This window comes from Natator depressus, chromosome 20 (assembly GCF_965152275.1).
Source record: "Natator depressus isolate rNatDep1 chromosome 20, rNatDep2.hap1, whole genome shotgun sequence".
NCBI lineage: Eukaryota > Metazoa > Chordata > Testudines > Cheloniidae > Natator > Natator depressus.
The window spans coordinates 24424685-24560759 of NC_134253.1; the positions used below are offsets into that span (position 1 = coordinate 24424685).

Consider the following 136075-nt stretch of genomic DNA (forward strand, 5'->3'; position numbering starts at 1 on the left):
GCTCCCGCCGGGGAGCAGGGTCCGGGTCTTGCCCCGCTCTGCGCGTGCTGTGGCTCCGCACGGCTCCCGGAAGCAGCGGCATGTCCCCTCGCTGGCTCCTATGTGTAGAGGCAGCCACGGGGCTCTATATGCTGCCCCGCTCCAAGCGCCGGCTCTGCAGCTTCCATTGGCCAGGAACCGCAGCCAATGGGAGCTGCAGAGGCATTGCCTGTGGACAGGGCAGCACGTAGAGCCGCCTGGCCGGCCCTCCGCATAGGAGCCGGATGAGGGGAAACGCTGCTGCTTCTGGGAGCTGCTTGAGGTAAGCGCCACCTGGAGCCTGCACCCCTGACCCACTCCTGCACCCCAACCCCCTGCCCTAGCCCTGATCCCCCTCCTGCCCTCTGAGCCTCTTGGTCCCAGCCCAGAGGACCCTCCTGCACCCCAACCTCTCATCCCCAGCCCATCGCCTGCACCTCCAGCTGGAGCTCTCACCCCCCTACACCCCAACCCCCTGCCCCAGTCCAGAGCCCCCTCCCACACCTTGAACTCCTCATTTCTGGCCCCACCCCAGAGCCCTCACCCTCTCCCACCCCCCAATTTCATGAGCCTTCATGGCCCCCCCATACAATTTCCATACCCAGATGTGGGCCTCAGGCCAAAAAATTTTCCCACCCCGTTGTAGGGCCTACATGCGTGTGTGACTTGTGTGCGCCTCACGGTGGTACCTGTGTGCATTGCAGGGGCTGTTCCTCTCAGATCCTGCTTGGTGTCTTCCCCCCTCCCCAGGATGCTGCCCCTCTTCCTCCTGGCCGTGGCCCTGCCCCATGTGGCTGGGGGCGGCATCTCCTGCTATGATGATGCCGGGCAGCCCGTGGACTGGTGAGTTCCCCCCTTCCCCTATGTCAGCCCCCGCCAGCCCGTGTGACTTGTTCACTCCATAAAGGGACAGCGTGTGCCCATGGGGCCCCGGAGTGGGGCTTAAATGAGGCGGGGGTGTCACTGGTTCTCATAGCACATCTTCCGCCCCCCCCCGAGCCACGGGCTGGGTGAGTGGGTATAGCAGTGAGCCATGGCATCCGTGCCAGGATACCCCTGCTCCTGGCATCAGGGGGAGGCACCGGGGCTCCCTGTGTATGGCTCCCCCACCCCCTAGGCAGGGTCTGGCCCCAAAGGGTTAAAAGGGTCTGGTTCCCCCCAGGTTCCTGGCCTACAAGCTGCCCTGGCCCCGGCGCAGCCCCCCGGCCGAAGGCATGCGCTACATGTACCAGGATGCCCGCTCTGGCGGCTGGGTGCCCGGCCACACCCTCATGAACAGCACCCAGAGCGCCGTGGGCAGGACCCTACTGCAGCTCTACCAGGGGGCAAACAGGAGGGTGAGTTGGCAGGAGGGGGACAACTGGAGCCGGGCTGCTGGGGGAGGGACAGTGGGGGGAGGGAGGAGCTGGGGATAAGCTGGGACAGACAAGGGGGCAGGGGCGGTGGAGCTGGGCAAAGGGGTGGGGAGGCTGTGTGGGGGGAGATGGGGCAGCCGGAGGGCAGAGCAGGGGCAGGGCAATGGGGGAGGCAGAAGCTGGGGCGGGGGAAGTAGGTGAGAAGCTGGGGAAAGAGGGGGGCACTGAGGGTATGGGCAGGAGAGGGAGCAATGGCTGGGGGAGGGGCAGTGCTGGGTGCTGGGGGAAGGGACAGTGGGGCAGGAGAGTGGGCAGTGGGGGGCACTGGGGCAGTGGGCAGAGGGGCGGGGGAGGGGCAGTGAGGGGCACTGGGGCAGGGGAGTGGGCAGAGGGGCGGGGAAGGGGCAGTGGGGGGCACTGGGGCAGGGAAGTGGGGAGAGGGGTGGGGAGGCAGGGGGCAGCGGGGCAGGGTCTCCCAGCACTCAGCCCCCATTTCTGTTGCAGACGGAGGACACGGCCTATGTCCTGTACAACGACCAGCCCCCAAAGAACGTCCCCTCCTCCACCAGCCCCAGGGGGCACACCAAGGGTAACCCCCTCTGCCCCCTGGCACGACCAGCCTGAGCCCAGCCGCCCCCAGGGGGGCCCAGAGCAGCTCTGGGCAGCACCTCCCCATGCTGGGGAGGCAGTGAGTCTGCCCCAAAGGAGGGAGAGAGACAAGGGACTGCCCCAGACAGCGACCCTGGCTCCCAGAGGGGAGTGGGGGCTGGTGGTTAGAGCGGGGTGTGAGGGGGGGTCTGGGAGCCAGGACTCCTGGGTTCTTTCCCCAGCTCCAGGAGGGGAGTGGGGTCTAGTGTTTAGAGCCAGGGGGGGAGGCTGGGAGCCAGGACTCCTGGGTTCTCTCCCTGGCCATCTGGACCCTGACTCTCCTCCCTTGTGTCCCCGTCTCCCAGGCGTGGTCCTGCTGGACAGAGCCCAGGGCTTCTGGCTGCTGCACAGCACCCCCCACTACCCGCCCCCTGTGACGGAGACCTACGCCTGGCCCCACAGCGGCCTGCACAATGGCCAGTCCTTCCTGTGCGTCACCTTCCCCTATGCCCAGTTCAATGAGATCGGTAGGTGCTCCATCTGCCCGGACGCCTGGGTCCTCTCCCAGCCCGGGGTGGGGAGTGGGGTCTAGTGGTTAGAGCAGGGGCTGGGAGCCGGGACTCCTGGGTTCTATCCTGGATTTGAGCGGGAAGTGGGGTCTAGTGGCTATAGCCGCAGGGGAGCGGGGAACCAGGACTCCTGGGTTCTATCCCAGCTCTGTCAGGGGAGTGGGGTCTAGTAGTGGCTACAGCTGCGGGGGAGGGGAGAGCCAGGACTCCTGGGTTCTATCCCAGCTCTGGGGACTGACCCTGTGTCTACCCTAGTGAGGATGCAGCCTAGTCGTGGCAGAATGACCCCCGCCCCTGTGTGCCCCCCCCACCCCCCATGGCTCAGCGGGGCTCAGTCTCCATGGCTTGTTGCTGGGGCAGAGTCTGTGATGGGGGCACCTGGGGCTGGGCTGAGCCCTGGCCAACCCGTTTCACCCGGGGAGGGGGGGCTGCGGGTCTTGTCCCGCTGCCCCCCAACCCCCCCTCCCCCAACTCGCTCTAGGCACCCAGCTAAGGTTCGACGACCCCGCGGTGTTCGATGCCCGGGTGCAGGGGGCCTTCGCCCAGGCCCTGCCTGACCTGCACCTGGCCTCCAAGATGCAGCATGTGCGGGAGCCCCCCTGGAACCGCAGTGCGGCCCTGACCTCGCTGGGGGGGCGTCGCTTCCTGAGCCTGGCCAAGTTCCGGCTCTTCCAAGACGGTGAGAACAGGGGCGGGGGGAGCCGTGTTACGGGGGGGGGGGAGTATCTGGGGACTGGCAGGTCCCAGACCCACACTCATGCATGGGGGGGGATAAACCCCAACCCCCCCATGGCCTTATAACCGCCCCAAGTGGTGCTACCCCCCCAACACCTCGGCTGCCCCAGATCTCTACTCCGGCTGGCTCCCCCTGGGGTCTTCTACCCCCCAACCTTCCATCCTCCCTCTGATGTGTTCCCCCCAGATCAGCCCCACAGTGCTTCTGACTCCCCACCCCCGTTTCCCCTCCCTCCAGCTTGCTAACCCCCCCAGCTCTTTGCCCCCCAGATCTCTACTCCGGCTGGGTGGCCCAGGCACTCTCCAGCGACCTCTACGTCCAGTTCTGGCCCAACTCGCGGGGTGTCCTGCCCTCCAACTGCTCGGGGCCCTACCGGGTCTATAACATCGAGGAGCTGGGCTTCCCGGCCCCGGGGCCCGACTTCCCGGCCACTGTTGACCACTCCAAGTGGTGCGTGAGCACCGAGAGCACACCCGGCTGGGCCTGCGTGGGCGACATGAACCGCAACCTGGAGGAGGAGCAGCGGGGAGGGGGGACCCTGTGCCAGCAGGATCCGGCCATCTGGAAATCCTATTACGCCCTGGTGCAGAAGTATAGCAAGTGCTAGGAGGGGAGCGGGGTCTAGTGGGTAGAGCCGGGATGGGGAGTCAGGATTCCTGGGTTCTCTGCCCTGGTGACTCTCTGGGGGACCTTGAGCACTTCATTTGCTGGTTCAGTGCCTCAGTTTCCCCATCAGTGATGTAGGGACAATTGCACTTACCTACCTCTCTGGGGCTGTGGGGCAGGGTGGATTCAATGGTGTCTGCAAAGCTGAGGGGGTCTCCATGCCCCTGTATAAATGCAGCCCCTGCACTGGTTCTTTCAATAATAATCTCCTGATTTCTAAGTCAGTCTCGTGATTTTCTTGGCCCGACACCTGATGGTGGTGTTCTGGGGGCAGCCAGAACGGGGGCAGGGGGACATCCCTTCAGTAACCTAGGGGTGCTAGAGGAGAGAGGTCAGTGCCAACCAGGGACAGAGGACATCTGGGTTCAACTCGCTGCGCTGCCTTCCTGCCTCAGTTTCCCCAAGGAAACTGAGCAGAGGGCACCCTGTGCTCCCGTCTCTCCTCACCCCCTGCCCCCGCCCCGCGCCCAAGCTGCTGCCTTGAGATCTGCTGTCGAAGGTCCCGTTTGGCTTCCCGTGTTTTGGTAGGGCCTACTCTTCCCTCAAGGCTCAACAGGGGTCCTTGGCGGGGGCGCAGCTGTGTCATCATCCCTGCCTAGTCCATGTCAGGCTGAGCCCGCAGCCCCCCCTGACCTGTGTCTTTCCCCCCCCCCCACCAGGCCCTGGGGCGGATCCAGCCCCACCCGCCATGGGGGCATGGGGGTGTAACTCGGGATGCAGGTGAAACCAGGCCAAGGGAATAGCCCTTCCCTACAGCGGGGTGTGTGTGAGGATGGATGTTGTACAGGCCAGGAGCTGCCCAGACACTAGGGTGACTTGGCTGTGATCAGTGAGTCCCCGGCCCAGCTAGGGGAGGAGTTTAGGGGGTCCCACTCTGCCCCAAGAGGCAATCAGGGCAGGGTCGGGGTGGGGGGGGGGAAGGAGGGTTCCCAGGGTCACCTGCAGCCTGCTGCTATGGAAAGTCTCAGCACCAGTGAGGCTGGGGGACCCAGTCATGGGCCCTGATACTAGCCAGGATCCGCTGGGGAGGGCAAATCTCTGCTGTGGTTAACAGTGAAGGTGGGGGGGGGGCTGTTGACATTGACCGGACCCCTGAGGTAGATTCCCATCCCCATACACCCCGCAGCTATCTGTCCGTCCCCAGGCCCAACCCTGCAGTGCCTGGCACTGGGTGCTTGCCTGTTGCTGGGCTGCGTGCCTCAGTTTCCCTCCCCTGGCTTCCCCATCCCAGTGCCCTGCCCTCAGCCAGTGTCTATTTAGTGTTCATGTTGTTCTCCCTGGGGAGGGGAGGTTGGAGCATCCCTCACCCCCCTGCCCCAGGTAAACAGGGGGTCGGAGTGGAGCCTGGGGTGCGACAAGGGAGTGGGCCCAGGGCAGTTTATTCCATCAGTGCCCACGAGGGGGAGTGTTGTACCTTCCTCTGCAACCCCTCATCCTGGCCACTGCGGGAGGTGGGATGCCAGGGTAGATGGGCCCATGGGTCTGATCTGGGGTGGATCTCTTCCGACCAGCCGGCTGGTTTGTCCCCAGTAGCCCCACCGGGAGTGGCCCGGGCTCGCAGGGCAGCCGAACGCTCCAGTCACTATGGCCGGCGTTGGGGGTGGCTCTGGGCGTGTCTGTGTCAGTGGGGTGAGGGCGTGTATGGGGATTGTGGGGTGTGTTGTCTACAAGCTGTGTGTATCTGTGGCGGAGTGCATGGGACTCTGTGTTGGTGTTGCAGGGTGTGGGGGTTGCGGTGTGTGTGTTGGACTGTGGAGGCTGTTGCAGGGTGTGTGCAGGGGGGCTGGCTGTGTGCAGTGTTGTGTTTGGGGTGGGGTGAGGGGGGTCTCCAATGGAGTGTGTGTGTTGCAGTGTGTGTGTCTTGGGCTGTTTGGTGGGAGTGTTGTGGGGAGTGTGGGTGTTGTGTGTGTGTAGGGGGGGGATCATGTCTTTACAATCGCTGCCAGCAGAGGGCGCCCTGTGCTCCCGTCTCTCCTCACCCCCCGCCCCCGCCCCGCGCCCAAGCTGCTGCCTTGAGATCTGCTGTCGAAGGTCCCGTTTGGCTTCCCGTGTTTTGGTAGGGCCTACTCTTCCCTCAAGGCTCAACGGGGTCCTTGGCGGGGGCGCAGCTGTGTCATCATCCCTGCCTAGTCCATGTCAGGCTGAGCCCGCAACCCCCCCCAACCTGTGTCTTTCCCCCCCCCCACCGGGCCCTGGGGCGGATCCAGCCCCACCCGCCATGGGAGCGTGGGGGTGTAACTCGGGATGCAGGTGAAACCAGGCCGGGCTGCCCACTGGGCCCTGCTAGTACCCCCAGAGGAGGGGTGTGATCTCACTGCTCCCCTGCTATAAGCCACTGACACCCCAACAAGAGTGGGGGGGCTCTGCCCACCTCCTGCAGCCTGGGACACGGGGCGATCGCCCCCTGCCTGCCCCACGCCTCAGTCAGAGGCTGGGCAAAGGGCCCTGGCCCCAACCTCTAGGGCAGGAAACAGCAGCACCAGAGACTTTGGGGGTGGGGGTGGAGAACTCTGGGACCCCTGGGGCTGGGGAAGGGGGGCTGGGACAGACTCTGGCCTATCAGAGGTGGCAGAGTCCAGATCCCGGCCGGGTCATGGGCAGAAATGAGTTTGCTGGATGGTGCCCAAAGGTCCTAGGGGGCAGGTGCCCCTGTCACAGAACCGCCAACTGGACCGAGACCCCCCATGCCCCGGCCCCCTGGCAGAGGGGAATGGGACTGTCTGTGTTACCTAAGAGCCCAGGGGGCTGCAGGTCAGGATTGAGGGGCACCTGCAGAACTGGGGGGGTGGGCAGCCCAGGGCTGGGGTAGCAGGGGGCTGCGGGTCGGGAGTGAGGGGCACCGGCAGAGTTACAGCAGTTCGCACCCCCCCACCCCCACACGGATGGGGAAGGCTCTGCCAGCGGCCCCCCAGGGCTGCTGCCTCCCCCCACCCTTCGGAACCTTCCCCATCTCAGGCTGCAGCCAAGGGTGCACAGATTTCCGGCCATGGCCCCCTGGCCCCAGCCCCGCCTCTCGGGGTGGGAGCTTGGGCTGGGATTCTAGGAACTGGCCAGAGCCTCATGGGGAGGGAAGAGACGCCCTACCCCCGCCCCCCCACTTACTGCTAGACTTTCCCTCCCAGGGAAGGAACCCAGGCGTACCTGCCTCACACCCCCTTCTCCATCCCCTCCCCTCCCAGGGAACCCAGGAATTCTGCCTCCCAACCCCCTTCCCCGCTTGAACTGCATAAGCAGGTAATTGGGCGGGGGGGCACTATAAATAGGCAGCCTGGGAACATGATGTCCCAGCTGGGAGCCGCATTACACAACTCGCCTGCCCTGACCCAGCTGGCGCCAGGGGGGTGGGGGCGCAACCCAGCTTCCTTCCCCTGCAGTCCCACCCCCTTTCTAACCACTAGGCCCCCTCCTCCAGATCCAGGGATAGAACTTCAGTCCCAGCCCCCCCCGATATAACCACTAGCCCCCACTCCCCTGCTAGAGCTGGGAACAGAACCCAGGAGTCCTGGCTCCCAGCCACCCCCCTACCCCCGCTCTAACCACCAGCCCCACTCCCCAGGTCCAATGAGCGCTTCTCTGCTGGGCACCTTCCCAAACCATCCCCGCCCTGGCCAAGCGCCGCCAGCCATGGTGGGTGGGGGCTGGGCTGGCTCCGATACCTCCCAGCTCAGCCCAGCCACTGGCCCATTGAGCCCCCTGGAAGAAAGCCCACCCCCACCCATCCTATGAGGAGCCAGCTGCACCCCCTGCTGGAAGGAGAGGGAATTGCTGTGCCATGGATCATAGATCCCTCTACTGCTGATGGCTGTGGGGGATTCTCCAGCAGCTGAGCTGCCTGGGGCCTGTGATCTCAGAGCAGGGGGTCTGAATTCTCCCCTCACTGCTGAGCCCAAGTACAAGAAGGGCACAGAGCGGTAGATACCCGCTGTTTGTAACAGTGCAGGGAGCCAGGATGCCTGGGTTCTATCCGCAGTTCGGGGAGGGCAGAGTCTAGGGCACAGTTGGGCAAACTACGGCCTGGGGGCCACATCCGGCCCTCCTGACGTTTTAATCCGGCCCTCGAGCTCCAGCCAGGGAGCAGGGTTGGGGGTTTGCGCCGCACGGCTCCTGGAAGCAGCGGCATGTCCCCGCTCTGGCTCCTACGCATAGGGGCAGCCAGGGGGCTCCGCACGCTGCCCTATCCCAAGCGTGGCCCCCACAGCTCCCATTGGCTGGGTTCATTAACATCTGGAGGAGAGATTCCCCCCATCATGCCGTGCTTCCCTGCTTTTCTGGTCCCAGAGTTCCCTGCGGTTCTTGCCTTGGAAGCGCCGTTCTCCATTCTGGATGCTCATGGAGATGCCTCCTTGTCCCCTCCTCGATGCAAATGAGGCCAGGGGAGTTTCCTTAATCCCGTCCCCCTTATCCTAGGGGTTTGGGGGGTCTCCCACGGCCTTGGCACTGCTTTTTGTCAGTCTTTCTTCTGATCGGTTTTGGTTCAAGCAGAGGCGGGGGGGGAGGGGAAGGTCTTTTGTGAGTCAGACGGGCTGAGTCCTGCGCCCTGGTTCCCCAAGAACACAGAGCTGCTAGGTAACAAGCCCCCCCCTGCACCCCCCCCCGCCCGCCAGGGGTCCTCCTGCGGCTTTGGCTGGTCCCGCCTGATTATGTAACTGGATCCAGGCCCCCAGGCTGAGCAGCTGGGCTGGGGCCAGGCCCTTACATAACAGCCTCCGGCTTGCGTAACCTCCTTCCCCGCCCCCTGGATCCCTTTCCTCGGGGCCTTGGTGTGGGGCCTGCTGGGGGGGGGCGGGGCAGCATGTGTGCAGATCAGGCCCCTGGGGTCACCGCTCTGTGCCTCTCTCCCAGCCTGACCCCTTGATGTCACCTAGGGGGTGCATCTCCTCCCCCACCCCCCATGGGGCTGCTGCCTGCCCCCGGATTGGAGCCGGTGCCCCCTAGAGGAGAAAGACCCCATGTCCCATTCCCTGCCCCCCTCAGCTAGCCAGTCCCTCCCCTCAAGTGTGTCCTGATGCCGGTTGTTGAGAGACCACAGTATAACACACACACACACACACACACACAGAGCAAAGATCGAGATATGGGACTCACAGACGCACCCCTCCCAGACTCCCAAACTGGGGCAAAGGGCCAGGTGCCAAAATACAGTGTAGGACAAACACTCCCCCTCTACGCACTCACACACGCTCTGCCCACTCTCCACTTGCCGCAACTAGGGCAAAGGGCTTGTGCTAAATTCACGAGCTGCACAAACCCACCCCTCGCACTGCACACAAACACCTGACTCCTGCACACCACCACCAACACGCGAACACACACACACAATGTCTCACATGCCCCCCTGCACTCCCAATGCACAACACCGCACAACACTCAGAATACCCTCAGACCTCGTAAACGGTGTCACTCCCACATACAAAGATACCCTCGGCAACAAACACACTGTACAGCCACTCCCTCCAACACCCACACCCTGTACACAACTCGCACACACACACACTCATTCACACCCCCTCCCCGGTACGCTGTATACTTCCACATAAACCCACACTTCCCTCACACACACACACACACACACACACAGAGCCCTCATACACCCTGGCCCACTCAATGGACACACATGCACCCCATACGCACGCTCTGTCCACTTTGCAACACACACTCAGGCACACACGTGTGCACATACACACACACAGCGTACACACGGTGGTTTGCTGAGACTGGTTCCTAGAAGGACAAAATGAAACGTAACCAGCAAAGATCCCAAGGGCGATGGACACGGGCCAGGGGGCAGCTTGGGGGAGGAGGGATCGGGGGGCAGAAGGTGGCTTGGCTGGGGGGGACAGGGTCATTCGGGGTCGCGGAGAGCAGGCCCTGGCCCCGCTCCCAAGGGGGCGGGTTTGAAATCACCTGCGTGTTTAAGCAAAGAGGCAGCCTGGGTTAGTGGCCAATGCACCTGGCTGGACCTCAGGGCACCGGGGTTCTAGCCCCAGCTCTGGGAGGGCAGTGGGGGCTACTAGTTGGAGGGGGGAGGCTGGGAGTCAGGACTCCTGGGTTCTAGTCCCAGTTCTGCAACTGACCTTAGGCAAGTCCTTTTCCTTCTCTGTGCCTCAGTGTCCCCTCCCAACCTATGCAGATGGCGAGCTCTCTGGGGCAGGGTCTGCCGCTGCAGCACCCGCCATGGTGGGGCCCCGATCTCAGTTGGGGGGCCTCTAGGCATTACCGTAATTCACCTAATGAGCAGGACTCCATCAGGCCCCCTTGGTCGGGTCCCCTGGCTCCATGCACCTGCCGGATCCTGCCCCAGTTATTCCGGGCCCTTTGACATCAGTGGGTTGCCATGGCAGCGTCTGGTTGCCACAGGCTCTGGCCCAGAGGAGAGGACTGTTACTATGGCGAGAAAACGGGGATGCAGGAGGTAGGGGCTGGATGGGTGGCGAGCTAGGGATAGAACCCAGGAGTCCTGAATCCCAGCCACCCCCCCACTCGGACCACTAGACCCCCCCACTCCCCTCCCAGAGCTGGTGAGAGACCCAGGAGTCCTGACTCCCAGATCTGGGAGGGGCGTGGGGTCTGGGGGTTGTGTGTGTTGGTGTGTGTGTGTGTGGGGGTTCTGGGAGCCAGGACTCCTGGGTTCTATCCTCAGCTCTGGAAGGGGAGTGGGGGCTAGGGGTTAGAGCGGGGGGGCGGGCTGGGAGCCAGGACTATCCCCGGCTTGACTGGGAGGGGAGAGGGGTCTGATGGCTGGGGACCAGGACGCCTGGGTTCCACGTCCGGCTCTGGGAGGCGGGGGGCCCACTGGCTTGGAGCCAGGGGTCCTGGGGGTGCCCCTCAGTGGCTCTGCCACCCCCCTTCCTAGCCCGGCTCCCCCGGAGCATCCCAGCCCGTTGCCAGGGGGCGGTCCCTGTTGCCATGGCGCGCGGTTGCCAGGGGGACGGGAGGGGGGAGGGAGGCGGTGACGTCCCGGGGTTACCCGAGGTGAGGCTGGGACCCGGGCTGAACTTGGCACAAATAGGGGCCGGAGCGGGCGGGCGCGGCAGACGCGGAGGCAGCGGCGAAGGGGCGCCGGGCCCTACTGCAGGGTAGCGACCGCCGGGCGGGAGGACTCGGAGCGGCGCCCAGCCCCGGTGGGGGAGAGGGGGCTGCGGGCGCCACCGGGACGCCGGGGGGACACGGGCACCGTCTGCACCGACACCTGCGTGAGTGGGGAAGGGGCTGTGTGTGTGTGTGTGTGTGTGTGTGTGCATGGCTCTGGGTGTGTGTGTAGCTGTGTGTTTGCGGGGCGCGCATGGCTCTGTGTGTGTGCAGATGTGTGTGTGCAAACATGGCTGGCTCTGGGTGTGTGTATGTAGCTGTGTGTCTGTCTCTGTGTGTCCGGGCGTGGGGTGGGGGGCGTGCATGGCTCTGTGGGTGTGTGTAGATGTGTGTGTGCAAACGTGCCTGGCTCTGTGTGTGCATGTGTGTGTGCGTAGCTCTGTGTGTGCTCGTAAGCCTGACTTTGTGTGTGTAGCTATGTCTGTGTGCGTGTGCATGGCTCTGTGTGTGTTTTCCTCCGTGTGACTGCGTGAGCAGTGTGTGTGTGCTGGTGTGGCTCTAGGTGTTACTCTGCTTCTATAACTTTGTGGGTGTTTTATTAATTGTTTGCATTTCTGGCTGCCTACGCTTGTCTGTGTTCATGTGGTGGGGTGTGTTTGCAGGTCTGTGTGTGTAGAGGGATGTGGTATTTGTGAGGGCATGGTAACATGGGTTTGTGTGTAGGACTACATGGTTAGCATGTGTGTATTTGTGGTCTCTATGTGTGTAGCTTTGTTCTTTGAATCTCTCTGTACTTTGCATTTGGGCTTGTGTATCTAGAGGGGTTGTGTATTTGTTGGGCTATTGTATGTGGGTTTCTTTGCAGGTGGAATGTATTGTGTGTGTGTGCAGATGGGGGTGTTGATGTTGGCATGGATGGCGAGGTGTTTGTATAGGCATTTTGTGGCTGAGAGTGCAGCTTCCTAGCTCTGTGTGTGTAGATGTGGGTGTGTACACTTGTGTGTTAACAGTTTACATATACAGGTGTGAGTACGTGTTTGTGCCAGTGTGTTTCTGCGTGGCTGTATATGTGCATATATGGGTGTGCAGAAATGGTGGTATATTTGTATACTTGTATGTGTGTTCACAGATGTGTGTGTTTTGTGTTTGCATATGTGGCTGTGTGTATTTTGTGCTTGTGTGTACAGCTGGGTGCATTTATATGACTATTTCTTTGCATTCCTGTTTGTGTGCTTAGAAGGATTTGTGTATTTGTGTGTGAGACTGTGTGTAGTATATAAATAGTGGTGTGCATTTCTTTGCAGCTGTGTTTGTGTGACTGTGTGTTTTTGTAAGAGTGCATGCCTGTATAGATGTGTGTGTCTGTGTGTAAATGTGTATTGTTGTGTAGATTTATTTCAATTTGTGTGGATATATATGTGTAAACAAGTGTGATTGTGTGTGCTTGTGTGCTAGATGTATGTGTGTGTGATTATGTGTTTGGATATATGTGTACCTTTGTGTATGTGATTGTGTTTCTGGCCGGTTGTGTGTGATTGTGTGGCTGGCTCTATGTGTGTGTGTGTGTGTGATTGTGAGTGTGATTGTGTGGCTGGCTGGTTGTGTGTGTGTGTGTGTGATTGTGATTGTGTGGCTGGCTGGCTGTGTGTCTGGCTGTGTGTGATTCTGGGTGCGATTGCTTCACGTTCTCTTTCCTAAATAAAATATCAACCACCCCCCATCTCTGATCCCCGGAAAATTAACCCCTTCATGGCTTGTGCAGTTTTGTGCAATGCCCCCCCACCCCCTGTAGCAGCCAAAAATAGCAGCTGGTTCAGAGCAAGTTTGTTTATCCTGTTGGGGGGGGGGAGGGAAGGGCAGCACGTCCTGTCCCAGGGCTGGAATGTTCCCAGTGAAGGGCGGGGGGGACGGGGGAGGTCAGGGGGGGTCTGAAATGCCTGGAGCAGGGACAGCAGGTCCGGGATGAGGGATTGGGCCCCCTGCCCAGGCTTTGGGGGAGGGGAGGATGTCAGGGCTTGATTCTGAGCTCAGCCCCCCACGGGGGTTTTACACAACTGTGAGTCCCCCGGCTATGCGCTGCACAGTACACAGCAGGCCAGAGCGGGGAGGATTCCTGGAGTGAGGGATGCCTGCGCCAGAGGCTGGGTGGGGTGGGGCCTGGCGGATCGATCCCCGTTCATGTAAGCGTGTGTGTGCGGCGGTGGGGGGCGGGTGCGTCTGTTACAAGGGTTGTGTATGTCTGTGTGACCGTATGGGACAGTATTAGAGTGTGACTATGTGTTGTGTTTGAGAGAGAGGTGAGGTGCTGTTGATCTGTGTGTGTTGTGTGTGTGGTTGTGTTAGGCTGATTTGTGTTTTGTGTGTGTGTGATTGTGATTGTGTGTGGGTGTGTGTGCATGCACTTACCTGGGTGTGGAGCCCAAACCCTACTCCAAAGAGCTCCCAACCTGAGAGACAAGGGGGAGGAGGCCAGGGGGGCAGGAGGAGCTGTGCAGTCCCATAAGTGACATTTATGCAAATTACATATGGACCTAATTTGGACATATAAAATAATTTACTGTGACAGGGTCGGGCCAGATGGCTATAGGAGAGTAATTTTTTTTTTTTCACGGCATCCCTCAGCTTGGCCGTTTTTCTGAACCCACAGTCCAGGTCGACTCCTCCTGTGTCTGACCAGGAGTTGGGAGGTTTGGGGGGAACCCGGGCCCTCACTCTACTCCGGGTTCCAGCCCAGGGCCCTGTGGGATGCAGCTGTCTAGAGTGCCTCCTGGAACAGCTGTGCGACAGCTACAACTCCCTGGACTACTTCCCCATGGCCTCCTCCCAACACCTTCTTTATCCTCACCATAGGACCTTCCTCCTGGTGTCTGATAATGCTTGTACACCTCAGTCCTCCAACAGTCTGCGTTCTCACTCTCAGCTCCTAGCGCCTCATAGAAGGCAGATATATTAGCCCCAGGCTAAGTAGGTCCCTTTGCCCTGGGTAAGGTAACAGGGAAGGTTTCAGAACAATCAGGAACCTTCTGGAGACAATTAAGACAGGCTGATTAGAACACCTGCAGCCAATCAAGAATCTGCTAGAATCAATTAAGGCAGGGTAATCAGGGCACCTGGGTTTTAAAAAGGAACTCACTTCAGTTTTTGGTGTGCGTGTGAGGAGCTGGGAGCAAGAGGTACGAGGAGCTGAGAGTGAGAACGAGAATGCGGACTGTTGGAGGATTGAGGAGTACAAGCATGATCAGACACCAGGAGGAAGGTCCTATGGTGAGGATAAAGAAGGGGCTGGGAGGAGGCCATGGGGAAGTAGTCCAGGGAGTTGTAGCTGTCGCACAGCTGTTCCAGGAGGCATTCTAGACAGCTGCATCCCACAGGGCCCTGGGCTGGAACCCGGAGTAGAGGGCGGGCCCGGGTTCCCCCCAAACCTCCCAACTCCTGGTCAGACACAGGAGGAGTCGACCTGGACTGTGAATTCAGAAAAACGGCCAAGCTGAGGCCTGCCGTGAAGCTCCAAGGCGAGCAAATCCGCCAAGAAGCGCAAGACCCACCAAGGTAGAGCAGGAACTTTGTCACACTACATATGCCACAAACTTCAGCTTCAGGCCAAGTGCGCACACGCGCACACGCGCACACACGCACACAGATACACCCCCACTAGCACAGCCACACTCGCTGTCGCCCACCCAGATACAGTCACAAGTGTGCATTCACATCACAGATACTGTCATACACACACACGTTGTCTCACACGCAAATGCATGCTCCCCAACACTTGCACACGCCCTCTTGCACACCCACAGGGACGTCCGCCGTGTTTCCCTCCCTTTAGCCTCCACGCATCACCTGCCACACGCTAACCCCCCGCTTTTCCCCCCGCAGCCGGGTGCGGCCTGTCCCCTGGCGCCATGAGCTCATCCCCAGAGGAGCCACCTCGCCCGCCCTCGCCAGGCCCAGCCAAGCTCTGCATAGCCGGGTCCTGCTTCGCCGAGGATTCCCCGTCCCTGCTGACGGGCAGCGGGCTGCTGGCGGGGGGGGCCAGGCCCCAGGACCCGGCCAGCGCGGCCCGGCGCAAGCGGGAGTTCACCCCGGAGGACAAGAAGGACGTCGGCTACTGGGACAAGCGCAAGAAGAACAACGAGGCGGCCAAGCGCTCACGGGAGAAGCGGCGCGTCAATGACCTGGCGCTGGAGAGCCGGGTGCTGGCGCTGCTGGAGGAGAACGCCCGGCTCAAGGCCGAGCTCCTGGCCCTCAAGTTCCGCTTCAGCCTCGTCCGCGAGCCGGCCGAGCCCCCACGGCCGGCTGCTGCGCCCGCCCCCTACCTGTACCCGCTGGGCCCCGAGCCCCTGCCGCCGCCACGCTGTGGCCGCCCCTTCCAGCCGGAGCTGGGCGCAGGGTACTCCGAGGACTCCGGGTTCTCCACGCCCGGCAGCTCCAGCATGGGCAGCCCCGTCTTCTTTGAGGAGCGGGACGGGTTCGAGGGGCACTGCCTGGTGCCCGAGGCCCCCGGGGAGGCAGGGGAGGCAGGCCGGGGGGGGCGCTATGACCCGGCGGGGGATGCCATCAAGAGCCTGCCCCACAAGCTGCGCTTCAAGATGGCTGGGGGGCCCGAGGAGATGGGGGGCGAGGCCCAGGCCCCCTATGCCCCGTCGCCACCCGCCGGCGACTGGCGGGGGGGCGCTGCCGGAGGGGAGGACCAAACGAATGGGGCATCAGGGGTGGGGGCTGTGTCGTTTGGGGGGTGCTACGGCACTGGGGGGTCGCCCCCCCTCCAACTCCAGGAGCCCGGGTACCAGACGGAGAACGGTGCCCTCCGGAGCCAGCTGGCGTCACTGTCGGCTGAGGTGGCTCAGTTGAAGAAGTTCTTCTCCGAACAGATCCTGGTCAAGATGAACTGAGGGGTGCTGCGGGGGGAGGGAAGGGGGTGGCTGGGAGCAGGTGTGGATTATCATCTCCCCACCCTAGGGCCCTTCCCCCCATGTTAATTTACCCCCTCCCCATGTATATTTGTACAGATTTCTGCCCCTTGGGGCGTGTGGGGGGTTTTCTATCATGTATCCATTGCCGGAGACTTTTAAAATAATAAACATGTTTCTTGGGGGATGCACCCCTGTTTGTTTGGGTGGCTCCCCCAAGATCCTAAGGAGCACAGACAAGATCAGACCTGGGGGCCCATCTACCCCGGTCTCTCTCCTTCCTGGCCACCCTGGATCAGAGCCGTGGGCCCATCTACCCCGGTCTCCCTCCTTCCCCTCCTCTGCCATGTGCAGCTGGGAGTGATCTGACATCCCTCACAGATGCTTGCCCCTCCCAGGCAGGGCCATAACTAGCTGGGGGATCCTGTACTGCCCCCCCCACCACCAATGCAGGGGGGCCGGAGACTGAAGGAAACTCAGAGGAGCAACGCCACCAGCTGTGCACAGCGCCACCATCTGCCCATCATGCTGTCGTGCAGCGTCAGCCCCGGATGCTGTGGCTGGATTTGAACCCTGATCCCACCTCCCTCCCCCTCTAACCCCACACGGTAGCAGCATGGCACCAACGCCAAACACCGCCCTGCCACTGGGCTCGCACACCCTGAGATGCAGCCGCTGCTGGGGTGGGGCCCAGGGGCTGCTTAGATTAGGATCCCCCCCCAGGGTCAGCTGATGGCCCAAGACACTGCACCTCTCCAGCCCTGATCTCAGAGTCACAGCATGCTGGGGCTTGGGTCCCTGCCTGCCCCGGCCCCCTGGCGTTTGTAACTGGGCCTTTGCCCCGCAAGACAGGCTGAACACCATCCAGCCGGGCCATCTCCGACCCGTGCGCTGCAAACTTCTCTGCACACTGGGGCGCCGCCCCGTCCCTTGCTTCGTGCCCTGCCCTGGCACCAGGTGGCAGGACCTGGTGCCCCCTGCAGAGGGCAGGTTGCCCTAGTGGCCAGCCTGTACTCTGCCCTAGTCCCGCCGCCCTCCGGTGACCTCCTCTGGCGGCTTCTCCGTGGGCCCACGAGTGCAGGCGGGGGGTTGGCGCGGTTCACCCAGAATCCTGCCACCTCTGTTTCTGCTGAGCACGTGGGGTGCGCCAGGCGGCAGCCCCGTTTCTGGCTCGTCCGGTGCCTCCCGCTGAGGTTCTGGCCGGACGCTTCCTCCACTGTGTTTGCAGGTCCCGTCCACGACCCCCTCGTGAGCCCCCACCTAGCACTACCCATGACAGCCAAGCCACCGGGCCAGGAGTGTGCAGCTGGGCAGGGGGTGCTCTGTGACTGTGGGGCCCGGACCCGGTCCCTTCATGGATCCCAGCTCCGGACAGCATTCCTCTGGGCAGTGTCCAGGGTTCTCTGCTCGGGGTCCCCCGCTGGAGCTCTGCGACCTTCCCTCCCATCCCGGCCTTCCCAGTTTTTGTCCCGCACATTCAGTTGTGGCCTGGACTTTGTGGTCCCTTCGTCTGGGGGGTGGGGGGCTGGGGGGACTTAAGTCTTGGGCTGGCCTCTGCCAGCCCATGCCAGTACCTGTAACCGGTCCCCGGGGAGGGCTGGGCGGTCAGTCACTCTTCCAGATGTCACAGCTACAGGGGGGGAAGGAAGAGGGGGGCACCTGATAGGGAGCCTTGATGGGGGGTTGCAGGAGGCCAGGCCTCTGCAGTTCCAGCTCACATGGGGCAAGGGGGCCTACTTGAAGGGTGGGGGGGGGGGGTCTGATGGGCAAGGAGCCTTTCGCTCAGGGGTGGGGGAAGAAGAACAAAACACAACAGGACCCCTCCTTTGGGGGGGGGGGCTGAGCTGACACCCCAGGCTGCTCCCCTATGCAAATCAACGTAGCCAGGATGCGTTGGGCCGCCACAAACTACACTTCCCAGAAAAGAAAAGGAGGACTTGTGGCACCTTAGAGACTAACCAATTTATTTGAGCATAAGCTTTCGTGAGCTACAGCTCACTTCATCCGGATGCATCCGATGAAGTGAGCTGTAGCTCACGAAAGCTTATGCTCAAATAAATTGGTTAGTCCCTAAGGTGCCACAAGTCCTCCTTTTCTTTTTGCGAATACAGACTAACATGGCTGTTACTCTGAAACCTGATTTCCCAGAATGCACTGAGGTCACAAAACTACACTTCCCAGGGTGCTGTGAGACTTAAAAAAACTACACCTCCCAGGATGCCCTGGGACTATAAAAACTACATTTCCCAGGATGCTCTTGGGAATGGAGCTGAATTTTCCAGGACTGTCTTTGCCCCTGTCATGCGGCCACCTCTGATGTGGGTTGTGGCAGTTGTTCGTTGCCAGAAGTGGCAGGGACTCCCAGACCCCATGAAAGTTGCACTGGGAGTTAAGGATGCTGGGTGCAAACCTCCAGGCTGGCACTTGGCCAGGATTAGCTTGTTATTGCAGCAGGAACTGAGCGAAGATACCTGGCTTCTGTTCCTAGCAGTGGGGTGGGAATGGGGTCTAGTGGTTAGAGTGTGGGGGGGTGCTGGAAACCAGGACACCTCCATTCTATCCCAGCTTCCAGGGTGGGAGTGGGGTCTAGTGGTTAGAGAAGGGGGGTTGGGAAGATTGGAGCAGGGGGATGAGCGCCAGGACTCCTGGGTTCTGTGGCTGACTCACTGATTCCGTGTGTGACCATGGGGACACCCATGTCCCTCGCTTTCTCCCGGTACAACGAGGAGGGGCTGTGAGGCCAGTCAGAGCTGTAATGCCCCAGATACACAACTGGGCTGAAATCCTGCCCCATACTCTCCTGACCCCATGGCTGGCCTGAGCTGGCCAGCCCCCTTGGTCCAGGCTGCCCCATATCAATCCTGTTGGAGATGAACCTGCCTCTGAGGAGCAGCACTTCCTATAGGTCCTATGTAAACAACAGGGTGGTGAGTGGCCCAGGTGCCTGCTGATGGGGCAGGGAGTGCGGGAGGGCCCTCACCTCTTCGGGGGGCGGGGTGGGAAGCCCCTTGGGGTGTTTGTGCTGGGGGCATGTCATGGGGGGGCTGTGTGTGTGTTGGGGGGGCTTGTCCAACCTAGGGAGACACAGAGACCCCCCGTCCCAGGAGACGGCCGAGACGGCCCACGCCCCAGCACTAGATCCGCTGTAAATACCCCCATGACCTGCATTGTCACTGGTACCCTCCTTTAGCGGTAGGGTGGGGCTGGCTGTCACACGCAGCCTGGCCCACAGGCGGCCCTGCAGACGTGGTTATTGACCGTGACAACAGATTCCGGTTCCTGTCACCTTGACGCGTTGTCTCTCTCTCTCCCCCCATAGGCCTCCCCCCACTCTGTCTGAGCACCAAGGAGGGCGAGATCATATCTTTTATTGGACCAACTCCTCCCGGTGAGAGAGAGAGAGAGAGAGATGAGCATTCGAGCTTCTTCTCCAGGCCTGGGAAGGGTGCTCCGAGCATCACAGCCAAATGCAACGGGGGACGGATTGCTTAGCATAAGGAGGTTGCATGTTTTCTAAGGGACCCTTCAAGGGGAAGTGGCTTCTTAAGACTCCTGTAGCCGTAGGCCAGAAAAGGGGGGTTAGTGGGGTACAGATGGTTGGAATCGCCCTAAATCCAGTTTCTTTATTAAGCCCACGATTTTTAGCATTTTAGTAAAGTTATCCATTTAAGCTCCCCGGCGTGGCTTGTGAAGGGGTTGCGCGGGTTTCCTTTGAGGACGAGGATGGAGAAGTCAGATATGGAGTGACCACTTTGTGAAAAGTGCCCACCCGCAGGTGACAGGGTGGTTTTGTCTTTTGTCCTTGTCCCGTGCGAGTCCATTCAAGGGCGCCACGATTGTCTGGTTTCACCCACGTCTGCTCTTGGGGCGCTGGCTGAAGGCCAGCGCACATTGCCATAGGCATGTGCTGGTCCATGGGTCTTGAAAGGTGTGTTGTGTCGAGATAAGTCTGCAGGTTTTGCATCTGTTGTTCTGGCAGGGTCTGACGTTGCTTTGAGTTGGTGGGTCCTGCTCTGTGGGGAGCTGGCTTCTGAGGATAAATTTGGCAAGGTTGAAGGGTTATTTGAAGGCCAGAAGAGGGGGTTCAGGAAAGCTTTCTTTCAGGATATAGTCCCCATCAAATCTGGATTGTAATTGCTGAATGACACCCCGTTTGGGTACCAGTGTGGGGTAGTCAGTGACAACTAGGGGCGAGTGGGCAGAGGGGGTTTTATTTCCATATTAAAGCAGGTTCTCTCGGGGTATTTGGGTGGCCCCTTCCATGATGTGATCTACTTCTCTGGTGGAGTGTCCCTGTTTGGTGAAGGCGGTTTTCCATGCGTCAAGGACTTTCTCCTCGGAGTATGTTCTGTGGTACCTGAGGGCCAGGCGGTAGGTAGGAGATTTCTGGGTGTGCCTGCGGTGGTTACTGGATCTGTGGCGGTAGGTGTGGTGATGAGCCGTGGGTTTCTTGCAGATAGTTGTTGGAGCTGATGGTGGTGTCCAGGAAGTTGATGCTGGTGAGGGTGTGTTCCAGAGAGAGTTTGATGGATGGGGCGGTGGTGGTGGAAGTTGGTGGAAATCTGTGAGGGAGTTGAGGTTGTCTCTCCAGAGGAGGAAAATATCCTCACTGTGTATCATGGGTTTCATGGTGCATTTGTCCAGCAATTCTTCCTCAAGGTGGCCCTTGAAGATGTTGGCTTATTGGGGAGCCATCCTCAAGCCCAGGGCTGTTCCCATGGTTTGGACAAAGTGTTTGTTCTGGAATCTAAAAGGGTCTGTCTGTTTGACACCCCCTTACCCCCCCCCCTCATTTTCTACCCCATTGGCTCTGGGAGGAAGCGCCAAGGGGCTGGTTTGAAATGTACCAGGTGGGCACTGGAGGCTGCCGTCAAGAGACTGGAGTGGAGATGTCGATAGCCAGTGAGAGATGATTAGGCGGGGGGAAGCCAGAAAGGGCCGTGATAACACATGTCCCAGATTCAGGGTAGCTGCACCCGTGTTCCCACTCTGCAGTCTACCGAGGGCACCCACATCCGGCCGTCACAGACCCGCGTCTCACTCCCTCCTGACCAGGGTTTTGAGGCTGCCCAGCTCCCTGCATTACACTCCAATACCCCCAGCAAGCCAGTGTGTAACTCTGGCTTCACCCCCACCTGGCCCTCTGGATATCCTCATATATGGCCCAGCCACCCCATCCCATGCCTGTCAGAGCTGAGCCTGTACCTGGGGAGTAGCACTTCCTGTAGGCCCTACATAAACAACAGCGTATGCTTTGCTTTCTCTCCAGTGACTGTGGCCAGTGTGTTGCCTGCCCTTGTAAGCAGGCTCGGCAGAATTCTAGGTTTATTTTTGTATCATTTCAATGGATAAAATCGATGTTTATTTTTAAGCCTTTTTGTCTCTTTGTATCTCTGTAAATGTTCACGGTTGTGGGAAATTGTGAGGGCATCAGACCATGGGATGGGGGAGCCCGACAATAATGATTTAATTACAGCAGCCACCGAAGAGGCAGAAAGTTAAAACTTTATAACCACTCAAACCACAGCGCATATGTCAAATCAAATCATCTGTCAAACTTTTAGCCTGAAAGCCAGCTCGAATACGTTCTCGAGCAGCGTTTTGCTTCCTTTGCCTGTCTGTAAATGTCGATGATTATCAGTGGAAATAACTTTTCATCCATTTGCGTGTACTGCAAAATCGATGTTTCTCGACACTTACCGATCGAAATCTAATCCTTCCCAGCTTAGTTATGTTACCACACAGCTGCTTCTAAGCAAGTCCATTTGCTAACGTTAAAACAATCGAAGAACCTACATGCATGCTAAGTAGCTTACCGGAGCTCACCCCCATCTCCAGTCTAGGGCTCTGGTAGATTTCAGTCCTTAAAATCCCACAACTGGTTTTTCCCCAGGGTTACAAGTTCTATAGCCACCATTTCGTAATATGTCTCAGGCCTTTTATCTTGGCCTTCTATAGAAATGATTACCAGACAAAGATCCCTCTCTCCAGAGCATTGCTTCCAAAGGCTGGGGTTTTGCATAACTGGATTTGGGGAATTTGCATTCACCTCCCCGGAGAGATTCCCCAGGAAATTCGCTTCTTGGTCCAAAAACGCCATGCTTGGCTGGCACATTTTCAAGACAGTCTTCTGAGCTTCCAGGTCTCACATCTCTTTATACGATCCCGGCCTACAAGAATCCATACATTCAATACAGGAAGGTCTTTGAAGGATATTGCGTGAAATTGGCATACCTGTTGCAGAAACAAGTTGGGGGAGGAAATATCTTGGACTAACTTCTGTAGGTGGAAAATACAGGCTTTCGAGCTTGTCTCTTTCACCCACAGACGTTGGCCCAATCCAGGATATTACCCCACAGACCTTGCGGTCTCTAATATCCTGGGACCAACAGCACCATTGCAAACGACATCTCCATCACAGGACGCAGTGGCAGGGTTGTTGTCACCGTGGTGCGCAGAGCTGCTTGGTATATTTGGAGTTGTAGGTGGTGGTTGGAGAGGGGGAGACCCGTTTTGTTCCTTGCAATTGGCTTGGGGTGCAGATGTGGCTGTTAAGTTTGGCTTCCTTTTCCTCCACGTGCTGATGTTTCCATCTGAGACGGCAATGTGCGATAGCATCAGCTGCTTCTGTTGGTGGTGCGAGAGAAAGGGGAGCCAGCGGAGGGCCGCACAGAGAGCTGGGGACGTGGTCACCGCGACGGGCTGGGAGAACGAACTCCCCATAGAAGTCTGAACAAATCTTAAGAACATAAGAACGGATTTATTAGTCAGCTGGAACATGGCAGCGGAAAGTCCTTAAGTTAGCACAAGACAAAGTCCAGCTGGGCTCAAACCAGGCTTCCACCCGGCCATGCTGCTGTGGAAACCACCTTGGCTCTGGCTCGCACTGTCCTTGTCCATCCCGGCATGTGGCAAAAACCCAGCTCTTGTGTTGCCTCCTGTCACCTCTCAGTCCCTCGTCCTCCTCCGGCAGGATCCTGATGAGCTCCGGGCTCCTGCTTTGTTCCAGGAGCAGATGTGACCCTTCTGCAGCCTCCAGGGAATGGTCCCAGGGCAAGTCAGTCACTTTGTAGCAACACTATGGGAAATTCCCCCACCGCCACCCCTCCTTTGTAAAGTGCTTTGGGATCTGTGGAGCCTAAAAGCTTGAGAAAGGGCTCTGGCCCTCTGCCTCCTTTCCAGCACTTGTAACCCCCTTTGGGATAGATTTTCCGCAGCTTAAATGGGGCTGTTTATATAGGGGTCCCTTGCCCGGCGCTGAAGTGCAGCCACCTCTGGGGTGGAGTGTTTCATCTAGGGTCAGTTTAAGGCCTGGACGGGGGGCCTGGTTCCATGGTGTGACGATGTGACGCAGCAGGGAGGGGGGAGTATTGACCTGGGAATGTGCCCTGGGGACGGGAGACCTGAGAGCCTGTCACCTGAGCCAGGAGGGGGAGGGGGAGGTAACACCTCTGCCCAGGAATGTGGAGGGAGGCTGCAGCAGGGAACCTGCTTGGTGGGTTTAGTTTCAGTTTGGGGCTGGGTGGAGGAACACAGGGAACCCCAGGGCTGGGGTCTAAGCTCCCTGCTCCCCCAGAAGGACTTCACTGAGGGGTCCTGGGTGTCCCCACAAGCTCTGTTTTGGACTGTGTTCCTGTTGTCCAATAAACCTTCGGTTTTACTGGCTGGCTGAGAGTCTCAGTGAATCCCAGGAAGAGGGGTGCAGGGCCTGGACTCCCCCACACTCCGTGACAACTGGTGGCAGCGGTGGGATCTACTGCACCCCGTGAACGGCGCTTCCTGCAGTAAGTGACTGGGGAACAGTAAAACGAAGGGGGATTGACGGGGACCAGGCGTGCTGAAGATTCAGAGAGAGACGGTTTCAGGGGGCGGTTAACCCCTGGGAGTGTGTCACCAGAGAGAAGGACTTTTGCAGTAACAGGGTCCCCCGGGGGATTGCAGCGAGCGGTCCCAGGAGCGGAGGAGTCTGCAGCTCGACCCTGGCAAAGAGGTGGTGACCTCAAGAAGGACTGGCACACTAGGGGCTTTTCCTGGAAACCGTGGACAGCTGCCCGGCCTGCGAGTGGCCAGCCGGGAGATGTACGCTAAACGCCTTAAGAGCGACCTGGTGGAGCTGTGCAGGCAGAGGGGGCTGCGCGTCGGGAGGTCCACCAAGGAACAGCTGATTGCCCAGCTGGAGGAGAGGGATCGCTTGGATGACCCGATCCCTGTCCCTGAGGGAAGCCGCCCGGCGGACGCAGCGTGGGCTCTGGGGCCTGACCAGGCTGGGAGGGGTCAGACTGCTGCCCAGGACACCCCGAGACCCTTCCTACCTATGCCTGGGGGAGGGGTTGTGGGAAGCCCAGCGAATACCGAGGGCCCCCTGACCCCAGCAGCCAGCAGGGGATCCTCCCAGCGGAGCTCCCCATCCCTGGAGCGGATGCGGCTGGAATGGGAGAGGGAGAGGAAAATGAGGGAGCTGGAGGATCATGAAAAACAGCGTCAACATGAGGAGAAACAACGTCAACATGAGCAGGAGGAGAAGGAGAAACAACGTCAACATGAGCGTCAGGAGAAGGAGAGGGAGCGTCAGGAGAAGGAGAGGGAGCGTCAGGAGAAGGAGAGGGAACGTCAACATGAGCAGCAGGAGAAGGAGAAACAAAGAAAGCATGAACTGGAGCTGGCCAGGCTGAGGAGCAGTGGGGCCCCGGCTGCGGTGAGTGAGGGGGGACCCAAGACTGCAAGGAGCTTTGATAAGTGCTTCCTGGCCCAGCGGAAGGAGGGGGAGGACATAGATAGCTTCCTGACGGCCTTTGAGAATGCCTGCGAGCTGCACAGGGTTGACCCTGCAGACAGGCTCCAGTTCCTCACCCCCTTACTGGACCCCAAAGCCGTGGAGGTCTACAGCCGGATGACAGGGGCAGAGGCAGGGGACTATGAACTGTTCAAACAGGCCCTGCTCCGTGAGTTTGGGCTGACCCCCGAGATGTACCGGAGAAGGTTCCGGAGTCAGCGTAAAACGCCTGAGGTCACCTACCTACAACTGGTCAACAGGATGCAGGGATATGCCCGCAAGTGGACAGCGGGGGCCCGAACTAAAGAGGACCTGCTTGACCTGTTTGTACTGGAGCACCTGTATGAACAGTGCCCTTCCGACCTGAGGCTGTGGCTGGTGGACAAAAAGCTCGCGAACCCCCAGCATGCAGGGCAGCTGGCCGACGAGTTTGTGAACAGTCGGTCAGGGGGTAGCCGGGAGGAGTCCCAAAAGAACAGGCCCCCCCCGATGCAGAGAGAGAGTCACCATGGGGCCTCCCAGCGGGGAAATAGGGAGAACCCCCTCCAAAGGGGAACGCCTGGTGTCGGGCCCCTCCGACCCGTTCGAGGGGACCAACGTGACCTGAGCTGCTATCACTGTGGCCAGAGAGGCCACGTACGGGCCCAGTGCCCCGGGCTCAGGGACAAACTGAGCAGACCCAACCTACCCAGGGTTAACTGGGTAGGGACTCAGCTGGACGAGGGGCAGGCGACCCAGGAAAGGGGGGCTACCAGTTTGCCACCTGCTCAGGAGGGAAGAGTACCCCCAGCCAGCCCCGCCAGAGGGCTGGAGGCTCTGGACTCAGGGTGCTCGGTTTACAGGGTGGGTGCGGGGCTGTCCCTCCGGAGAGAGTGCCTTGTTCCCCTGGAGGTGGATGGGAGGAAGGTCAATGGATACTGGGATACGGGCGCGGAGGTGACGCTGGCCCGGCCCGAGGTGGTGGCCCCAGATCGGGTGGTGCCCAACACCTACCTGACCCTGACGGGGGTGGGCGGGACCCCATTTAAGGTGCCCGTGGCAAGGGTACACCTGAAATGGGGGACCAAGGAGGGCCCCAAGGATGTGGGGGTACACCACCATTTGCCCACTGAAGTTTTGATGGGGGGAGACCTAGAGGACTGGCCAAGCGACCCCCAGACCGCCCTGGTTGTGACCCGTAGCCAGAGCCGGCGAGGGGCACTGCGACCTGACCCTGGGGAGGGTACCACACTGGAGGCGCGAGACCCTACTCGGGTGGGGAGGGAGCGCCGAGGGGCACGGCTCAGAGAGGCTGCGGCCTCAGACCTGGCCACGGAGGGGGAACCGGGCCCCATCCCTTCCCCAGCCGCTGAGTTCCAGGCCGAGTTGAGGAAAGATCCCTCCTTGCAGAAGCTCAGGGACCTGGCCGACCTCAGTGAGGGACGGACCATGAGGAGAGGCTGCCAGGAGAGGTTCCTGTGGGAGAAGGGGTTCCTGTACCGAGAATGGGCTCCCCCAGGGGAAGGGGAGTCCTGTGGGATCAGGAGGCAGCTGGTGGTCCCCCAGAAGTACCGCCGCAAGCTCCTGTCCCTGGCCCATGACATCCCCCTCGCAGGGCACCAGGGAATCCGGCGCACCCGGCAGAGGTTGCTACAGAACTTTTACTGGCCCGGGGTCTTTACCACCGTCCGGCAGTATTGCCGATCCTGTGACCCCTGTCAGAGGGTGGGGAAGGCCCGGGACAAGGGGAAAGCGGCGTTGAGACCTTTGCCCATCATAGAGGAGCCTTTCCAGAAGGTGGCCATGGACATCGTGGGGCCTCTCAGCAAGACGACCCGGTCGGGGAAGAAATACATTCTGGTGGTGGTAGATTTCGCCACCCGCTACCCCGAGGCAGTGCCCTTAGCTTCCATTGAAGCAGACACCGTGGCAGATGCGCTCCTGACCATTTTCAGCCGAGTGGGGTTCCCCAGGGAAGTCTTGACAGACCAAGGCTCCAACTTCATGTCGGCCCTGCTCCGGTGCTTGTGGGAGAAATGTGGGGTCCGGCACGACTGGGCCTCAGCGTATCACCCCCAGTCCAATGGGCTGGTGGAGAGGTTTAACGGGACGCTAAAGATGATGCTGAAAACCTTTATGAACCAGCACCCGCAGGATTGGGACAAGTACTTACCTCACCTGCTGTTCGCCTACAGGGAGGTGCCCCAGGAGTCTACCGGATTTTCGCCTTTCGAACTGTTATATGGAAGGAGGGTGAGGGCCCCCTGGACCTGTTGAGAGACGAGTGGGAGGGGAAGGCCTCTCCCCGATGGAGAGTCAGTGGTGGGAGTATGTCCTGACCTTCCAGATAGACTGGCTGAACTCATGGGCCTGGCCAGGGAGAATCTGGCCAGAGCCCAGAGGAAGCAGAAGGTCGTGTATGACCGCACGGCGCGGGGCACCGTGCCTACGCCACCGGGATCAGGTGATGGTTCTCATCCCCGTGAGAAAGAACAAACTACAGGCCGCCTGGGAGGGCCCGTTCAAGGTCGTCAAGCAGCTCAATGAGGTAACTATGTGGTGGAGCTGTCGAACCGGGCGCACCACCGCCGGGTGTACCATGTGAATATGATGAAGCCATATTATGCCAGGGGAATGTGGTGTTAGCTGTGTGTGGTCAGTGGGAGGAGCAGGGAGATGACCCTTTTAGTAGATCTATTCCCTGGGACCAGAGCTGGTTCCCCCCTGGAAACAATCCCCCTCTCGGATCAGCTCACCCCTGCCCAGCAAGCCGAGGTCAGGGGGGTGCTGCATCCGTACCGACAGCTGTTTTCCAACCCAGCCTGGACGCACTAATCTGACTGTCCACCGGGTGCAGACAGGGGTCGCACCCGCCGATAAGATGCTCCCCCTTCCGAGTCACAGGGAAAACTGCTCAGGACCTGGAAAGAGAGGTCCGGGACATGCTGGCTTTGGGGGGTGATCCCAGCCATTCGGCCAGCCCTTGGGCCTCGCCGGTGGTGCTGGTCCCCAAAAGGATGGGTCAGTCCGGTTCTGTGTGGACCTTACCACCATGGACCTTACAAATGGCTACTGGCAAGTGCCGCTGGATGGCAGATGCCCGGCTGAAATCGGCCTTTATCACCCCTCTGGGGCTCTATGTGTTTCTGACCCTGCCTTTCGGCCTCAAGGGAGCGCCGGCCACCTTCCAGCGCCTGGTGGACCAGCTCCTGAGGGGGATGGAGAGTTTGGCCGTGGCGTATATTGACGACATCTGTGTCTTTAGCCAGACCTGGGAGGACCACGTGTCCCAGGTTAGACAAGTGCTGGACCGACTCCAGGGGGCTGGGCTGACTGTCAAAGCGGAGAAGTGCAAGGTGGGGATGGCTGAAGTATCTTACCTGGGCCATCGGGTGGGGAGCGGCCGCCTAAAGCCGGAACCGGCCAAGGTGGAGGTGATCAGAGACTGGCCCGCTCCCCACACCAAAAAGCAGGTCCAAGCCTTTATTGGGATGGCAGGATACTACCGAAGATTTGTGCCCCAGCTTTAGCGCCATCGCCACCCCATCACTGAGCTAAGCAAGAAGGGGAAGCCAGACAAGGTGGTCTGGACCGAGCAGTGCCAGGAGGCTTTCCGGGCGCTGAAGGAGGCTCTGGTCAGTGGCCCAGTTCTGGCAAGCCAGACTTTGACAAGCCCTTTGTGGGTTCACCGACGCCTCCGACACGGGACTGGGGCGGTGTTAATGCAGGAGGATGAAAAGGGGGAGAGACACACCCATCGTGTATCTGAGCAAGAAGTTGCTACCCCGGGAGCGACACTACGCGGCCATCGAGAAGGAGTGCCTGGCCATGGTGTGGGCCCTCAGAAACTAGGAGCCCTATCTCTTCGGGCGACACTTCACCGTGTACACCGACCACTCTCCCCTGACCTGGCTGCACCAGATGAAAGGAGCCAACGCCAAGCTCCTGAGGGTGGAGCCTGCTCCTGCAGGATTACGACATGGACGTGGTCCATGTGAAGGGAAGTGCCAACCTGATAGCGGATGCGCTGTCCCGGAAAGGGGGCCCCGAACTTCCCCAGGTCACTGGTCACAGTGACCCCGCTCAGTTCAGTCTCGAAGGGGGGAGAGATGTGACGATGTGACGCAGCAGGGAGGGGGAGTATTGACCTGGGAATGTGCCCTGGGACGGGAGACCTGAGAGCCTGTCACCTGAGCCAGGAGGGGGAGGGGAGGTAACACCTCTGCCCAGGAATGTGGACGGAGGCTGCAGCAGGGAACCTGCTCGTGGGTTTAGTTTCAGTTTGGGGCTGGTGGAGGAACACAGGGAACCCCAGGCTGGGGTCTAAGCTCCCTGCTCCCCAGAAGGACTTCACTGAGGGGTCCTGGGTGTCCCACAAGCTCTGTTTTGGACTGTGTTCCTGTTGTCCAATAAACCTTCGGTTTACTGGCTGGCTGAGAGTCTCAGTGAATCCCAGGAAGAGGGGTGCAGGGCCTGGACTCCCCCACACTCCGTGACACATGGGCCCAGAGCACCCCCTGGCCTGGGCTTGGATGCGAGCAGATCTTTTCTCCGCTCCTCATCCCCCACCCCAGTCTAATGCATCCCAAGCCAGCGCCAGGTAACAATGGCGCCATCCCAAGTCAAATCCTGGTGGGTGGAGGAGGCAGGGAAGTGGCAGAGACAGAAGCGGGATGTTGGGGGGGGGGCAGACCAGAGGGCCCCCTCCTTGGCTCCTACTGGTCCAACTTCAACAGTCAGTCCCCATTTATGCCTGGGGTGGGGGGTCAGCGGTGAGCTAGCAAGAGGCGGAAGAAGAAAGATCAGGGAAAGGGGAACTGGATCCGACAGGAACCCCCCATCTCTTTCTGTGGGGGCGGTGTGTCCAGGCATCTCCCCCCTCTCCTGCCAGGGGGAGCATTTGGACAAACCCCACCCCTAGCCCATCTCTTCTGTGGGGGGGGGGGTGTCCAGGCACCTCCCCCTTCCCTGCAAGGGGGAGCATTTAGACAAACCCCACCGCAGCCCCATCTCTTCTGTGCGGGGGGAGGGTGTCCAGGCACCTCCCCCCCTCCCTGCCAGAGGAGCATTTAAGACAAACACCACCCCTAGCCCATCTCCTGGGGGGGGGGGTGTCCAGGCACCTCCCCCCATCCCTGTCAGGGGGAGCATTTAGACAAACCCCACCCCTAGCCCATCTCCTGGGGGGTGTGTGGAGTGTCCAGGCACCTCCCCCCATCCCAGCCAGGGGAGCATTTAGACAAACCCCACCCCAGCCCACCTCTTCTGTAGGGGGGGGGTGTCAGGAACCTCCCCCTGCCCCCGCCAGGGGGAGCATTTAGACAACACCCCACCCCTAGCCCATCTCCTGGGCGGGGGGTAGGTGTCCAGGCACCTCCCCCCATTCCAGCCAGGGGAGCATTTAGACAAACCCCACCCCAGCCCACCTCTTCTGTAGGGGGGGGTGTCCAGGAACCTCCCCCCCCGCCAGGGGAGCATTAGACAAACCCACCCCAGCTCCCTCTTCTGTAGGGGCAGGGGTGTCCAGGCACCTCCCCCCTCCCTGCCAGGGGAGCATTTAGACAAACCCCACCCCTAGCCCATCTCCTGGGCGGGGGGGGGGGGGTGTCCAGGCAACCTCCCCCCATTCCAGCCAGGGGAGCATTTAGACAAACCCCACCCCAGCCCACCTCTTCTGTGGACGGGGGTGTCCAGGCACCTCCCCCCCCTCCCTGCCAGGGGAGCATTTAGACAAACCCCACCCCTAGCCCATCTCTTTCTGGGGGGGGGGGTGTCCAGGCACCTCCCCCCCCTCTCTGCCAGGGGGAGCATTTAGACAAACCCCACCCCAGCCCATCTCTCTGTGGGGGGGGGTGTCCAGGCACCTCCCCCCCCCGCCCAGGGGAGCATTAGACAAACCCCACCCCTAGCCCCATCTCCTCTGTGGGTGGGACCCGACAGGCCGCCCCCCCCACGCCCCTCCCATCCCTGGCCATGGCGGAGCCGGACAGACCCACCTCCCCAGCAGCCAGCCTGCCCCCGGTGGGGGGCGGGGCGCGCCCATCCCCGCTGCCCAGCCTCTGGGCTGGGCTCCGGATCGCTGCTGGTGGTTTCGCCTTCTGGGTGGATTAAATATCCCCGCCCCCCCCCCCGCTCGTTGGCTCCTGGCTCAGCCCCCCCGTTTTGTGTGTTGCGAAGCAGAACGTGACTGAGGCGCCAAGCGGCTGTTATGCAACCGGGTGACCCAGTAACACACATCCGTGCGCCGGCTGCAGGGACCGGCCGCCACCGCCGCAGGGACCGGCCCGCCCGGCCCGGCTCGGCCCGGCCCGGCCCGGCCCGAGAGGTACCGAGCCCTGCCCCGCGGTGGGGGGCCGGGGGGGCCGGGTACCGTGTGCGCGCGCGCGCATGGAGGGGGGCGCGTGTGTTTGCCGGGGTGTCGTGTGTGTGTGAGAAGTGTGTGGGTGGCTAAGAGTGTTGTGTGTGTTGGGTGGCTAAGGGTGTTATGTTTGTGTATTTCGGGTGTGCATTGTGTTTCTTCTGTGTGCAGTGTGTATTGTGTTGCCTCGTGTGTGGGGGAGTGTCGTGTGTGTGTTTAAGCTTGTTGTGATTGTATGATGTGTTTCGTATGGTTGGGGGGGGTTGTGTTGTGTGTTCCGTGTTATGTATTGTATTTTGTGTGTATTGCATGTTGTGTGTGTAATGTGTTGTCAGTCTAAGCATGTTGTGTTTGTGTGATGCGTTTTGTATGTTTTTAGGGGGTGGGTCTGATGTATGTATTCTGCTGTGTGTGTTGCAGGTTGTCTGTATATTGTGTATGTCCTGTGTTGTGTGTTCTGTGCATAAGCATGTTGTCTGTATAGTGTGTGTGTGTGTGTGTGTGTGTGTGATGTGTTTTATGTGGTTGGAGGTGTGTATGTATTCTGGTTTGTGTTGTGGGTGTATGTATGATGTGTTGTGTATGTTTGGGGGGTGCATTGTGTATGTGTTGTGTGGTGTGTGTCTATGGTGTGTATGTAGTGTATATATATCATGTTCTGTGTATATGTTTGTCTTGTGTGGTTATGTAACTGTGCTGTGGCTGTGTGTATTCCTGTTGTATTTCTTGTCATGTATGTAAAGCAGGTATGTGTGCATTGTGTATATCTCAAGTATGTTTCATGTGTGTGTGTAGGTATGATTCACTGGTGCTCTGTTGTGTGTGTATCTATTGTGTGTTGTGTCTGGATACACTGTGTGCACATGTTCTCTGTGTTCTGTGTGCATGTAATTATGTGTGTGTGTGTGTGTGTGTGTATGCATCTGTTTGTGGTGTATATGTGTGTGCCCTGGAGTATCCTTCCCACAACACTCCCCGAACTCTTCCGTGTCAGGGAATCGGCCCTGCTGGATCAAAGCCCTGACAACACACACACACACACACACACACACACACGCTCTCTGCCTGTTCATTCCCAGTCACTCCCCTCAATCCTGACCTACTTTTGCAGGGTGTGTGTAGCAGGCACAGCCAAGCCAAAAGGAGCCAGGGCGGGGTGTGTGTGTGTGAGGGAGGGAGAAGGTTTTGGCACTCTCTGCTGAGGGTGAATTTGGCCCTTTGGAGGACACACATAAATTTGGGGTGCAGGGGTGTATTGTGAAGCAGCAAAGTTGGGGTCCCGGCATCTCAAACCAGGGGAACGCTGCCTGGAAAGTGTGGAGTGAAGCTTGTAAATAATGTGCATGCGTGCGTGAACACACACACACTTTCTATGTATGCAGAACCCCCCCTTCTACACACACACACACACACACACACACACACACACACACACACACACACGAGACATCCTCCAGTACACCCACTTCCTCACACCTCCATCTGCACACACATACAGACACCCCACACACACCCATTGTCTATGTACACACAGACATTCCCCAGTATCCTCACACCCCCATCTACACACACACACACACACAGAGACATCCTCCAGTACACACACACACACACTGTCTATGTACACACAGACATCCCCCCAGTATCCTCACACCCCCATCTACACAGATGTCCCCAGTACACCCACACCCTCACACCCCCATCTACACACACACACACAGAGACACCCCCTCCCTACACACACACTCTCCATATTACACCCCTCTCCCCAGATTTACATGGTGGTTTTCCCTCCCTGCTCCGATCTCAGCTAGTGGGAGCGGATGAGGTAGTGAGGGGCAGGTCTGTGGGGCAGATGGAGCTGGAGGCTCTGTTGTGTTGGGGGTGGGCATAGGGACAGGGTCTGATGCAGCAGCAGAGGGAAATGGGGGGGCATGTGCCCATCTGGTACCAGCCTGAGATAGCTCAAATCTGCCCCCCAGTCCTGCTCTTTCCTCCTCTCCCCTCACAGAGTCAAACCAAAGAGCAGTGGGGCAGCGACTCACCTCGACTCTCCCCACCTGGCTGGGCTGAGCCCTTTGGGGCAGCCTCTGGATGAGGGGCCCCGATCCTGGCTAGTGTGCGATGACGTTACATTAGCTAGCTGGGCTCTTACTTCACCAAGGTGACGGGCGAGCCCCAGGCTGCCACCAGGCTGTGTATGGGGGGTGGGGCACGGTCCTACACACCCATGGGGGCCTCAGATTTATAGCCACAGGTCCCACGGGCCATGCAGGGATCCCAGCTTTATCTCGGGTGTTGTCTCTGAGCACCGAATGCTGCTGAGCGGGAGATTGGGTTGGGAAGAGTCTCCAGGTAGCTGGTTAGGGGAAGATTGACCAGTGGAACTCCCCACCACAGAATCGGCTCGGCTCAAAGGCCAGCGCTGGGGTTGACTTGAGTCCGATCTTCCTGTGATGCTAGGGAGAGCCTATCACTGTGGTATCTGGGCAGATGAAGGGGCAGGTAAATTGGATATCCTCTTCCTGAGGCCTTTAAGCAACCCATGCCCACCCCACTCTAACCACTCGACCCTACTGCCCTCCTGGAGCTGGGAACAGAAGCCAGGAGTCCTGACCCCCTTGTTCTCTCCTGCTTTAAGCAGTAGACCCCACTCCTGCCCCGCCAAGCTGGAACAAAACCCTGGAGTCCTAACTCCCAGCCTCCGGCTCTAATCACTTGACCCCATTCCCCTCCCCGAGCTGGGAACAGAACCCAGGAGTCCTGGCTCCCATGCAGCTAGCACTGGAGGCTTCCCCTCCCCATTGTCTCATGGGACGACTGCCCCACCCCCACCCCCACCCCCATGGAGTGAGGGTAGCTCAGCCCTGGGGGGGTGGCGGGGTCCTGGCCTGCCGGGATGTGTGGCTCGCGCTCTGTGCTGTCCCCAGAGCAGGGGACAAGCTGGGTGTGGGGCTGATAACAGCACAGGGCGGGCGGGGCCAGGGCTGGGATCAAAGGGTTCAGAGCGTTTCATGGCTGGGAAGGTGGCCTAGGGCTGCTGGCTCTGGGAGGGCAGTGAGACTGGTGGTTCAAGCTGGGGCCTGGGACTCCTGGGTTCTCTCCCTGGCTGTGGGAGGAGTGGGGCCTGGTGGATTAGGGTGGGGGGCATGCGGGGCTAGATGGGCCCATGGGCCTGATCCTGATCCCAGGCACAGGGAGGGGTCAGGCAGATATAGGCTGTATGGGCCCGTTGGTTGGCTGGGTCCAGGTCCTGGCGAGGGGTGAGGAGCCAGGGCTGGCCCAGAGGCCTCACCAACCAGGGGGATGGTGCCATGGGGAGCGATGGCACCGCTCCAGCCCCACCAGGGACAGAACATCCCTGCGTGGCAAGCGAGCGGGGCGTTCTATAAAGTTACACTGGGAGGCGCTGGAAGCCTGCGGGAGGGGGCTGTGCTCCTGGGGGCCGGTGCTGCGAGCCCTGGGCCCAGCCATGGGCTGGCAGGCAGGACTGAATCCCCGGGGGCAGGATGGATCCAGCCACAGCCTTGTCTCCTCAAGGGACTCACCCAGGGGCCCCAGAGCTTGGGGGGTGTACGGTCCCTCGCGGGGGACACATGGACTGTGGAGAAGTCCAAGCTGGGATGCCCAGGGCTTCCCTGAGTCAAGAGGGTGGTGTGCGGCTAGGAATCCAGACTCCGCGATTCTATCCCTAGCTCACGGAGGGCAGTGGGGTCTAGTGGTTAGAGCTGAGGGCCAGGACACCTGGGTTCTGTTCCCAGCTCGGGAGGGGAGTGGGGTCTAGTGGTTAGAGTGGGGGAGGCTGGGAGCCAGGACGTCTGGGTTCGTTCCCAGCTCGGGGAGGGGAGTGGGGTCTAGTGGTTAGAGTAGGGGGGCTGGGAACCAGGATGTCTGGGGTTCTGTTCCCAGCTCGGGGAGGGGAGTGGGGTCTAGTGGTTAGAGCACAGGTGGCTTTGGGAACCAGGACTCCTGTGTCTCTACGTTGCATTATACCAGCTGAGGATCTGTCCCCTTGTACTAAAAAGCCCCTCCTTTGTTAGCAGCAGGCCGTGGAGGGGTGCACGGGGGACTCTGTGTGTGGGTTTGACACCCCCTAACACCTCCACAATCTCTCTCACACACACCCCCACACGGCAGGGTCCCTGTAGCAGGCATTGGGCTGTTGCTCAAGCTGTGGCAGCATAGGCTCCTAGCTCTGGAGAAGACTGATGTGATCCTGGGAGGGCAGTTGCTGTGACAACACACTTCTCCCATCGCCTGGGATCTGATTCTCCTGTGGCTTGCCCCCATTGACCTTGGGAGAGTCACTCCAGAGTCACACCCGAGCTGGGGATAGTTCCTTCTCAAACCCAGCTGGGGCCTTGGCAAGCGGAGATCCGCCCCATTCCTGACCCGCTCCCTCACCTTCTGCAGCTCGGGTGATGTAACCCCTGGCCCACGCTGGCTGCCATGGGAACGCCCCGGTTGGCCAAGGCAGATGCTGAGTTGGTTCCTTAGCTCTGCTTTCATGGGTTAGTAGGGCAGAGCCGCGAGGGCCGAGCCTGAGCAGAACACAGCGGTGGGTGGGCGGACTGCACGCAGCTACCTCCTGAGAGGTACCTGGGGGCACGTATAGGCACCAAGAAGGAACGTGAGGGGGTAGGGAGACAGGCGGATCTGTCACCAGCTCACCCAAAATATGGTGTGTGTTTTTCTAACGCACCAGCTCCTGGAGTCATGTGACATAAGAGGACCTTAGTTTTTGTTTACATTTTGGTAGACTGATGTTTATTAGGTGTAATATGGTGAATGAGCACTTCATGTGCTGGGTGCTGCGCATTATGTATTAGGTGTATTACGGTAGCACCCCGGACCCCGTTGTGCTAGGGATGGATGGATGGATGTGTATGGGGATGGATGGATGGATGGAGGATGTGTATGGGGAGGGAGGGATAGATGGATGATGATGGGGTATATGGGGAAAGAAGGGTGAATGGACAGACAGACTGACCAAAGTAGCCCAGACAGACTCCCTGGGAGCCGACTTTGCCGGAGGGGGCTGGTCTCTGCCTTTAGGTAACCCGGTAGCCCAGGGCGACGACACAGAGCTGGGAAGTAGGTCAGCAGTGCCCTTCATACCAGTGCAGCCAAGCGATGCCCAGACTTGCCCTCACCTGGAGTACGCACCCGGCCCAGCCCACCGTCGGCTCCATGTGCCATGAGGACACGGGGCCGGTGCCTGGGGCGGATCCTCCCTGTTTGGGTGGAAATTCTCTTACAGCCTTGACCTAAAAAGAGAAGAAAACAGAGTAGATGGTGGGAAGTGCAGGGAGAGACTCAGTGGAGAATGCCATGCTGCAGGCAGTTCAGTAGGGGGCGCTGTGCAGCAGGGAGCAGGATGGGGGCTCAGCAGGGGGGGCTTGTGGCTAGGGCACCGGACACCTGGGTTCTCTTCCCAGCTTTGTTACTGACCCGCTGTGTCACCTGGTGTCCCTGCCGCTCTCTCTGACTCAGTTTCCTCTGCTCCCCTGTGTCTACAATGTATATTGTAAACTCCGTGTGGCAGGGACTCTCTCTGACGCTCTTTGTGCAGCACCTAGCGCACTGGGGCCCTGCTCCGTGACTGGGGCACCTAGGTGCTACCGTAATACACCAAATAAATGACAAGTAAAGGAGGGAGGATTATCCCCCCATTTACAGATGGGGAAACTGAGGCCCAGAGCAATTTAAGGGGCAGCAGGCTGGATGGTGGAACCTGGTGGCTTGGTGAGGGGCAGACGCTTTTGCAGACTGGGCCCTAAATAAGCTCTTAAAAATCTGGCCCCGGTCTTCCAAGGGCATGAGATACCTAACTCCCATTGGTCCCAAAGGTGCCTAAACCCCTTTGGTGATCTTGGGCCTTGCCCCAGATCTCTCAGCACACCTGAGGACAGAGGCCGCGTCTCCTGAATCTGCCGTCTGCAGCTTCTGCCTCGCGTTTTTCTCCCCTCCTGGCTCAGCTCCTGCTTAGATCATCTCTCCGGGCGGCATCGGACCCGGCGGCATGGAGCTAAGCCACCCAGGCCCCTTTGCCGCTTCCAATCCCCCCACTTCCTCCCCGCCCCATAGCCCCATTGTTCCTCTGACTTTCGCACAGAACTGCTTTCTAGGCTAGTAGGTTGCTGGCGACGTGCCCGGGCCTAAGCAGCGGCATTGTGCAATATGCCAGCAGCGGACCTGTTTTGACTGCCGGGGCTGATAAATATTCAATGTTTACTGACCTATATTCCTAGTGCTCACATCTGCCGGCCTGGCTCGCGCAGGCGGGGGCGGACAGGCTGAGCGTGCTGCTCCACACACACGCCCTGGCTCGGCCCAGGGGGTTGGAAATATTCCTCCCCGGGACTGGGTCAGTTGCACAACGGGCTCGTGACCCACTGGGCGTCCTGCCTTGTGCAACCCACCTCCCCGCTCCAGCCCCACTGGCCTCCTTCCGGGAAAGAGCCAGGCCAGGGGAGGAAGGAGAGTGGGAAGCTGCCTCGCTCTTTTCGTCTGGCTTTCAGGGCTCCCCTCTGCCCAGGGTGGACGCGCCCGGGCCGGCTGCCCTGCCACTGCTCGGACGTGCCACATTACAGCCGCCCCGGCAGTCAAAGCAGGGGCGCTGCAAGGTGGGGGTGTAGTGTGGCACTGTGTGATGTTGTGTGCATGGGGTACTGTGTGTGGCAGGTGCCTGGTGGGTAGGGGGTGTGCCGTGTCTGATGGGTGGTGTGTAGTGTGGTGCTAGCTGTATGGTGTGTGTTGGGCAGTGTGTGATGTCTGTGTGGGGGCAAGGTGTAATTGTATCCTTGTGCAGTGTGTGATGCGTACACGGTGTGCAATGTGTGTTGGGCCGTGTGTGTGTGGTGTCTCTGTGGGGTGTGCAGTGGGTGGTGTGCAGTGTGTAGTGTGGGTGTGTGGTGCTGTGTGTAGTTGTGTAATGTGTGCCATGTGTATGGTACAGTGTGGGTGTTGGGCAGCGTTCGTGTCAGGTCTATGTGGGGTGCAATGTGTAATTGTGTAGTGTGTGCGTGCGTGTGTCTGTGCAGTATAGTGTCAGATGTGTGATGTACACAGTGTTCAGTGCGTATTGTGTGTTGTGCAGTGTCTGTGTGGGGTGCAGTGTGTAATTGTGTAGTCTGCAGTGTGTGATCGGTGTGCACTGTGTGCATGCGTGGTGTGTGCGGGGTGCAGCATGTACAGTGTGATGTGTGTGATGTGTTTGCGGTGTGTGGTGTGGCGTGCGTGTTGTATAGTTGTTGGCAATGTGTGTCAGGCATTATACAGTGTGCATCTGTGGACAGTGTGTGGCATGCATGCTGTGTGTTCAAACAGTGGGCAGTGTGTGCGTGCGTGGTAAGTGCACGTGTGGTGCGCAGTGTGTAGCTGTGGGCACTGTCGTGTGTGCATGGTGTGTAGCTGGGTGCAGGGTGTGTGCATATGTAGTGTGTGCGCGTGCAGTGCGATGTGTGTAGCTGTGTGGTGTGCAGTGTGTACTGGTGTGGTGTGCAGTGTCTAGTGTGTGTAGTGTGTGTGTGTGTGCGTGTGTGCAATGTGCACTGTGTGTGCACCATGTATTGTCTGTGTGTGTGTGCATGTGCATGCAGTGTGTAGCTGTGTGGTGAGGTGCGCAGTATGAGTGTGTGCGGTGTGCAATGTGTAGCTGTGTGGTGTGCAGTGTCTGCACAGTGTGTAGCTGTGTGGTGTGTAGTGTGTGCATACGTGGTGTGTAGTGTGTGTGCAAATGATATGTTGGTGTGTGGTGTGTAGTGTGTGTGTGCATGGTGTGTAGCTGTATTGTGTGTGTTGTGTAGTGTCTGTGTGTGCACGCGTGGTGCGTGGTGTAACTGTGGTGTGTGTGGTGACTGCTGGTGCAGTGTGTAGCCGTGTAGTGTGTGTGCGCAGTGTGTAGCTGTGTGGTGTGTGTGTGTGTGCACGGTGTGTGTGTGTGTGTGCACGGTGTGTGTGGTGTCTGTAGCTGTGTGGTGTGTGTGTATGCCTGGTGCGCGGCGTGTAGCTGGGGCAGCCCTGGCACCCGGCAGGCCATGGCACACGCATCGCCGTAGCAGGGCGGAATGTGGGGCGCGCTGCCCGCTGGGCCCAGAGGCCTCTCCCGCCCTGCCCAGACCTGCTCGCCTGTGGCTTATGTAAGTGGCGGAGAGGGGTGTGACGTGCTGGGCCGTGCTCCAACCGCCCTCCGTGTCCTTCCTCCTAGGTGTTCCCTCCTCCTCCTCCTCCCGGACCTGACACGGCTCCCGCCCCCCGCCCGCCTCACATCCCACAACGCCCGCAGCCCAGCCGCGTCTCCGCAGCCAGCCTCCCGGAGCAGGACACGGGGGCCAGAGCTCCTGGCCGGGGGCCAGCGCCTTCCCAGCGCAGCCGGCAGGCACAGAAGGGACCCAGCCGAGCCTGAACCGCCCCCCCCGGAATCCCACAGTCCCTAGCGGAACAGCGGCTCCTCCAGGCGCCCAGAAGATGGTCCACAGGTCCCCAATGTATCTGCTGGCGCCCGAGGGTGCCCATCGTGGCTTGTCGGTCGCAGCTGGAGGGCCGCGCACGGCAGCAGCTTGCCTGTCCACCGGGCTTGTTAACTGCTTGGGCTGAGGAGCTAGCGAGAATCGTCTGTTCCAGTGGCAGAGATCTGGGGCGCGTTTTCCCCCTGGCAGAGATCTGGGGCACGTTTTCCCCCTGGCAGAGATTCAGCGTGCAGTGTCCTGGTGGCAGACGTCTGTGGATCCATATCCCAGTGGCAAAGAGATCCAGGGTGCAGTGTCCCAGTGGCAGACGTCTGTGGACCTATATCCCCGTGGCAGAGAACTGAGGCGTGTTATCCCTGTGGCAGAGATCTAGGGCGCAGTGTCCCAGTGGCAGACGTCTGTGGACCCATATCCCCGTGGCAGACATCTGGGGTGTGTTATCCCCGTGGCAGAGATCCAGGGTGCAGTGTCCCCGTGGCAGACATCTGTGGACCTATATCCCCGTGGCAGAGATCTGAGGCACGTTATCCCCGTGCCAAAGATCCAGGGCACAGTGTCCTGGTGGCAGAGATCCAGGGCGCAGTGTCTCGGTGGCAGATGTCTGTGGACCCATATCCCGTGGCAGAGATCTAGGGTGTGTTAACCCTGTGGCAGAGAGTGCAGTGTCCCGGTGGCAGACGTCTGTGGACCTATATCCCCGTGGCAGAGATCTGGGGTGTGTTATCTCCGTGGCAGAGATCCAGGGCGCAGTGTCCCGGTGGCAGACGTCTGTGGACCTATATCCCCGTGGCAGAGATCTGGGGCGTGTTATCCCCGTGGCAGAGATCCAGGGCGCATTGTCCCGGTGGCAGACGTCTGTGGACCTATATCCCCGTGGCAGAGATCTGGGGTGTGTTATCCCCATGGCAGAGATCCAGGGCGCAGTGTCCCGGTGACAGGCATCTGTGGACCCATATCCCGGTGGCGGAGACCCACGGGTGAGTTCTTGAGCCATCTCTAACCTCAGCGTCCCGATCCTTCCCCGGCGACCGTCCTGGGCTCTCTGAGGGCGCCGAAGGAGTGTCGGGGGTCAGAGCAGGGGTTCCAGATCTCAGCCCTGGGTTCTATTTCTGGCCCTGCGATGGAGGGTCTCCGCTCGCCTGCCCAGTGCGTGGCAGGGGGCGTCCCCCCGGAGGGCGCGATGCCCCGGGCTCGGGCACTGAAGGGCAAAGCCAGCGCCAGCTGCCGGCGCAAGCGGGAGTTCATCTCGGACGAGAAGAAGGACGCCAGCTACTGGGAGAAGCGCCGGAAGAACAACGAGGCGGCCAAGCGCTCGCGGGAGAAGCGGCGCTTCAACGACCTGGTGCTGGAGAGCCGGGTGCTGGCGCTCAACGAGGAGAACCTGCGCCTCAAGACGGAGCTGCTCCAGCTCAAGCTGCGCTTCGGGCTCCTCAGCACCGCCGCCTTCGTGGAGAAGAGCCAGCAGCTCAGCGCCGCCAGCCGGGAGCGCTGCGGGGGCAGCAGCGGCTACTCCAGCGCCTCCTCCCGGGCCCAGCACTCAGAGGACTCGTCCGAGACGGAGCAGCCCGGCCGGGATGCCGCCGGAGCCAAATACTCGCCGCGGGGCTCCCTCTCCGACATGTCCGACGGCTCCTCCCGGGACAGCCCGCTGCCGCGGACGCCGGGGGAGGCGCAGGCCGTGAGCCGGGCCCGGGGCGATGACGGGGCGCTGCGCCCCCCCGACCCCCAGGCCCCGGCCTCCCGGGGCGTCATCCTCTTCAGCGCCAACGGCTTCACCGCGGTGGAGCCGCCCCGAGCCTGGGGGGTGCCGGAGCAGGGGGACGGGGCAGAGGAGGAAGAAGAGGAGAATGCCCTGGGGAGCTATGCCCAGCAGATACCCGGGGGTCGCCATGGCGACTGTGAGGCCTATTGCCAGCAGGGGGAGCTGCAGGGCCCCCCAGAGCCGTATGGCTGCCCACGGGCCGAGGGCTACGGCGCCCCTGCTGGCTTCCTTGGGGAGGAGGTGGCTCGGGAGGCCAGGCCGGAGCCCACGGAGATGGTGGTCGAGCTGAGTTCCCCCTTTGCAGGTTACTCCAGCGAGGAGAGTGGGGAGGAGCCCGGCTGGGGGTGCCCGCCCGCCCCCTACCCGCCTGCCCCGGACGTCAAGCTGGCTGCTCTGCCCCACAAGCTGCGCCTCAAGTGCCGGGCCCACAGCAGTGGTGGCCAGGACCTGGGCCCTGAGCCTGGCGCCACCGGCTGCCAGCAGGAGGCGCCAGCTGACTGGGAGAGCGAGAGGCACGAGGAGATGGCGGCCTTGGTGCGGCAGGCACTGCTCCTCAACGGGCACCCCCCTGCCGCCGGCACCCTGGACAGACTCCTCTACTGCAGCCCCCTGCCCCCCTCAAACAGGCTGGAGTCCGGGGACTTCGCCGGCGGGTGGAGGGGCAGTTGCCACAATGAGGGTGCCAGGCCCATATGAGCGGTGCCCTCTAGCAGGGCACGGCCCTTGAACAGCGACTGCCTGGGCAGGTGACGTGGACAAAGCCAACACTGAGTGTCCTGCTGGGCCCGGAGATCTGCCCGGCTGGGACCTGGTGAGCAGAGAGATCCCTGTTCTGCTGGGCCCAGGGATCTGCCCGGCTGGGATCTGGTGAGCAGAGAGATCCCTGTTCTGCTGGGCCCGGGGATCTGCCCGGCTGGGATCCGGTGAGAAGCGAAATCCCCATCCTGCTAGGCCTGGGGATCTGGAGAGCAGCAGGTTCCACTTGGCTGAGCTCACAGATTTGGGAGCTGTCAGACGGTTCCCACCAAGCTGAGGTCTGAGCCCCATGTGCTGGGTGGGGCTGGCCTTGCAGGGGGAGGACCAAGCAGGATCTCCTCATCCCCCCCAACCCCCTTGGCTTTGGAGCCCCCAGGATGCTGACAGCGGGGTGCAGCCAGGGCCTGGGACCAGCAGTCTCCCTCGCGCTGGGACTGTCTCACCAGCAACGCCGCCAGCCAGCTGTGTTGATGCCACTGGGATTCAGGGGGGTGGGGGTGGGGGATTTTCTGAGTCGGGAAACATTTGATGAAAATAAAACCTGTATCTTTAAAAAAAAAATCCAAATAAATGTCCCAAAAAGATTTTCCAAAGTGCTGTGAAGCCACTGTGGGGGGAGGGTGTGGAATGAGAGAAGGAAAGAAAGTTGGATGGATGGATGTGTATGGAGGGGGAAAATAGATAGGGGATGGATGGATAGATAGAGGGGAGTGTGGCAATAGGGTGTACAGGATGGATAGATAGAGGGGGTGTGTGGGGATGGATGGATAGGTAGGTGTGTACGGCATTGGATAGATTGCAGGGGTGCATGGGGATCTACAGAGAGGAAAGTGTATGGGGATAGATGGATGGATGGATGGGTATGTGGGGGCATGGATGGATGGTTACATAGGGGAGGAATGGTACAAGTTGCACACCCTTGGCTGCTGGAGGGCCGGGAGGGGGCACTGTGCTTGCAGGTGGTGGCTGGTCCATACGAGGTGCGTCTCGGACACCATGCCTCCCCCTGTTTTCAGAAGAGGGGGTCTGGGTCTGATTTTTGCTCCCCATCCTCTTTTGAGGCTTCAGATCAAGGGGGCCCCCATGTTAAGAATCGAGGGGCTCTGCAGCCTGAACCCCTGGTGATGGGGGGGGGGTGTTAGAGCAACTGTACCTTGGGGTATACCCCAATACCCCCCCCAATACCCAGGGGACAGCATGGAGCCGTGCCCTGGGACTCAGACACCCACCGCAGGGAGAAGGGTGTAACCAGGAGACATGGGAGGAAGCATGGCAGTGCTGCCTAATGGTCTGAGTGCAGCCCAAAGAGCCAGGACTCCTGGGTTCTATCCTTGGCTCAGGAAGTAGAACCCAGGAGTCCTGGCTCCCAGCTCCCTGTCTGCTCTAACCACTAGACCCCGCTCCCCTGCCAGAGCCAGGAGTCTCCCCATGGCAGCCTCAGCAGGCGGGGGAGGAGGGGTGCTGGCGGGGGCAATGTGTGGTGTGTGTGTGTGGGGGGGGGCAGGTAGGGGGCATCTCCCTGCTGCTGCTCCCCTGGTACTGTGGTTACTATTTGGGCCAGCACCGGGCCTGGCTGGCATCTCAGCATTAGTAGGTCAGGCAGCTAAAGTAGGGCAGCGCCAGCACCCAGAGGGCACCCACGTCAGCAGCCATAATTGACAGCGCGGGGGAGGGAGCGTCGGGTGCAAGCCACAGGGGTTGGGGTGGGGGGTGAGTGCCTGTGTGGGTCAAGGGAGCATCCCAATTCTCCAGGGGAAGGAGGGGTGGTGAGGGCCTGGGGATAGACAGCGGGGTACGTGCCACACAACATACACAACATCTCCCACAGAAGCACAAAATACAGATAACAAAACTCACAGATCCAACGATCCCCTACGCAAAACAGCACAGAGACAAAACACCATGTACACACACACAAAACAACACACAAAAGCACCAAACACCATGCTGACAAATACACAACACAAAGGCACAACACACACACACAAAACAACACACTTTATGCAAAATACAGACACACACGCCACAGACAAAATAAATCACTGCAAACAACACACATGCTCATGAAAATAATACATGTAGACACAAACAAAAATTCAACCACACACACAGCACAGACAAAAACAATACACATGAAACACATTCATGTGAAAAAACACACGCAGATGCATACACACACACACACACATATGCATGCAGTGCGCACAACATAATACAACCAACCTCCCACACACTGACACACAGCACCCATACCCCCTCTCCAGCTCTTGGAGGAGGTGGGTGTGCTGGGGGTGGATACAGCCCTGGGGACCCCCCCCTTACAGGGACATTGCACCCCAAATCCTGCTCACTCTGGGAGGTCAGCTAGGGAGCTGGGAGGGGGGAACCCCAATCCCACTGGACTGGGTCTAAGGGAGAGGGCCAGGCCAGGGCCCAATCCAGCTTCCTGGCTAGGCCTGGGGCAGAGGCTATGGCCCAGTCCCACACACATAAGAACTTGTGTGCGGGGAAGGGGGGCAGCCCAAGGGGTCCAGGAGATAAGTGCTCCCCTCCCAGAGCTGGGGATAGAACCCAGGAGTCCTGCTCCTAGACACCCCCCGCCCAACCCCAAGAACACAGACAGGCTCAGAGCTGCCTGTGTCCCCACATTGCTCCTGCCCTGGAAAAGCCGAGTCCTGTCCCCCCCACAGTCAGGGCAGGATAATCCCCGATTAACGTGGGCCGGAAGAAAGCACCAGCGAAAGTAGGTCATGAGCTCCCCCAAGCCCCGGCGGCTGGGCTCCCGCTTGGCACCACCAGTGCCCGTCCTGTTGCCATGGCAGTCCCTTCGCATCCTAGCCACTGGGAGGGAGGTTTCATGGTGGGGGGCTCATCGGCGCGGGGTGGAGAGACGCGTGGGGCGGGGATCAGTGATGGGGAGAGCCTGTGACAGCCGGGGGCGGGGGGCTGGGGGGCTGGGAATGGGCGGGGGGAGCCCAAGCAAAGCTACAGGGCTGGGACCGCCGAGGGGGGGAGGGACCCGTGATGCTGCGGTGGGAGATGGGGCACCGGGGTCCCATAGGATGCAATAGTGGGATTGTGATTGTGGGGTGCAGAGCAGGGATCCCCTATGACACTGTGGGGAGCTGGGGGCCCATGGGATGCTATAGCGGGTAGGGGCCCCCCTATGATGCTGCAGGGTGGATGGGGGGGCGCTACCATAATCCCGCTCTGGTGCCCCAATGCACCCTGGGAGGGTCCCCTCGTGGCCTCCCCAGCTGCTGGGGCTGTTGGTTCTCAGCTCCTAGCCATTGATGGGGCAGGGGGGGATGCATGCGGGGGAGGGGGAACTGGGCTCATGGGACCCCACTCCCCTCCATGAGCTGGGCTGGAACCCAGGAGTCCTGCCTCCCACCCCACCCCACCCCTGCCTCTCTCCTCTAACTGCTAGTCTCCACTGCCCTCCCAGACCTGGGGATAGAACTTAGGAGTCCTGGCCCTGCTCTGTTTAACCTTGGCCCCTCAGGTCCTGGGCTCAGAGAAGGATGGACACAGCCCTGGGGGTGGGGGGAGACCTCAGCACTAGGGTGGGAACAGAGATGCCGCCTCTGGGCTGGGGCTGAAGAGGGGAATGTGCCCCCAACCGACCACCCCACAGATATTCTATGAGCTGGGAGAGGACAGGGGTGTCTCGTGGTTAGAGCGTGGGTGTGTGGTGGGGGGGATAGGCTGGGAGTCAGGACTCCTGGTATCTAGTCCAGGCTCTGGGAGGGGAGTGGTGGTTAGTGGTCAGAGTGGGGGTGGGGGATAGATTGGGGGAGCCCCCAGGGCTCAGGGAGACAATGGCCTGGACGCCTGCCCCACTGCCCCCCCAGGCATTGGAGGGAGACACTGGTTCATGGGCCATACAAGTGCCCAGTCCTGGCCCCTCTGCCCCATGGCAGGTTCATTTTGGGGCGGGCGGAGCCAGTGGGGGAGGCTGCAGGGTTTGTGCCAGAAGGCCCTCGCCAAGGGGTAGGTGACACAGAGCTCGCCAGCCACCCCGGAGCAGCACCCACCCTGACCTGGAAAGGGGCACGAGGTCTGGGGCAGCCCCACAGCGGAGCTTGTTGGGGGGGGGGTTCCCACTGGTGCCAAAGAGGCTGGGGATCCTCTTTGAGCCATCTCAGCTGGGGGGTGGTGGTTCTCAGGAAGGGGAGTTTGGGGCAGCAAGGGAGTATGTATGGGGGGGGGGGTTTCAGTTGGGGGGGGATTTGGAATGTTGGGATGACAGATGGTGTTGGGGGGCCTACAGCTGGATCCAGACCCTCAGGCCTCAAATGGGCTGAACCAGAACCCACAGGCCGGGCCGGGTGGCGGATCAGAACCCCACGGCCGCTGCCCCATGGGTGGGTGGGGGTGACTCCGCCATGACACCTTTGGCCTGTTTCCTCCGGCCTGGCCCGTGTGAGCCCAGCCTCACGTGAACGCAGCTGGTCACACCAGCCCGTACAGAACTGGCAACGCCCGGCCCCATGGGCAGCTGGATCGGGGCCAGGGCTGCACAGGAGGCCTGGCGTGGGGCCGGAGCAGAACCAGGAGTCAATGGGGCATGCGATCCAGGTGGCACGGGGCGGCTGGGGGAGAGGGTCTGATCTGGGAGGCGGGGGCTCAGAACTGGCCCCTGCCTCCCTGTAATAGTGATTAATGCTGTTTATGTGGGGGTGTCCCTCGATTTCACCCAGCCAGGCTGATGGGTTCCCCCACCCGATCACCAAACCACGACACCCTCCCACTGGCCAAGTGCAGGGAGGAGCCGAATGCCCTGGGGGGTGGGGGATGAAGCACCTGAAAAACTGGAGGCCCACGTGGGGGGTGCAGTTGGGGGGGGTCATCTCAAGTGGGGTGTGGCTGTAGGTGCTGACCCCCACCCCAATTCAATCTTCCAGTTAGTGCCCCCATTCTGTGTTATGGGGCGGGCCACAGGGCAAGCAGGCTGAGCCCCGTCCAGTCAGTGCAGCAGATGGTGGTGGGGAGCATGTTTGGGATGACCCCCCCCGATCATGCAGTGAGGAGGGTTGTGGGGGGGACACGATGCTGCTACAGGTGCGGGGGGAACAATCGACCCCAGATAATGCAGCAGGGGGAGGGCTATGTAGACAACCCCCCCCCCCAATGAGACACCACACCGGGGGAGTGATATGTGCTGTACAGTCTTTATTATTACATGAGCACGCGGTTGCTTTAGGACCCACTTGAGGGCTGGACACCGTGTGTCCCTGTCTCCCCCCCCCCGCCCCCGCCCAACATCTCCTGGGCAGCCAATGCCCCCACCTGTGGGGCCCTCTCATATACATGGGGGGCTCTGGAGTAGGAGGGGGGCGGGAACTCATCCCTCCCCATAGCCAGAGTGATTAGGGGTTATAGCACCTTCCTTTGGGGGGGGGTTATAAGGGATAATTTCCCCCCTACCATCCCCCTCCTTGGTTATCTCCTGGCCCGGCCTGCGGAGGCACTGTTGCTGGGAACCCCCCCCTCCAACTCTCAGTCTCCTGTCTGACCCCCAGGCTGAAGCGGGGCTTGGGGACCCCGTTCCGTGAGGAACCCCCCACCATGGCCTGATTGGGGGGGGCTGTCTCCCACTGGGAAAGGCGCCCCCTGCTGGTCCCTCTGCGGGTGGGGGTGCTCAGGCCATGGGGCAGGCGTGTGAATGTGTGTGAGCAGGGTGCCCACGGCATGCAGGGTCCATTAAGGCTTGGTTGGTGGGGAAATATTGGGGGGGGGCGTGTGAGACAGCGATGCCCCCCCCGCCCCCCTCATGGGCTGTGTGAGACCCCCAACAGCTCGATTTGCTCTCAGGGCAGCACCGGGCATTTGCATAGCGAGAACCGTGCCCATCGGGGACGCCCCCACCAGGGCACATAACGGGGGGGAGGGCAGCATCAGCACTGGGAGGGCGGGGGGCAGTGCCATGATGATGTCATCACACAGCCAGGGCTGGTCTGATGATATCACCAACATCCAGTAGGGAGGGGTGGTGCCCAAGGGCGGAGCTTGATGCCATCACCAGGGCACTAGGCACCTTGATGACATCACACAAGCACCTTGATGACATCACACAAACAGCCATGACTTGACAACATCATCATGCCAGCACGGGGAGGCAGCGGGGGGGGGGGTTCAGCTCCCCAGGCTGGACCATGCCCTTGCAGCACCATTGGCTGCCTGTTGATGACATCACTGGCCACCTGATGATGCTACAGCGGCTGCTCAGTGACCTCAGCAAGCCAGGCCCCAGACTGGCTCAGGCCAGCTGGTTGCCATGGCGAAGTATAAACCAGGTGTGGCGGGGGTGTGTGTGTGTGTGACAGGCCAGGAACTGCCCCCCACCCCCAATCCCTGGAAGGCTCCAGAGCAAGCTCCCCACCCCCACCCCCAGGGAATCTGGGGTCCAGTTAACCCTTCCCTGACTGGGGCCATGGCAAGGAACCTGGTGGGGGAGGGGGGGAAAATCACAGTATTAACCCTTCGGTGTACGTGGTATTCTTGCGCGTATATATTATATATATATATATGTATAGATACTTTACACAGGACATGCCATTCACTGGGGGGATTACAATGGGGCACTGCCTTCACTCCCCCATGAACTGGGGGGGGGTCCTCCTGGCTCGGTGCCCCTCACCCCACCGATGGAAGCAGCTGTGACTGGGAGGGGGCTTTCTGTAACCCCCATACCCACCCACTCCCCGCACAAAAACAGACGAGAGTCCTTTTGGGGGGACGGCAGAGGGGCCCCCGACCATGTCTCCCAAAATTCAGGGGTGTCCCCCTGTTTTCCTGCAGGGCGTGTACACTCCGGGGGGGGGGGGCCCTGCCCCCCCCACACCCATTCTTCTCAGTGTCCCGCCCCATTTTTCTCCACAGCAGCAGGGGGTGGGAATTGGGGGGCAGGGGCCGCCCCTGCCGGCAGCATCACTCCCAGCGTCTTTGCCTCAACCAGGCCCTTCCGGGGGGGGGCCAGCCCATTCTTGGAACCCTCAGGGCAGGGGCCTTTGGGGGAGGGGGGCTTGGCTCGGGGCCCCAGGGTGGTGTGCTCCTCCACCACCTCCAGGATCAACTTCTCCTTGGGGGAGCCAGCCTGGTTCTGGGGGCACTTGGGGGGCTGCCGGCCCTGGGGCCCCTCGGCCTTCCTCTCCCACAGCCCCTGCCCGGCGGCGCCCCCCTGGGGCTCCACCACCAGGGGCAGGGGCCCGCGCGGCGCCCCCTCTGCCTCGCCCCTCCTGCCCAGCTCATGCTCCTGCACCGGGCTCAAGGCTTTGGCCGGGGGCCGGGCGGGAGCGGCAAACGCTTCTTCGGTCTGAACCCCCTGGTGTCTCCTGATGCCCCCTGCCGGGTCGCGGGGACTGCCGCCCGCCTCGGCGCAGGCCAGGCCTTCCTTGGGGCACGTCTGGCCCCCACCGGCCGTGCCTGCCGCCTCCCCAGCTCCGAAGCTGAGGGCCAACTCCTGCCGGCCCAGCCGCCGGGCGGCTACCTGCCTGCCGGCCCCGTCGCCGGCCCCCGGGCTCTCGCCGTCCGACTCGGCCAGGCTCTGCAGGCCGGCCTCAGGGTGGAAGTCCTTGCGGTAGTCAGCATGCGTCACCTCCAGGCTGTGTTTGCGCACGGCCCCCTTCTTCTCCGAGCCCAGGGGCGAGCCCAGCTTCTCGGCCGACTGCACCCGCTTGAGCAGGGGTGAGCGGGGCGGCTCGGCGCTCTTGGGCCGGGGCCGGCCCACGGGCGGGGAGGAGTGCAGCTTGGCGGGGAAGCTCTGGGTGGTGTGGGAGCTGCCCACCGTGTGGCCGGGCAGCGGGGGGGGCGAGGACTGGGTGGGCGAGGGGGTGTGGGCCAGGGGCGAGAGCGGGATGTTGCCGGCCGACTTGCAGCGGGCCGAGCGGTACTGGCGGTGCAGCTTGGGCGACAGGCCGTGCAGGGTGCTGGGCCGGATGTGGTGGGAGGAGGTGGCCGGGGAGTTGGGGGTGCTGGAGGCTGGGGAGCTGCTCTGGGACGAGGCGCCTGCAGAGAGAGGAGACCGGGACGGGGGGTGAGATCCCGGAGTGGGGCGGCTCGGACCCCTGGAGACCAGGACCTCTGAACGCCCTGAGGGGGGCAGCCCAGGGGGAGAACCCGTCACACAGCCCTCCCTCCCACAGCCTGATTCCCCCTACTTCCTGGGGGGGGAATTCCTGAAGGAGCCCCCCCATGGCATACTGGCTGTGTTTCAGCCTGCTCTGGATCAGCAGAAGTGGGGAGAGCCCTGCCCCCACCATCGCTGGATTGACAGATGAGTGGGATGGGGCTCCCCCCCCGATGGATGGATGGTTGGATGGATGCACAGACAGACAAGTGGGATGGGGCTGCCCCCCCGATGGATGGATGGATGGATGGATGGGCAGACAGACGAGTGAGATAGGTCTGCCCCCCGATGGATAGATGGATGGACAGACGAGTGGGATGGGGCTGCCCCCCCCCATGGATGGATGGACAGACGAGTGGGATAGGGCTGCCCCCCGCATGGATGGATGGACAGACGAGTGGGATACAGCTGACCCCCGATGGATGGATGGACAGACAGACGAGTGGGAGGGGGCTGCCCCCCAGGATGGAAGGATGGACAGACAGATGAGTGGGATGGGCCCCCCCAGTTCTCTTGGAGCACTCAGCTCACCCCATATCTCTAGTTGCTGGAGCTTTGGGCCTGGATCCCCCTCACCCTTCTGCCCCCCTGCCCATGGGCACCGGCTGACGTGGGGGCACAGTGCCCGGGCAGGGGAGATGCCCCTTGACAGAGCCAGGGCGTGGAGGGGCTTGAACGGGGTTGGGGCGCCACCTGGTGGAGGGAGAAGCCCGTGCAGCCCAAGGACGCCCCAGATGTTCCACCACCCCTAAATCCAGCCCCACACCTGCTCCCCCCACCCCCATGAGTGGGGCAGAACCTGACTCACGGACGCAGGAAGGTGGCTCTGACGCCCCCCACCTCACCTGCACCATGCCTTTTGGCATGGGGGGCAGGGATGAGGCGGTAACAGAGATCCCGCCATGTCCCTGTCTCCCCCGCTCCCTCCTGGTGATCCCTTGCAGCTGTGCCCTCCCGTCGTGCCCCCAGCCCCCACCTGCTGTGCCCCCTCAGCCATGCTCCCTGCTCACCCCATAGTGCCGCCCCGTGGTGCCCCACCCCCAGCCCACCCCAGGGTGTCCCCTGTCCCCCAGTGCCCCCCATGGTGCCCCCTGCCCCCACACCCTCTGCCCCCCCAGTGCCCCCATGGTGCCCCACACCCAGTACCGAGGTAGGCAGAGTCGGGGGTGGCGCGCAGGCTCTGGGTGGGCGAGCGGGCGCTCAGGCTGTGGGTGGGCGAGCCGGGCAGGCTGTCGCTGGAGGAGAGCGAGCGGCTGAGCGAGGAGAGGCTGCGGCTGGTGTGGAGCAGGTTGGCTTGTTTGGTGATTTTCCGGAAGAGCGAGCTGCGCTTCTTGCTGCGGGGAGAGGGTCAGTGCAGGGGGGGGGATCCCCCGGCACCCCTCCTTCCCCCAGACCCCCCTCCTGTCCCCCCCGCACCCCTCCTTCCCCTGCCTCGGCACCTCCTCCTGTCCCCCCCGGCACTCCTCCTTCCCCCGCCTCGGCACCCCCTGCTGTGCCCCCCCACCCCAGCACCCCTCCTGCCACTGGCCCCGGTACCCCCTCCTGTCCCCCCCACCCCAGTACCCCTTCCTGCCCCCAACCCCAGGACCCCTCCCCCACACCCCGGCATCCCCTCCTGTCCCTCCCACCCCAGCATCCATCCTTCCCCCCTGCCCAGGCACCCGCCTCCTTCCCCCTGCCCCAGCCCCCCCTCCTGTGCCCCCCCGGCACCCCTCCTTCGCCTGCCTCGGCACCGCCTCCGGTCCCCCCCACTGTGGCACCCCTTCCTGCCCCCTGCCACCCCGGCTCCCCCTTCTGTGCCCCCCCACCCCAGCACCTCTCCTTCCCCCGGCCCCGGTATGCCCTCCTATCCCCCCCACCCCCGACCCCTTCCTGCCCCCTGCCACCCCAGCACCCCTTCCTGCCCCCAACTCCAGGACCTCTCCCCCCGGCCCCAGCACCCCCTCCTGTCCCCCCTGCCCAGGCACCTCTTCGTGCCCCCACTCCAGCACCCTTCCCCCCATTGCCCCGGCACACCCTCCTGTCCCCCCCCACCCCAGCACCCCTTTCTGCCCCCGCCCCAGTCCCCCCTCCTGTCCCTCCCACCCTGGCACCCACCTCCTTCCCCCGGCCCCAGCACCCCTTCCTGTTCCAGGCCCCGGCATCTCCCTGTCCCCCCCACTGCCCCAGCACCTCCTCCTGTCCCCCCCACCTCTCCTGCCCCTCCTTGCTGACACTCCTCTTGTTCCTCCGCGCCATCTTGGATTTGTAGCTGCTCTTGCGGGCCGGCCCGACGCGGATGGACGTGTTCTCGAAGGGCGTCGTGGTCACCATCACTTTGTTCCCGCTCTGCCATGAGAGACAGGCCACGTGAGGGGGGGGAGCAGGAAACAACCCCCCCGCCCCATCCCCATTAGCCAAGGCCTGCCTCTGGCCCGGGGCCGTGTGGGTGGCACCTGGGGGCACAGTTGGGCTCCATGCGCAACGGTGGGGCAGGGGCTTGGCACGAGGCCCCTGTCCCAGCGTGCACTGCTCCCCGGCGGGGCGCGAGGCCCCTGTCCCAGCATGCACTGCTTCCAGGCAGGCGTGAGGCCTCTTTCCCAGCATGCACCGCTCCCCGATGGGGCGCAAGGCCCCTGTCCCAGCATGCACCACTCCCCGACAGGGTGTGAGGCTCCTTTCCCAGCATGCACCGCTCCCCAATGTGGCGCGAGGCCCCTGTCCCAGCATGCACCGCTCCCCGATGGGGCGCAAGGCCCCTGTCCCAGCATGCACCGCTCCCCGACACTTACCTTCAGGATGAGCTCTACCACCTCCGTGTGCACCAGCCCGTGCACCGGCTCCCCGTTGACGTGGGTGATGAGGTCCCCGGCACAGAGACCCGCCTCATGGGCGGGGCCCCCCTCCTCCACGTGCTGCCGGGCAGGGGGCAGGTGTCAGGGCTGGCCCGTGCTGCTTACCCACAATGCAACGCCCCAACCAAAGGCGCAGGGCCCCACCCAGAATGCAACGCTCCACCCAGCACTGTAGAGCCTTTACCCACAATGCACCTCCCCCACCCAAGGATGGTGTGAGGACTGTACCCAGAATGCCCTGCCCCCAGCCTTTCCCTGCATGCACCGCACCCTCAGGAAAGTGTGAAGTCCCTTACCCAGCATGCCCTGCCCCCAAGTGGGCACAAGACCCCTCTCCCAGTATACCCTGCTGCCCTGTGGGGTGTAAGATCCCTTTCACAGCATGCACTGCCCCCTTTGGGTCACGGGGCCCCTTGCCCGGCCCGCACTGCCCCCCCCATGGGGCACGGGGCCCATCGCCCGGTCCACACTGCCCCCCATGGGGCACGGGGCCCGTAGCCCAGTCCACACTGCCCCCCATAGGGCACAGGGCCCGTCGCCCGGTCCACACTGCCCCCCCATGGGGCACGGGGCCCGTCGCCCGGTCCGCACTGCCCCCCCATGGGTGCGGGGCCCCTCGCCCAGCCAGGCCGTACCCAGACGATGTGGTGCACGCTGTAGACGTCGCTGTCGCCCATGTAGACGCGGATGGCACGCAGCGTGAAGCCGTACTTCTTGCCGGAGCGCTGGATGGTGATGGGTGAGCGCAGGATGGTGACGGCGGGCGAGTAGTCGCGGCTCGGCGAGGAGTCCCGAGAGGACGGGTTGGAGGAGAGGGAGCGGGGCGACATGGGGCTGGCCAGGGGGGAGCTGCCGTGCTGTTCCACTGCAGAGAGACGGGTGAGTGAGACCAGCACGGCCCCCCTGGGGCCCTGCCAAGAGAACCCAGGAGTCCTGAGCCCCAGCCTCCCTGCTCTAACCAATATGCCCCACTCCCATCCGAGAGCCTGGGATTGAACCCAGGAGTCCTGCTCTCCAGGGGGCAGGACCTCTGGGGATCATGACAGGCAGCTTGGTGGGGTTAGGAGGTATCAGTGGGGGGTACCTGTGGGGATCATGGCGGACGGGGGGGGCCCCGGGGATACCTGTGGGGATCATGACGGACAGGGCAGGGTTACTGGGAGGTATCTGTGGGGATCGCGATGGACAGGGCAGGGAGGACTGGGGGGTACCTGTGGGGATTGTGACGGACAGGGCAGGGGGGGCTGGGGGTACCTGTGGGGATCGCGATGGACAGGGCAGGGGGGTTAGGAGGTATCAGTGGGGGGGTACCTGTGGGGATCATGACGGACAGGGCGGTGGCCGAGGCAGACTTGATGACCTTGCCCCCCGCCCGGGCGCTGCGCCTCTCGCCCGCCGACTCCCCGGACAGCTGCTGGTGCCGGGCGCGCCGCAGAACCAGGTCGCTGGTGGCCTTGGGGGTCTGGGGGTCCGCGTCCTTCGGGGCCTGGGCATCGCCCCCCTTCACTCTATCGCCTGTGAGGAGAGACAGAGCAACGGGGTGGGGGGGCACAGGAGGGTCTCAGCCTCCTCCCTGGCACCCCTGCTGCCTGGGGGCAGGGCCATGGGGCAGGGCAGCCCATGGCTCCTTACCCAGAATGCACCTCTCCACCCCACACAATGGTGGCACCATTACCCAGCATGCACTGCTCCCTCAGCATGGACTTCAGGGCCCTTTCCCAGAATGCACCTCTCTCTGCCCCCCCCCCGTTACGTAGAGCTGGTATCCACAATATACTGCCCCCCCAAAGCTTTCCAGCCTGTTACCCAGAATGCACCTCCCCCTGCTCTGCCTAGTGGGGCCAATAAGCGGGGGCAATTACCCAGGGCGAGGGGGAAGTTACCCCGGTGGGGGGGGGGAATGCCACATTTAACCCTTTGCCTGGCTCCCCTCCCTCCTTGCTGGGAGCCCCAGGTCCTACCCACCAGCCTCGGCGTCCCTGGGGGCAGCGGGGTCCCTGGCTCCCCCCGCGCTCCCCTCCTTGCCCTCGGCCTGGGGGGCAGCCATGGGGCCCCCGTTCTCCCTGGCGGGGCCCCTGGCCCGGGGCTCGTCATCGTCCTCCAGCGGCGCGGCGAAGCGGCTGGTGTCCATGAGTGCGGAGAAGCGGCGCCGGGCGCCCAGCGGGGGGCTCGACTCACTCTCCAGGCAGGTGTACTCCGAGGCCGAGAGACGCTTCCTGCAGCACACACACGGAGCGGGCGGGTGAGGCCCCAAGGCCCTCCCGGAGCCGGGAGAGAACCCAGGAGTCCTGGCTCCCAGCTCCCCCCCCACAACCACTAGACCCCACTGCCCTCCCGGAGCCGGGAGAGAACCCAGGAGTCCCAGCTCCCAGCCCCCCGCTCTAACCATTAGACCCCACTCCCCTCCCAGAGCTGGGAATAGAACCCAGGAGTCCTGGCTCCCAGCCCCCTGCTCTAACCACTAGACCCCCCTCCCACCCTCCCGGAAGCAGCCTCTGCCAGAAGGTCTCTGGGACTGTCCCAGCAGGGGGTGCTGCAGGCTGGGATGAACTGCGGTTTCTGGGGGAGAGCCTGCCCAGCCCCCTCCCGTCCCCCTTCACCTCTCCGGGGAGCCCCCCCCCCCACTCACAGCTCCGGGGAGCCGCTGCGCCAGCTCTTGTCCCGCAGGGTGAAGCTGCCCAGGCCTTCACGCTTGCTGAGCTTCTCGTCCTTGTGCTTGTTGCTCTGGTCCCGCTTGGGGACGCCCGGGCCCTTGGGCTCGTGCTGGGAGAGGTGCTCCATGCTGCTGTACACCTGGGGGGGGGGGCGAGGGTCAGGGCAGGCGCCGCCAGCCCCCTGGATCGCACACGCTCCCCCAGCCCCCTGGCTCGCACATGCACCACCGGCCACACGGCTCGCACACACACCGCCGGCCCCACTGATCACACACGCACCGCCGGCCCCCTGGATCGCACACACACCGCTGGCTGCACGGCTCACACACGCTCCCCCAGCCCCCTGGATCGCACATGCACCGCCGGCCGCACGGCTCGCACACACACTGCTGGCCCCCTGGATCGCACACACATCGCTGGCTGCACGGCTCGCACACGCTCCCCCAGCCCCATGGATCGCACACACACCGCCGGCCCCACTGATCACACACGCACCGCCGGCCCCCTGGCTCGCACACGCTCCCCCAGCCCCCTGGATCGCACATGCACTGCCGGCCGCATGGCTCGCACACACACCGCTGGCCCCCTGGATCGCACACACATCGCTGGCTGCACGGCTCGCACAGGCTCCCCCAGCCCCATGGATCGCACACACACTGCCAGCCGCACGGCTAGCACACACACCACTGGCCCCCTGGATCGCACACACATCGCTGGCTGCACGGCTCGCACACGCTCCCCCAGCCCCATGGATCGCACACACACTGCCGGCCCCACTGATCACACACGCACCGCCGGCCCCCTGGCTCGCACACGCTCCCCAAGCCCCCTGGATCATACATGCACCGCTGGCTGCACGGCTCGCACACACACCGTCGGCCCCACTGATCACACACGCACCACCGGCCCCCTGGATCGCACACACACCGCTGGCTGCACAGCTCGTACATGCACCGCCGGCCGCATGGCTCGCACACACACCGCCGGCCCCACTGATCGCACATGCACTGTTGGCCCCACGGATCACACACGCCGCCAGCCCCCTGGATCGCACACACACCGCCGGCCCCACTGATCACACACGCGCTGCTGGCCCCCTGGATCGTGCACACACCGCCGGCCACACGGCTCGCACACGCACCGCCGGCCCCCTGGATCACACACGCCGCCGGCCACACGGATCGCACATGCACCACCGGCCACACGACTCGCACACGCTCTCCCAGCCCCACGGATCACACAAGCTGCCAGCCCCACAGCTTGCACACACACTCCCGGTCCCACAGATCTTCTATGTGCCCCCAGACCCACGGCTCGCACACACGCCTCTGGCCCCACGGATCACACACACGGCCCCACGGATCGCACATGTGCCACGGATCACACACGCGTCCCTAGCCCACGGATCCCACCCACGGACCTGGCCCCACAGATACAGCTCCCATGTATCCAAGTCCAACAGCTCACACAGGTCCCATGCATCACACACACCACACAGGGCGCACACACACAAACTCCCCCTGCACAGCCACTGCCGCAGGGGCCCCAGACGGGGCAGCCCTTTGCCCTCGGTGTTACGGGGTCCCACCTTGCTGAACCTGGGGGAGCAGGACGAGAACTGCCGGATTTCCACCGGCTCATCCTCCGTGGTGTCGTCGTCGTCATAGGAGTTGATGTGGTGATACTTGTCCGAACGAGCTGGAGGGGGAAGGGAGATAGTAATAAACAGCCCCTGCGCCCCACCCCAGAGGTGGCTGCATCTCAGTGTTGGACGAGGGGTCCTTGATCCTGCCATTCATTCCGTGCTGCTCAAGTGCCCCCCCCACCCCAGCACAATGAGTTTGCAGGCTCTCAGCACGGCTCCCAGCAGGCCGGGCGCCCATGGCACAGAACTCCCCTCCCCCGACTGGCGTTAATGGGACCCCAGCGGGACTAGGGATTGAACAGGCCATGGAGACCGAGGTCCCTTCTGCCCCTGGCCAGAGACGCTGCCCGTGGGCATGGAGCGTGGGCAGCTTGCCAAGCCACTGACTAGGCAGAGAACACCAGACCCAAACCCCCTTCAAAAGAAATGGGATGTAGAGCGCCCTGGTGGCAGCATGGAGGATTGACCCCCCCAGCCCTGCCAGAGCTGGGGATAGAACCCAGGAGTCCTGGCTCCCAGCCCCCCCGCTATAACCACTAGACCCCACTGCCCTCCCAGAGCTGGGGATAGAACCCAGGAGTCCTGGCTCCCAGCCCCCCTGCTCTAACCACTAGACCCCACTCCCCTCCCAGAGCCGGGATAGAACCTGAGCCCCCAGGCCCATGGCTCTAGATACACGAGTCTCTTGAGTCCCCATTCCCTGAGCTCCGGACCCCAGGCTGGCTCATGCTTCGGCCACGGCGGGCTGCCCGGGCAGTGCCCTTGGTGGGGGGGGGCAGGAGCAGGGGGTACGGAGGGGGTGGCACTTGCTGTCAAAGTAGCTGGTGTCCTCCTCCGACTCCAGGTGGGGGATGAACTCGGCTTTCTGGCGCAGCAGCCCCGCCCAGTCGAGCTCCTTGAAGAAGTTGTGTTGCTTCACCTCGAAGGCGCCACCTGCGGAGACCGACCCCCGCCAGGGCGGGGCGTCAGGGGGGGGAGCCCGGGGGGCAGGGCCCTTGGCTGGGGGCAGGCAAGGGGGAGCCCGGGGGGCAGGGCAGGGGGGAGCCCAGGGAGCAGGGCCCTTGGCTGGGGGCAGGCAAGGGGGAGCCCGGGGAGCAGGGCAGGGGGGAGCCCGGGGAGCAGGGCAGGGGGGAGCCCGGGGAGCAGGGCCCTTGGCTGGGGGCAGACAAGGGGGAGCCCGGGGAGCAGGGCCCTTGGCTGGGGGCAGGCAGGGGGGAGCCTGGGGAGCAGGGCCCTTGGCTGGGGGCAGGCAGGGGGGAGCCCGGGGGGCAGGGCAGGGGGGAGCCCAGGGAGCAGGGCCCTTGGCTGGGGGCAGGCAGAGCTGCTCGGGCCCATGGCTGCTGGGCACCAGCCCGGCTATAGTGGCCAAAGGCTGCCGTCAGCACGGGGGCACTGGGGTCGGGTGCGGGCACCTGGGGCGGGAGGGGCTCTGGGGCGTCAGAGAAGCGGGGGGCACAAAGCTGGGGGGTTACACCACGGCATTAGCTGAGCGGGGCCCATGGCTGCAGCAGGTCCATGGTGCAATGGTCCTGGCCCCGGGCCCGAGAGCCCGTCCCCAGCTGGGCCCCATGGGGGGAGCCGGGGGGAGCAGCATCTTACCGGCCCCCAGACGGACGAGCGGGTCGGTCTGCAGCAGGCAGGAGACGAGGTGTTGGACGTCCATGGGCAGGGCCTCCTCCCCGTCCGGCCACAGGATGTCGTCTGGGGGGGGGGGTTAGATGGGGTCAGGCTCAGAGCTGGACCCCAAACTCAGCCCCACCCCCAACATTTCCCCCCCAACTCAACCCCACCCCAACCCTTCCCCCCAAACTCAGCCCTACCCCCGACCCTTCCCCCCCCAAACTCAGCCCCACCCCCAACCTTTCCCCCCCAATCTCAGCCCCATCCCCAACCCTTCCCATCAAATTTACACTGTCCCCTCCATGAACCTGCCCTCAAACTTTCCCCCAGCCTGAGGATGTCTGTGCCCCCCTCGCCCCCACCTACCACTGATGACCTGTCCGAAGAGCTCCTCGGGGGTGTCCCCGAAGAAGGGCACGCAGCCCACCAGGAACTCGTACAGGATGATGCCCATGGCCCACCAGTCCACCGGCTTCCCGTAGCCCTGCCGCAGGATCACCTCGGGTGCGATGTACTCGGGGGTCCCGCACACCTGCCCGGGGGCACCCGTCAGTCCTCGGCTAGTGCCCCCAGCCCCCCGCTGAGCCCCCCACCCCGTCAGCCCTCAGCTAGTGCCCCCAGCTCCCCATATACACTGAGCCCCATCAGTCCTGGCCTAATGCCCATCCCCTGCCTGATCCCCCCCATCCCCCATCAGGGGCCCCTGCAGCTCCACCCCTATGGCCCCGCCCACTGCAGTCCATCCCCCATGGCCCCCCATCCCCTGCCCCATGGCCTCACTTGCTTGTCCAGGAACTCGCGGGCATCCTTCTCAATGTGGCCCTCATATAGGTTGGTTGTGAGGCTCATCAGCCCCATCTTGGAGAGGCCGAAGTCCGTCAGCTTGATGTGCCCCATGGAGGTGATGAGTAGGCTGGTGGGACAGTGACAGGGAGCCCCTGAGAGCAGGGGCTGGGGAGGGGGGATTCTGGGCCCCCCACCCCGCTCCTGGGTCCCAGATCACCACATCGCATGGCCCACCCCATCCTTGGGAGGAGCTAGGGGGGCCCCAGATGGGGCTGAGGGAGGGGGATGAAAGAGCAATGGAAGAAGCTGCCTTCTTTCGGGAATAGAACCCAGGAGTCCTGCCTCCCAGCCTCCCGCTCTAGCCACTAGGCCCCACTCCCCTCCCAGAGCTGGGAATAGAACCCAGGAGTCCTGGCTACCAGCCCCCCACCCTGCTCTAACCACCAGACCCCACTCCCTTCCCAGAGCTGGGCAGAGAACCCAGGCGTTCTGCTCCCCGCCCCACAGGCTCCGTACTTGTCGGGTTTGAGGTCACGGTGGACAATGCCATAGTTGTGCAGATACTCCAGGGCCAGCACGGTCTCAGCGAAGTACATCCGTGCCAGCTCCACGGGCAGGGCCCCAATGTTCTTCAGCAGCGTGGCGCAGTCCCCACCTGCCAGGGGAGCCAGGGAGACCCTGTTCATCCTGGGAGGAGGGTTCCCCTCGTACTCCTAGAGCAGGGAGCTCCCCATTCTCGAGCCCTGTTGATGGTGGGGTTCATGGAGCCCCAGACCCTCTCCAGAAATCTCAGCTTCCAGCCCCAATGTACTTAGATACTCCTGGGGGAATTCTGCACCACTGCGCATGAACTTAATTCATGTGCCATGCATATTTTTATTGTTTTCCGCAGAAAATAACTTCTGCTGGAAAGTTGCTGCAGTTCCACCTTTTGCCCACCAGAGGGCGCTGTGGTGCTAGAACAGAGCAGCTGCTCCCAGCCAGCCCCAGCTGCAGATGGGGAAGAGAAAGAGCCTGCAGTGCCTTCTTCACCACACCTGTTGGGCCAGGTCAGGAGACAGGGGATATGGGCAGACAGACAGTGTTGGGCACATGGGGCTGCTGGGAGGTCACAGATTGGGAATCATAAGGACTAGTGGGGGAGGACCAGCTGGGACAGGGGCTGAATGGGAGTGGAGGCACAGGGCCACAGGAGGAGGGGGTGCAGGGCCACATGGGGGAAGGGGGTTGGCTGAGTGGGGGCACGGAGACACATGGGGACAGGAGTGGTGCAGAGACACATGGGGATGGGGGGAAGGGGTGTCTGAGCGGGGGTGGAGGGACACGTGGGGACAGGGGCTGATGAGCTTGATGAATGGGAGAGGCTAGGGGTCAGCCAGGTCTGTATGGGGGAAGCTCCCCAACAATCCCCCCCCAAAAAAACACCATTTCATACTTTTCCCACCCATATCCAACAACCCTCCAAGTTCACACCCAGGCTCCTTCCCAGTAATGACTTCCCTCTCCCTCAGCTTCTCCGTTACCCCTGACTCCTCCAAGCCTTTTGCACTGCTTCTAAGAGGTGCAGGAAATACGGTTCTGTACTGTAGTTAAAATGAATTATTACTCAGAGTTCTGTATTAATATGCCTAGTAAGGAATCTATTTGTCAAAAAACATTTCCTGACTCCTTTTTGTTGCCTGTATTGTTACAGACATACACGCTGAGAGGTATTTCGAAATAACTTACCAAAATAATTGAAACTGGTGTGATTATATTGTGTTATTTTGACAAATGAAATATGCAGAATTTTGTAGAATTTTAAAATATTGTGTGCAGAATTTTATTTTTTTGGCGCAGAATTCCCCCAGAAGTAACTAAAATAGCCTCTCGGTGATGTTGGGTTCTCACCATGGGAAGCCTATGCCAGGAGGATGTGAGGCAAGGCATGCACGTGCAGCTTGGCATGTCACAACATCGCCCCAGTGAAATGCAACACGGTGCTGTCACAACACACCATTGTCCTGTCCCAAGACAATGGCACCCTGGCACGCCACAGTGCCGACCCGTCACGATACCACATAAATCCATCCCGTCGGGACATGACACTGCCCCATGATGCCACAATGCCACCCTGCCACTCTAAACCATGGCGCCATTAGGACAGAACACGGCCCTGTCGTGACACAGCAATGCCATGTCCTGCCACGAGTGTTCCCTGGCCTGATAAGGTGCTGCCCTGTCATGATGCAACATCTCCCCATCACATCCCCCATTACAATACAACTCCACCCCATCGAGATGCAACGCAGACCCTGCTCCGTCATGACCCAATGTCACCCTGTCCCAACACCCACCCCCCCGCCATGACATGGCATCACCCCGCTGTGCAGTCAGCACATCATGCCACGGCACCATGTCATGCTGCACCACCCTGCAGAGGCCGAATGCCCCAACACACCACCACGTCATGACATGTCCCATCATGCAGAGACAGCCCGGCCTGACACACCACCACCATGTCGTGGCCTCATCACTGCACAGAGAGGGCAGGTCACAAGATGACACCACCATGCTGGGACGTGTCACATTGCTATGCAGAAGGGGCACCTCACAACACACCACCACCATGTTGTGACACAACACACGGCTCCATCACATCGTGACAGAACACACTGCTAGGCAGCTCCACCACATCACACCACCACCATGTCATGACACAACACACTGCTAGGAAGCTCCACCATGTTACAACACCACCGCATTGTGACACAGCACACTGCTAGGCAGCCCCACCCTATCACAACGCAATGCCATCAGGTTGTGACACGACACATACTCGCCAGCCGCACCAAGGTGCGACAGTGCTGGCTGGGCAGCAGAACCAGTTTCAGGGCTGCCGTCGGTGTCCCCACCCCAGGCATGCCCCCCCCCCGCCCTCCAGCCCGCCGTACCTTCCACGTACTCCATGACCATGCAGAGGTGGCGCTTGGTCTCAAAGGAGCAGAACATGCTGACCACGAAGGGGTTCTCGGCGAAGGTGAGGATGTCCCGCTCCACGAAGGCCTGCTGGATCTGGTTCCGCAGGATCAGGTTCTGCTTGTTGATCCTCTTCATGGCAAAGCGCTGCCGGGTCTCCTTGTGCCGCACCAAGTACACGGCCCTGAAACACAGAGCAGCGCTCGGCTCCAGCTCAAGCCACTGGTGCCAGGTGCGGACCCTGGAGTCCTGGCGCCAACCCCCCACTCCCCAACTCTAACTGCTCCCCTCCTGGGGCTGGCGCAAGAACCCAGGAGTCCTGGAGCCAACCCTCCACTCCCCAACTCTAATTGCTCCCCTCCCAAGGCTGGAGTGAGAACCCAGGAGTCCTGGCACCAACCTCCCACCCCCCAACTCTGACTGCTCCCCTCCCAGGGCTGGCACGAGAACCCAGGAGTCCTGGATCCAACCCCCCAACTCTAACCGCTCCCCTCCCAGGGCTGGCGCGAGAACCCCAGCTGGCGCAAGAACCCAGGCTGACTCCCAGTCCTCCCCCACTCTAACCACTCAACCTCACTGCTGCCTCGGAGCTGGGATAGAACCCAGGAGTCCAGTGTTCTCCCTTCCCCCCTCCAAGTCTCTGTGAGGCTGGGGGCAGGTTTGGGGGTGCTGATCCCTTCCAGAGAGCAGTGGGACTGTGAGGGGAGGAGCAACATCTCTCCTGCCTCCCCCCGACCCCCAAGGGGTGCAGGCCACTGCCGCAGGAGGGGCGCCAGGTCAGGGGTCAACCCCTCCCCCAACACTCTCGCACCCATAGGCTCCGTTGCTAATAAGTTTGATGGTTTCAAAGTCCCCTTCTCCGGGCGGTTTCTTGTGTTTCAGGGCAGCTCCCCGGCCCTGGAATAAATCACACGCATCACTAAGGGTGGGGGTGGGAAAGGGGGAACCCCCATCCCCCAGATCCACCCCCGTGTCAGCCCTCAGGCTCCACCAGCTTCCAGCCCCCTGCTCTAACCACTAGACCCCAACCTACCAGAGCACCAGGTACCTGGTGTTCCCGTGCTGGGCTACCGCCAGTCGGGGCAGACTCGGCTTAGCGCCCAGGCACAGGGGGCTGGGGGTTGTGTTTGTGCGTGTAGCTGTGGGGCTGGGTGTCCCTGGTGGAGTGGGTCTATGGGGTGTGTTGTTTCTGGGTCTTTGTATCTGTGTGTGCATGTCTGTGTCCAGAGTGTGTGTTGCTTCTGGGGTTGTGTATCTGTGTGTCTCTCTCTGGGTGGGTAGGTGTTTCTGGAGCTCTGTGTGTGTGTGTGTCTGGGGGGTGTGTGTGTTATTTCCAGGTTGTGCCCCTGTAGGGGGTGTGATTGTGGAGGAGGGACGGCTCTGTGGGGAGTGCTGTGTTTCAGGTGTGGTGTGTCTGTGAGGGAGTGTGAGTGTCTGTATGTGTGTGTCTGGGGTGGGTTGTGTTGTTCCTGAGGTTGGAGAAAGTGTGCGTCTCTGTATGGGAGGATGTTTCTCAGGCTGTGTCCTTCTGGGGTGTGTGACTGTTGGCAGCATTTGGTGTTGTTTGTTTCTGGGGCTGTGGCATGTGTGCCCATGGGGAGTGTGTTTCTGGAGTTGTGTGTTTCAGCAGGGGTGTTGTTTGGGGGGTCGTTTCTCTGGAGCTGTGTCTCTCCAGGATAGGTTGTGTGGGTTGATTCTGGGGTTGTGTCCCTCTAGGTTTGTGTGATTGTGCTGCATGCTGGTCTGTGTGTGTCTGGGGTGGACTGTGTTGTTTTGAGGGTTGGTTCTCGGAGGGTGTGTGACAGGGAGGGATGTGTGTGTCTCCTGGGTGAGTTGTGTGTGTTGTTTCTGCGGTTGCCTGTGTGCGTGTTGTTTCTGGGGCTGTGTCCCTCTCGGTGTGTGTGATTGTGTTGCACACCAGTCTGTGTGTGTTTCTCTGTAAACATGTCCGGGAGTGTGCGGGTGTCTGGGCACTGTGTGGCTGTGTGGGCTTGCAGTTGTGTTGCTTCTGTTGTGCATCTGTATCTCTGGGTGGGCAAATGCATTTGTGTGTTAACAAAATGCCCCAGATGGGGCAGCAGGACCTACCCCAAGCCCTTTGCCATACTGCCACCCAGTGGGACCCAGCGGGATTGCGCCCATTACAGCACCTCGGGCCAGGGCTCACCCAGGGGACTGGGGCGGTTCTGACACACAGAAGGGCTGTTCCAATCCCCTCCAGTAGGCGGCAGTGGAATGGCGAGTCCCCCACATTATTATGGCCCCATCAGTAGAGATCCAGAGCTGTGGGGCACCAGACCCAGCCCTCAGACGCCGCCCACCCCCCACAGCTCGGAGCCCTGATGGCCATGTGCTGTATGTATCCCGGGGCGAGACACTTACCTCCGTGAACTCATCTGTCTCGGGCGTGTTGGATCCACCGCTGTCATGTTCCTCCAGATGCACCATGTCTGGGGGGGACATCAACTGAGGAGAGGGGCCACGGGAGCCAACGAAGGAAGGGCGACGCGGGCAGCCACACACACTCACACACACACACACGCACACGGACACACGCACACCCATGGACATACGCACAGGGATATACACGCACATTCAGTCCCAGACGAGGCAGGCGCGTACGCACGTGTGCATGCCAACATGAATGTAATCACGTATAGGCCCACACACAGACACATGCGTGCAGTCATACAGGCACACACACGCGGCTGCAAACACACATGCCATCATACATACACATATGCAGTCACACATATGCATGTAGACACATGCGCCGAGTTGCAAATGTTTTCAGACACCCACGTGAATGCTAACACACATGCAGTCATAGAAATGCAAGCACAGACGCATGCCTGCTAACGCACAGTCACACACCCACATGCAATCACACACACACACACACGTGCATGCTAACACAGTCACACACCCACGTGCAATCTTACACACTAAATGCTAACACGCGCGGTCACACAGGCACCCGCAATCACGCACACATGCATGCTAAGACACATGCACGCCATCACTCACACTTGTGCAATGGCAACACGCATGCTCGCTAGCACAGGCCTGGCTGCAGTGGGCACCGGTCCCCATGCCCCACTCCCCTGCTGGGGTTACCTGTGAAGGGGTCGCGGGTGAGGCCCAGCTGGCTGATGATGTAGCGGGGGATGTCAGTCTTCATCAGGTGTCCCTCCTTGGCGTGATCCTCAGCCGCCTCCAGCAGGTGGTAAAACTCCTCGGGATTAAACTCCTGCAAGACGCCAGCAGGGCCACCCAGCCCCATCACTAATGGGCAGGCAGGGGGGCCACACCCCCATATAGGGACCCTGCAGGCTGGGGAGACACCCCAGGGCTCCCCTTGTGTCCGAGAGCAGGCACTGGGGAGGGGTGCCCCAACTTCGGGTCTGCACACGAGGAGGGCGGTTACTAGGTCAGCGAGCAGGGTGGGGGTGGGAGCGGGGCACTGGGGCTCTGCCTACACACCCGTTCCTGCTGGCAGACCAGGGACTGCCAGCCGGGGGCACAGCGGGTAGGGTGCCAGTGTTTGCATCAGTCTGTATGGGCGTATCAGGGGTGGGTATGTGAGTGAGTGTGTGTCAGGCAGTTCTGTGCAGGTGTGTATCAGGTGTTTGTGCCTTTGTGTGTTTCAGAGGTGTGGGTGTGTCAGGTCAGGCCTTGCAGGCATTTGTGCACACTTGTGTTGAGGGGGGGATGTATGTTGGCGTGTCTCTATGTCTGTTTCAGGTATTTGTGCGTGTCTGTTTCGGGTGTGTGTGGGGGGTGTATTTGTGTTTCAGGGATTTGGACATGTGTTGGTGTGTGTGTGTCTGTTTCAGGTGTGTGTGGGGGCGTGTCACGTGTGTGGGGGGTGTACTTGTGTTTCAGGGGTGTATGTGTGTTGGGGTGTGTAGCATGACAAGGTGGGTGAGGAAATATCCTTTACTGGACCAACTTCTCTTGGTGAGAAAGACAAGCTTTCGAGCTACACAGAGCTCTTCTTGTGTGTCGGATGTTGGGGGGGGGGTAGTGGTGTTTCAGGTGTCTTTGTGCGGGGGTGTTGGTGGGTGTATTTTGGGTGTTTGTAAGGGGACTCTCCCTCTCTCTCACACACACACACACACACACACACGGCTGTGTCCTTTGTCACCGTCTCAGAAGCTGCCAGACCCTCCCCCTGGCTCTCCCCGCCCCACGTCCCCGGGCGAAGCGGGAGTCACACACTGATTGGCGAGGTAGATGGCTGGGGCTCTCGGGGTGCAGGACAGAGGGGCTAGTTACATGCCCACCCCCTATTCCCAGCATCAAAACCCCATGGCGGGGTGTGGGGGGGAAGATCCCCGTTGGAGGATGCCTCTGCCTGTCTCTGTTGCCATGACGGCCCTCTAGCAACTGGGCAGCGATGGCTGTTGCCACAGCAACAGGCCGCATCAGCAACCTGCCTTGGCCAATGCCACACCGCCCCCTGCTGCCAGCTTGCTCGCCATTGGGCCAAGGCAGCAGCCCAGTCACTGGCTAGCTCGTTGTTGTCAGGGTAACCGGCTGGGTGCCCTCGGATTGGCTGGCATGGGTGCCAGGTTTGGGGATGGCTATGGGGCAACATAGACAGGTAGGGGCAGGCATAGGGGTGTGAGTGGGGAAGCTGGGGGGCAGGCACAGAATGGAGTCAGAGGGGTGGGTAGAGTGGGGGTGGGACTGGGAACCAGGACTCCTGGGTTCTCCCCTGGCTCTGGGGGACGAGCAGGGGGGTCTAGTGTTTAGAGCAGGCGCCTGGAGACCAGGACTCCTGGGTTCTCTCCCAGCTCTGGGAGGAGAGCGGGGGTTAGTAGGCAGAGTAGGGGGGCTGGGAGCCAGGACTCCTGGGTTCTCTCCCAGCTCCGGGAGGGGAGCGGGGGCTAGCGGTTAGAGCTGGGGCTTGGCATAGGATTTAGGGTCAGAGCAGGGATGGTAGCAGCATGTCACTCTGATGGGCAGCAGGGCTGGGAGCTGGGTGTCCCAGAGCAGAGCCCCGGACCCTAGCGCAGGGGGCAGCGGAGTGGGGGGCAGCTGCCCCCCCACCATGCTCCCGCCCCCCTCACCAGGCACTCCAGGAGCCGCGCTGGGCGAGAGATGATGATCAGAAGCTTCTTCACCAGCTGGGTCACAAAGGCGACTTCCAGGCTCTCCGAGCGCTCGTAGGCCTGGGGACGGGGGAGAGGGGAGGTGAGAGGCAGCCCATGCCGGCCCTATGTCCTCGGCCTGCCCCAGAGAGCCTGCCCTCCTGCCCCGCCCTCATCACCCCCCAATGCCCCTACCCACGACCCCCCACGCCACTCGCTTCACCCCCAGGGCCCTCATCATGTCCCCCGGCACCCTCCTGCTCCCATCGCATCCCTGTGACCCCCATCACAGCCCCACTGCCCCATCACCCCCCACCCCACTCCTGTCACAGCCCCGCTGCCCCACCCCGCTCCCGTCACCCCCCATCACCCCGCTCCCCTCACCCCCCTGCTCCACACCCCCTGGCAGCCCCCCCACCCCCCGCTCACGTCCTGCAGCAGCTTCTCCATGTTCTCCTGCAGCTCGTAGAAGTAGATGCTGGAGATGAGTCCCTCGCGGGCCTTGGCCAGACAGTCCCGGGCCAGCTCGATCACCTGGTGGTGGATGAAGCTGAGGGCCCCATCTGCCAGGGGCAGGACGCTGTCTGGCTCGAAGGCCGTGATGAAATCCTGCAGCTTCTCCTCCATCTGCGCCGTGGCCTGGCCGGGGTGGGAGATGGGAGACTCTACTGAGCCGGCACCGGGGGTCAGGGGGAGTTTACCCCAGAGACGAGGCTGTTCTGAGCAGGAACCCCACTGCCCTCCCTGAGCCAGGGCAGAACCCAGGAGTCCTGGCCGCCAGCCCCCTGCTCTAACCACTACACTTCCCCCCCCCCACCCCCAAGCCAAGATGGAACCCAAGAGTTGGGAAGGCGTCACCTGGCCTGTCACAACCGAACCTTGGCTAGACCCCCCCAGACCTCTGTCCCTTGGTCCCAGGGGTGAATGAGACACTGAGGGGAATGTGGGGCAGGGTCCCCATGGAATCCCCGGAGGGAGCAGGCAGCGGTTGTACAACATATCACCACTAGAGGGCTCCCTTCCCAAAGGACCCCCCCAGAGGGTTCAGCTGGACACCCCCACCTCCCCATGGGGACCCCAGGGTCCTGCTCAGCCCGTCCTGCCCGATCCCCCTCGCCCAGAGACTCACAGCTGGGAGCTTCACCCACAGGCGCTGCAGGGACCTCGGAGGCCTCTCTCTGGCCAGGCCCTGTCAGCCCTTCGCTGGTGAATCCCACACCAGGGCACAGGGCTTCCCTGCTGTGCCCCTGGGCCCCCACCCGCTGGACTCTGCCAGGCCCCCGGGCCCCCACCCCTGCTCCCTGGGCCCCCGCCCGCTGGACTCTGCCAGGCCTCCAGGCCCCCACCCCTGCTGTACCACTGGGCCCCTGCCCGCTGGACTCTGCAAAGCCCCCGGGACCCCCCCATGCTGTGCCCCAGGCCCTTGTCTCCTGCGCTGCCCTCAGGGCCTGTTCTCCCCCCCATCCCACACCCAGGCCATACCTTGGGGAACCGTTCCTTGTACACATGGTTCATCATCACTATCTCATTGTCATGAGAGGAGGGGGAGCGGCCCGGGCTGCACGGCAGAGAGGAAGGGAGGAGTCACATGGTGTTACATCTCTGTGTCCCCCACCGTGTTCCCCCCAAAGCCTCCCGGAAACCACCCGCCCGGCGCTGAGATGCAGCCACCTCTGGGGTGGAGACCTGGTAGCTGTTACACCAGAAAGGCTTTGCACAAGGAAGGGCGCCCCCTGCTAAGCCCTCGATCGCTCTCCCTATCGCCCTGCTGCGGCTCTGGGGTCAGCACTGGCTACGAAAGGAGAGCGCCCCCTACTGAGACCCCACTTCCCGCAGCACAGCACCCACTAGCACCACACTGGGGCCAGCACCGACTGCCGGGGGGAGGGTGCCCCGCTGCTGAGCCCCCTGCCCCTACAGCAGACAGATTTCCATGGCAAGTCTCCTATGTGACCCCAGCCCAAGGGGCCTGGGGGAAGGGAACAGGGGCTGAGGAGATGGGGGCGTCCCCCCTGCTCCTGCAGTACCTGAGGCTCCGGGACCGGGGGCGCACGGCGGGGGAGCGCCGCCCTCCATCGTCGTCCGTGATGCTCTCGGTGCTGCCGAAGTGCTTGGAGAGGAAATGCAGCTCGTCCATGGTGGGCTGGTAGGGCAGCTGGTGCAGCCGCTCCTGGGACGAGCAGGACGACTAGGGAGGGAGAGGAGGAGGAGGGTTCGACAGGGACCCGTCACCGAGGTGCAGCCACCTCTGGGGTGGGGCATGTCAGGTAATTAACCGCCGCTTAGGAGAAGAAGTGAACAAGGCTCCAACGTCCTATTGTAACTGAAGCACAGCGCCCCCTAGTGCTGCACCCAAAATAGCCCTGACAGAGTGAGGAGAGCACCCCCTGCTGACTCCCTGCCCCGTTCCCTGCTGCACAGGCCCCCAAGCACCTCACAGGGGCCAGGACTGACCGCCAGGGGCCAGCGTTGTCTGGACGCGCTGGCCGGCCCTACCCGCCCATCGGGGGGCATGACACTCACCGACACGGTGGAGCTGGGGGTGTTGGTTCCATATCCGGACGAGGGAAGGGAAGCCAGAGACCAGCGGCGTCCATCTGCCCTGAGGGGACCAAACAGGGGAGCGTGAGGGGATCCAGTCTAGGGGGATCCAGCCCTTCCAGGGGATCCAGTCTCCAGAGAGCAGCGAGGACCGCAGCCCCGTCCAGCCCAGCCGCCCCCAGTGCCAGGGGCTTGGAGCTGCTGCCTGGCATGTGGGATGTGGGAGAATGGGGCTGAGCAGAGGTGGCAGGCAATGCCCCGCCACAACAGCTACATGGGGACCCCTGAGGGCTCGGGGCTCACACAAGGGGCCACTGGGAAAGATAGAGGTGTTAATTAACCATTGGGAGATGGAGGATTAGCAGAGCCAGAGATAGAACCCAGGAGTCCTGGCGCCCTGCCCCTCCCCCCACTACACCCCCCTCCCCTCGCAGAGCTGGAGATAGAACCCAGGAGTCCCGGCTCCCAGACCCCAGCTCTAACCACTAGACCCCACTCCCCTCCCAGAGCTGGGCACAGAACCCAGGACTCCTGGCTCCCAGGCCCTGTCCTGCTCACAATCCCTTCCTGGATTTGGCCCAAGCAAGCTCCACCAGTCCCTCGCCCCGTCCCAGCGCCAGGGCCATGCGGAGGGACAGACCTCGCGCCCCATGGGCCAGAATGGGGAAGGGAACGCTCAGTTCGTCCGAGGGATGCCAGGACCCCACAGCCAGGGACCCGCCGGCCAGGTGAGCCCAGCTGCTCCAGAAGGAGACGGTGCCATTTCTCCCGGGCTCTTGGCAGGGGCTGGTGTGGGCGGGCAGGGCTGTAATCAGAGCAGGGAGCAGATGGGGCGTAGGCTCCTACGTTCCCAAGTGCTGCATGGGCCAGGGGATCGGATGGGAGTCAGGATTCCTGGGTTCTATCCCCAGCTCTGGGAGGGGCGTGGGGTCTAGTGGTTAGAGCATGGAGGGGGGCTGGGAGCTAGGACTCCTGGGTTCTATTACCAGCTATAGGAGGGGAGTAGGGTGTAATGGGTAGCGCGGGGGGGAGAGAATGGGAGTCAGGACTCCTGGGTTCTCTCCCCAGCTCTAGAGCCAGTTGAGGCCTCAGTCTCAGTGCTGAGGCTGCTGGCAAGGTGGGAGGGTGTCAGCTAGCTGTGGACGGAGAGGGTTGTTTATGGTGAAGACTCCTGGGAACTGGGCTGAGGCCTGGTAAACTCATTCCACTCCCCAGAGACTGGCATCAAGGGGGTGGCGCAGCCCTTACCTGCGCGAGGAGGTGAAGGAGAAGTGGGCGGGTGCGTTGGGGGAGAAGTTCCTCGGGCTGTCCAGGGGGCTGCTGCCTGCGAGGGAGAGGGAGCAGGGGATGACAGACAGACATAGAGTATGTTAGGATCCCCCAACAGATAGCATCCCACCTCTGCCACCAACACCACATACTGCCCCCATGGAGCCACTCATCCTCCAAGACCCCTCCCAAGAGGGCAGAGCCACAGGGGGGTGGACTGGATTGCTATTGGCTGCTGTTCCCACTTCCTCCCAAGAGCAGCCAATGGGGTGGTAGGCACTAATGCCAGGCAAAGGAGCTGGATGTGTTGGCTGTTGGAGAAAGTGGTGATGGGGGCATAAGAAAGAGATGGATGGATGGAGACTCTGTCAATGGACAGACAGCTGTATTAGCAGATAGATAAATGGATGGATGACTGACAGAAGAATGGACAAATGGATAGACTGGTAGATAGATGGGCAGAAGGCTAGATGGAGAGATGGATGGATGGATGGACTCATGAATGGATGGATGATCTGACAGACAGAAGAATGGATGGATGGACTGTAGCGAGGTGGACAGTGGATGGAAGAATGGAGAGATGGATTGGTAGACAGATGGATGAGTGGATGGACAAAAGGATGGCAACACTGCTTAAGTGATGGTTGGATGGATGGATTGAAAGATGGTTGGATGGATGGATTGATGGATGGATGGATGGATGGATGGATGGATTGAAAGAGACGGATTGAAAGAGATGGATGGATGGATGGATGGATGGATTGCTTGAAAGAGATGGATGGATTGAAAGAGATGGATGGATGGATGGATGGATGGATGGATTGAAGAGATGGTTGGATGGATGGATGGACTCATGAATGGATGGATGGATGGATGGATTGAAAGAGATGGTTGGATGGATGGATGGATGGATTGAAAGAGAAGGATGGATGGAAGGATGGTTGGATGGATGGATGGATTGAAAGAGATGGTTGGATGGTTGGATGGATGGATTGAAAGACATGGTTGGATGGATGGACTCATGAGTGGATGGATGGATCGATGGATGGATTGAAAGAGATGGTTGGATGAATGGATGGATGGATGGATGGATGGATGGATGGATGGATGGAAACACTGATGAATGGATCAATGGATGCTGTGATAAATGGATAGACAGGCAGCCAGACAGACGGATGGGAAGCCAGACACTAGGCTCCAGAGATGGAGCTAGACGAAGAGCTGAGCAGCCGCTGGGTGATGGGAGCAGCCCCAGGCCCACCTGGGCCCCTGCAGGGCTGGCTTAGTGCGGGAAGGGAGCCGCCCTTGGTGGGGGCAAGTTGTGATGCCTCGAGCAAGAGCTCCCCCTGCTGGCTATGGAGCAGCATGGCTGGGGCGACGCTGGACGGATGGCGTCCCAGGCTGGGGGAACTCACCGATGTGACCCGGGATGGGGGAGTGGGGCCGCGGCAGCGTCGGGGACGTGCTGGTCAGGATCAGGCTCTTCCTGTTACTGGTTCGGCAGCTGCAGAGAAGGGAAGGAACAAGAGAAGGGGGGACCGGACTCAGTGGGCCAGCTCGGGGGCTAGGGGGAAATGGGGTCTGACCCCAGTCCCAAAGCCAGCATGGGATCAAGGGAGTTTCAAGAGACCAGCTCCCCTTCAAGGTCTTCTCTACTCCCTCAGGCCCAGGACTAGAAACCCTGAGCTCTGCTTTGCTCCCAGCACCAGGGATAGAACCAGGAGTCCTGGCTCCCAGCCCCCCGCCCCCACACTAAGCAGTAGGGCCCCTCCCAGCCGTTCCCATCTCGATTTCTTCTGGGCTCTGGAGTTTTTTCGTGTGCTATTTCCAGTGCGGGAATGGACAAAATGAATCGAGACCAGCTGGGGGTGCGGCAGTGATGGGGACAGCCGCCACTCCCGATTCCCCCCACCCCGCACCAAGGCAAAGGCTGCTGGGCTCCCAGTCCCTCCCTGCGCTAACCACTAGACATCACTCTTCTCCCAGGGCCAGGCTCCCCATCGACTTACATCCTTCACTTCAGCTTCAGGAAGGGGACTGCATCCGGTCCCAGCTCTGTGAGGGGAGGGGGGCCAGGGGGGCAGGACTCCTGGGTTCTATCTCCAGCTCTGCGAGGAGAGTGGGGCCCAGTGGGGGCGGGGGGGGGCACTGGGAGCCAGGACTCCTGGGTTCTACCTCCAGCTCTGCGAGGGGAGGGGCTGGGTGCCAGGACTCCTGGGTTCTATCTCTGGCTCTGTGAGGGGAGTGGGGCCTACTGGGAGTGGGCAGGACTCCTGTGTTCTATTCCCTCACTCTTGTGCTGTGTTTTCATGCCCTGTCATGAACAGACTCCAGGACGTCTCTCACAAGTTGACCCCAGGGTCCTGCCTAAATTATCTGGCCCTGACATTCCCCCCTCCCCAGCCCCATCACGCACATTCTACTGCTGGTCCTGCCTTGCTCTGGGCTCCTACCCAGCTGCCAGGCTCCACCCCAGAGCTGGCTCACGGCCGAGGTGACGAACGAAGTAACTTGCCCAAGGTCAGACAGGGAGTCAGTGACAGAGCTGGGAATGGAACCCAGGAGTCCTGACCTCCCCCTTCCCCCCACAAAAAACACCCCAGAGATAAATCAGGATTGGGTGCAATAAACAGAGATGGAGAAGGGGAGTGCCAGGAATGAGGGGCACTGGCAGAGCTGGGGGGGCAGGGGGCTGCGGGTCGGGAGCGAGGGGCACCGGCAGAGCTGGGGGGGCAGGGCTGGAATAGCAGGGGGCTGTGAGTCAGGAGCGAGGGGCACTGGCAGAGCTGGGGGGGCAGGGACTGCGGGTCCGGAGCAAGGGGCACCGCAGAGCCGTGGCCCTACCAGTCTCTCACTGACAGTTTGCTCGCCCACCATCAGCTCCGGTCGCTGCTTTGGCCCACGGGGTCCTGCAAGTTCTAGCCGATGCCTCTTCTGGGGTATTCATCTGCCCCACTGAGGATTATTTATTAGCGGCTGGGCTCTGGTGCCCATTGGCTGGGCGGGCAGCAACACCTGGCCCGTACACAGAGCTCAGAGCCTCTCTGATACCGCACTGGCAGGGACCTAGATCTGTCCCCGCTCTTTGCTGGGTGCTGAGATGCAGCTGTCTCTGGGGTGGGGGCTGTTGAACGGCTCACAGCACGGGGACAGACTGGGGACAATAAAATAGACGTGTTCTCCTAAGCCAAGCCCCACCCACCCACATCCCTGAAGCAAGAGCATGCCCAGCTAATTGTGCCAGTCCCCCGACGCTCACTCTCCTTTCTCCTCTGCTCTGTTCAGTCGTGAAACCCTTAACGGCGCTGACATGTAACTGGCTATCAGTAGGGTTCAGAGTCAACAATCCATGGAGGGGAAAAGGGGGCCGGGAGAGCCAGGGAGAGCAGGGGATTATGGGAATGCTGGCTGCTCCCTCTGCTGTGATACAGCCAGGTTGGGACGAGCATCCTCAGCCATGTGTCATACTCCCTACACTGCTCTTCACAGAGGCGATCCCCCCCACCAGCTCTGGACCGGAGAACCATGTCTAGGCCATGATGTGGCAACTGCCAAACCCTAGACTGTCCCATCCCCTAAGCACCCTGGCCTCAGCCCCCTTGGTTCCTGTGCCCTGCTCCTCCCACCCCCTAGGAAGGGCACCCTTGGCTGCTGACTTTGGTGCCAGCCTGGGACCAAGGGGGGCAGCCTTGACACAGAGCCCCCAGGGGCTGGGGCCTGCGCCGCCATCTTGAAACAACCATCAGCCATTGTTCTGTGGTCGGTTAGCAGCAGCCTGCTCGTTAACAACGGGATTAGTGTGAGCGCTGGTAGGTCTGGGATTTGCCATCCTGCCCCTGGGCTCCCCCAACCCCGCCGGTGCCCCTCAATCCTGACCCACAGCCCTTGCTAGCCCAGCCCTGGGCTGCCCTCATCCGTAGCCCAGCCGGTGCCCTTCCGTCCCGACCCACAGCCCGCTCTCAGGGTCACATATTCCCGCTGTGTCTGCGTTGTGTGTGCGTGCTTGATGGAGTCTGAGTCTGCCTGGTGTCTCAGTGTGTTTGAGTGTGTAGGTGTCTGTGTTTGTCTGAAACCAGGGTGAGCGAGATCTGTTGTGTGTCAGAGCGTGTGTGGCTGTGTGTTTGCCTCCCCTCTGGTTGGCCGGGTGTGCGTGAGAAGATCTGTCTGGTGTGACAGGGTGGGGGGTGGGCGTCGGGGGGAGGGAGGGGGGAGCTCTTGCACCTGAGTGTGAGTGGCTGTGTGTGTTGTGTCCGGGTCAGTCTGGCTGTGAGTGTGGCTAAGGATGTGTGTGTGTCTTTCTGTGCATGTATTGTGTCCTAGTGGATGTGTAGCTGGTGTCTGCCTGTCTCCATGCCCTGTCTCCCTGGAGATGCCCTGTCTGTCTGTCTCCTGTCTCCATGGTGATGCCCTGTCCATCTGTCTCCATGACGATGCAGTCGGCCAAGAAGCTCATTAAACCCAACAATGGGCGGAAGCTGGGGCGGTTGCTCTCAATCAGAACAAGCCCTGCCGGCAAAGGCCATGTCGGTGCATGTGCAAGTGTGTCCAGGTGTGCACGTGTGTCAGGGTGTGTGCAAACGTGTCAGCGTGCGCACAAGTGTGTCAGTGTACGCATTAGCGTGTGCACGTGTGTCAGTGTGCATGAGTGTATCAGTGTGTGTGCATGAACGTGTCAGGGTGTGCATCAGGGTGTGCGCATGTGTCAGTGAATGCACAAGCATGTATCAGCCCTTCCCCCACCACACACACTATCCCCAAAACACCAATCACACTGCACAACACCACATACAGGGAGTAACACACGCTCTCTCCAGGGACCAGTAGCTGTTCCTCTCTCTCGCGCATGCACGCACACACACACACACACACACACACACACACAGTGTAACTCCCCCAAAGATGCCCACCTCACCAACCAGAACCCAACTCGGCTCCACACCCGTCTCGCCCCATGCTCCCCAGACTGATCCCAAAGGGCCCTGCCCCCCACTCCCACCCCAGCCCCTCCAAGCAGCCAGGCAGCACGTGGCAGGTGAGGGAGGTGCCTGGGGGTGGATGGAGACAGGGTGGCTGGGGGCAGATGGCTGGGGCTGGGGGGCAGAAGACTAGAGGTGGCTGGGGAAGGCCGCTCTCTTTTGCTGTGATTCCAATGTATGTCTCCAGCCCCCTCTCCCCCATACACTATTTGGCCCCTAAGACAGGAGGCGCCATGGGGCAGGGGCTGGAAATATTGAACAACCCTCAGACCCCAAAGCTGGGTGTCCCCCCCAGGCCTAGCGGGGTGCAGAGCTTGGAGGGCCAAGGAGATGGGTGGATCTGGGGTGTTACTGAGAAAGAACAGAGTATGTGAGATAGATAGATAGATAGATAGATAGATAGATAGATAGATAGATAGATAGATAGATAGTGTACGGGGAGGGAGGGAGGGTGTGTCATAGGATGGAGGGGGAGGGAGGGAGGGCTTGTATGGGGAGGGAGAGGTGTATCTGGGGAGGGAGGGGGAGGATGGGTGTGTCAGGGAGGGAGGGGTGTGTCAGGGGACCCTCCCCCATCACCAGCATAACCCCAGCCTCCCCCCCCCAGGCTCTGAATCCCCCCACTCCAAATCTGCCCCCTCCAGCTCTGAACATGCCCCCCCAGCTAGCAGCCTCTGCCCCCCCGACTCCAAAGACATTGCCCCCCCATCCCCACATCAGCCCTGAACGCATCATTGTCCCCCCATCATTGTTGGTCACTGTGGGGGGGACAAAATGAGGCTGGATCCTTGGCACCCCCCAACAAAAATATCCCCAAGACATCAGAGAAAGAGACAGAAAAGACGGGCAGGGGAAGGCGAGTGGGATGGAGGGATGGGGCCAGGGGGCAGGATGGAGGGAAGGAGGTGCAGACGGAGGGATAGTGAGGAGGAGGGCAGCAGAGGAATGAAGGATGGCAGGACAGAGGGGCTGGAGAGGGGATGACAGGGATGGAGTGGTGAGAATGGAGGGGGATGGGGATGGAGGGATGATGGGGGAAAAGGATGAGGAGGGAGAGGATGGGGGAGGGGATGGGAATGGAAGGATCAGGACAGAGGGGATGGAGGGATGATGGGGGGATGGGGGATGAGGAGGGGAGATGGAGGGAGGGGGATGATGGGGAAGGGGATGGAGGAAGAGGAGAATGGGGAGGGGGGATGAGGAGGGGAGAGGAATAAGGATGGAAGGATCAGGACAGAGGGGATGGAGGGATGGCGGATGGGGGGAAGGGGGATGAGGAGGGAGGGGGAAGGGAGGATGGAGGAGGATGCGGGAGGGGGAATGATGGGGGGATGGAGGACGATGGGGGGCTGAGGAAGCAGAAGGAGGAAGGAGGATGGGGGGCTGAGGAAGGAGGGGGGAGGAAGGGAGGGGAGGGGATGGAGTGGGGGCTGAGGAAGCAGGAGGATGGGGGGAGGAAGGGAGGGGCAGGGGGATGGGGAGCGGGAGGGGGATGATGGGGGGATGGAGGACGATGGGGCGCTGAGGAAGCAGGAGGAGGGAGGGGCAGCGGGGCTGAGGAAGGGGGAAGGGAGGGGCAGGGGGATGGAGGAGGATGGGGGAGCGGGAGGGGGATGATGGGGGGATGGAGGACGATGGGGCGCTGAGGAAGGAGGAGGAGGGAGGGGCAGGGGGGCTGGGGGGCTGAGGAAGGGGGAAGGGGGGGCAGGGAGATGGAGGAGGATGGGGGAGCGGGGACGGGGGCAGGTGTCTCGGACCCGGTACCTCTTGGTGCGGCGGAACATGCTGCCGTCCAGGCTCCGGGGCCGCGGGAGCTCGGCCGGGGCCCGCTCGCGGGGGCTCAGACATCGCCCCCCAGGGCCGCCATGGGGCCGAGCCCAGCGCGCCGAGCGGCTGCCGAAAAGCCGGAGCGGGGAGCCGGGGGGCGGCGCTGGGAGCGGGGAGGGGCCGGGCTGGGGGTGTGTCGGGGGGGGCGGCGCTGGGAGCGGGGGGAGCTGGGGGTGTGTCTGGCGGGGGTGGGGGGGCGCTGGGAGCGCGGGGGACTGGGGGGTGTCGGGGGGCGCTGGGAGCGGTGGGGGGCTGGGGATGTGTCTGGCGGGGGGCGCTGGCAGCGGGGAGGGCGGGGCTGGGGATGTGTCTGCCGTGGGGGGTGGGGCGCTCTGGTCCCGGGGCCGCTGCGATGATGCAGCTGGAAATGCTGTTTGGGGCAAAGGAACCATGGCGGGGGGGGGGGGGGAGCGGGATCAGAGATAGATACACACACGCACACACTCCAGCAACCCCCCCCATATAACACACACATTCCAGTAACACACACACACACACAACCTCTCCAGAAACACACACGCTCCAGCAACACACCCCATATAACACGCATGCACCCCACTGAATCCCCCCAAACAGACACGCACACCCTAGGAACACACACACACGTGCACTCTCCGGGCTGTGACACACACACGGCACAGGTACCACACACACAAACAGACGCAGCCCCAGTGCCTGGAGCGAGCTCCCGGCTGATCCCTGGCCCCTGCGGTGGGTGTAGGGAGACGGGGCGGCTGGGTGCGGTGGGGCCTTTGCCGTCTGCGGCTGGCATGAATTTCACAGCTGTGATCTCTGCGAGGACACATCTCTGTGCGGGTGTGTGTGTGTCTATTTGTGTGTGTGGTATATTACTGACTGGAGAATGCATGTGTGGGTGTTACTACAGTGTGTCTGTGTGTTTCTGTTTGGGTGGGGGACATGGTGTGCGTGTGTGTGTTTACGGTGTGTGGGGGGGTGTTACACAGTATGTGTTATATGGTGGGTGTTACTGTGTGTGTTACTGGAGTGTGTGTGTATAGGCCCCTCTTCCCCAAAACACAGATAGTGTGTATCTGTAGTGTACGTATGTGCTGTGCGGTTGTCCATATTTTGTCTGAGTGTATATTTGTGTATATAGGGTGTATTTATGTGGCTGGGTGCATGATTGTCTGTATGGGATGTGTGTCTGTATCTGGGGGGGAGGTGGGTATGTACATGGGGTTGTGTCTGTGACTGAGTTTGTATGTGGTGTGTGGCTTCGCGTGGACTGTTTGTCTGGGTGCATGCCTGGTGTGGTTATGCGTGAAGTACACGTGGGACTCCGTGTAGCGTGGTGTGTATGCGGGTGTGTAGGGTGTGGTTGTGCACACAGCGTATGTATGCGATGGCACATGTGGGTGTCTCCGTGGCTGGTTGTGTGCATAGCCTGGTGTGCATTCCCGGACCTCGCCCCCAAACCAACCCTCCGCCCGCCCGCACCCAAAACACAGGAGAGGAGGAAAGACCCGGAAGAGCCCAGCACGGGCCCTGGGATGTGCCAGGCCAGATCCAGGCAAAGCCCCAAGGTGACCCAGGAGGGGCAGATTAACCCCTGCCCCACGGCCACGTCGCCGGGTCCTTGCCTGGGATTGGTTCGTAGCTCCCCTCTGCCCCAGCCAGCCAGCGAGGGAATCGCCTGGATCAGTCCCGTGCGAAGTCTGTAGTGGGACACTGACCACTGGCTCACAAGGCGGGGAGTGAACCCCCCATCTCAGGCCTGCAAGGCTGCTGCAGGGAGGTCTGGGGTGGGGGGGGGTGACCACCCCAGTCCCGGGACACACAAACACTGCAGTGGAAGGGGCTTACCTGCTGCTTTTCCGTGGCAACGGCAGGTCCTTCTGCAAAACAAGATAGGGGACGGGAAGTTAGCCCCTGGGGGGGAAGGGGGGCAGAGGGGATTTTGCCCCCTGGATCATCGTCAGAAGGTGATGGAGTCCCAGGGCTGATCTCTTTTCTACAATCCCTTTTGTCTGAAGAGACTGGAGCATTTTTACTGGGTTAGTGCAGCACAAGGCACAATGGGGTCCTGGCCCATCCCCGGGGCTGCTAGATACCACCGCAGTACAAATAATTAATAGTAGTTCACACACACAGGGGATCTCTCGCCTGGCACTAACAGGCAGCCACCTCTGGGGTGGGGCACAGCAGTTGTTCATACAGGGATCCCTCACCAGACGCTAATATGCAGCCACCTCTGGGGTGGGGCACGGCTGCTGTATATACAGGGACCCTTGGCCTGGTACTGAGATGCAGTTGCCACTGGGGTGGGGCAAGGGGGCTGTTTATACAAAGAAAATCCTGTGTCCTCCTGTGTCAGCAGGGGGCAGGGTGGGGTACAAGCAAGCGTGAACCCAGTTAGAACCAATCCAGGACCTGGGTATCAAAACCCCGCCTCTCGCGAACAAGCCACTGACGATGGTCATGGAGGCGGGGCCTTGGGGTTACAGCGCATCTGAAAGGCAACAGCCACACAGCGCCCCCTAGCCTGGCGCTGGGGCATTGGGGTCAGCACTGCCAGGCAGGGGAGAGCGCCCCCTACTGAGTACCCCCAGCCAGCTCCCTGCAGCCCAGCGCCCCCTAGTGCTGCACTGGACAGACTGCGAGGGAAAGTGCCACGCGCTGACCCCCACTTCGCGCTCCCTGTAAGGCACCCTTCCCTAGCACCACCCGGAGATCAGGACGGGGGAGAGCGCCCCCTGCTGAGCCCCCCTCCTTGCACCCTTGGATTCTTCCCTCCAAGCTCAGACTCTACTTGGCCAGCAGCAGCTGCAGCAGGCAGGGGGCATTTGGCCGCTAAGGGCCTGATTGCATTAGCAAGCCGCAGCAACTCTCCCTGTCTGTCTGACTCTGTCTGCCCGTCTGTCTGAGTCCCCTCCTGGCTGCAGCCGGGGCTAGTGGGGGGGCAGTCTGTCCTGGGAGCCCAGGTTGTCTGTAGGGCACTGTGCCCAGCAGCCGGCATGCCAGGGGCTCCGCAGACGACACATTTTGGGATGCTCCCATCCTGGAAGGAATCTGGGAATCTGTTCCCTGCTCCCCCCCACTCCTAATGCAAAATTCACTTGCCCCCCTCCCCAAACCCCCTAAGGCCCAGATCCTCGAAGATATGTCTGCACATTGGAGGATCTGGACCCAAGTGTCTCAAGCTCGGATCCAGGAGGAAAAAATTAATCAAATCTCTCAAAGAGCCTCGACTGAGGCCAACGGACACTTCGCTCAACAGACGTGCAAGGGGCTGATGCGGCCAACTGCACCAGATGCTGAACCCCTCCCCGCCCTAAGCACTACACCCCACTCCCCTCTCAGAGCTGGGGGTAGAACCCAGGAGTCCTGACTCCTAGCCCCCTCCAACCACTAGGCCCTACTTCCCTCCCTGAGCCAAGACTTGAAAGAACAGCTCTCTCCCCACAACCACTCACCCACCCTGTGTAACTTCCAGTTGCGAGCCCTGGAATTGGTGCGGCTCTGGGAAGGGCAGTGCCAGGGCGTCTCTGCCTGCCGGCTGCGGGGCCCGGGGCCCAGGAGGGAATCTCAGCAGGAGACACACAGGGCGGAGCAGAGGGGATGGACTCACTCCAGGCCCCTTTCCTGTAGTCTGCCCCCCAGGGAGACAGAAAATAGCTCTGTGTGCAGATGTCTGTGCACGTGTGTGTTTGCATATGTGCGTGTTTGTGTGTGCATGCATCTATGCAGGTGTGTGTCTGTGCAAGTGTGCATTTGCATGCGTGTGCATGTGTGTGTGTACGTGTATCTGTTCAAGTGTGCATGTGTGTGTTGGTGTGCCTTTGTATGTGTCTGGTCATGTGTATGTTTGCGTGTTGGTGGGCATGTGTGTGTATGTGTGTGAGCATGTGTGCCTATGTGGGTGTGGGTGCCTTCATGAGTGTAATAATGTGTGTGAGTGTGAAAACAAGGGTGGGTGAGCATTTGCCCATGTACGTGAGAGTGTGAGGATGTGAGAGTGGGAGGATGTGAGAGAATGTGTACACACAAGAGGGTGTGAGTGGCATGGGTGTGCGAGAGCAGGTGTGTGGACAAGAGGGCGTGAGACGAGGAAGCAGTAGTGTTAGTGTATGTCCCCCTGTGGGGGGGCACATGAGTATGAAGTGTACAATGTGCACACGGGAGAACGTGCAAGGTGGAAGTGGGAAATCTGTGTCACAACCCCATGTGGGTCTGTCTATGGGGAACACTCCCTGGTGTGTGCGCGCATGTGTCATGTGTACAATTCCCCAGTTACCTTCCTTCCTCATGTCCGGTGGGTCATATTTCCGATCGTGTGTGTGCAGCGTTTTCCTTTGTGTGTAACATTTCCCTAGGCGTGTCACACTCCAGGACCGCGGCTTATGTGTATCTGGGTGTGCATGGAAAAATTCCGTGTCCGGGTGTGCGAGATATTTCAGTGGATCTGTGTGGAGAACAATTCTGTGTGTCTGTGTGTAACATTTCTCTGTGTTTGCACGTAGAACAAATCCCTCTGGGTGTACAACACCCCCACACCCCCAGACACATGTGCCCCGCTCCCCCACCCCAGGGTGCTCCTTCCCACCAGCCCACTCCAGCTGGGAGAAGAAAGCCCCACCCGCGTCTCTGACACACACACATCCCCACTGATCCCCACAGCTGAGACCATTTCAGGGGGGGGCATCAGCAGCAGGACCCCAAGATAGCACCGCAGGGGTTAATTCGCTCCCTGGGGTCCAGGCCTCCAGGGAGACAGGGCCGGCGGGGTGCGGGGAAGATGCTCAGCCCCCAGCAGGATCGGGCCCCGGCGCTGCCACCCGGCTCCTCCAGTCGCATTGCAGCACCCGTGGGCTCCCCTCCCCCGCAGTGTGCGGACAGCACAGGCCTTAAAGGGACAGGCGCCCCTCACCCCCCGCACACGGATGGAGGGGGGGCGTTGCTGGGACCTGGTCATTATCCGAAATATGGGGCCCCCGCCCTAAATCCAGCCCCCCCCACAGCGCCCCCTGCTGGGAGAAACCGGGACTGGAGTAGCCAGGAGACACCCCCACCCCACAGCCAGAGCTCCTGCCCCGCTCCCCACAGACCCCCTGCTGGGAGCCCCAGGACTTCCTAGGGATGGGGGCAGATTTCTCCTTCCCCCACAACTCCAGAGCATGGGGGGGCGGGGGGGGACTGGGCTTCCCTCCAGCACCAGCAGCTGCTGTGCCCGCAAGTTCCCAAAACCGCGCCCGCTGCCGGGAACTTGCCCCCCGCCATCTGATCCCTCCCCCCAGGGCGGGAGACACAGCTGGGCGGGAGGGGGGGGGGGTGTAGGGCTGCGCTGGCATCTGATTCCCCACCCTCCAGCAATGGGATAATACCTCCCCCAAATGTCCCTGCCCAGCACCCCTAGACTTCTCACACTGCACCCACAGACACTCTGAGTACTCCTCAGCCCTGCTCCACATCTCACATCACCCCCCACAACCTCCTCAAATTCCCCACAGCCCCCCACTCCCTCCACAGCCCCCCACAACCCCTTCAAATGCCCCACAGCCCCCCCGAAACCCTGAACAGCCCCCCACAACCCCCTCAAATGCCCCACAGCCCACCGCCATCCTGCACAGTCCCCCACACCTCCTCAAATGCCCCACAGCCTCCCCACACCCTGAAGAGCCCCCCACAACCCCCTCAAATGCCCCACAGCCCACCACCACCCCGCACATCCCCCCATGACCCCTCAAATTTCCCACAGCCCCCATGCTCTGCACTGTTCCCACCCCCCTTAAATGACCCACAGCCCCCCATGACCCCCTCAACTGCCCCACAGTTCCCCAATGCCCCACACAGCCCCCAGAACTGCATACAACCCGCTTGTGCCACCAACAGCCAGCAGCCTTGGGGCTCCCAGTCCCCAAAGCCACTACTTATGGGCCTGCCATTCCCCCCACCAGCCACCAGCAATGGGGCTCACACCTCCTGATGTCCCCATGGACCCCCCCCATGTCCTCCCACCCCCACTCCAACTTCCCAGGCCTGTAACTGACCCCTAAGCTCTGCCTCTGGCCAGTGGGGTAGGCTTGGGCAAGCCTCACCCTGTGCCTCAGTTTCCCCATCTACTAAATGGGAATAATGACACAGCTGTCCTTTGTCGAGCATGTTGCGATCCATGTATGCTAAGAGCGAAGTGTGACTCCTCAGGCTCTATATAGATATGCATCCCCAGGGATTGCTCATTCAGTGATGAGAGGCAGTTGCCTCTGGGGTGGAGCTGTTTATGTAGGGATCCCTCACCCAGCACCAAAATCCAGTCACCTCTGGAGTAAGAGTTGAGGTTTGGTTATACGGTCATCCCTTGCCCAGTACTGAGATGCAGCCACATCTGGGGTGGGGAATAGGGGTTGTTTCTACTGGGATCCATCAGCCGGGGCTGAGAAGCAGACACTTTTGGGGTGGGGTGCAGGGGCTGTTTGTACAGGGATCCCTCGCCCGGTGCTGAAATGCAGCCGCCTTTGGAGGCGAGGTGTGGCAGTTTTTTCACAGCCCCACAAGACAGGCGTTCAGCACAGGAAATGTATTAAAATCCTTCACACAACTGGGGGAATCATGACTAGAATTTGCCCTGCTCCAATCTGGCCAGGACCCTGGAGCTGACACTTCCCCCTGCTCTCTTACAAAAAATGCCAAGGGACCTAAATCACCAAAATGTGTGTGTGTGTGTGTGTCACCCATCCACAAAACAAACAGGGCCAGGCCCAGCTTAGGCTGTGACCCCGCAGACTCTCCCCCGTGCCCAGGCCCACTGCCGCAAGCCCAGACCTGCTTGCCCTATGGGGCAGAGCAGTCTACAGCCAAGAGGGGCAGAAGCCCTCCTCCCCCACAGCTTAGCCCTGCTACGAAAAGGTGACGGCGGCACCGAGCTAAAGATCCCTGTCACGCCAGATGCACAGCCGCACATTTCCGGTGCGGCTCATCTCCGGCCCCCAACCCGGCCCCTCCCGGCTCCGGCAGAAGGCAGGCAGCCATGGAAATCGAACCATGCCAACGATGCATCTGGGATCTCTCCCGGCACCAGGAGCTCTGCCCCCCAGAGATGGAACCCGGGTGCAACACTGAGAACCCTTTTCCCGGGGGCTCCCTCGTCTGTCTGAATCCACCTGTTGTTCTTTGTCTTCTACTTTGCTGGGAAGCTCCCCAGGGCAGGCCTGTCCGTCTGGTCTGTGTCTGTACAGCGCCAAGCACGATGGGGTTCTGAGCCACGACTGGGCTCCTAGGTGCTACCGTAATGCTCCTAATAAATAGCATACAGCGCCCAGCCCAATGGGGTTCTGGGCCACGACTGGGCTCCCGGGCACTACCGTAATGCACCTAATAATAATAAAAACAATATGGATCCTAATTTCCAACATCCCACGTTTAGTCAGAGCAGCTCCACCTTGTGCTCTGAGACTCTGGAGGCCGATCAAGATAATTTGGTGCTCAAGGCAAATGGCTAGGAGTCCTGGGTTCAGTTCCCGGGACAGCCTTAGGCAAAGCACTTTGCCACTCCATGCCTCGGTTTCCCCAGATTGTTAGGCCAAGCAAGGCAGGGCCCTGATCTCAAAAGGCAGAGCCCCTTTTAACTGCTCGCTTCCTGATCAAGTATTGTTGAACTGGAAAGAGGCCCAGAGAAAAGCAAAGTAAACTCATGAGGGGAGGGCGGGGGGAGGGAGGGAATGGGTTATGAAGGGAGACTTTTTTAAAAATCCAGCAGAGCCACCTGATTCCGCAGGAGCGAAGTAATCACCACTCACAGTAAGGGCAATTTTAGGAGGGCTGGTCATCATCATGCTTCAGGGCTTAAAGCCACCAGGGGTCAGGAGGCAAGGTCACTGGGGCAGATTACCCTGCGTGCTGCAGGGTTCTCACACCTCCCGCAGACCCTGCCCAGCAGCCCCCTGTAGCATTTGTCACTTGTTTGCCCTGCACTTGGCACCCTGGCCTGGGGTTCTGGGGCTCCGCTGTTACACCAATCCATCATGAGCAGCCTCCCTACCCCTCTCCAGGGCTGGCTCTGGTTTGGGGAGAACCTGACACCCCAAACCAGGGGCCGCTTTTGGAAATTCTGGGCCTGAATCCGCCGGGGAAGAAATGGCGGAAGCCTCCGTGTGAGGGGGGTGGGGGTTTCCCCGCCAATGGCTGCACAAGTGGCCGTGAGTCCCACAGGTCAGTTTCAGCCCAGAGGCATTCTGGGGATTGTCATCCTGGAGCAGGAGGGGAAGAGGATGTCTTGGACCCCCTGCCATTAACTTCCCGGGGTCAGCTCAGTGCAGTTGGTGCCGTGGGTTCTGATCTCCAGAGGGTTCGGCGCTGTCCAGTGGTGGGGGAGGGGGCAGGGGCTGGTTCTGGGGATCCCAGAAGCAGACCCCGCAGTGGGGGCAGGTGGGTGTTGCCCCCTGTATTTCACTGCAGCCGCGTCACTCCCGCTCTCTCTAGGTCCAACTCTCCTTTACACTCTTCTAGGCCGCTCCGGCAGCCCAAAGGAGTCTGAAAGTGGGGGAATGGCCCCCCAAGGATCATCCCTGAGTGGGGGGCATCTCCAGCTGGCAGTCCTGCAGTCCAGCTGACTGCTCTGGCTGTTCTCTGCCTCCCAGCAGCAAGGGGAAGATGTTAGAGCAGCCCCGAGGCTGCTCTGGGATTGCACAAGGGGATGGGACATGGCCCAGGACTATGGGGAATGCAAAGAGGGAGCCTAAAGTGGGGCATGGCGGGGGGCTTTTTTAACAGTTCTAGTCAGGAAGTGAAGAATACAAGCTCTGAGTGCAACTGCACAGTGGGGTGGGGATTTGGGGGAGCTGGAGTGACCTCCCCCGCTCTGGAATTGGGCCAGAATCAGGCTCAAGACTCACACCCCCAACTGCAGAGGATCTTGACTGGGCCGGACTGGGCCAGCGGTTCTGATCCCCGCTGTGTGTCACAGCCCAGCCCAGTGCGGGATCTACAGGCACTGAAATGAAACAAACATGTTTACTGCCTTGGCAGAGCTGCCGACAGGCCGGTCCCGAGGGCCCTGCGAGCCCCACGGCGGGAGGGAGGTTTCCATCCCAGGTGCTAGCAGGGTGGGGAGGATCCTGATGCTGCACACTGGGCCTGGGGACAGGGGGTGGTCCTCTGGCCCCTCCCCCGTGCCCCCCGCATATATAATAACAGATGAGGGCTGCGCTTGCCCCACCCAGATCAATGCACTTTACAGACATTACTCAGATCAGCTCCATGACTCTGCCCCACCCCGGGTGTTGGGGTCATTATCCCTCCTGTACAGAGGGGGAAACTGAGGCATGGAGGAGGGGAAAGATCTGGGAATAGAACTCAGGAGTCCTGACTCCCATCCCACCCCTAGATCTAACCACTAGGCCCCATTCCCCTCTCCGTGGCCAGACAGAGACCATTTGGGCATGACCATTTGGGCCACCTAGCTGTCCTCTGCCAACACCTCCCACACACACACACTCCCAACTGACCTGGCATCAGAACCCACCAGCCAAACACCAGATTCAGAATGGACCCCATCGCCCGCTCATGGCAGGCAGGGAGCGCCTTGCCCCGTTCGATGCCAGACCTCTGGACATCGCTCGACACGGCCCACCCCGAACAGCCAGCTCCGCCCAGGCACCCGAGGCGCAGTGGGGAGCTCAGAGCAGCTGTGCCCCCCTCATTTCACCCTTCGCCACTCCCTCGCTTTCTCTCTCCACCAGCCTGCCATGCCCGACTCTGGCAGTGCCCACCCCCCAGAGCCCCATTCACGCACCCCACGCCCTGCAGCGCCCACCCACTGCTCCACAGCCCCTGTGCGCCCTAGAAAGTTCCCGGGGCGGGGGGGGGGTTCATGGCCTCGGATGCGGGAGGGTCTCTCAAAGTGGGGTACACCTGGAAAACAGACTGGAGAGACCCACGGATACCACAGCACCCCACCACAGGAGGGGATGCATGGGTGGGGTGACCCCAAACAGCCCCCTCACCCAAGGACGCCCACCAAACGTGGTCCCGGGGCCCAATGTCCCCATCTTAGCGTGGGGGGGGCAGGGAGGGGATCTATGGGAGGGGGGCACCCAGACAGACCCACACAGCTGTACTGCAGGGTGCATTAGCAGCGGGGGGAGGGGGTGGCACCCTGGATCCGTCAGGGCTCCTCCCCCGTCCGTGAGCCAGCAGGGGAGGGGGACCAGACACCCACAAAACCACAGCACCCCCTCCCATGCCAGGCGCGGGGTCCCAGCCCCCTTACCTGGAGCCGTCGCCTGCGGATAATCCCCGAGTCGTCCATCTCCCCCCAGCCAGCAGGCCCCGGGCGCCCCCGAGCCAGCGATGGAGCCGAGGGAGGGGTGGTGGCTGCGGGGGGGGAGCTGGCTGCGGGGGGGGCGAGCGAGGATCCTTCACTCGCGTCTCCTGCCACAAAACTTGGCAGCGACCAGGCCCCTGGCAGCGGCGGCGCCCGGCCCAGCTGCCCAGCGCGGGGGGGGCAGGGCGGGGCGGCTCAGGTGTGCCCCCCCACCTCGCCTGGGGGTCTCAGCCCCCCCGAGGCTCCGCGAGACGCCCCGCAGCCCCCCGCGGGGATCAGCCCAGGTGCGCGCCCGGCTCCATCCTCGCCAGCCGCCGCCTGCGCCCGACCGCCCGGCCCCGGCGAGCTCCCGCTTCCCGCTTAGCTGGGGGGTCCCGGGGCCCCGGGGCCTCCCGCCCCCCCATGCTGCCCCGCCCGTCCGGCTCCCGGGGATGCAGCCGCCTCTGCGCGTCGCCGGCTCCGCTCCCGCGCGGCGGCGAGGGGGGGCCGAGATCCCGGCTGGGCGGCCCGGCCTCGCCAGCCCATGGCCCCCGGGGACGGGGGGGCTGCTCCGCCCGGCTCCCGCTGCTGCGGCAACCGCGGGACAACCCCCCCCCCCGCTCCCCGTTTGGGGCCGGGGATTTAACCCTTCCAGCCCCGCAGCCCCAGGGCCCAGCTCCGCTGAGCTCCGCTTCAGCCCCTGCCCCCACCCCGTCTGCCCCCCCACTGCCCTCACCCTTTGTGCCTCCCGCCCGCTGCCCCCTATGTGCCCCCACCCGGTGTGCCCCCCACCATCCACTGCCCCATCAACCCGCTCCCCCAATGTGCCCCCCTGCCCACACACCCATGAGCCCCCACCATTCCCCTTGCGGCTGCCCCCCAACCCCACACACCCCCATCACATCCACTGCCCCCAGTGTTATCCCCACTCCCTTCCCCCTGCCCGTGTGCCCCCCACTGCCCCCCTTCTCTCAGACCCTGCCCCCTAGAGTCCCCTTAACTCTGGCCCTCTCTCCATGCAATTTTCACACACACCCCTCCCATGCTGGCAATCTTGCGGCCTCTCCCTCTGCACCAGCCTGTTTCCCTCCCTCTACACTGTTGCAAGCACGAGTGTAGACAGCAGTCCGGGGGTGTTGGCTCCTGGGTTAGCGAGGGCCCAGCAGGGCTCGACGACCCCGGGGTTATTGTTGTTTGTATTGTGGAGTTGCCAATCTATATGGGCCCCCTTATGCCAGGCAATGCACAAACCCCGACTGGGATCAGGCCCTCATTGGGCCGGGCACGGCACAGACCCCCACCCGAGATCAGGGCCCCCTATGAGAGACAGTCCCTCTCCTGAACATCTCAATAACCCATGCAGCCAAGGAAGAATTATTATCCCTGCTGTACAGAAAGGGAACTGAGGCACGGAGTGATTAAGTGGCTCACCCATGAGTCCTGGGTTCCCAGCCCCTTCCTCCCCTGGTGCAGGATTGGTCCCAATAGGACCCCAGGAAGCTCCAGGGGGCTGGGGGTGGGGAGCCAGGTCCTCCCAAGGCTAATTGCTTTTGGATTAAGGGCAGGATTAATTGTTAACCCTTTCCCTCCAGGAGTCCACAGCATCTGGTACCCTGAGCTGGGCTGGCTTCATCAGCTGACAGCGCAGGGAACCTGCGGGGGGGGGCAGAAAGACTGCCAGGGAGTCAGTAACGCTAGCTCAGCTCTTCCCCAGCCCCCCTCCCCTGGCAGCTTCCTCCCATCCCTTCCCCCCGCCCTTCCTCTGCAGCCCTCCCCCTCCGGCCTCCTCCCCCTGCCTCTAAGCCCTTCCCCAAGGGGGCCTCCCCTTCCCCCTCCTGCAGCCACCCCCTCTTCCCCCACCTCTCTCTCCTCCCCTCCCCCCCCGTGGCCTCGCTCCCCCTCTCCACTTGCCTCGACCCCCCCCTCCCGCCTGCCCGTCTCTCCCCTCCCCCGCCAGCCCTGACATATGTTAAGAGCCGGATGCATTATTGATCAGGCAGTGTCTGGTCCCGGGGGGCCGGGGCGGGGGGGCTGTCATTGCTCTTAGAAGAGCTGCCAAGCTGTTGCTTCTGCCCCCCTCCCCCACAACGGGGGATCGTCCAGGAATTTCCACCTGGCTGGGGAAGGCGCGAGGGGGCCTGGGGTAAGGGGCTGGGGTCCCCAGTATTGGGCAGTTGCAGGGCTGGGGTAAGGGGCTGGGGGACTGCATCATTGAGTAGTTGGGGGGCAGGGATAAGGGGCAGGGGGTCCCCAGCATCAGGCAGTTGGGGGGCTGGGATAAGGGTCTGGGGTCCCCAGCACTGGGCATTTGGGGGCCTGAATAAGGGGCTGGGGTCCCCAGTATCGGGCAGTTGCGGGGCTGGGGTAAGGGGCTGGGGGTCTGCATCACTGAGTAGTTGGGGGGCAGGGATAAGGGGCAGGGGGTCCCCAGCATCAGGCAGTTTGGGGCTGGGATAAGGGGCTGGGGTTCCCCAGTATTAGGCAGTTGGGGGGCTGGGATAAGGGTCTGGGGTCCCCAGCACTGGGCATTTGGGGGCCTGAATAAGGGGCTGGGGGGCGAGTCCTTAGTGTCTGGCAGTGGGGAATTTGGGCTCTGGCGATGCCCAGAGGGGTCAGTTTCTGTGGGGAGGGGGAGCATATCCCTGCTGCTCGTCCCCATTCCCCCTCCCTCCCCAAGGCCTAGAAAAATCCAGGCTCCAGAGCGAATGGAGCCGCATCCGCGGCCACGTCAGGGAAATGAGCAGGGATGAAATATTCATTGGGGCGACGGAGCGGGGTGGTGGGGGCTGCTCCAGGGGAGGCCGCTGGGCGCATGGCCTGGGGTGGGCAGGGGGGTGCTCCTGGGGAGGGGGGCTCTGCTCAATGGCGGTCTGGCTCTGGTCTGCCCCTTTTCCCCCCGCCCCATGCTCTGAATTCACAAACCACACTGCAGAGGAGGCTGCTGCTTCAGGACGGGGCTCAGTAAGGGGCGCTCTGCCCTGGCAGTCAGGGCTGACCCCAGTGCGGCACTAGGGGGTGCTGGGCTGCAGGGAGCAGGATGGGGGCTCAGCAGGGGGCGCTCTGCCCTGGCAGTCAGGGCTGACCCCAGTGCGGCACTAGGGGGCGCTGGGCTGCAGGGAGCAGGATGGGGGCTCAGCAGGGGGCGTTCTCCCCCGGGCAGTCAGGGCTGACCCCAGTGCGGCACTAGGGGGCGCGGGGCTGCAGGGAGTTGCTGCATTTCAGAGGAGCTGTAAAGCGGAGGGCCTGGCCCGTAACGATCCCCTGGTAGTTTTCGTAAGCCAGGGAGATTTGCAAAGGTGGGTCGCCTGCTGCCGGGGGGGTTGGAGACCATGGGACTCTCATCGCCAAGTAGATCCATCAACATGGGGCCTGGGTTCTGGGGAGACGCAAGCCCGGGGTGACTCTGGTCTCCGCGGCGATTGGCACAGGCAGCTGTCGGGGGTGACGGGTGGTGTCTGGTCTCCAGGGCAGTTCGTGGCCTGGGCCAGCGCCCGGCCCCATCCTGCGCCAGCCTCAGCACGGACGGCCAGGCAGCGTCGGGTCGATGGGCTGGGCCAGCGCCGTAACTGCACTTGATGGGCGGCCAGGGCGATCCGCGGCCTAATGGGGCAGTTAAAGGAAATCAATAGCTAGGGCTGGGCCCAGCCGGCAGAGCAGGGCCTGGAGGCGGGCGTCTGTGTGTGTGTGTGCCAGGCTAGGATGGGGAGGGCAGCCGTGGGTGTGTTTGTGCACAGAGAGGGCCTCTGTGTGTGTGTGTGTGTGTGTGTGTTGCCTGCAGGGGAAGGTGTCTGGCTGGTGGTGGGGAGTGTGTGTGTGTGAAGCTGTGTTTGTGTGCACAGGTGTGTGACGAGGGAGTGGCCGTGGTGTGCGGTAATGGATGGTGAGCAGGGAGCCACAGAGAGGGAGAGAGAAACGGGGCCACTGGTGCCGAAGGCCCAATCTCAGAGTCTTGGAGGCCATGGGCCTGCCCCCCGGAACCACATGGGTCCTTGGTGCCCGGCCCAGTAACAGGGTCACTCCCAGAAGACTGGTTACCGGATGGGGCAGAGACCAGACCCTGGGCCAGGGTGCACGGCGAGCGTGGGCGAGCCTGGCGTGCGTGCCTGGGTGATGCGTGTTCTCACCCGGAAGCCGGCAGTGGCAGGGTTAGCTTGGGAGGAGGCCGCCACAGCCCAGAACTCTGCCCGGGGTGATGGAGGGGGAGGGCCTGGGACAGGCAGAGGAGGGAGAGGCATGTAACACACTCACACACACACACACACTCACCCACACACAGTTGCAGCCAGTCACAGCTGCGGGACATGCCCTGCTCTGGACCCTGCGCTGTCCATGGTGCTGGTGCTGAAGGACAGGGGCTGGGAGCAATACAAGGGCCGGACTCCTGGGTTCTCTCGCCTCCCCCGGGCTGCCGGGGTGGAAAGACCCCACCGCGCTGTGTTTCTGGGCCCGGAGGTGCGAACAGCGGAGCCGCTCAGAGCCCGGACCTCCCCCCACCCCCGCTGGGCCCCTTCCAGTCACAGCACTTTAAGAATCATCCCTGGGGACACGTGAAATATTGGTGGGCCCCACAGAAATGCCGCGGGGCTCTGTCGCTCTCTAGTGGCCAGTCCCTGCACTACAGCCTGGGGGACCGGGGTTCTCTGACACTCCTGCTTCAAGAGCTTCTGTTCAGTCCCCACGGCGAGCGCAAGGGACCGGGGACGGGGAGGGAGGCAGGACTCCTGGGTTCTATTTCTGGCTCTGGGAGGGGAGGGGGGTCCTAGTGGCTTAAAGCAGGGGCGGGGCTGGGCCGCGGGAGAAGGCAGCCCAAGAACCCAGCTTTTGCCTGCTCACTGACAATCCAGAACAGGTGAAGGCCCTGGGGCCAGCGCTTGCCTTGGGCCCACGCCCTCAGGTGCTGGCCCCAGCCAGATGGCAGAAGCTGGTCTAATTCCCCTACCCACAGCGGCCCCTAACCCCTACCTGCTAATCCCATCCGGCGCTTAGTGGAGGTCAGTTCCCTGCCGGGAGCACTGAGGTCACAGCAGTGAAGACACCTGTCCGGAGCAAGCCAGGCAGAGCCCCGGTCCCCAGGGCATGGGCCAACCCTGCGGGCATGGGGGACAGAAGGAGCAATTTCCCCCATCCTATGCCAAACAGCCGTTGGCAAAGCCCTAGTAATACCATGCAGTTTGCTAGCCCTGCCCAGCTATGGATCCCATTGGGGAAACTGAGGCATGGAGCAAGGGCATGAGACGCAGACTCACTGTGACTCAGCCCTGAAAGAGAACCTGGGAAACCTGGTTTTGTGTTCCTCTGTCCCTACCACTAGACTCCACTCCGCTCCCAGAGCTCAGCAGAGAACCCAGGAGTCCTGACTCCCAGCCTCCCCTGCTCTAACCACTAGACTCCACTCTCTTATCCGATCTCATAATTGAACCCAGGAGACTGGAGTCCCTCTCCCTGACTCAGAGCAGACCCCAGGAACCTGCCTCCCAGTCCCATGTGTTCTCGAGCCCCACTTTCACCCCCAACACAAGAGCCATTTAACCCACCCGTAACGTGGGGGGATGTGGCTCCTGCCCAACCTCAGGGGTGGTGGCCGTGTCCCCAGAGCTGCCCTGGGGACCCCTGAAGTGCAGGCTGGGATTGTTCCATCATGGCACATGTAGGTCACAACTCCTGCCCCCGCCATGGGCACCCCAGAGCCTGGCACCCACCAGAGCGCGCAGCCCACTAGGTGGCAGTAGTGATCCGCAGCCAGGGCCCCCCACTGCCCGGCAGCTCCCAGAAAGGCCACTGGGCTCAAGGCCACGCAGGGCTTTAGCCATGCCCCTGCCAGAGCTGGGAGCAGGACACAGGAGTCCTGACTCTCATCCCAGCACCCCCACCCCACCGCACCCCACTCTAACCACTAGACCTCATGCCCCTCCCAGAGCCAGGAGTCCCCATGTGGTGGGGCGAGGGTTAGTGCATTGAACCAAAAGGCTCCTCCAAAACCATTGTGGCCCAGTGGCTCGGACCGGGGCAGGTTCTGGCTTTGTAAGTTACGCAGCTCGGGCTGCAAGGTCCCACCCTGGGGCTGGGGCTGTCTGTCTGTCTGTCCTGATCCCTGACTCCTCCCCCCTGGAGACACCCTTGCAAATCAGACTCCATGGCTGGAAGGCAGCTCCTCGGGTGGGCCATGCAGCGCCTCAGTGATCCCCGGGGGACCCGAAAAGGCCAGGGGGGAGTTAATCACCATTAAAAGGGCAGAAGGAACTCAGAGATCACCTCATGTGGTGTGTGTGAGGGGAGTAAGATGGGGTTCTCAGGGTCCCCTACTTCCCTGGATGCACTGGTAGAGGGCATTCCCTTTCCGTCTGTGCCAGGGTGGCCCATGCCCCAGGCACATTGGGAAGGAGATTGTGGCAGTGAGAAAGCCCTGTGTGCCTGTCTCCAGGATGCCTCCCTAACCAGCACCCCCTGCTGGTTCAGTTGGATACAGGATGGCATTTCACTGTTAAATAGCCGCCATGCCCCACCCCAGAGGCAGCTGCATCACAGCACTGGCTGAGAGACCCCTGTATAAACGGGCCCCCGCACCCACCCCAGAGGTGGCTGCATCTCAGCGCCAGGCGAATAAGCTGCGTCCTGCCCGACCACTGGGGGGAGCGCAAGACTTTGGCTTTAGGGGGCTCCCACGGAAAGAGTCGCTTGCCATTACCCGTGCAGCATTCCCAGCTGGAGGGATTCATGCTCCAGACACTGGCCCGAGCCCGGCCCCTCCCGCGCACGCTGGGTCACGTCCCCGCCCGGGGGCAGTTTTTGGCCCTGGGGAAAAACCTGATGGAAGCTTCCCCCGGATTTGCCTTGTTAATTTACATCAGCTGACCACGTCCCTCCCTGGGCCGGGCCCAGAGCAGGCACCAGACGATCTGATGTGGGAGGAAGGAGCGGGAGAGACAGAGCGCCCCCCACAGCCCCCCCGGGCGTACACCAGTGTGACGCGGGCGACTCCGGATTCACCCCAGCGCCGCTCCGGCGGGCGAGTGGCTGCTGCCGGGATTTGCTTTGCAGCAGCGGGAGCAGGAGGAGGCGAGCTGAGGCGCCGCTCCCCTGCCCAGCGGCGGCAGTGGGGTGGAAGAAGGGGGGAGATCGCCCCCCCGGTCACCCAGGCAAGACCCCCCAGTCCAGCAGCCAGCTCAGGTAGGCCCAAGGGGTGGGGTGGGGAGGGTCGATTTCCCCCCTGGTTTATTATAGCAGGCGCGGGGGGCGGGGTCTGGTGGCCCAGTTACACCCTCCTGCAGCCACTAGGGAAAAGGGGGTGCGGGGGTCCCCCATCCCCTGGCGGTAACACATCCACTCTGCGGCGCTGCAGACCCAGAGGAGCCCGACGCCCCCAATCCTGCGGGCTTGGTTCTGCCCCTGAGAGTAGCCCGTGGCCGGGGGGGCTGGGAAGTGGAGATGGGGGGCTCCACCCGCCCCCATAGAAATCCCAGCGGCTGCTGTGCGGATGGGGGGTTATCACATCAGAACATGGGGCTATAAGGGGGGCTCCTGGGTCACGGAGTTCAGCCCCTTGCTAGCGCAGGCCGCCCCTATAACTTGGGGGGGGGCACGGCTTGCGTGGGGGAGGGAGAGAATCAGGGACACGGAGTGAGAACCGGACTTTGTCCCTCCCGTGGGTCGCAAGTTTGAAATCACCCGAAGAACTATTCACTCCGCCCCTCCCCCCCTCGATTCACTCCGCCCCCCCCCATCTACCCCTCCCCCGGCAGCCGGGCTCCCTACCCACCCGGATCAAAGCCAGACGAGTCCAGAGCAGGAGAAGGAAAACTCGCCCCGGCGGAAGTAAATCAAAGATTTGCCTGGTAAATCAAAGCAGCGGAGAGTTTGGGGTGAGTGGGGGGGGGGGCAGGGGCGAGGGTCCTGCCCCATCGAGGGGTGGCGGCTTTGATTTTATTGGGGGGAGAAAGCGTGATTTCAGGGTTATGGAAATCGTGACTTTGGGGGGAGGTTAAGGAGCTGGCTGGGGTGCCAGGACTCCTGGGTTGAGCGCCCTGCTCTGGCCCAGGCTTCCCCTGGGAGCTGGGACCAGTCACTTTAATATCTCCCTGCCTCAGTTTCCTCCTCTATAACCCCACCACCACCACCACTCAGCTCCCCGGTAGTGCCCCGGTTCTCAGCCAGGGGTCCGGGGAGCCCTGCCAGGTTTATAACAGGGGACATGAAAGGCACTGGCCCAGTCAGTACACAGGACGATGCTTTGTTTCTACCGCTGGACAGACTAGCCACGGAAATGGAAGCAGGATATTTCTGTCCCAGTGGATTGATTTTACCATGATCTGGTTAAAAGGAGAAAGTCGGCAGTTGCTCAGTAATGGTCCGGCTGGGGCACTTGTATTTTGATGTCTGATTCTGTAAGCAAGTGGTTTTTGGTGAGGTGAAACTTGGGGTACGCGAGGCCAATCAGGCTCCTGAAAGGGGGCGGGTGGTCTGGAAAGGCCGGGAGCGGCTGCCGTAGGGCACCTTGAGTGCTGAGAGGGCTGTAGAAAGGCATTTTACACGTGAGGAAGGGGGGGCACGGAGTAGGGAAATGACTCCCCAAAAGTCGTGCAGCACAGCTCGGAAGGGAACCCAGGCGTCCTGACTTCCAGTTCCCCCTGCTCTAACCCACCAGGTCCCACTCCCCACCCAGAGCTGGAAATAGAACCCAGGAGTCCTGACTGCCAGCCCCACCCCCTTCAAATTCAACCAGGATGCCTGCAAAGTGCTTGGTTCACAATTGCACAGTGGGGACGAGCTGGCTAGGGGGTAGCAGGGCTGAACAGGGGCTGGTGTTACAGTGGGTCACAAACTGACTATGAGTCAACAGCCGGATGCGGTTCCAGTTGCAAAGGTGGCGAGCACCCTCCGGGGTGCGTTAGCGAGACACGGGAGGTCACTGTCTGGCTCTGCTCGGCCCCGGTGAGTCCTGGGCCCACTTCCGGGCGCCGCATTCTAGGAGTCCTGATTGTTGGTCCTCTGCTCTAACCACTAGACATCCCTCCCCTTGCAGAGCCGGGGATAGAACCTAGGCCTCCTGCTTCCATTCTTTGCACCCCGCTGCAGCCGGGGCACAATCAGCGGCCGGAGCCTGTCGAAAGGCTGCTCTAGATTGAGCGGTTTGATCTATGGTCCTTGGGGCCGTGTGAGCATGGCGCTGCCTAGGTGAGGGGGCTCCTTGGGGGGGCTCAGATGGGATCGCTGCCCCAGATCAGACCTGGGCCCATCCAGCCCCTTACCCTATCAGCTGCAGGGCCCAAGTCCAGCTGTTTCATAGGAAGGTGCAAGAAATGCCCTAGTAGATGATCCCGGAGTAACCTGCTGGGGGTGGGGGGGAATGGTCCCTCCAGCCCCAGGTGGAGAAATTGTCTCTACATAGTCACATGCAACTTGCCTGGCCCCCACTGGCTCCCAGCAGGACCTGGGGGGTGGGGGAGATAGGAAGGAGGGAGGCTGTTAGCTCTCAATAGCACCTGCTGGCTCTCCTCCTTTGCTCTCCTGGCCCCCAGCTCTAACCACTAAACCATTCTCCCTCCCCGAGCTGGGGATAGAACCCAGGAGTCCTGACTCACAGCCCTGCCCCTCCTCGCTCTAACCACTAGACACCACTCCCCACCCAGAACTGGGACTAGCAGTCAGGAGTCCTGGCTCCTGGGGTCAATCCTTTGATTGCCTTGTGCCTCAGTTTCCCCCATCTGACTGGGGATAATGATCCTTCCTTGGTCTAGTTAGACTGAGATCAGCTTGGGGCAGGGACTGCCTCAGAGGTCTCTGTGCAGCACCTGGCACAATGGGGCCCTGATCGTGGTGGGGGCGGAGGTCTCCAGGTGCTACTGTAATGCTGCTAATATCGCACACACCATAATGGGACCCTGACTTGGCTGAAATTGTATCAGTTTAAAAAAACAGAACAAAACCAACAGTGCCACCCGAGGGGTGTGTCAATAATTCCCGTTCGCCGGCGGTTCCGGGGGTCAGGACAGGAGCAGAGAGACGCTGACTCCGGCACGGTGTGCAGTACGGCTCGGAGCCTCGTCCTCTTCCTGCAAGCCCCAGCTCCTGGGGGGCAGGGGGGCACTCTGCTCCTGTTTGTTTTCCTCAAAAGCCAGAATCCAGCCCTCACACTGCCAACGAAAAGCAGGAAAATGCGACTCCCCAAAGACTCAACCCACCCCCCAGGTCCAAAAATAACTCCCCGGTTTTTCTAAATTTCTCATGTTTTTTGGGGGGGGGGCGACACATTGCTGGGGCTGGTAACATGGCACCCCTCCCCCACCCATGCAAACATTTGTCCTTCTGGGAAGGAAAACCAGTTCTTTCTGATGTGACTCAGAGCCAGGACTCCTGGGTTCTTTCCCGAGCTCTGGGATGAGGGGAGCAGGGTCTAGTGGTTAGAGCGGGGGGAGCCGGGGAGCCAGGTCTCCTGGGTTCTGTTCCCTGCGCTGGAATGAGGGGAGCGGGGTCTAGTGGTTAGAGCAGGGGCTGGAAGCCAGGCTGGGTTTGGTCCCTAGCTGCACTTTTACCAGCTGCCCTTGGGGAGAGCAGGGAGTTGGGTTTCTCCTAGGCAAGCAGCATGGGGTGTGTGTGTGTGGGGGGGGGGAATCTGATCTCCCAGTGGAGAGGATGCTGCCAGAGCCAGGTGCCCCCCTCCCCCCCCCCACATACCTGCCGTGTCTAATTTCACCCCGTCGGCCTAATTTGCTGGGGAAGGCAGGATCTGGCTCCGTAAGCAGGAGTCACCTTGGGCCTCGGGGGCAGAAGCTGCCAAGTCCAACTTAGAGCCAGGTCTTTAATTCAAATCCAATTAGGGGGCACGGATCAGATGCGCTGAGCCTCTCCCAAGGCACCTTCTCCAGCATGTGAGCCGCCCAGTTCCTCGCAGGGGATGAGGGTCTAATGTCACCCACAGGAATGAGCCCCTCTGCCAAGGAAGGGTCTGAGACTAGAACCCAGGAGTCCTGGCTCGCAACCCCCTCTTCTCCAACCCCTGATACAGTCTCCACTGGAAGTCAAGTCGACCCTGGAAAGATGCAGTTCACCCAGCATGGTGGGAATTACAGCAGAGATAGAGCCCGGGGGCTAGGGCAGCCGTGAGAGCTTAGATGTGAGGACTGAGGCTGGTTGGATCCTTTCCTGGCCTAGGGGATGGTCTGTGGTTACTGGGGAAATTCTGGGTCAGTCACTGTGATGCTCCAGGGCACTGATCACTGCAGGGGTCAGGAAGGACTCTGTGCAGCTTCCCAGCCAGCCCAGTGCCAGAGGGCAAAGCGGCTGGGGGTCAACGACTGACTGTCCCTGCTGAGTGTCAGCAGCCCCCAATGTCCAGCCCTGCGGGCGCTGAATAATGCCCAAAGGAGCCGTGCCAGAGGGGACTTGGGCTGTCAGAGAGAGACCCAGATGGGGCAGGGGGTGGGGAGGTAGAGAGAGACAGCACTGTACACTGCCTCCCCCCCTCCCTGGACTCAGTATCACCCCTGCCCTTCCCCAAGCCAAGCTGGTCCCAGAGTGGGGACCTCCCAACCCCCACAGCCAGCCTTACTGTCCCCCCCACATCCCCCAGCCCATCCCCCTCTTAACCCCACCCCCACCCCCCAGGGCAGGCCGGTCTGTCCGGTTCAGGGGCAGGCTACTGGGGGAGCCCCCAGTCTTTCCCTTCTGACCAAACTCCCCCGCTTTGGTTCTGTTCCCAGGTGCCATGAGTGGCGGGGGCAGCGTGTGGGCACTGGCCATCGGCTGGGCGCTGGCCATGCTGTGCGGAGGCACCGGGGGCCTGGACAGCCGTTGCCTGGCTGGAGGGAAGCACAAGGTGGCCCCTAGCCCCGAGGGGCAGCTGGGCGTTTGCCAGCTCTACGCTGACAGTGAGTGATGGGCATGGGGTGGCCCGGGATGGGGTGGAGTGTGCAGCGGGTAGGCCACAAAATCCGAGGTTTGGGGAGGACGAAATTGGGTCAGAGCAGGTGGTTTCAAGGGGTTTCTCCAGTCCCAGCCCCCTGCTCTAACCACTAGACCCCACTCCCCTCCCAGAGCTGGGGCTAGAACCCAGGAGTCCTGGCTCCACAGCCCACCCCTCGCTCTATCCACTAGACCCCAGTGAGCAGTGGCTTTGCCCCCGTGTTGCTGGGGCTCCCTGTGCTTTGGAGAACGAGAGGGGCCCAGCACCCCCCACACGCCAGGCCCTGCCCTGGGGAGCCCCTGGCATGGGGTGGGCCGGGTCAGTGGGGGGTCAGGGCCCTGGGTGAGGAGTCAAGGGTGGCGCTGATGGACGGCCTCTTCCCAGACGCCTGCTGCTCCCCCAAGGTGGCCCAGGAGATCTCCAGCGCCCCACTCGCCAAGGTCAACGACATCTCCTGGAATCGCTGCAGGAGCCTCAGCCCCAGGTAGGACTGCCTGACCCCGCCCTCTGCCTGCCTCGGCTGTGAGCTTCCCCGCAGCAGTGTCCTGCTAGCACCCAGCTACCCCCAGCTGTGAGCTTCCCCACAGCAGTGCCCTGCTAGCACCCAGCTACCCCCAGCTGTGAGCTTCCCTGCAGCAGTGCCCTGGTGGTGGATGGTGACACACACTCAATTTGAAATTCTAGCCTAGAAGCCGAGGGTTACACAAAGACCTAAGTTATAGCCCAACCTAAACAGATGGGACCAGCAGGGCAGAGCACCCCCTAGTGCCACCCTGGGGTCAGCACTGAGAGGGAGTGCTGCCTGCTGAGCCCCCGCCCCACTCCCTGCAGCACAGCGCCCCCTAGTGCCGCCCTGGGGCATTGGGGCCAGCACTGCCTGCTTGGGGGATAGCGCCCCCTAGTGCCGCCCTGGGGCATTGGGGCCAGCACTGCCTGCTTGGGGGATAGCGCCCCCTAGTGTCGCCCTGGGGCATTGGGGCCAGCACTGCCTGCTTGGGGGATAGCGCCCCCTAGTGCCACCCTGGGGCATTGGGGCCAGCACTGCCTGCTTGGGGGATAGCGCCCCCTGCTGAGCCCCCGCCCCACTCCCTGCAGCATCCTGCCAGTGCACGGCTCAAGGTGCAACCACTGTGGGCCTCCCCACTCTAATGCCCCCTCTCCCCGCTCTCCCTCCCCAGGTGCAAGCACTACCTCCAGCGGGTTGAATGCTTCTACCGCTGCTCCCCCAGCGCCGCCCGCTGGCCCCACCCCCAGCGCCCCACAGCTGTCCTGGAGGTGCCCCTCTGCCTGAGCTTCTGTGAGGCGTGGTAAGTCAATGCACCTTCCTCGCCGGGTTAGAGCAGGGGGGGCTGGGAACCGGGACTCCTGGGCCCTATCCCTGGCTCTGGGAGAGGAGTGGGGCCCAGTGGTTAGAAAGGGGGGGGAGCCAGGACCCCTGGGTTCTATCCCTGGCTCTGGGAGGGAAGCAGGGTCTAGTGGTTGGTGGGGGTAGGGGCTGGGAGCCAGGCTATTCCTAGGGAGGGTGTGAATTCACCTGTGACTCCAGGCAGCAATGGCCAAGGGGAAAAGAGAATCCAGTCCCCATGACAAGCTCCAGGATGGGCTGGTCGGAAGGTCTCTCCCACCTGTGGGGAACTGCCCCTTTAATGCAGCCCAATGGACTGGTAGAACTCCCTGCTGCAAGGAGCTGGAGTGCAGCAGCAAAGCTGGGCTACTGGGCTGGATGGACGCAGGGGTCTGATGTGGGGCAATACGGGGATAGATTGGCCCTGGAACACCCCAGCTGAACAGCCCCATAGTCTGTCTCAATTCCAGCCTGTTCCCCCCTTCTCACCGCTCCCCCCCCGCCAGGTATGAAGCCTGCAAGGATGACCTGACTTGTGCCCGCAACTGGGTGAGTGACTGGCAGTGGGGTCCTCAGGGAAACAACTGCAGCCGGGACTGTGTGCCCTACAGCCAGGTGAGGGGGCTCTGCTACTGGGGGAGGGGGTTGGCTCAGCCCTGCTGGGGGAAGGCCGGGGTGGGGGGGAAGTGGGGGACTGGGACTCCATGGCTGAGCTGCCCTGCTCAGGCTGCTGGGTTGGCACCAACTGGGCAGGGCGGATTCTGTAGTACAGGCACCTCAGAGCTGGGCTGAGACCCGTCCAACTCCTGGCATGCAGGGCTGGAATGGGACACAGAGCCTTTCCCCTCTAGAGGGCGCCAGCGCCTATCCAGCCCCAGGGCAGGGTGCTGGCTGGCTCAGAGGGACAAACCCGCAGGGTGCTGTCCTACTTGGGATGGATAGAGGGGGCTGGGGCTGGGTGAATTGGGCGGGGGGATAGAGATCCCCACTCCTGATCCCCATGTGCCCACAGCCTGGGCAGCAGGTCAGGGGGCTGGGGGGAGCTGGCACCACCCCAGCCATTGCCAGGAGATCTCCCCGCGCCCAGCCCAACAGGCTGCTGCCTTGGCCCACATGCGGCTCCCAGACACTGAGCCAGCTAGCACCTGCCGGGGGTAGCAGAGCTGCAAACGCTGGCAGGGCCCCCTGCCTGGCAGCCCCCACCACCAAAGGGTGCCCATGGGGCCCAGCACCTGTACCTGGGGACGGAGCGTGAGCATCCCTGCCCTCTCTGTGCTCCGAGACTGGCAGAGGGATTTGGCCTGAGACTCAACCTCTCCTCCCCCTGCCCTGGATCTGAGCTGGCACCCCCTAGAGGGGAAAGGCCCCATGCCCCATTCCCCACCCCCCTGAGCCAGCCAGTTCCCCTGCCCTGGGGCTGGATTGGAGCCAGTGCCCCCTAGAGGGGAAAGGCCCCAGGTCTCACCCCCTAACCTCTCCCCTCTCTCTGCCCCCCAGATGTACCGGGACGGCAGGGAGCTCTGCGAGAACATCTGGGGCGACTCCTTCGTGGCCGCCCGGGAGCCCTGCCCCTGCCTGAGCCTGACAGGCTCCGACACCGACCCTCTGCCCGAGGACGGGGACAGCTCGGAGGAGCCTGACTCCACCAAAGCCGGCAGCCCCCGGGGGCCCTGCCCGGCCAGCGGCCTCCTCCGGCGCGGCCTGCACAAGCGCTCCGTCTTCATGGAGGATGTGGAGGGGAGCGGGAGCGGGAGCGGGCTCTAGAGCCGCTGGCCCCTCCCGCCCCAGCTCCCCCACTCCCTAGGAGAGCCCCTCCCACACCAGGTGGGGGGGGCGGGAAATGCTTGTAATCTATGTAAATCCCTGACCCCTATGATTGTCCCCCCCACGCAAACTGTGACTGCTTCTCTAGCTCCTCTTGCACCCCATCCAGCCACCTACAGGAGGGGGGACCCACATAGCCCTCCTCCCGCCACAGCCATAGGGCCTAGCTCAAAGGGTGTTAGCTTCCCCCGCCCCAAGCACCCGACTTCCCAGAGAGGGCGTCCCTGCTCGCCACCAGCTCCCCCCAGGCCCCAGTCACATAGGGATGCAGCTGTATTATCCTCTTGCTATACTACAGAGGGGGAAACTGAGGCACAGAGTGGGGACACCTGAGAGTAACTCAGTGTAGTGGCTCGGCTCTCTCATGCAGGCCAGGACCTGGAGTGGCTGCTGGCCAAAGGCTCAGGGGCAGGGGAGGATGCTGCGCAGGTTCCAGGTTGACACCCCCCACCAACGGGGATCGACCCCTTGACACGGAGGAGCTGACGATAAGCCAGGTCCATTTGCTTCATGCTGGGCCAACTCCTTAACTGCTCTATGAGAGTCAGACAGCAGGGGGTGACAAAGAGCCCACTGACACCACAGGGGCAGCAGCCAGCGCTCTCCCTACTAGTCACTGCTGACCCCAATGCCAGGCTCGGGGACACTCTGTCGATTCCACCCAGCCCAAGCAACAGCATTTGCACCTAGCCTGCATGCTAAAGCTTGTTGCAACCCCTCACAAGCTAGTGTAGACAGAACCTGCCATGTCTTTGCTGCGGCTAGCGGGCAGGGATATAGCTGGGCAGGGTGACGGCATGCCCACCCAGGACAGCGCTAGGGGATGCTGGGCTGCGAGGTGGGGGCTCGCTCCCTGAGCAGTCTGTGCTGACCTCAGGGCCCCAGCACAGCAGTAGGGGGGTGCTGTGCAGACAGATTGGTGGGGCAAACCATGGACACTCATTCCGCACTGCAAGAGCCCAAGAAGCCAGAGGCTTCCATCCCAAAGCAAGGATCTGCCCCCCCGGCAGGGGGAGAAGGGGAATCGGCGGTGTAGGGGGAAGATCGTGCCAGTGTTTTAAGCCAGTCCCCCCTCAAAGCAGCCCCAAACCTTCTGAAATATACCCCGCTCCCGGACTCAATCCCCTTGCTCTGAGCGTCAATTCCCACAGGGCCACCCCTGCCCCTTACTTGCCCATTTGCTCCCCAGAACTGGGATTACAAGGGGAAATATGCTGTTTGAAAAGCAGATGAAACTGTGGAAAGAAAACTAAAATAAAAACCTTTCAAATTTGGTCCATGGGATTTTTTTGGCTCCTCCCCTTTTTTCTAGTCAGCTCCACCCCAGAGGTGGCTGCAGGGCTCAGGGACACAGCGGGACACACTGCATTGGGGGCGGGGGGAAGAAACACACCTATTACAAACTCCAGAGATGTTTCAAAATGTTTTATTAACTAAAATGAATTGGGGGGGGGGATTCACTGTGGGTGGAAAATCCACAGCAAGGAGGCGCCGGCGAGACTGGGGCAGCTGGTTCCTAGAAGCCCCTTTTATGGCTGGGCTCCTCCCAGCCCCTGGAGAGGGGGGCTCAGATCAGCTGGCACCACGATTAAATACAACCCCAGACACTGTGAGTCAAAAGTTCTCGCTCTAAGTCAAGCTGGGCCGACTTGAGGGGGCCATGGGGCTGGGGGGGAGAGGGCATGGGGCCAGCCCTCCGCCCCCAGTGCCCACTACAGCCCAGTCACTGTCTCCAGTTTGCGCTCGTGGAAGAAGCGGTGGGGCTGGCGCTTGGAGGACTCTTTGCGGGCAAAGAAGGACAGGACGGAGCGGGTGCCCTTCTGAGCAGGGTCGTCCTCACTGTCGTCCCTGGGGAGGGAATAAGAAGTTAACGGGGCCCTGGCACCCCCCCACGCCTCCCGTTAACGCTCAGCTCTCTCCAACACACACACACAGGGTGCCAGGGTGGAGGCTGGCGCCAGAGGAGGTGGGGAGGGGCGGGATGGGTAGAGCCAGCAGGTGTCCTGGGCTCAGCTGGTGTCTACTCCGGACTGAAGTATCTAGGGACCCCTTGCCTGGCGCCGAGATGTGACCACCTCTGGGGTGGGGCGCAGGGGCTGTTTATACAGGGATCCCTCCACCCAGGGCTGAGATGCAGCCACCTCTGGGGTGGGATGTGGGGGCTGTGACCCGGCACAGGAAGATAATGAAACAGCATGAGGCAGGGCCCCTCTGTGCCCACGGTGGACCCCCCGCGTCTGAGGGGTGCAGAGTCCCATAACCCCCCATCTCCTCTGCCCTCTCTCCCCTCGGGAGGGATCCACACCCAGCTGCCAAGGTCATACCTGGGAAGGGGAGGGGCCAGGCCTGGGAGGCACTGAACCATGCTGCTCTCAGTACAGCCCCCTGGGTTCCCCCATCCCACACATGGGTGCAGGACGATCCGGTGGGTGGCGAGGGGACCCCAGAGGGGGAGAGGAGCTGCGCCCAGCACCCTCCACGCATGCCGGGGGGGAGGGCAGCAGACGGGCCCCGTTAGCAGCATGCGGTGCTGCCCTTCCCCCCAGCAGGGCCCTGGTGGCAGCGGGGGCATAATCGGGGGTGGCAGGGCTGTCGCTTGGCATCAGAGCCAGCTCCTCTGAGCTGCTATGGACGGCGCCCACGGGAGCTCGTTCGAGCCCATCAATGCCAAGTGGGGGTCAGACTGAGGTCAGGCCCCTTGCAGGGATCTAACAGATTGGTACCCTCAGTCCCGTCCCGGCCCCCCCTCACCTACCAGTGCACGGGCACTGCCTTGCTCTCCAGGATGGTCTGGGCCGTGCTCCAGCTGAAGCGCACGAACTGGGGGTATCCGAACACAGGGTCCAGGCACTGCGCCAGCCACTCCTTGGTCTTGGGATCTGGGGGACAGGGAGTGGGGGGAGGGGTGCGGGAGATATGAGAGTCAGGGCGGGGGCCTAATGCACCAGCCCCACCTCCCTGACTGCAAACGGGGGTACCTGCCAGCTTTCAAACCAGTCAGGACTCCTGGGTTCTATCCCTGGCTCTGGGAGGGTGGGGGGGTCTAGTGGTTAGAGCAGGGGGGGGCTGGGAGCCCGGACTCCTGGCTTCTATCCCCAGTTCCACCACTGCCGTCCCCCATGACCTCAGCACGTCACTTAGCTTCCGTCTCGGTCTCTGGAAGGCAGATCAGAAATCCAGCCCGATGCAGCCGAGGGGGTTAAAGGAAGGCCAAGGCCCGGGGGGCTGGGAGGGGGCTCGGAGCCTGGCACCGCAGCCCCCACCCCTAGGCAATGCAAGAGCCAGGGCGGGAGGATCCAGTGAAAGACGGGAGCAGATCCCAGGTCACATGCACCCTCTGGTGAGTGAAACCGAACACAGCTGGCCAGTAGGAGCTGGGTGAGAGAGACGGAGCGCCGGTGCAATCTAGGAACTGGGTGGAAGGCAGGATACCGGGCTAGATGGGCCCATGGGGCAGCCTCGGTTTATCTTCAGCTCCTATATACGCAAATAGCTCCACGTTGTGGTCAGACCTATCACTGCCCCTGAGAATTACATGGCGGGGGGGGTCATTTACCATTGGGGTACCCAGACCCATACTCCACGCTCACGTCCCCCAGATCCTCCGGGAACGTCCAGTTCTTCACAGCACGATCCCGTGCCACCTGCCAACACAGACAGGAGTCGGCTCGGGGCGGTGCCTCTAGGAACATGGTCCCCTAGCGCTGGGCTGTTTTGACAGGGATCTGTCGCCCAGGGCTGAGATGCAGCCGCCTCTGGGGAGGGGCACAAGAGCTGTCGAACTGCCACGCAGGATTTGGGACAGGAAGTGAGGATGAATCCGCTAGCGTGGAGCCGATTGAGGGATGCCCAATGGAACCCCCTTATTAATTCACCCAGGAGATCCCAATAATGGGACGGTAAGTGAAGCTAGGGTGTCTCCATATTCCACAGACCCGCCCGGGTCCATTGCTCCAGGGAGCCTGGTGACTCCTAAGCACACAGTAAGATCCAGCCCGTTCCCCACCAGGCCCCCTGAAGAGGGGGGACCCCAGAGGCTCACCTTGGCACAGATGCTGGCTGCGCTGACGATGGGGAAGAGGGAATCGGCCTTCGGCCTCACAGTCACCTCGAGCTCTGGAAAATGCCGTTTTAGCTTCTCCTGGTACTTCTCTGCCGGCCCCACTGTGTCCACGAAGACCTGCCAGGGTTGGGGGGACCCCGCAAGAGGTGTGGGGGGGTGGTGTCAGATCCCCTCCCACCCTCCCCCCCCCGCTACACCTTGTGCTGGGATCAGGGCACCACATGGGGAGGCAGCTGCCCTGTTGCCGTATAGAGAAACTGAGGCACGGGAAGGTTGGCTGGAAGTGGGGGGAGCAAGGGTGCCTGTCAGCACTATGCCCACAGTGGTCCCCTTTGCCAACCCTGGCTGAGTTTGTGATCGGGGCACCCCGTGGACAGAAATCTGCCCCACAGGGAAACTGAGGCGCGGGGGAAGACTGCAGCTGGCTCACCTCTGCCACATGCACTCCCGCGTCCAGCACATGCTGTATCAGCCCGATGGCTGTGTCGTGGGACAGGGCATTGAGGTTGTATTTCGCCCTGGCCGGGAGAGGAGAGGGGTTAGTATTTACCAGCCAGAGACCTGGGCCCCACTGTGCCAGGCGCTGCACAGACACAGAGCAACCCCCTAGAAACTCTCCAGCTGCCTCACCCACCCAGCGATCTGGCTCCTAGGGTTAACAGGAGCGGGGAAGGGGGACACATAGCCTTTCCCCTCTAGGGAGCGCTGGCTGATTCGGCCCCAAGCTGGGGGGCCTGGCTGGCTCAGGGGGGAAATGGGACACAGGGCCTTTCCCCACTAGGGGGCACCAGTGACCCCCGTGCAAATCCAGTTCCCTGGGGCTCTCACCGCTGCTGCATGCTGGTGGAGATGAGATTGGGAGAGAGGATGTGCAGGGCCCAGCCGACAAAGTCCCTGGCCCCGTCCAGTGTCCCAAACAGCTTCTCTCGCTCGGCCTCCGTCAGTGTCTTCGAGTCTGGGGGGGGGGGGGGGGGGGGAGACACTAGGGTTGGCCACCAGAGGAAGCCTCGGCCTTCCTCAAGATCTTGGGGGGGGGCCCCCTCATGATCCAACATTCCCTCTGTGGGGCCCTTCCCCACTGCTGTCCCCATCCCCTGTCCCCACTTTGCTCCCCTCACTGAGATCCATATCCCCCCTGCCTCCCCCATCCCCCAAGCCTCAACTCTCCTGACCCCCCCCATCTCTCTGCAGTTGCTCTGTCAGTGCCAGAACTCCGAAATTCCACCCCCTGATCCCCCTCACTGAGATCCCTGGGCCCCTTCTCTGGCGGGGGGGAAATCACAGGAGGCCGGGGTGGAAGTTGAGCCCCCCCACCCCCACGATGCCCTTGTCCTTACCGGCCATCTTCAGAGCTCCCAGCTCCTCCTGCTTGGCCAGCGGGCAGTAGCAAACACCATAGACCATGGGACCTGGACGGGGAGACAGAGGCACATATGGCGGGGGGCAAGGGCACAGATGGGGGAGCAGCCGAGCCCGATCCAGCCGGTGCAAGAGCCTCCTACTCCGCAACTCCCACCCACAGCACCGGGGGGGGGCGGGGAAATCAGCCCTGGCCGCACTATGTGGAGAGGGGTAACTGGGCAGGGCCCGTCTAACCCCCCTGCCAGCTACAGGGCTCCAAGCTCTTCTCCCCCAGGGCGGGTGGACCCACCTCCCTGGCAGGGAGTTGTGTGTGTGGGGCCGGGGGGGGGGGGGAATCCTGTGAGATGCCTTGTGCTCCCCCACCCATCACCCCCTCCTCACTGTACCAGGGGCTCCCCCTTCAGGAGCACAGACAGGGAGGGCCCCGCCCCTATCATTCAGTATGGAGGGCCCCCTATCCCCACCCCTAAGCAACGCTGGGGGGGGTCCCTGCTCTGTGCAATGCTGGGGGCTCTCCCCGTGCAATGCTGGGGGGTCCCCGCCATGCAATGCTGGGGGTCTCCCCGGCCCCTCGCCCCGTGCTATGCTGGGGGTTCCCCCCGCCCAGCCCTCCCATGCAAAGTTGGGGGTCTCCCCTTGCAATGCTGGGGGTCCCCCCCCGTACCCAGCACGGGCCCCCTGCCGGCCTCATCGATGCCCAGGCAGCAGGGCCCGGCCCGGCACAGCTCGGGCACGGGGGAGCCCAGGCGGCAGCTGCCCGCGTTGTCCCGCTCGAACTCCCCCAACTCCATGTTCCGCGCGCAGGCGAGCGCGAGGCCCCGAGCCCGGCCCAGGGGGCGGGGCCGGCCTCGCACAGACACCTGGGAGTTGTAGTTCTAGGGGAGGCGAAGCCCCATGCTTGAGCTCTGGGGTGGGGGTGGGGGGTCAGAGGTGAGGTCTCCTGGGGTCTATCCCAGCTCTAGGAGGGGAATGGGGTCCAGTGGTTAGAGCAGGAAGAGGTTGGTGGGTGGGGGGCAGGACTCCTGGGTTCTGCCCCTGCCTTGTGTGTGTGTGAGTGTCAGGACTCCTGGGTCCATTTACAGTAGATTCATTGCATTATCTTGGAATTAGTCATTCGTCGCCACTTTCTAAGAGCAGCCACTGATTGTGGGGCCCAACTTGGGACCCCCCCCTCCGAGCTCCACAGATCCCATTAGGAGTCTCTAAGAACCGGGCTCTGAAGCCCCTGGGATTGGATCAGAGCTCATGTCCCTTGGAGGGAAAAGGCCCCATCCATGTCCCTCCCCTTCCCACATCCCCCACCTGTGGTTGTGCGTGGCACGGGGTAGCATTTAGGAGTGAAGGCGGGGCTGTATGTGGTGGTAACTTAGGGGGGGTCATGTGTTTGGTGGGGGTTCTGTGGGCTCAGGGGTATGTACGTGGGTAAAATCCTATGCAGTTCACAAGACCATTCATAAAGCCATAAACAAACCCTCGGGAACAGTCCTAACAATTATGCCCTAATTCCCCAGCTCCGCCGACCCTCCGGAAGCCTCAGAGGCTTGGGATCATTGCACCAGTGGGGAAACTGAGGCACAGGGGCTGGGGTGAAATTCCCCATAAACAAACGGACTCAGCAGAGTCATGAGTGATAAATAAATAAACCCAGCTCGGTCCAGAGCTTGGCCCCAGACTCCTAGGGAGCCTCCCCCTCCTGGGCTGTGGGGTTCCTCCAGGGCAGCATTGCAACCCCACCTGGCCTGCACTGTAGCGGGGAGCACGGGAGTGTTAGCCCCACCCCCCTATGTGCAATGCTGGGGGGGCCCATAGCCCCGCCCCCATCTGCAACGCGGGGGTCCCCATACATGGCCCTGTCCCCCCTCTGTGCAAGGCAGAGAGAGCCCATAAGCCCGCTCACCTCTGTGCAATGCTGGGGGGGGCCCCCCGAACCTCGCCCTCCGCGTGCAATGCGGGGAATCCCCTTGGAGGTCTAAGCCCTGCCACACCCCTGGCTTTATCTCTCTCGTCTTCACCTCCCCCCTCTCTCTGCTCCAAATGGAGCAGCCCAGGCCGGACGGGGGCGTGGAGGGGGTGGCTATAAGACCCGGCTGCAGGCTGGCTGCGAGCCGTGCACGCGCCGCGGAGGTCGAGGGCGTCTTTGCAGTGATAGCGCGCAGCGACGAGGTGGGTGCTTTTGTGTTGCACGCTCCTGGTTGTGCATTGCAGGCCGGGTTTGCTTTTGTGGGCCCGGGAGCCGTGGGGGGCATTTCCAGCCCCTGGGCCTGGAGCAACCGCATGCAGGAGGGAGCTTCTGTTTTGCAAAGTGGCTGCTCGGAAGCAGACCGCGGGTGGGGAGGGTTACTGGGCCCCACCTGGAATCGCTGCTTTCAGCTGTAGATGTCGGCTCCGGGTTCCTGTAGCCCTCGTGCAAATCCTGCAGGAGGAGCCAGGCAGGGTATTGTTTCTAGCCAGGGCCTGGCAATGCTAAAGGGGCCTTTCGTCCTCCTCATCCCCCCCAGTCTTTGCTGCTATTTTTGGAGGGCCCTGACCTAGGTTGCAGCCTCGATGTTTCGCTGTCTCCCGTGCCCTGGCTGCTCCCTGCTTCGTAGCTTCGAAAGCAACTGCGGGGGGGCGAGGGCGTGGATCCTGAATCGCTCTGGGCCCCTCTCTTGCCTTCACTTACGTGCCAGCTCTTCACTTCTTCCAGCAGGTGCCAACCGCTGTAATGGTGCATCAGGGTTTTCCTGGGTGGTGTTAGTGGGTTGACACCGGAGAGCTGGGGAATGTGTAACTTTCTCAAGTGGCTGCATAGGGAAGAAACTCTCTATGGGAGAGTATCTCTGTCTTGCACCCCTGGAAACAATTGGGGGGGCTGGAAGAGGGGCTGATCCATCAGTGGGGCCCTAGCAGGGTGAATTCTAGGCTGCTGTCTAATTCCCTGCTGTCCTGGTGCGTGAACCGCCGCCTTCCTGCGGTGGGAGTATTTCACTGTCACTTTGTGCTGTTAAGGACTCTCCAGATGGGAGCACAGAGGTGACTTGGCTTGTGGGTCTTAATTCGTGCTTGGGTTTTGTCCAGTGAGTTTCCCCCGTGTCCTGCTTCTGGACGGTTACGCGAAGCTTCTAAGGGGGCAGCGAACCGAGCGACTTCAGGTGGCTAGTGAAAATGGCAGCTGGAGGCCTGTTGTTTTTATATTCCCCTTTGCTGGGAGGTAGTCCCACTTCTTCTGCTAAGGTGGCTTTAAGATCCTGTTGTGTCTGGTGCGCCACAGACACCAAGTGAGAAGCGGTCCCTGCCCTGAGGAGCTTACAGGACAAAGGGCAGGAGGGGAAACCAAGGCATGAAGCTGAAAGTGACTTGCCCAAGGTGACTCACCAGGCCAGCCGGGGACAGAACCCAGGTCTTTAGACCACAACCTGCTTTCAGCTCTAAAGACTCTTGTGCTGACCGCGAGCTTGCCCCATGATGGCAAATCCCAGGTGCCGTGCCAACTGCCTTGCAATGGGGCCGCCTCTGGGGTGGCGGCTCACAATACAGGGAGAGAGAGAGTGCTTTTTGCCCTAGGGTCACTGGAGGAACTCCCTATTGCTTGGTATCCTTTGGGGCCATTCTGCCCACCCCGAGTAGGGCAGTTCTTGTCTGAAGGAAACCCCCCCAGCAGAGTTGCATGTCCTGCAACGGCTCCGCACTCTTGCTTGTGGTATCTGTCGGTCGCTCATGGTAGCGAGCGGGGCCCCCCAGGCTTGGTGCGGTACAGCCACAGAAGAAAACCCCCATAAAATTCTTGCTAGCCCATATCTCTTCCCCGCTGCTTTAGCCGGCCTCATCCAGCAGCAAAGCCATACGTTTTTCAGGTCTCTGAGCCCGAAATTAGCCAAGGTCTGCTCCAAATAATGGGAGCTTTGGGGGTCCTTTCCTTGCCCTTTCAAATAGAAGATATTGAGAGCAGGACTGTTACTTTTAATGCTGTCAGTGTGGGGTGCTGGGAGGCAGGACTCCTGGGTTCTGTCCCCAGCTGTGGGAGGGGAGAGGGGTCTAGTGCTTAGGGGGCTAGGAGTTGGAACTCCTGGGTTCTCTATCCCCAGCTTTGCACTGACCCAGTTTGTGGAATCACCAATTAGTGTTGTTGTTTTGCACGATTTTGGGGATGAGAAGTGCTTTGTGTAGGCAAAATAGCCTCCTGTATGTGAGCTGTAAGAGGGGTGAGCTGGTTAATTGTGACTGATTGGTGGGCTGGGTGGGTTCACACTAGCACAGCTGTGCCTGTCTGCACATGGGGAGGAGATGCCGCCAGCCTTTTGCCCTCCCCCAAAGATCTCTCTAGCCTGCATTAGCTTGGCAGTCCCTGGGTTGTACCTGTGCCGGGGAGGGGGGTGCCCACTGGGTCTAGCATTTCCAGTGCCAACCCAGAACAGCTAGTGTGCTCTGAGCTGTGAGATGTGAGCGATGCTCCTGTGACTGGGGGCTCGGAGCTGGGGTTATCTGATCACACAGATCAGCGCTGGGAAGGAGATGATTGGGGTGGGCTGGAAGGGGGAGTTGAGATTGGGACTGGTCTGGGAGCTGGTATCGGCTCAGAAATCCAGGCGCTGGTGCAGTGAGACCTCCTGGAAGTCAGGGCCCCCCTGCCAGCTCATCTGGTCTATCTCCAAGCTGCCCCCGTGCAGTGTACCTTGCTGCAGAGAACGGGAGAATCTCGTCACAGTTGCTGGCCAGACCCACTAACCAGTGCCACCTGTCCTGAGCCCCGGCTTCTCTTGCAGGACATGGCTTCTGGTAACGCTCACATCGGCAAGCCAGCCCCAGGCTTCCACGCCATGGCCGTGGTGGACGGAGCCTTCAAAGAGATCAAACTCTCCGACTACAGAGGTGAGAGGAACCTGCTGACAGCTCTGCACTGAGCCCGTGCTAATAGGGAGGTCTTTACAGCTTCCCCAGACACTGGGAGTGGGGCTGCTGGGAGCTCCCCCCATAGCCAGTGCTCCTGCCCTGCTCCCCGCAGCGCCCCCTGCTGGTACTGGATTAGCTGGATGTTCTACACATCAGCGAATGCTGGGGGCACTCTACAGGGGCGTCTGCCTGCATGGGGAACAGGGTCACCACCTCTAGGGCAGGGGTGGGCAAACCTGGCCCGGGGGCCACATCCAACGCTTCAGACATTTTAATCCAGCCCTCGAGCTCCCGTTGGGGAGCAGGGTCCGGGGCTTGCCCTACTCCGCGTGTGCTGTGGCTCCACGTAACTCCTGGAAGCATCGGCATGTCCCCCCCTCCAGCTCCTACATGTAGGGGCAGCCAGGGGGCTCCATATGCTGCCCCTGCCCCAAGCGCCAGCTCTGCAGCTCCCATTGGCCAGGAACTGCAGTCAATGGGAGCTGCAGAGGTGGTGCCTGTGGACGGGGCAGCGTGCAGAGCTGCCTGCCGCACCTCCGCATAGGAGCCAGAGCGGGGACACACCACAGCTTCCGGGAGCCGCTTGAGGTAAGCGCCACCTGGAGTCTGCACCCCTGACCCCCTCCTGCACCCCAACCGCCTGCCCTAGCCCTGATCCCCCTCTGAGCACCTCAGTCCCAGCCCAGAGCACCCTCCTGCACCCCAACCCCTCACCCTGTGCCCCAGTCTGGAGCTTCCTCCCACACCCTGAACTCCTCATTTCTGGCCCCACCCCAGAGCCCTCACCCCCCTCCCACACCCCAACCCCAATTTTGTGAGCCTTCATGGCCTGCCATACAATTTCCATACCCAGATGTGGCCCTCAGGCCAAAAAAGTTTGCCCACCCCTGCCCTAAAGGAAGTGGGGGGGGGGGGGGAAGTCCCCTGTGGGGCAGGATTAAGGTCCTGTGGAGAGAGGGGGACCTGGCAGTTTTACCATCCTGCCTCTGGGCAGGCAAGTGTGCAGTGCTGTCTCTTTAAAAGATAAATGGGGACCCTGTGTATAATCCAATCAGCTGGCTTGTGATTGGCTGAGCCTGGGCTTGAGGGGGACATTCCCAGCGCCTCCTGGGGGAGACCCTGTAACCAGATCAGCTGGCTGGCAAGCAAGGCCTCCAGCCATGCAACTGGGTCTGGGGGGGAGCCAAGCCCAGGGTCTCTGCCCATGGCTCCACCTCTTGACACCCCGTCCCATGGCAGCTCCCCCTGCTGACCGGTTCTCCCCACCCCCCCTCCAGGCAAGTACGTGGTGCTGTTCTTCTACCCGCTGGACTTCACCTTCGTATGCCCCACCGAGATCATCGCCTTCAGCGAGCATGCCGAGGCTTTCCGCAAGCTGCACTGCGAAGTCCTGGGGGCCTCTGTGGACTCGCACTTCACCCACCTGGCCTGGTGCGGGGCGGGGAGGGGGGACATGGGTGAGGCCTCGCCGCCCTCTAGGGAGTGCCAGCTCCGATCCAGCCCTGGGCTGCAGGGACTGGCAGGGTCAGGGGGGCCCATCTCTGATCTGGCCCTAGGGGTGGGGAGTAGCTGGCTCAGGGGGCAGGGAATGAGACATGGGGGGGAGCGGGGGGGCTGGCTATGATTGCAACCCAAGCTAATGCATCAGGAACCCTGGTTTCCACCTGGAAGGAGACTGAGACCCACAGCATGTGACAGTGTCTCAGGCCAGTGACCAAAATGCCCCCTAGACACCCCTCTGCTCTCCCTTGTGATGGGTGTGAGGTCAGGATCTTGCCAGCCCTGCACAAGAGGCCTGGCGCTGCTGGCTTGCTCTGCCCCAGATGCCCCGATGCAATCGGTACATGAGATCTGGAGCGAAACCTGTGGGGAGGGGGGGGCTGGGAAGACTGCCTGTCTAGTCCCTTAACCCATCTGGACCTGGTACCAGGCCTCTGGGGAGGGGTCAGAGCCCCTGGGTGCCAGGGGTTGGAATCGCCCCACAGACCAGTTCCAATGCCTCACAAGCTATCAAAAAGCCCCATGCTCCCTGGTCAGATAGGGGGCAGGGGTGGGGTCCATCCCTCCCTTGCTGTGGGGAAAACACTGGGCTAGAATCCAGCAGACATTACCAACTGTCCCAGAGGGGTGGGGCAGGGTGGGCCCCTACTGGCTTTATCTGGGCACACTCTGTGAGAGAAGCCTTATCACCCCTAGCTGCTGGGGCCAGCCAGAGACAGGCCTGTAACGGGGGGTGGGGAGTGGCTGGCTAAACTGGCATGCCCCTTCTAGGATGGGGGTGTTCTTCTCTCCCCCTTCCAGAATAGGGCTCTCATCAGCATGCCCCCCCAGTCTGAGCACTGTCTCAGATCCTCTGATTTAGTGTCTAACCTGGGTGTCTGTCTTCTGGTGGTTTGTGGGAGGAGGGGAAATTCCCCCCCTCACTAGCAGCTCTGTGGGAGTCTGGCTGGACCAGCTGCCCCCCAGCCCCCGATGCTGCGAGCCAGAATGTGAGCCATGCTGCTGCAGGCTGGGTCTGCCCCATGGGCCCCCTGAGTGGGATACGGGGCCTGATGCAGTAGGGCAGGTGGCCTCATTCCCTGGGCGGGAGCTGGTGCCAGGGGGCAGATCTAGATGTGGGGTCCCTGTGGCTGGGATTGGGGGCATACCACAGCATGAGACTAACCCCCTTGTCTCCTGGTAGGGTCAACACCCCGCGGAAGGAGGGGGGGCTGGGCACCATAAAGATCCCTTTGCTGTCAGATCTCACCCGCAGCATGGCCATGGACTATGGGGTGCTGAAGGAGGATGAGGGAATCGCCTACAGGTGTGTGTGTGTGGGGGGGGGGGTGACTGACTGCCCTTGTGCATGAGCTTCTGGGGTTTGCTCTGGCTGGGGGGGGGGTGGGGGGGAAATGGTGGTCACTTGTGCTGAGGTCCCCACTCCGGTCTCCCTGTGGTGGTTTTGGGGCCCCATTGGAGTTCTGCCCCTTAACTTCACAGCAGTGCCAGCTAGTGTCGAACGACACCCCCACCCCCATGGCTGGTGAAGGGTGGGTGTATCTGGCGAACGGGACGCTGACTGGGGAGCTGGGGCAGTGTGTGGGAACACCAGGGTGGGTATATTTGGGGGGGTGGAAGGAGCCCCATGGGGTGCCAGGCTGGGTGTGTCACTCTGGTATCCCCACAGCCAGTCTTGCCCTGACTGAGGCTAGAGATTTCCTATCTCTGGAGCTGATGTACTCCCCACCCCACTGAATCTCTAGGTGTGTCTCCCAGGGGGGCGGGGGGGGGGTGGTCTCCACTAAGCAACAGCTGGCTCTGAGCATCCAGGTGTCAGGTGGGGGTGCCCCACAGCCCGTGGGGGGAAGGCTGCAGGCTCCGTGATCCCCTGGGATCCCCACCGTGACAGATATGGGATGTTATCTGGGCTGAGGGGGGGGGGGGGGCTGTGCACCCCCACCATTGGTTCCCATTGGGGTGTGATCCCAATTCCCCCCCCGCAGGGGCCTGTTTATCATCGACAGCAAGGGTGTCCTGCGCCAGATCACAGTCAACGACCTGCCGGTGGGGCGCTCGGTGGAGGAGGTGCTACGCCTGGTGCAGGCGTTCCAGTACACGGACACGCATGGGGAAGGTGAGGCTGGGTCCAGCCTCCGCACGGGTTGGCGGGGGGAGCTCTTGGTGGTGTGGGGGGCAGGGTAAAGGCCAGGTTAGGGGGAAGGCAGGGCCCAACTGCGGCAGTGTATCTAGATGGGGTGGGTGCCCCACAGCTGGGGGGTGGGACAGCAGGTCTGAGTTTGTTCCTGGGGGGCAAAGTGGGGTGGGGGGCTCTCAACCCCAGCTGTTTCCAGCTGGCTGCAGACTCTGCTTGTACTAGGAGGTTTCTCTCGAAGGGTTAGAGACGCATGCACACGCCCACCCCCATGCCAGGCAGGAGAGGTGGGGTAGAGCCCCATGCATGGACCTACAGTGCTTGCTCCATCCAGCCCTGGGCAGACCTCCAAGCTGGAGGGGGAGGGTTGCCTAGTGGTTAGAGCACTAGCCTAGGACTTGGCATCAAACCCAGGTTTTCTGTACTCTGCCTCAGTTTCCCCATCTGCAAAGGGCGGGGGGAATACAAAGCAGGGATGCCCTGCTCCTGCCTCTGGTCTCCTAACCCCCCTCCCCCACTCTCTCTCCAGTGTGCCCGGCAGGCTGGCAACCTGGGAGCGACACCATCAAGCCCACAGTGAAGGACAGCAAGGACTACTTTGCCAAGCAGCACTGAGCCTGGGGGGGCAGCAGCAGCTGTCAGAGAATCGGGTCTACTGTGAAGGAGCCCCTCCCTCTGCCCCCCCCCATCGGATGGGGATATTTTGGGGCAGGGGGAATCCAAGAAGATGCTTGTGACCTAAAGTAAAAGGGTTTGTTTGAAAAGGAGCTGGCTTGTCTCTGATCCTGAATGGGGGGGTCGGGGCAACCCTGCTGGGGGCGTGTCCTATCCAAGCTCTAGGGATCAGGTCAACCTCTGATCTACCCCAGGTGTCTCTTGGTCCCAGTGGGTGCTGTAGCACTTTGCACCACTAGGTGGTGCTGTTGGCTGCATCTAGCTAGCTCCCTGGTGTGCGTCCAGCTCTGGGGAGGCAAATCCAGGTCTCCTAGAACATCAGTCAGCTGCCCTAGTGGGGAGCCAGTTGAAGGGCCTGGGGTTCTCTGCTGGGGGACACCCCTTGTGGGCTCTTGGCTTCTCTCCCTCCCCCACTCGCAGCACAGCTGCCCCCAGCCTGGAAGGAGCAGGGATTCCTGGTCCCAGAGGGTCCTGGCTCAGGGTTGCCAGATTCTGAGGGGGCTGGGATCCAGGGGGCGTGGGGGGGGCAGCTGGATGGGGCATTGAGGAGTGTTGGACTTGGAGGGGGTGGGGGCAGGGCACTGAGCTGGGCCCAACTCCTGCTATGAGCAGTGTGCTCATCTGCCCCCCTCCCTTAAAGCCAGCCCCCTGCTGCTTGGGGAGGAGGGGGCTCTCCAGGCATGTCCAGCCTCTGCAACTCCCCCACTGTGCCCAGTCATCATTCAGGCTGGTGCTGTGCCAGCAGGGGGTGCTACCTGCCCCCCAGGAGCCTGGCTTGCAGCTACTGCTCCAGAGAGCTCCAACTACTCTGGGGGGGGGGGGGACCCAGGAGTCCTGACACCCCCTTCCTCTGACAGTTGGTGCTGGGGGCTCCAGCCTGCCCTGGTACATAATATGGGGGGCACCTTGCCCTGATCAGCCCCAGACACTGTGTGCCGGGAGCGGTGTATGAGCCAGACACGTCCGTTCCCCTCCCACACCAGCCAGTGCTGGGCCTGGAGGAGGCGAGCTGGGATCTGCCTGTGACTTCATCAGCCCTTGGGAGCGTGGCCTGGCAGCTGCCCTGAGGCTAGAGGGGAGCCAGGGCCCCTTGCAGGGGAAAGGCCCCTTTTCCTGCACCCTGAGCTGGCCTCCCTGGGGGCTATTCCTAAGGGCTGAGCTGTTTGTGTAGAGGGGCCAGGGAGATGGGGACAGCATGGCTCAGAGTGGGGTCAGGGGGGTGTAGGAGCGATGGCTGGGTAGGGGGTATGAGCTCACAGGGCTGCACTGAAGTGGGGGGGAGACTCAGTGGGGGGTGCTCTTGTGGCTGGGTCACTGCTGGCCTTAATGGGGAGGGAGGGAATGGGGGTGGGTGCTGCAGGGGTTAGGCTGACCTGGGTGTGCTTTCCTGGCTGGGACATCATGTTCCCCAGCTGCTCCCAGACGCTAGCCAAGCTCCCTGTGCTCCTGCTTCCCTCCCACAGGCCGGGCCCAGCCCTCCCGGCCCCTGCTCTGTTCCCCAGGCTGGGCTCGGCTGGTTCCAGTCTTGGCCTGAGGATGAGGGCTGGGCTCCCCCTGGGGCCAGGGGGCTGGGAGGCGGCCCCGCAGCCTGCATGCCCGGACAGGGCTGTGCAGAATTACCACACACAGCTGTGTACGCAGCCACCCCATGCATGCATGCACGCACACAGCCCTGGGTGCACACGGGTGCCGCTGCACCTCTCCACCCTGGGCATAAGCACTGGCCTTTGCACACAGCCCCTCTTGTGCCCTGCACCTGCACCCCCCCGTCCACACACCTGATTGCACCCACAGCCACCCTGTGCACATGGACACACCCTTCTCCTGGGGGCTGTTGGGGTCCATCCCTTGGCCAGGTCTGGTCTGGCACCATCAGCCTGGCATGCAGGGGGGAGGGGGAACCTACCTCCCCTTTTCTTCTCTCTCCCCCTGCCCCCCTGGGAATTCTGTCCTGCTTGAGTTGCTCAGCTGGGGGGGGGGGGCTGCAACTCAGACATAAAATGAGTCAAAGCAAGAGGGGGGCTGGAGAGGGGGCAGGGGAGGGTACCCTGTGGGCATTAGTCTGCAGAGGGGGTGCTGGGAGAGAAGCATGCGGTGGGGGGGTGTATGGGAAATGGGTTTGTATGGGAAGTGTGCACAGGGGTGTGTTGCAGTGTGTGTATGGGGGGTTGCAGTGTATGTACAGAAGGGGTGTATGCAGGGGTGCATGCATCTGGTGATTGTACAGAAGGGGTGTATGTGGGGGGGTGCAATGTGCTCACAGGAGTGGTGTGGGGGGAGGGGTGTTGCAGTGTGTACCGGGCAGTGCATGCAGGGGGGAAAATGGTGCATGGAATTGGTGTATGGGGGAGGGTGGATGCTGGGGGGGGTGTACAGGACAGGTGGATGCAGGAGGGTGTGCAGTGGGGTGGATGTGGGGGGAGAGTGGCTGCAGGGGGGGTGTATGGAGGGGGATGGTGTGTGCCAGGGGATGGATGGGGGGAGAGTGGCTGCAGGGGGGTGTCTGGAGGGGGAGGGGTGTGTACAGGGCAGAGGGGTGGTAGGGGGATGGGGGTGTGTGACAGGGGGGTGGATGGGGGGGAGAGTGGCTGCAGGGGGGTGTTTAGAGGGGGAGGGGTGTCTACAGGGTGGAGGGGTAGCAAGGGGATGGGGGAGGGTGTATGGGGGGACAGGGGGGTGGATGGGGGGAGAATGGCTGCAGGGGGGGTGGATGGAGGGAGGGGTGTCTATAGGGCGGAGGGGTGGCAGGGGCATGGGGGAGAGTGTATGGGGGGACAGGGGGGTGGATGGGGGGAGAATGGCTGCAGGTGGGTGTTGGGGGGAGGGGTGTGTACAGGGCGGGTGTGGGGGGTGCCGGGGGGGGAGGCGGGGGAGGGGCGCGTGCAGCTGCCGCCCGTGTGTTCCTGCTCACGTCCCTGGGCGCTGCTCCCACCCCCGCGCTGGCCGGAGCTCCCGGCACAGGCTGTTCCCGGCCCCGGCACGCCCAGCGCGTCTGCAGGCAGCCAGGGCTGGGTTAGTGGCGGTGACTCAGGGGCATCAGCTGGGGGGAGCCCAGGGCTGACACAGCAGAGGGGGCTGCGGGTCGGGAGTAGGGGGCAGCGGCAGCGCTGGGGGGCTGCGGGTCTGGAGTGGGGGGGCAGCGGCAGCGCTGGGGGGGCTGCGGGTCGGGAGTGGGGGGCAGCGGCAGCGCTGGGGGGCTGCGGGTCGGGAGTGGGGGGCAGCGGCAGAGCTGGGGGGCTGCGGGTCTGGAGTGGGGGGGCAGCGGCAGCGCTGGGGGGGCTGCGGGTCGGGAGTGGGGGCAGCGGCAGCGCTGGGGGGCTGCGGGTCTGGAGTGGGGGGGCAGCGGCAGGACTGCGGGTCGGGAGTGGGGGGCAGCGGCAGCGCTGGGGGGCTGCGGGTCGGGAGTGGGGGGGCAGCGGCAGCGCTGGGGGGGCTGCGGGTCGGGAGTGGGGGCAGCGGCAGCGCTGGGGGGCTGCGGGTCGGGAGTGGGGGGCAGCGGCAGCGCTGGGGGGCTGCGGGTCGGGAGTGAGTTTTGCTGTGTGGGGGAAGCTGGTGCAGCAGCTGCCTGTGTCATCCGTGACTCACGCCAGCCCCCTTGATCTCCCGCGCGTTCCCCACAAACTCGCCCGCCGCCAGCACGCTCCGTGGGCCCCGGGGACCAGCGGCTGCCAAGGAAGCGCTTTGAAGCTGCCTCGCGCCGTCACGCAGCAGGGGGCTACTCTGAGAACACCCCAAGCTGGGAAATAAAGGGTGACCGTCCCCCAGGCCTGCCCCACCCCAGGGCTGGAGACGCAGGGACCCCCCCCCCCATCTACCCCAAAGCACCTGCCACGGCCTCTACCTTGATTCCTCCTCACACCCATGCGTGTAGCATGCTAGGTCAGCTGGCACCCCCACTCTAACACACCCCAACCCACACCCCTTGGTGTATTCTCGGTGCCCCCCTTTGCCATCACATCCTACCAGCCCCCTGTGGGTGTGGGGTTTCTAAGAGGCTGGTGGCACATGGCAGGGCCAGGCTTGGTCAGGGGGTCCCAAGCGATCCCTTAAGGCCACTGGGGGCCCACCTCTGGCCCATCTCTAGGCATTTGCCTGGAATGGGGCTTGCGCAGCTGGTGAGCATCTGCTCACCCCAAGGATGAACAGACCGCCCCCCACAAGTGCTCAGCCAGGGCCCAGGCCTATGGGAGCTCACTGGGATTCAGCAGGGCATCGCTCGGTCTCTTGCGTTCAACTCTCAGCTCTGCCACCATGTCCCTGAATGACCTTGGTTCAGTCATTTCACCATCCCCTGCCTCAGTTCCCCACTCTGTGGAATGGGAGGTGAGAATCCCTTCCTGCATCTGTCTTGTCTATTATCTGTGGGGCGGAGGCTGCCTCTCACTCCCCTGCTGTCCCGTCTCCAACAGGGGAGCAGGAGCTGCTTTGGAGAGAGGTGTAAGAACCTCTCAGAAGACAGATGTAGGGGAAACAGCCCCCCAGTGAAGATTGCCTCATTCCTGCTAGACAGGGGCCTGCCCCCTGCCCTAGACTTTATCTCCCAGCACTAATTTTCACCCCTGGGGTCCAGAGGCTCATCCTCTCCCTCTTTGACTCTTGCTCAGTTGTTGGCCCCAACAACTTCCTGTGGCAGGGAGTTCCACAGGCTGATGCAACAGCACCTGGAACCGTTTTTCCTCGGATCCCGTGCAGCGTTCTGGTGGGACCCCATTCTCACACGGGGGTGCGACCATTATACACCTAATATCCCCCCCAAAAGCAGGGTGCTACCGTAAGGCACCTACTAGATCCCCATCTCAAAAGGTGGGTGCTTCTAGCTGCTCCCTTGACCCCCGGAACAACACCTCCAACTTCCAGCGTGAGGAAAACATTCTCTTTGCCTTTGATCTGAGCGGTGGGAACGTGGCAGGGTCTTTCCGGCCTCAGCTGAGAGAAACGTCCAATTCCCCCGTGGGCTCGTCCTGCCCTCTCCCCACCCAGGGGGGGGATTTTGCAGATGCCCCGGCCTGGAAATGAACGGGCTGGTTTCGAGCCAGCGGCCTCCAACTCCGCTCCCCCGCGGCCCCTGGGAAAAACCCCTCCCTGGTGCCTGCCGCCCTGGCTGGAAATGAAGCCAGGCCAAGCCCCCTCTGCCGGGCAGCCGGCGTGGGCGGGGGTTCCCGGAACGGGGCCGGGCACGTCACTAACCAGCCCGGGCCCATATATGGGCATCTTCCCCTGCGTCACTGGGAAAACCCTTCCCCTCGCCTGCCGCCCGCCCCCTTCCCGTGCGCCGGAGCCGGGCGGGGGAAGCAGCGCCGCGCAGCGCAGGGGGAATTTTTAACCCTGGCCTGGGGCGAAAAACAGCCGCGCAGGGCCTCCAGGGCGTTGCGCTCTGACATCAGAGCTAGGAGGAGGGGGGAAGAAACACAGATCTCTTCCCCCCCCCGCCCCCGAAAAAAAGTCAGACCCTCTAGGAAAGGGCCAGGCCGCGGAGGTGGGGTTGCAGGAGGGGACGAGCTAGAGAGAGATTCCGAGCTGTGGAAGCCCCAAGGCCCCGTGTGATGAGCCAGGCTGAGCTCTTGGCTACCACAGGCCCTGGAGCCAGACTGGGAGGAAAAACACAGATCCGCTGAGAGCCATCAAATCCACTCCGGCTGGGGGGAATCGCCAGAAACGCCTCCTCCAAGCTGGGGCAGGGGGTAAAGATTTTGTACAGCACCCTGAGGTCCCAGCCCCTCACACAGAGCCAAAGGCTGCCACCCCAGAAACAAAAGTGGTGATGAAGAATCAGGGATCCGTTAACAATATATACAGAGGGAGTCCTGTAGAAAGGTGAAGGAAACAGACAGCAAAAATTTCTAGTTTAGACCTTTCGACTGTAAAAGCCTCACCTAAAACATACAGAACAGATCCTGTTTTATGACCAGACAGTCCCCTCCCCCCGCCTGAAATAATGTCCGGGCCAAAAAGGATTTGAAACCAAGCCAAACCTCAGAGAGGAGATCAGAGAATTTTTTTTTTAAACTTAAATAAAGGTCAATATAAAGTCAAAAAACACAAATACAATCAACTTTTTAAAAACACAACAAATTCCAGGACTTTTGTTTTAAAAAAACAAAACAAAAACACCACAAAAAAAGTAAAGTAAATAAGCCATATTTCCTTTCATGGGCGAGGCAGTTCTATGGTGTGGCACTCAGTTTCTCTTATCTGTCAATGTCAAGTATCAGATTCTTTTGTTTGTTTGGTTTTAAGTTAAGGAAAGTCCTGGCCCCTTAATTCAGACACACAGTTCCCTTATTACACGGTTTCCTTGCCAAAGTACCTCTTGCCGCACTGTCCAGCTATGCAACAAGTTTGTTGGTTTGTTCCATTTTTAAATACACTCACACAACATACACAAATTTTAGGCAATATGCACATATTCTGAATCCAGCAGAGAGCAAAATACAACCCCCTCCCATCCAAAAAAATAAAATAAAAATACAACCATCAGCAAACAGGAGGAGGCCGAGAATCATCTTCAAAGTCGCATGCAGAGGTTGGTCTGACTCATGAGAACGCTACAGAAGTCCAGCTAAAGTTCATGTAAACTTTCCAACAGGGAGTCCAGTTACACGCAAGTCTCTTAAATAAGATGGGGCTCGGGGGGGTTTCAGAAGGATTGCATTTTAACAGTCAAAAGCAACTGGCAACCATTGTTCACGTGATTCATGACTTTCTGCTTGAGTTGGGCCACCTGATCTCTCAGGACATTAGCCGTGTTGGACAGTCCCGCATTCTCAGTCTTCAGCGTCTTGACTTTGTCCTCCAGCCGGGCTATCCTTTCCAGCTTCCTCTTCCGGCACTTGGTAGCCGCCAGCCGGTTCCTCAGCCGCTTCCTTTCCACCTTGATCCTCTCCTGATCTTCCATGTTGATGGGAGACACAGGGGGCGACTGGACATCTGGCACAGTCTGAGGCTCTTCCTTGAACACCTGCACCCTGGATGGGAGGGAGGTGGCCAAGGAGTGACCCCCATAGGCGTGGGTCTGGGGCAGGTAGCTGAGGTTGGCGGTGGGGTAGGTGGAGGAGGTGGTCATTGTGCTGGGGTTGTAGCTGGTCAGGTTGGTGTAGACGGGGGGCGGCTCTTGATGGAGGGAGGCCCCGTAGACACTGCTGGCCACAGAGGCAGCTGCGCCGATGGAGACGTTGGGCGGGGTCATGTGGTTCATTTTGTGCAAGTCGTCCAGGGCCTTCACAAAGCCGTCGGCAAAGCCCTCCTGCTCCTCCGTGGCCCCCCGGGGGTAGAAATAGGGGCCCGGGGTGGGCGTGGTGGTGATCACCCCGTTGCTGTTCTGAATGATGAGCCGCTCCAGCTCCGGCGAGGCCAGCTTGAGCGAAGAGTTGGCCCCCGCCTCGGCGAGGCCGGCGGGGGCGTAGAAGGCGCCTCCTTCCTCAGCCGCCTGGCCCCGGAGGTGCAGCTGTGCCTTGAGGCCCCGGTAGGGCTCGGAGAGGTTGACAGCCATGTTCTGCTTCAGCGCCTTGTAGTCCGGGGGCCCGCTCAGCTCTGCACGCCCGTAGCCGGAAAGAAAGGAGTCATCATGATAGAACGGCTGTTCCATTTTGGTACACATCAGCCACGCGACCCCAGATCAGCACACGGCACCCCGGCCTAGACAGATAGAGGGGCACCAGGGAGAGGGGGTGCAGATCCCAGAGGCAGGAAAGCTGGTTTCACTGGGCAGGGCAGGGGGTGGGGGTTAAGGCAGATCCAACACACTCCCCTCCCAGGGCGCCCGGAGACCAGTCCACGGCTCGGTTTCACTTCCAGAAACGCTCCCGCTTCCTCGCTCCTCTTCCTCCTGGCTGCGTAGCAGGGGGGTCCCCGGCCGGGCTCTTCTCCCCGAGCGCAGCCCCCACGCGTGGCGGGCGATCGGCCCGGCTCCCTGCTCTCTAGCCCCGTGGGAAGCGACAGGCGGCGGGTACCGTACCGGGCGGGGGCTCCGCGGCTGCGCTAGGCTCGGCGCTACGGGGATGGGCGCAGCAGGCGGCTCCGATCGCGCTCCGGCTCTGTCCCCTTCTGAGTCAGCTGCTGGCGGCGCCGCGCGAGCCTTTATAGGGCCCGGCGGGCGGAAACGCGCCGCCATTGGGCCGCGCCGGAGCCCCACGCGCGGGGCGTGGCCGCGGCGCCGCCTGCCGGGCAGCCCCGTGTCTGCTGGGAAGGGCCCGCGCGGCTCGGGGCCGGGCTGCGCGTCACAGGGGGCGGGGCCAGAGAGACGGACCGAGACAGACAGACACACACCCACGCACAGATACACAACAACACACCCGAACCTCTTGACACAACCACACACATCGATGGGCACGCAGCCCCAGACAGACCTAGAGACACGTCCATAGAGACACACACACACACAGAGACGACAACACACCCAAATGTACACACAATCACACACAGAGACACGACAACACACCCAAATGAACGGTCACACAACCACACATAGAGATGGGCATGCAGCCCCAGACAGTCACAGAAACACGGCCATAGAGACAGACAGACACGCAGGGACACACAACCAGGCACAGAGGGACAGAGACACACAACCACAGACAGAGACAGACACACAACAACACACCCAACCATATGGACACAACCACACAGAGACACACAGCCAGCGAGACAGCCGCACACAGCGGCACACACACACACACACACATAGACAGACACACACATACACACATGCGGCCATAGAGACAGCCACACAGCCACACACAGATAGACACACAACCACACAGACAGACACACAGCCACACAGCAGCAGCACACAAACATACAGAGACACACAGCTGCTCACAGAGACAGACACAGAGCAACACATAGACACGCAACCACACACAATAAGAGACACACACAAACATACAGACACAGCAACACACAACCACAAAGAAACGTAGCCAGGCACACAGCAATGCACACATGTCGAAACACAGAGACGCACACACTGCCATACTCAGAGACACACAACACACAGATCAGGCCCCCACATGTGTGCACAGACATGAACTCACTGACAAAACACACTTGTGAACATTTGCATGCCTGAAGACCTCCATCAGCACACACTCACCCAAGACCTCCCCGCCAGCCCCGGGGCCCCCTATCTGCAGGCAGACACCCCTAAAAAGGGCTGGGCTGTAGGGGGGGGCTCTCAACAATGCCCCCCTGCTAGCCCAGACAGCTCCCCCTTGTGGTCCCCACCCTGCTCCCTGTGCCCCCCCCAATGTGAATTCAGCCATGATCATGTGGGGGGAGGGGGTACAGAACCGGGAGTGGGACCTGGGGATGGGCTGGGGCGATGGGGATCAGGACCCTATGGGGGGCCCTTGGGGAGGGGGATCAGGGCCCTATGGGCTGGGGGGGCAGCTGGAGCTATAGGGAAGGTGGCTAGACTGGATCCCCCCCTTCACATGAACTGACTCCTCCAGCTGGAGAGGGGAGGGGAGCTGCTCCATCTCTCCAGCCCAGGAAGAGCCCATCCCGAGCTGGCAAGCCTTTAACCACCGCCTGTTTGCCCAGCTCACTCCAGACGGGGCAGGGTGCCGGGGTGAAGGTAGGGTGGGGTGGGGACCACACCCTCTGTGGGTCAGGGACCTGGCTTGTGTGATGGGAGAGGCCTTAGGTCATGGGCGATCCTGCAGCAGCCTGTCAGTGCAGCACCCTGGGACTCCTCCTCCAGCACCGGGCCCCTGGCCCCTGAGGACTGCAGGGGCCCCTTACTCTCGGCTGGGCCGGCTGGCGGATTAAATGCTGCAGTGTCTGATCAGTAAATACCCCACTCACCAGTAGGCTGGGGGACAGAACTCTGCAGTGTGCGGAGAACAGACAGCGGCCTCTGAGCGGGGTGCACTGCAGTACTTGGCAGTGTGCGGAGAGACGGCAGTTGCTGAGCAGTGTGCACTGCAGTACTTGGCAGTGTGCGGAGAGACGGCAGCCTCTGAGCGGGGTGCACTGCAGTACTCAGCAGTGTGCGGAGAGACAGCAGCTGCTGAGCAGTGTGCACTGCAGTACTCGGCAGTGTGCGGAGAGATGGCAGCCTCTGAGCAGGGTGCACTGCAGTACTCGGCAGTGTGCGGAGAGACAGCAGCCTCTGAGCAGGGTGCACTGCAGTACTCTGCAGTGTGTGGGGCGACGGCAGCCTCTGAGCGGGGTGCACTGCAGTACTCTGCAGTGTGCGGAGAGACAGCAGCCTCTGAGCAGGGTGCACTGCAGTACTCTGCAGTGTGTGGGGCGACGGCAGCCTCTGAGCGGGGTGCACTGCAGTACTCTGCAGTGTGTGGGGCGACGGCAGCCTCTGAGCGGGGTGCACTGCAGTACTCGGCAGTGTGTGGAGAGACGGCAGCCTCTGAGCGGGGTGCACTGCAGTACTCGGCAGTGTGCGGAGAGAAGGCAGTTGCTGAGCAGTGTGCACTGCAGTACTCTGCCAGCTCTGCTACAGCACCTAGCAGCAGGCTGAGAACGTACTACAGGACCTGATACTTTCCTGTGCACCAATATTCTTCAATATATACCGCAGAACCGTACAATATTCTAATCGAGCCCTCTGCAGTTTGTTACGCTCATCTCCGCTATACGCTGGAGTACCCTGCAGGGCTCTAACAGCGGGCTGGGGTACTGCTGATCATATACACTCCTGTGTGTTTACCCCAATGCTACAGTATGGGAGTGTGTATGTCCAGCATTTTAATAAAGTACTATCCTGTTGTACTTGACAGCTCAGACAGTACTGCAGGACCTGACAGGATGTAATGCTGGTGAGCAGGATCCTGGCTTCCAATCCCAGTTTTGGGAAGAGAGTGGGGTCTAGGGGTTAGAGCGTGGGAGCCAGGACTCCTGGGTTCTATTCCTGGCCCTGCCACTGACTCACAGTGTGAAGTGAGGTGAGTCACTTCTCCACTCTGTGCCTCAGCTTCCCCATGTGGGAAAGGGCCTTTGCTGCCTTCGTTTGGGAAGTGCTCTGGGCTCGCGGGTGACAGGAACAGCCCTGACAGCGCCGGGTGCCCCAGGGGCTGGTCAACCTTCTCCTTAAAACCTGCTCACTCCCACGCTCCTCCCTGCTCCAAGCGATGTACCATTTGTATCACAGACACTGAAAGGCAGCCACCTCTGCGGTGGGGCGCAGGGGCTGTTTGTACAGGGATCCCTCATCTGGAGCTGGGATGCAGCCAGCCTTTGGGGTGGGTCTTGTGTAGCTAGGGTTAAGGCTAGGGAAATCTGCTCTGCAGGAGACCACACGGTATTATGACCCTCTCTGGGCCCAGCTGTGTTCGGGGATCTACTCTGGCTTCTCCCACAGGGCTCACAGGACCAAGGATCCACTTTGGTGCCCATCATGCAGGGTATCCACTCACCTGGGCGGTGCCCTCTAGGGGCGGGCCGTGCCCAGAGGAGGCCTCGCTGCTGGGATTGTTTGGACAGGAAATAAACAGCCCAGGCAGGTTTGGTTTGCAGACAGCCCCAAGTGGCAGGATGGGCTGGGCCGTTATCAGGGAGTGGCAATGGCAGAGCCAGGCACGGAGCAGGGAGCAGAGTCTGAGAGCCATGCCCGCGCCCACGCCCAGCTGGGAGCTCTGCCAGGACGTGGCCCCGACCCAGAGCACGGGCAGGCCGGAGCTAGGGCGAAGGAATGGGTGACACAGCGGGGGGTTCCTGTCCAAGTCTCAGGCTGGTTCCAGTTCATCCCAGATTGGTTCCCCACTCCAGCCTGCATGTATTATTATCCCCATGTTACAGAGGGGAAACTGAGGCAGGAGAGGCCGAGCTGGGGATAGAACCCAGGAGTCCTGACTCCCAGCCAGCCTCCCAGAGCCAGTGACAGAGCCCAGGATTTATTTGCTGCTTCTGGTGTCAGACATGGCCTGATTTCCCCCTCCCCCCCACCCCCCCGCAGAGTGCTCCAAACCTCCCCCAGGGACTCCCTCCTCTGGGCCTGTCAGGAGGGTCTGCGGGGAAGGGGCCAGGGCAGGTGGGTTCGGGGTCACAGGGCAGGAGTGATATTGAAGCCACTAGGAGGAGCTTTACAATCAGATGCTTCCTGTCTCCACTTGTCCCCGGGCAGGGCCGGGCCGCGCCCTCCTGCCCATGCCCAGGCTCCTGTACACCTCCGAAGGGAAGGGGGAGGGGCTGGGCCCCCCTCAGGCGAAAGGGGGTTAACCCGCAGCCACACGTATGGAAATGCACAGATACATACGTGTGCCCGTGATCACCTTCATGCACGCACTTACATGCCCCATGCACATGCGTGTACACACCAGCACACACTCCTATGTACATCCACACGCACGGGTGCACGCTTGGGGACACGCCCACATGGAGCCGCTCACCTGTGCTCTGCCCAGCCGTCCACAGAGACACTCGTGTACTCACGCACCCGCCCCTCCGCGGCCTCTTGCACACCCACCCTGCTTGCACGAGGATGCTCATCCCGGAGCTGCTCCGTGGGTGACTCAGGCCCATATAAGGCAGCGGAAGGAGCCGGTGTGCCCCCTCCGCCCCCCCCACCTCCCCCACACGCCGGGGCACGTCTCTACCTGCTGCAGCTGGGCACCAAGCCCAGGCTCCCAGACACACCCCAGCTCACAGGGTCCCCCATCCCCTCCCCCGCCCGCCAGGCCAGGGCACGTCCCAGTGCTGGGGACAGATGGTGGGGGAGGGCAGGGGGCATGAGGAACAGTGGGGGGGGGACTCGGGGGTCATGGCCCCACAGGCCCTCGATTGACCCCACATTGGAACCAGGCACCAATGAGATGAATTTCCCCTCCCCCTACTGAGTTGCCTTCCCCCCACTCCCCTGTTGCTCAACCCCCCCTTCTACCCCGCCCCCCATCGACCCCTCTCCCAAGCCCCCCCGAACACCATCCCCCCACTGAGCCCCACCACCAAACCCATTGCCCTCTACAGCCCCCCAGTATGTCCCCACTTCTGCCCCCCCCACCCCACTAATATTCCTTCCCCTCCCTCCCTGCAGGGCAGCATCAGGGCCTGGCGTCTGGGCCCAGTGGCTCTGTCTCCCCATGCTAATGAGGGGATGAGTTGGCAGCACCTGGCCGAGTCCCTGGGGGATCGGTGGGGGGGGAGGCGGGGACGGGACAGGGGTGGGGGATGGGACTTTCCCAGCAGAGGAGCAGCTGGGTGGGGAGGCCCAGACGTTCCAGCTCAGGGGTCAGGGACAGCTCTGTACAGCAGGGCTGGGGTCATAGGGGGCTGCGGATCAGGAGTGAGGGGCACCAGCAGAGCTCGGGGGAGGGGAGCCCAGGGCGGGGTGAGGAGGGGGCTGCGGGTCGGGAGTGAGGGGCGCTGGCACAGCCCCGGGGGCGAGGGCAGCCCAGGGCGGGGCGAGGAGGGGGCTGCGGGTCGGGAGTGAGGGGCGCTGGCACAGCCCCGGGGGGGGAGGGCAGCCCAGGGCGGGGCAAGGAGGGGGCTGCGGGTCGGGAGTGAGGGGCGCTGGCACAGCCCCGGGGGCGAGGGCAGCCCAGGGTGGGGCGAGGAGGGGGCTGCGGGTCGGGAGTGAGGGGCGCTGGCACAGCCCCGGGGGGGAGGGCAGCCCAGGGCGGGGCGAGGAGGGGGCTGCGGGTCGGGAGTGAGGGGCGCTGGCACAGCCCCGGGGGCGAGGGCAGCCCAGGGCGGGGCGAGGAGGGGGCTGCGGGTCGGGAGTGAGGGGCGCTGGCACAGCCCCGGGGGGGAGGGCAGCCCAGGGCGGGGCGAGGAGGGGGCTGCGGGTCGGGAGTGAGGGGCGCTGGCACAGCCCCGGGGGGGGAGGGCAGCCCAGGGCGGGGCGAGGAGGGGGCTGCGGGTCGGGAGTGAGGGGCGCTGGCACAGCCCCGGGGGCGAGGGCAGCCCAGGGCGGGGCGAGGAGGGGGCTGCGGGTCGGGAGTGAGGGGCGCTGGCACAGCCCCGGGGGGGAGGGCAGCCCAGGGCGGGGCGAGGAGGGGGCTGCGGGTCGGGAGTGAGGGGCGCTGGCACAGCCCCGGGGGCGAGGGCTGTTGCTATCTCAGCGGCTCCTGCGGGAGGCAGCGCCAGGTGTGGCCGGCGAAAGGGTTTAACGCGCTGAGTCGAGCTCCTCCCCCTGCATCCCGCGTGGCACCAGCCCAGCCAGTTCCGGGGCCCCTTGCCCGGCGTGGCAGGTGGAAGCGCCAGGTTGGCGCCACGCTGGGCCCAGCCCGGCCAGGCAGCGTCCCGGCCTGGGCCCTCTGCACGGGCAGGTTCTCGCCAGGGCTGGGCCGGGCACCCAGCGGGGAAGATCCCGTGTCCTGGTGCCGCTGGGAAACCAGACAGATGTCTGCGGCCCCCTCCCTGCCTCCCCAGCCCTGCCGGTGCCCCTCACTCCCGACCCACAGCCCCCCCCCCCCCGCCCAGCCCTGGGCTCCCCCCGCCCCCAGCCCTGCCGGTGCCCCTCACTCCCGACCTGCAGCCCCCTCCTTGCCCAGCCCTGGGCTCCCCCCGCCCCCAGCCCTGCTGGTGCCCCTCACTCCCGACCCCCTCCTCGCCCAGCCCTGGGCTCCCCCCACCCCCACTCCCCGCAGGCTGTGCTTGTGCTGATGGGATCTCACAACTATCCAGGCGTCCCCTCCCCCAGCAGGCATAGGACATGGCGGGAGGGGGAATGTGGCACCCACCCTGCTCCATCCGGGGCTCCCTGCAGCCAGCCCTTGGCTAGGATGGGGGGAGGGAGGCGGTTTACAGCTGCCCATGGCTATGGATCTTCAGCCCCCCCATCCCATTCCCTGCCCCCCAACCTCCACTCTGGATTCTAGGGGCTTTTGGGCCATGTGTTTTTCCCTCCCGCCTGACTTCTCCTTCCCTATTAATATCCCGTGACTCAGTGCCGGGAGCCAGGATCTCAGCCTTGCGGTGGCGGGGGTGGGGGGAAGGTTGGGGGCAGGGAGGGGCTCCTGGCTGGCAGTGACCCTGGGGGGCCCAGGGAGAGGGTTTTGCCTTGGGCTAATGTCATTTCAAAGAGGGGCTCCGGGTGCCAATAAGGGGAGCTGGGTTTGTTATAACTGGGGGAAACTGAGGCAGGGAGCTGGGACAAGACTTACCTGCTGCCTGTTTGCAACACAGTGAGCCAGGGGTGGGGCTGGGGATAGAACCCAGGAGTCCTGGCTCCCAGCCCCCCACCACCACGCCAGACTTTAAACACTAGACACCGCTCCCCTCCCAGAGCTGGGGATAGAACCCAGGCGTCCTGGGACACCATAACTGATAGCAAGGGGGCTGGGGAGCCCTGCCAGATTTCCACGCAGTGCTGCTCCCGTCTGGCCAAACCCCCAGGCCCCTGGGAGAGCCCTGGCCATGGGGAGCCTGCTGAGCTGTGAGCTGGGTGGCAGCCAGAGCCCCTCCCCCATGGGGTTCATGACCACTCCCCCCATCCCTGCTGGGCCGATGGGCTGGGGAGTCCGGGCGAGGGGCCTTCGAGGCATCAGGGTTTATGGGGTGTCGCCCCCCACCATGAGGCAGGAGGGTCAAAGCCCAGACAGATGTCTCCAGCCTGGGTGGTAGGGCAGTACATCCTGGACTGAGGCAGGGGAGGAGCTGGGAATTGGGGGACCCATCCTGTGTGCCCCTCTGTGGGGCTGGGTCCGCCTGCTGCTTTTCCATGGGGTGCCCAGGGTCCCCCACCCCCACTCCAGAGCTGGCCAGAAGCACTTCTGCCTTCCTCCCTGAGGTCTTTACTCCTCCCATCCCCAGCGATGCCAACTAATTCCCCCCCACGCCCCCTGCCATCCACAGCTCTGCCCCTACTATGGGGCCAGACATCACTATGTTCAATTGCCCGTCCCTTCAGCCTCATCCTAGGGCTAGGGAAACTGAGGCACTGAGCAGGGAAGGGACATAAATGAAGTCACACAGGGAGTCAGAGTCAGAGCTGGGGATAGAACCCAGGAGTCCTGGTTCCCAGCCCCCGCTTTAACCACTAGCCTGCACTCCCCTCACATACAGCAGCCTGTGTGGTGAAATGAGTTACTAGGTCTCAGCCCAGTCCAGCCCATCAGGCAGCCCCAGTGGAAGGGCCAGAGGCTGACTGGAGTGTGGGGACACCCCTTCGTCCCTAGGGGGAAGCAGGTGGGGCAGGCAGCTCCCGCTCTGGGGGTGCCCAGGGGAGATGGGATCCCGGGGCTGCTGCCCCTGCCCACTCCAGGAGGCAACAAAGGTGGATGCAGAATCCCCGGTGCGGAGCCCCCCGGCCTCCTCCACCAGCATGTGCCACTGCGGAGACGGAGACTCGTTCGTCTCTGGCAAGGGAGCGGGGTCTTTCCGTTAGAGTGGGAAGGGGGGCTGGGAGCCAGGACTCCTGGGTTCTCTCCCCAGCCCTGGGTGGGAAGTGGGGTCTTGTGGTTGTGGGGCGGGGCAGGGAAGGGAGTCAGGATTCCTGGGTTCTCTCCCCAGTCCTGGGAGGGGGGTGGAGTCCTGTGGTAGGAGGTGGGGGGCAGGGGAGTGGGGTCTAGTGGTTAGAGCGGCGGGGGAGGGGGAAGCATCAGTACTCCGGGGTTCTCTCCCTGACTCAGCCAGCTGCCCTGCCATGCTGCCCCCTTGCTGTCTCTCCCCCCCACGCCCCCTTCCCTGCCAGCCCGTGCCCAGGAAGCACCGGGGGTGGGTGACGGAGTCATTTCCCGCGAAGCACCCAGGCTGGCGGGCAGGGGCAGAGGCAGCTGGTTCAGAGCCAGCGGGCGGGGGAGGGGGTTGGTCTCCCCAGCTGCCCTGGCCCAGCTTCCCCCCACCCGGGCAGATGAGGAACGACCCCCCCCCCCCCCCCGTTGCACCGGAGTCAAATACTGACTGGAACCAAGAGGAAGTTGGGGGTGGGGACGTCGCCTCATGGCTCAAACTCAAGGTCAGGGCCCATCAACCCCCAGCTCAGCCGGTGCCCTTCACTCCTGACCCACAGCCCCCTGCTAGCCCAGGCCTGGCTCCCCACCCCCACAGCTCGGCCGGTGCCCCTCACTCCTGACCTGCAGCCCCCTGCTAGCCCAGGCCTGGCTCCCCCTAAATCTAAACGGATTGATCCGATCACATCACTTCTTCTCTTAACCCCTCCTGCTCCACTGGGTCCCCCCGCCAGGTCCCTGCCCCACCTGGAGCCCAGCTACTGAGACATGAGGCCGGGTTACTGACCGGCCCCCTCCCCTCACAGGATGCCCCCCAGACATCCTTCCCGCACCCCCGGGGAGCCCCAGATCCTCCCAGAGTAGACCTGGAACCCCTTCTTGGACGCAGTGTTGGGGCCAGGCTGGGGAGGACGCCTGGGTCCCACCCTGCCACTGCTCTGACCATTAGACCCCCACTCCCACCCCAGAGCCAGGATGGAACCCAGGAGTCCGAGCCCCCATGAGCTTCAGCCCTGGCATGATGGGCTCAGATCCCCTGGGGGTCCCAGATCGAAGGGCCTTGGCGGATCCCTGCTGGGGGGCTGTGCCCTCCCACTGCCCCATACGGGCCAGAGGCAGGGGTCTCCCCAAGGCTAGGACCCACACTCCAGACTGGCTGCCCCCTGCCCCATCCCCACATCCTCTGGGGATCCCCCGCCCCAATGTCCCAGGCTCGGCCCCAGCCGGCTCAGAACTTGGGAATGAAGTTCCGGGGCCAGGGGGCAGGGACTGGCCCAACGGGTTCAGCCTCATTCCTGGGGCTCTGCTCACATCCGTGGGGGGCGGGGGAGCTGGGGGTGGATCCCAGGACTCCCCGTGCTGGGAGCCAGCCTGGGTGAACCCGCTGCCCTCTGCAGGGAAAGGAGTCCCGGGGCAGGTCGCGGGGTGCATGGCAGGGAGACTAGCTGAGGTGCTGAATCAGCAGCAGGGAACTGCTGGGCGGGGGTGGGGGT

General features: G+C 62.0%; 8 protein-coding genes across 16 annotated transcripts in view; 5 read left to right on the top strand and 3 right to left on the bottom strand.

Annotated features, from left to right (window-relative positions):
* The window catches only part of DNASE2 (deoxyribonuclease 2, lysosomal), a 5664-nt gene extending 1724 nt beyond the window's left edge, over window positions 1-3940 (top strand). For 2 of the 4 annotated variants that reach the window (XM_074935031.1, XM_074935032.1), the window contains exons 2-7: window positions 723-861; window positions 1181-1355; window positions 1878-1962; window positions 2327-2488; window positions 3012-3209; window positions 3536-3934. In XM_074935031.1, coding sequence (XP_074791132.1) covers window positions 770-861; window positions 1181-1355; window positions 1878-1962; window positions 2327-2488; window positions 3012-3209; window positions 3536-3873 — 1050 coding nt within the window. In that variant the 5' untranslated portion in view covers window positions 723-769 and the 3' untranslated portion in view covers window positions 3874-3934. Of the gene's footprint in view, window positions 1-722; window positions 862-1180; window positions 1356-1877; window positions 1963-2326; window positions 2489-3011; window positions 3210-3535 lie in introns of all 4 variants that reach the window. The other 2 variants (XM_074935033.1, XM_074935034.1) reach the window with 2 other exon arrangements.
* Window positions 3941-10967: 7027 nt separating this feature from the next.
* On the top strand, window positions 10968-15853 carry LOC141975341 (uncharacterized). Its single transcript, XM_074935629.1, has 2 exons — window positions 10968-11125; window positions 14838-15853. Exon 2 carries the CDS (start codon window positions 14864-14866, stop codon window positions 15851-15853), a length of 990 nt encoding a protein of 329 aa, XP_074791730.1. The 5' UTR covers window positions 10968-11125; window positions 14838-14863.
* Window positions 15854-37338: 21485 nt separating this feature from the next.
* On the top strand, window positions 37339-42538 carry LOC141975071 (uncharacterized). Its single transcript, XM_074935241.1, has 2 exons — window positions 37339-37607; window positions 39191-42538. Exon 2 carries the CDS (start codon window positions 40573-40575, stop codon window positions 41908-41910), a length of 1338 nt encoding a protein of 445 aa, XP_074791342.1. The 5' UTR covers window positions 37339-37607; window positions 39191-40572; the 3' UTR covers window positions 41911-42538.
* A 6288-nt stretch (window positions 42539-48826) lies between these two features.
* Window positions 48827-88730, bottom strand: MAST1 (microtubule associated serine/threonine kinase 1). The gene is made up of 27 exons (XM_074935630.1): window positions 88533-88730; window positions 80132-80163; window positions 72920-73008; window positions 71484-71559; window positions 70218-70296; window positions 69722-69882; window positions 69177-69252; window positions 68124-68333; window positions 67674-67775; window positions 65716-65848; window positions 64981-65048; window positions 63410-63495; window positions 62574-62782; window positions 60157-60295; window positions 59635-59767; window positions 59221-59386; window positions 58834-58935; window positions 58045-58167; window positions 57178-57287; window positions 55565-55728; window positions 54901-55151; window positions 54247-54450; window positions 53571-53800; window positions 52873-52995; window positions 52293-52429; window positions 51248-51435; window positions 48827-49980 (listed from the first exon to the last, which is right to left on the bottom strand). Exons 1-27 carry the CDS (start codon window positions 88569-88571, stop codon window positions 48827-48829), a joined length of 4584 nt encoding a protein of 1527 aa, XP_074791731.1. The 5' UTR covers window positions 88572-88730.
* Window positions 88731-95241: 6511 nt separating this feature from the next.
* On the top strand, window positions 95242-104870 carry RTBDN (retbindin). 3 transcript variants are annotated; one of them, XM_074934860.1, is made up of 7 exons: window positions 95598-95732; window positions 96305-96424; window positions 100262-100429; window positions 100849-100948; window positions 101643-101771; window positions 102316-102424; window positions 103307-104870. In XM_074934860.1, exons 3-7 carry the CDS (start codon window positions 100267-100269, stop codon window positions 103571-103573), a joined length of 768 nt encoding a protein of 255 aa, XP_074790961.1. In that variant the 5' UTR covers window positions 95598-95732; window positions 96305-96424; window positions 100262-100266; the 3' UTR covers window positions 103574-104870. The 3 variants fall into 3 exon arrangements, with proteins under 3 accessions (XP_074790959.1, XP_074790961.1, XP_074790960.1); XM_074934859.1 differs by having other exon boundaries at window positions 96305-96397; XM_074934858.1 differs by lacking the exon at window positions 96305-96424 and having other exon boundaries at window positions 95242-95732.
* A 227-nt stretch (window positions 104871-105097) lies between these two features.
* Window positions 105098-111527, bottom strand: RNASEH2A (ribonuclease H2 subunit A). 3 transcript variants are annotated; one of them, XM_074935225.1, is made up of 8 exons: window positions 111410-111527; window positions 109034-109105; window positions 108525-108651; window positions 108127-108214; window positions 107676-107813; window positions 107190-107277; window positions 106389-106512; window positions 105101-105481 (listed from the first exon to the last, which is right to left on the bottom strand). In XM_074935225.1, the coding sequence occupies exons 2-8, from the start codon at window positions 109098-109100 to the stop codon at window positions 105346-105348; spliced, it is 768 nt and encodes a 255-aa protein (XP_074791326.1). In that variant the 5' UTR covers window positions 109101-109105; window positions 111410-111527; the 3' UTR covers window positions 105101-105345. The 3 variants fall into 3 exon arrangements, with proteins under 3 accessions (XP_074791325.1, XP_074791326.1, XP_074791323.1); XM_074935222.1 differs by lacking the exon at window positions 111410-111527 and adding an exon at window positions 109723-109883; XM_074935224.1 differs by lacking the exons at window positions 107190-107277; window positions 111410-111527 and adding an exon at window positions 109723-109883 and having other exon boundaries at window positions 105098-105481.
* On the top strand, window positions 111065-118329 carry PRDX2 (peroxiredoxin 2). The gene is made up of 6 exons (XM_074935226.1): window positions 111065-111221; window positions 113801-113906; window positions 115205-115358; window positions 116611-116733; window positions 117413-117543; window positions 118091-118329. Exons 1-6 carry the CDS (start codon window positions 111093-111095, stop codon window positions 118174-118176), a joined length of 729 nt encoding a protein of 242 aa, XP_074791327.1. The 5' UTR covers window positions 111065-111092; the 3' UTR covers window positions 118177-118329.
* Window positions 118330-124291: 5962 nt separating this feature from the next.
* JUNB (JunB proto-oncogene, AP-1 transcription factor subunit) lies at window positions 124292-126315 on the bottom strand. Of its 2 annotated transcripts, XM_074934749.1 has the most exons (2): window positions 126191-126295; window positions 124294-125766 (listed from the first exon to the last, which is right to left on the bottom strand). In XM_074934749.1, exon 2 carries the CDS (start codon window positions 125723-125725, stop codon window positions 124874-124876), a length of 852 nt encoding a protein of 283 aa, XP_074790850.1. In that variant the 5' UTR covers window positions 125726-125766; window positions 126191-126295; the 3' UTR covers window positions 124294-124873. The 2 variants fall into 2 exon arrangements, with proteins under 2 accessions (XP_074790849.1, XP_074790850.1); XM_074934748.1 differs by having other exon boundaries at window positions 124292-126315.
* Between the last annotated feature and the right edge of the window lie 9760 nt (window positions 126316-136075).

Coding starts and splice junctions, on each gene's coding strand:
- LOC141975341 (XM_074935629.1), top strand. CDS start 14,864: ATGAGCTCATCCCCAGAGGAGCCACCTCGCCCGCCCTCGCCAGGCCCA.
- LOC141975071 (XM_074935241.1), top strand. CDS start 40,573: ATGGAGGGTCTCCGCTCGCCTGCCCAGTGCGTGGCAGGGGGCGTCCCC.
- MAST1 (XM_074935630.1), bottom strand. CDS start 88,571: ATGGACGACTCGGGGATTATCCGCAGGCGACGGCTCCAG. Junction 67,776..68,123: donor TGGAGAAGCTGCTGCAGGAC/GTGAGCGGGGGG, acceptor CCCCGTCCCCAG/GCCTACGAGCGCTCGGAGAG. Junction 54,451..54,900: donor CCCCAGGGACGCCGAGGCTG/GTGGGTAGGACC, acceptor CTCTCCTCACAG/GCGATAGAGTGAAGGGGGGC.
- RTBDN (XM_074934858.1), top strand. CDS start 95,465: ATGTGGGAGGAAGGAGCGGGAGAGACAGAGCGCCCCCCACAGCCCCCC. Junction 95,733..100,261: donor CAGTCCAGCAGCCAGCTCAG/GTAGGCCCAAGG, acceptor TTCTGTTCCCAG/GTGCCATGAGTGGCGGGGGC. Junction 101,772..102,315: donor CTGAGCTTCTGTGAGGCGTG/GTAAGTCAATGC, acceptor CCCCCCCGCCAG/GTATGAAGCCTGCAAGGATG.
- RNASEH2A (XM_074935222.1), bottom strand. CDS start 109,849: ATGGAGTTGGGGGAGTTCGAGCGGGACAACGCGGGCAGCTGCCGCCTG. Junction 108,215..108,524: donor TCCACCAGCATGCAGCAGCG/GTGAGAGCCCCA, acceptor TCTCCCGGCCAG/GGCGAAATACAACCTCAATG. Junction 107,278..107,675: donor CAGCCAGCATCTGTGCCAAG/GTGAGCCTCTGG, acceptor CTGTGTTGGCAG/GTGGCACGGGATCGTGCTGT.
- PRDX2 (XM_074935226.1), top strand. CDS start 111,093: ATGGAGCAGCCCAGGCCGGACGGGGGCGTGGAGGGGGTGGCTATAAGA. Junction 111,222..113,800: donor TGATAGCGCGCAGCGACGAG/GTGGGTGCTTTT, acceptor CTTCTCTTGCAG/GACATGGCTTCTGGTAACGC. Junction 115,359..116,610: donor CACTTCACCCACCTGGCCTG/GTGCGGGGCGGG, acceptor GTCTCCTGGTAG/GGTCAACACCCCGCGGAAGG.
- JUNB (XM_074934748.1), bottom strand. CDS start 125,833: ATGTGTACCAAAATGGAACAGCCGTTCTATCATGATGACTCCTTTCTT.